General features: G+C 40.5%; 2 protein-coding genes across 3 annotated transcripts; one reads left to right on the plus strand and one right to left on the minus strand.

The window, feature by feature from the left end:
* Nucleotides 1-53,039: 53,039 nt before the first annotated feature.
* On the plus strand, nt 53,040-72,560 carry HABP2 (hyaluronan binding protein 2; the record flags this gene model as incomplete). The annotated part of the gene is made up of 12 exons (XM_084290302.1): nt 53,040-53,145; nt 63,979-64,110; nt 65,110-65,220; nt 65,694-65,810; nt 66,122-66,241; nt 66,864-67,035; nt 67,462-67,556; nt 67,690-67,936; nt 68,878-69,020; nt 69,363-69,497; nt 70,880-71,025; nt 71,943-72,560. 12 exons carry the CDS (start codon nt 53,040-53,042, stop codon nt 72,117-72,119), a joined length of 1,701 nt encoding a protein of 566 aa, XP_084146428.1. The 3' UTR covers nt 72,120-72,560.
* Nucleotides 72,561-72,690: 130 nt separating this feature from the next.
* Nucleotides 72,691-121,681, minus strand: NRAP (nebulin related anchoring protein). 2 transcript variants are annotated; one of them, XM_084290300.1, is made up of 42 exons: nt 121,444-121,681; nt 121,091-121,185; nt 120,303-120,390; nt 117,054-117,158; nt 116,409-116,513; nt 115,652-115,759; nt 114,752-114,856; nt 114,022-114,129; nt 112,831-112,935; nt 110,372-110,476; nt 109,220-109,336; nt 107,375-107,479; nt 106,254-106,361; nt 105,445-105,549; nt 103,473-103,571; nt 102,872-102,976; nt 101,313-101,420; nt 100,285-100,386; nt 99,585-99,782; nt 99,252-99,356; nt 96,928-97,026; nt 95,182-95,286; nt 94,925-95,032; nt 93,977-94,288; nt 92,806-92,910; nt 90,582-90,680; nt 88,898-89,002; nt 88,416-88,523; nt 87,497-87,610; nt 86,416-86,613; nt 84,989-85,093; nt 83,821-83,919; nt 82,930-83,034; nt 82,475-82,582; nt 80,528-80,839; nt 78,050-78,154; nt 77,262-77,360; nt 77,047-77,151; nt 75,666-75,773; nt 74,712-75,023; nt 74,313-74,465; nt 72,691-73,109 (listed from the first exon to the last, which is right to left on the minus strand). In XM_084290300.1, the coding sequence occupies exons 1-42, from the start codon at nt 121,513-121,515 to the stop codon at nt 73,011-73,013; spliced, it is 5,211 nt and encodes a 1,736-aa protein (XP_084146426.1). In that variant the 5' UTR covers nt 121,516-121,681; the 3' UTR covers nt 72,691-73,010. The 2 variants fall into 2 exon arrangements, with proteins under 2 accessions (XP_084146426.1, XP_084146427.1); XM_084290301.1 differs by lacking the exon at nt 74,712-75,023.
* Between the last annotated feature and the right edge of the window lie 1,041 nt (nt 121,682-122,722).

A 122,722-nucleotide genomic window follows, 5' to 3' on the forward strand; every position in this document is an offset into this window, starting at 1 on the left:
GCTGGTCTCCAGCATCACGTAAAATGCATTCCCCAAGGTAACAGAGCTGCACGGAGACACACAACTGAGGCAAGTATGGAGTTTGAAAACTGGAAAATGCTGTGCACCAGAAAGGGGCCATTATTTTCTCCCTTTAGGCTGGTAGAGCTTCTCTTTGACAATGCAATGGAAAGTTGTAATATTTTAACTAAAATTCAAATTGATAACAAAAGTATCATTCCTCTTGGGGACTTTACTTAACATTTCTAGTATTTGAAAAAACAATACCACGGCACTATCTTCTGAACTAGAGGAATATGTCCTTCTAACAAAGTATATACAAGTATTCTTTACTCCGTTTTTTGTTTTTTTTTTTTTTTTTTTTTTTTTTTTTTTTTTTTGTTTTTGTTTTTGTTTTTGTTTTTGTTTTTCTGTTAAAAATCTGAAATTCTGAAAAGCCAGAAGCATAAATACATATTTTGCTTTGCCTTCTACAGCAACTCTTCTAAATAACAATAAAAAAAAACAACTCTGGCTTCCTGTTGAAAACTTGAAAATGAGAGTGGATGGAAGAGTCATGACATGGTTTTGAAAAGCAGACAGAAGAAGCTCAATGCACTCAGGCTCTGAGCTGGGAAAAGCTACATGCCTCAACAGAGTTAGTGTCACCACCTCTGTGCTCAGGTCTCAACAACTTGCAAATTACTTGAATACACGTCATTACCATGCAGTTGGTACAACAGTAAAGATAGAAATGCTTTTTTCCCCAACAATAAATGGAAATGATGAAAGAGTATACTGATGAATAGAAAAAAGGCAACCACAGCAGATAAACCTAGGTTGCCTCCTCATAGGCCACCAGGCAGTGGGCTGGGATGGGGAAGGGTCCCAGGTAGGATGGGTCAGTCCCTCAGACAGGTGCTGCCCATTTGGAGTGAGGCACAGCTCCAGAGAAGACGTATAGGAGAGCTTGGCAGGAGGCTGAGCTGCTGTTGGAGTCAGGCTTCAGAGTGCATCAATTCTGATTGTAAGAGGTTTAGACTCAAGGGTGCAGGGGGTTGGGACACTCTGATACAACCTTGCTAAAATCATGCTAGATTGAATGCCAAGTGGGTGACCTTATGAGAGCAAACTGAGGAATCCGCATGTGTTCTTTCTAAAGTTAGTCCCTCCAAACTGTTATAGGCTATCAGCTGTTGTCTGTTTCCCTCAAATAACAGGGGAAAGGGCTTGTTCCTATACTTGTTGGGGCTGTTTTCTACACAAATATGGATGGCTGCTCTCTTTTGTAAGCAAAAAAAAAGGTGACAGTGAGCATTATATTCTATGCAGCTATATGAAGGTCTTAGTCTACAATGCCCAGCTGGCAAAGCACCTGCAAATCCAGCACACCAGGCCTTGTGAGGTGCATGTCTACCTCATGAACATTTGAAATTTCTTGCTGTAGGCAGGTTGATGCTTTTGCAGCCTGCAAGGCAGTGGGGTGTAGGGACTCTCTGGGCCCTTGCAATGACATCAGTTCAACCTTCTCTGAAACAGGTCAATGCCCAGGAGTTGAGAGCCAGAATGAGACATGCATCTCACCTTGGAAGGTGCAGGGAGGACTGATTACTGACACCTTGCCCCTAACCAGATGAGGAAGTGAAATTCCACAGATCAACTGGTAAGTACTAACAAAGGTCTGATGAAGAGCATTATTTCCTTTCTCCTGTTGGACTCTGTTGCTCTGTTTTTTTTTATTATTCAGGGAAGATTTGTTAAGAGTCTTTCAGGAGAGGGTCTGTGGTATTCTCTGCCCCGAGCTGGTAGCCCCTGTGAGGTTGTTCTAACCAACAAGGGGTTTGTAAACTAAAGTCTTGCTCAGCATGCCAGGTGAGAAGGGCTACAGGCTACTTGACCAACAAAGAACAACGACATAGCAGCCGGACGGTTTAGATGAAGCCAGTGTTACCACTGACTGCACTGAACTGAGATCTAGAATGTTTTTTCTGCACATAGATAATATGTTGAACTTTAAATCCAGTCCCTAAGGCCCAGAACTGCTTATTTGAAGAACAAAATCCAATTTTATTCTAAAAATGTTCTACTGAGATCTCTTACAGCCTCATTTTTCATTCCTCTTAGTGTGAAGGTTGGCTGTTGTGTCAAGCAGCATTGGAGTGGCATGAAAGCATGGTAGGGAATATTGTCCTCCTTGTTGTTCTCTATGCATCTGCCCTGACTTAAATCAGCAGGCTGATTATGTCTGACTTGAGCAGTATCTAACCTGTACCCCATAAATGCTGACATCCTGGCTTGGTGCTGTGTCCTTCCCAGAGGCTGCTGTTGTGAGATGTACCCATCTGTGGTCCCCACTTCAGTTCAACACGAAGACTTGCTCTGCCACACCCCCAGTAGAGTGCTACAGCCATGGAAGGAGAGATAACTATAAATGGAACAGACTTAATTACTTCCCATGGGCATGAAAGTGCCCCGAGCACAGTTAGGAAGGTGGCAGCTGGGTGACTGTCAGAGCTTCACTGTTCTCCCAAAAGCCTCCTCCAAGGAGCTGGACTCCTCACTGTGTCCTGGTCTTGGCCTCTGAGTGGCCTCCCACTTGGAGGCATGCTGTTCAGCTGCTGGAGATCTCCCCAAGCACCCAAAGCTGTTGCTCATCTTGGTTTACCTGTGTATGAACTGCAGTGACACTTCACAGACAAGCTATGAGATCTTCTTAATGAATGTGCATGGAGGACCCAGGCTGGAGAGATGCAAAATAACAAATGAATACAACTGTGTAGCCTCAGAGTGCTCCTAAAGAAAGCTGAGTATGTGATGAGAACAAGTTTTAATAGATCCTGACCAAACATCCCTATGTTGCAGGTCTGTGAGCAAAATCCAGTCTGCCTCATGCCATGTGTGAGGAGACTTGGAGAGCCAATTAAAACTGCAAGTAAAATCTTGAAATTCATTTTTATTTATTTATCTTGAGCAGAGGATTTTAGGATATGCAATCCTAGGCACATCTGAAGTGTACAGCACCTGTGCTTCAGTGTGGTTTGGTGATCTAGCACTGGTATCCTGGGTGGCAGCATAAAATATTCACAAAGACAAATGCGAGCTGAAGCTGCTACAGGCTCCCTCTACCAGCTGTGTGGGCAATAAATAAAGAAATAAATAAAATAAAACCCACCCAGCTAAACTGGATGTGGCAGGCGAGCAGAAGTGTCTCTGTCTGAACCTGTGCATGTGTGAGTTAGCCTGTGTGCTTTAAGAGCCAAATTAGCAGAATTTTGTGAACAATGTTCTCTCGACAAGTCAGGTGAATTTTATTCCTTGCTTTTAGCTGTTCCGCTGAATTTTATGCAGCTCTCCAGAGACTCGCAAGCTCAGAGAGTTCTTTCCAAAAATGTCGTGTTTGCTCTCTCAGTTACATTCCTCGCCCTGTCAAACCTCCGCTGCTCTAGTCCCTATTTCTTTCAAATGTTTTTCTTCTGTATGTGTGTGTGCTTTAGTGACTGCATATAGCCAACGGTTTTTCTTCCAGTCAGCTCTGAAACAATAGTGAAGTTAAACCACTTCCCTTCAATAAAAGGAAAGGGGGCACAAAGATTTAGAGAGCGACTGAGAGGAGACAGGAAACTGAAAGAAAGGGTCTGCATGAGGCTGATGATACATAACGGGATGTGATGTCCTTCCAGCCAGCATCCAGCCTCTTTGGTGCCCAGTCAGTGTCTCTAGGGGACGGGGCACAATTTTCTACAATGGGTAGGGTTTGGACAACCATGGAAGAACAAGGAATAGAGAAGAAAGGGTGTGAGAGTTGTTTTTATTTCTTTTTTTTTTCCCCCCATTACCTCATCAAATAAAGGATTTTGATGTTACAAATAGCCCCTGAAGAGGCAGAGGCCTGCTTGGAGGGCCTGCTCTTTCCAGGAGCTGCTGGATGTGTCTTTGACCATCATGGGCATAGCGGTTGCTCAGACTGGTCTCAGATCTCAACAGGCTCACCCCTCTAGGGCAGGTTTGTTTCCCTCTGGTCTCTCCTGACTTCACCCGCTAACTGTGTTGTGAATTAATGCCACATGTAATGCTGGGGACACCTGCTGGCCTGGCCCGCAGGGCCAAGTGACCCCACAGCGGCAGGGGGCTTGTGGGCACTCATGACCCAGAGAGAATTTGAATGAGTGACCCAAAGGCAAAAGGCTCGGTTGGTATCCTGTTACTAATCCCCTCATCCAGCCGGATCCCCATCTCTTCCCCTCTTTTTTTTTTTTTTTTTTTTTTTCTTAAAGGGCATTTGCTGCACCAGCTGCCAGAATATCTCAATTGCATCATGTCAACAGATCCATCTCAGACTGATATTTTATACTAGGGGAAGGCTGGGCTTAACTCTTCCATTAAACAATTAAAGCCATGCGCACCAAACTCAAAACAGGCTCTGCTGTAACAGAACAATAAATATTGATGACTTGAGGCAAGTCTGGCTTTTATGACGTTTGATGACAACTGGTATCACTTACAAAAATTACATCATAAAGAAAAAGCAATGAAGTTGTATGTCATCAGACAACATTAAATGTCAAAAGAAATATGTTTATCCTTTGTTTTCAGATCCAACTTGAGTTCTAACATTAAATGAAATCTAGGGCTGTTCTGATATTTATCAGGCACTGGTGCAAAAAGTCCTGGGGTATTTTTGTTTACTAACTTGCTCATTGCCAAGGGTGGCGTGTTTATGTTCTCATTCTTTCAAGCCAATTTGTGCTGAGCAGAGCATCCTCTGAATTGAAACATCCACTTCCCCTTTACCCCACCCACCTTACATGTATTTTTATCTGCTCTCATCCTCTGGAGGAATCATTGGCTGCCAGCTTCTTGAAAACCTCAGGGTAATCAATGGCTCTGTTGGGCCTGGGGATGAGATTCATGGAGGTCAGGTATTAGCAATAAATCATGGGTTTATTGAAGATGTTGGGAGATGAAAACAGTTTTGTTTTTTTTTTTTTCTTCCCTAAGCTAAATAAATTAGGACTGTCTGGACCACTGCACCACATTTGTGGTTTAAACAAAATAAACTCTCTCTGGATATGAACCTCAAGATCCTATATATATCCAAGGATGTTAAAATAAGTGCTATTATTACATAATTATAGAATTTTCAGCTATTCTGAGTGTTTTAATATCTAGTGCTATATACATATAAAACAAAAATAAAAATGGAGAAGCCTTTAAATACATGTCTTAGTCATGAGGTCCTTTTGCTGGCCAAATTCTAAAAATGTTTTCTTAGCTTTGCATGAAGTAATAGATCATGTGAAAAACCTGACCCAGAGCTTATTGCAATGCTTGTCATGTTTCCCTTTTGATAATTGACACAAATGTAGAAAAGTTACCTTTTTGGTGGGAACAGGTGGAAGAAAGTAGAAATGGTGCTCAGAAAGCAACAGGGAGAGTGGAAATGTCACTGAGACAGCACCTCATGGCATTCACCACGTCCTACCTACGTACTTATCGGCACCTAAATATGAACCATTTTTTTCAATTGAAGAGCGTTTCTATCGCATTTCACTGATTCCAATGTCTGCTGGTATAATGCAGGGAGGGGGGAAGTTTTTCAGCTCTACCATATTAGATGAATGTGTTTCTGATTCTCCTGTAGCCTGTATGTAAAAGACACAGTTATCCACTGTGCTTCTCCAAGGTAAAACGTTCCCTGAACTTCAGCGTCTCCTCAGACATAATCAAGATTTTGGTATTAGGAGGACTGGGGAAACCCTGCGCTTCATTGTAACTTAAGGTCACTGAAGATTTCAGTGTTTTTCTTTTAGATGTCTGCTAGAAAGGGCTTGGGAGTTGTTTTAGACTCAAGGGGAATCTAAACCTGGACAATTAAAAACTATGCATAAAAAGGCATTTCTAGAACAGTTTTTGCAGTATGTTTCAGCTGAGGTTTAAGTTATTGAGGGTTTTTTAGCTTGTCCCTGATGAGACAAAAGTAGGGGGAAATGCTGTGTGTTTTTTTCTTCCTGAATGGCACACAGCCTGTCAGTTCACAGGACCTGAATAATCACTGCTGGGTGTTAGGTCTCAGATTTTCTGACTGTTTTAAAGCCAGGCAGGGGCAGCTGCAGTTGTTTTACACTAAGGAATTTCAAAGAATCATCATATGCTTTTTCTTGTGGTTGAATTGCTTAAAATATTCCTGTTCCTAAAGTAAGCTGAATTTACACACATCTATATGTATATATAAACAAACAAACACTGAGGCTGTAAATCAGCTGGGGAAAAATGGTAGCAGTTGAAGCAGGAATACATCTAAGTTATTCTGGGGGACTAAGAAAACATCCAAAAGTAAATACAGCACACGTATAAAAAGAATAAAAGAAAAAAAAAAAAAGTATATATATAAATAAAAAAACAGGCATTAATAAGCACTGGAAGATATTCCATTGTTTTTGGCTCATTTGCATGTCAATACAACAATGCTATGCCAGCGCAGAGCTACTTCATAGCAGCACTGGTGTCTGAGCCCAAGGGAACAATGTAAGAGGTCGTATCAGCACATTTGTAGGTTCACTGATTTCTTTTCCGTGTGCTCTGGAAAACAAAACAAAAGGGGAAAGACTGGCAGTGTATCCTATGTGGTGATTTGTTGCTGACCTCTCCGGTCTTCAGCACAAGCACAGTGGCTGGTTTTCCATCCTCACAGCTGTAGCCCCACATGGTTTATGTTGCACAATATGGGGGAAGCAGAGACCTTTGAATTCCACTGTGGGTTCTGCTGCTGTAATACGTTGCTGTAGCTTCACAGTTAACACAGCACCTATCTGGGTCTGCTTTGACTACTGGCTTTTCCTTGCCTGAACTTAGAGGTCAGGATGTCTTTGGCTGAAGTCAGAGCAGTCAGCTTTAATTATCACTCTGTCAACTTCTACAAAACCTTTTATCTGAGGGTTCCAGGGCATTTTACGGATGTTAAGGGGCAATTTTGGCTCTGTTACACAAACACAGCTTCCTTCAATAAGCTGTATTTGTGGCTCTGATTTGAACCAATTAATGAAGTTTTGTATTCTCACATCAGCAAATCCTCTTCAGAGGAGGAGCCTTCAGCAGCTGTGACATGGAAAGCATCATTATACAGACATGTAGGGTGAGAAATAGGGAAGATGCCGTGAATAGGAAGGGTAAGCAAGCCTGACAAGAAGTTCCTGCTTCAGTAGTTGAATAAGGTGAAGTACTCTTCTGAAACACTCACCACACCTCATCAGTTTTATGTAGGGTTCCTATAACTTCCCTTAGCACTTCCCACTGCCCGGTTATCACAGACCTGAGTTTTGTGGTTCATGCTTTCAGATGGGTAGTATTCCCTACGGGTTTAACTCTGGGCCACATCCTTCATTGGATGGTTAAGTGTGTTGAAGTTGCAGCTGTAAGACTTGATCTGTATGGAGCTAGCTCTGAGTTGCCTTACCTGCTTAAGATGACTGCTTAAACAAGTGCAGCTGTTGCCACAGGATAAACATGAAGAGCTGCTCTGGATTTGCACTCCCAGTAGAGTTACAGCTGTATTATTCTATTCATTTTTAAATGCTTGGGCACCTGTGCTAGGACCCCACCATGCCGTAGTGCCAAAGCAACAACAGGAGGCTGTCAGGGAAATCCAAAATCTCTAAAACTAAAAATAAATTCATCTACTGGGGGCTACCAGGAGGAAAAGTGAGAGCTGCCAATACATGCAGCATTTTTTTGGCATATCACTATCTGCCAATTTTAGCTTGTCAACTGTTGCTGGCAGTAGGCAGAGAATGTGAGTGACTTTCATTAATTACCATTTCTCTGCCAACACAGATAACCAGAGCTTCCTTCCACATCACTGATATGCACTGAGACTTTTCTTTTTTTTTTCATCAGTTGTGAAACTTCAAATTATCTTTTTACTTAGGAATTTTGTCAGACCTTAAGTCTATGGTTTTTTTTGTTTGTTTTTGAATGGAAATTGTATCTCCTTGATTTAAGCTGTGCTTTACACTTGCATGTTCGTTCTTGGACACTGAATGTTGAATAGCCTTCGTGTAGTTTCAGCTGTAAAATTTTCTCTTCTCTGGACTGGATTTTCTTTATTTTTTGGCATTTATAGAGAGCTTCAGAGACAGGCAGGGAATCCAGAATTCCAGATTTTCTTTTCTTTGGCCACAGGATACCTATGCAGAAAGCTGGAATGAAAGGGGTCAAAACAACCCAGCTGAGGAAGATGACGTGTTGTTCATGAGGCACAGTGTATGGCAATAACCAATGCATTTGAGTAAACCAGTTAGAGAGCAGATGTTGCTGCTTAATCTGTCTCATGTTTGGTAGTTGCCCTTTCAATGGTGAGTTTTACCTTCCATGCTGTAGCCATAACTGCTGAAGTGTGTAGGCAAGATCTCTAAGGAGAGGCAAAACTGTTTGACGTAATATAAGATAACTTCCTGACTGCCACTCTCTTGCTTGTGGTCCTTGACCAGCAGGACTAAAATGACTCTAACACTTTGTCATTAGCAAGACCTAATTACTTTGTTCATTAAGTAAGGGGTGACTTTGAAGGCCACATGGCTTTTGCTCAGATTTGCTCTGTGATTCAGTGGTTGATTTCTTTCTTCCTACTCAGAATATTTATTCACATTTAAACAAATGGTGGATGAGCAAGTCTGAGAAAAGGGATAGTTCATTTAAAACACTGATTCAAGTCTGGTGTATTCAGAACATTTTATTTAATGTTTTTGTTAACCTAAGCAACTGCATTTGCAGCATGAATGGGAAAAGGGCTGGAATCTTCCACAGAAACCTGCTCAATCACTCCACTTCCTGTGAGGCTAAATTAAGAGTTTTCTTTTCTTTCAAAAGTTGGATCTGCCCTGCTTACTACTGGAAGGCTCTTTCTGAATTAATCCCTGCAGTTCAATGACTTAGACTGACTTACAATAGTGTGTTGGTGCAGAAGATCGACCTGTGTTTAACACCTGTAATCTGTTCCTTTTTACAATCTGTCACTGAAATCACAGCAAAGAGCTCAGAACCAAACCATGGTTTATTTTAATGGTGGGAAGACAGTGTTGAGAGAGTTTTTATGATGGCAAACTGTTGTTATCTAGCTCTCCATCAATTATTCTAAACACATGTCGTTTCTTCATGTCCTGAAGGGTGTCTGTAGTCTAGTCTAATTCCTTTTCTTCATTTAATCACCTGGGCATTGACATTTGTCAAAAAAGTTAGTCTTGCAAATCAGATGGAGTGGAAATACAATTTTTAGAGGTAATAACTTTGACATTATTCTCTTATGCCTCCTTCAAATTATTCAAGGCGTTTTTTGTCCAGTTCTTAGCTGTTTATTTGGTTCATCTGCTGGTTTGTCCTCCAGTATATTAAATATAATGATTCTTACAAGAAGCATTTATAGCCAAGTCATTGCATTGTGGAATATGCGTTCAAGCTCGTGATGACCTTTCTACCTGGTCAGGTGCCCAGACGGATCATTTCATACCTGTCACAGTCCAAAATACTATTTTCAATCTTCTCTTTACACTCCTCTTTCTGAACCAGGGTCTGGGTGTCCCTTCAGGTCATTTTTCTAAGCGAATTGAATCTGTGCCCTTAATCCCTTCATCCTGGGGGAGTTAAATCTTCACTAATTCTGCAGTGGGGCCCTGAAGCCTTTTGGTTTTCCTCGCCTTCAGGCTGTGCCACATAGAAAACTAGCCAGGCTTGTTCTTGTAACTCAGACAACGTTTCAGAGTGAAAGTCTATGAAAAACTCTGCTAATTGTGCTTACGTGTTTGCTTCCGCATGATTATGTTCAGCTGCTGATCTCTAGGAACTGTCAAGCCTCGTTAACTAATCATACCTTCAGTGGAAAAATTGGGTCTGACAGCTTCATGGACATAAATGCCCTCTAGTGACTGGTGATCACTGTAAGAAGCTGTATTTTGTGTAGAGCTCATGTATTCTTTGGTATGCATCTTATATGGCTGTTGAAGAGTTACTTAGCTGAACCTTTGCCCCCTTATGGTACTGAATTGTTATTAATGTATGACACATTTATTAATGGGACACTTTATTAATGTATGCTTTTTGTGAAAACATTCACTATTTGTACTTTTCAGCTCCATACTACATGAAAGCTACTATATGTGAGAAAGCATTCTGCCACTGCTTTGTTAAGCTTTTCCCTTTTCCTTTCCTCCAGTCTGGAGTAGTCAATTTGTACCCAAAGTTGATTAGTTGATCTAATTGTATTTCTCCACAGCTGGAATAGCTTTGCTCTCCCTAATGACTGGGAGAAATGGGAAGGGGAGGATTGGGAATGCATGGCTGCATTTCCAGCTCTCACTGTGAAATCACTTTTACAAGTAGAGCTTTTATTAAAATAAATAAATAAATAATAGAAAAGCTACTTGGATCACTAATTCTGTGTTTCTGCTCCTGTTAGCCATGGTTGAGCAATCTTGTCCCATGAACCCCCAGGAGCTATTACAAGGGTCTTGGACCAGGCACTAGATCCTTCTGCCAAAATACTGAGGAGGAGCTTTTGAAGTCTTGGAAAAGAAGATCAAATGATCTTCTAGATTTTTGAAAGCTAGAGCCAAGAAGTAGCTGGAAAGGGCTGTAAGAGAAGTATTCCTAGATGACAGGTATATCTTTTAACCTGTTTCTTCTCCACTTGTTGAAGAGAGATCTGCTTGCTGGATCTGAGCATTCAGACACTTGGCTTCTGTATTTTGGTGTGGTAGTTATGCACTGGCAAGCAACAAATTAGGTGGCTCCAACCAGAAAGGCATTTGCTGGGACGGTGATGATGGGACAGGCATAAATGTCAGAGGAATACAAGTTCCTCCTGTTTGTCTCCTTTGTTTCCCAATGGGAAGTGCTCAAGACACTTTAGGATACTTTTTCAATCAGCATGTTCTCTGAGGTTTAATAAAATTAGTAAATAGAGACCCTTTACAGGGCAAGCAGCAGATATTCCCAATATTAATGTTGAAACATAGGCATCTGCCATTACGCCCAGCTAGAGCAAATTCTTGTGTACTGGTTTTCCTATGGAAATTTCTCAGTAGCCAAACAAATAACTGTTAACCTCTGTACCCATGTATTCCAGTGAAAAGGCTAGGACTGGAGCTGTAAATATAATTGTAATGGCTTGGATTGTTATGTATCAGATGGAAGGGCTGTGCTGTTTGTTGGTTTGGAGGGAAAGTGGTTACGGGAAGTGTGAAAGAGAACAAAGGGGATGTGCAGGAGAGGAGATGAGCTTTGGGGCCAAGCTGTAGTCTGCCATGGCACCACCAAGCTATGTAAGGAACAAACCCCATTTAAAAAAATATTAGTAATTAAAAATATCGTCAATTTTCTAGGCTCACAAACAGCATGACCTTCATCTAGAGGAAAAATATTTAGAGGTCTGTCAGCATAGCTGCTGTTGTTGTTTTGTGTATCTGTTTAGCACTTCTTGTCCTGCATCTATCTGGGATCTCAGCATGGAAATCTTTGCTTACTGTCCATCTGTGTTGTCATTCCCATCACAACCAGTTTCTTGGGAGCACAGGCTGTGGCTTGGGTGACTGAAGCACACTTAGATATGTTACTGCAGGGTGTGTTAGGAGTAGAAGGACTCTGTGGAGACTGGGAATTAGAGGCCAGTACGTATAATATGCAGAAAAACAGCTTTTGGTAATGCTTTGCAGCAGGCTGTCATAGAAAGTACCAGAGACGCTCACCTGAGCTTGATGTGAGGCAAAGTATTGTCACAGGTTGGGATCCACTAGAGACAGTGAAAGAACAAGCAGCAGTAGTTTAAGTGATGGATAGTGTAGATTGTATGGCTAGAAAACAGTACTGAAAAGCAAGGACTGCGGGAAGTCCCTTCCAACATCCATTGATATCGCACCATCTTAGATTTATAGAACAACCTGTGGTACAAAAAAAAGAGAACTGAAGGTTTCTGAAACATTTATTCCTTCTATGGAGCCTGTAGTAGGCAAGGAAGAAAGCTCTGGCTGGGCTGTTAGTCTGGACTTGCTGGCTGTGGCACTCTTTCCCTTGGCTAGCAGGCTGCAATCAGGAAAAGAGCATGGTATCGTCAGTTGGACTGCTATGGGATCATTCATGTTGCTACCAACCTGCTCCCTTGTCCTGAGGTGGGCTCACCTGACTCCTGGAAGTTCTCCTTCCCTGCTCGTTTATCCTTATCTCTGTGCCTGAACAGGCTTTCTAGGGCTGCAGGTTCTTTGTTGCTGGCAGCCCCTGCTGAGGTCCCACGTGCAACCGCTGCTGATTTGCATGTGTCTGCATCTCTGCCAACAAGCTGCCGCCTGCACTGACCCTTCCGGGTTGGATTTGGGTTTTGTTTCTTGTAACACTGCTAATCCCCAAACCTTTTTTTTTTTTTAAGCCTTGCAAATATCTGTGGTCGGCATGTGAGTGCCATTTGGGGGGGAACAGCTGATGCTGGCTTCGTTTCATGGTGGCTGAAGGTTTCACATTAGCCTGACTTGTGTGGAGCTTTTTTACATTAGGGTATTTGCAATATTTGCTACACAAACATCATTGGTGTGCTTTCATGTACATATTTCTCTTCTCCATATTTCTCTTAGAAGGGTTTCTCATTGCGATTCATATGCCTGTCGCTTTTGGGTGTCACTGCCTCCTGCCATGCTAATTAAACCAAAAAAGAGGGAGGGGGACAAATAGCCATATAAATAAAAAATATGGACTTGTCATATTTGACAAAGGCACGGATGTTATAACAGAAGTTTTCAGCACCAAGACTGCTTCCTTGTTACCCCTAGCTAATGGAAAATATAACTAATGCTGTGGCTTTTAGTGATTAAGTGGTTAATGATTTAATGAACTAAAAAAATCTCATTTGTTGCATCCCTTGGACTCAGAAAAAACCTCAAAGAGCTGATTTTCTGTGTACCTCAGTCCAATATTGCTACCTGCTGGGATATGAACACAATCTCTAAATAAATTGCAAGTGGCCTTGGGCAAATGGAAGAGTTTCGCTTTGATCTTGCTAGAGAGAATGAAGTCAAATGTTCAATCAATCAATCAAATTCATAACTTCTAGCTACAATCGGCCTGACAACAGCCTATTATTTATTTTTAAAATCATATATTTCATTATTGCAAAACACACAGTCTCTCGTGGGGGGAAAAGACTAAATTATTGATAAGCCTTATATGTGACTGAGTTTGTTGTTTTTGACATGCTTGTCACTAACTATTGTCAGGAAGAATTTACTAAGATGTTTAGTCTGAAAAGTTGGCTGGGAATGTGTGTTGTGCCACATTTAAACTGGTAGAGGAAACTTTAATAGCTTCTTTCTTCTTGAATTCCTAGTTGGTAAAGACAGCTGAAGGCAGACAGAGCTTTCTAGTGTGAAAACAATGCGTTCAAACAAGTGTCCTTTGTTTTAATTGCTGCAAAACAGATGATTCAGGCTCTGAAATTATCCATGAGGTGGGAATATGAAACTTTTAATTGATTGATATATTTCTGGAAATAGCAATTCTCAGGCTGCGGAGTACTTATGTAAACAGAAAAGGGAGAACAATTAACCCCACACCTCAAGAGTCTGTTTTCACTCATGTTTGTCAAAAGCATCCGAAGAGTGGGTAAGAGAAGAGCATGTCAGAGAAGTCTGTAGGGAGACTTACTTCACATAGCCACGCTATTATACAAATGCATTTATTGAGGTGTTGTAATGGGTAGCTATTCCAACACAGCCAGAGTGTGTGAGGAAGCTGCACAGATGTGTAGACACATCTCCCACGTGGCTCTGGGGACCCCACGATTGACCTATCGCTATGTGCCCAGTAATGGATAGAGGTTTTGTAGGAGAGCCATGACCTCTTCACTCCCCTATTGCTAGTTCTGCGACCCCTGTAGGTCTTACATGTCTGTAAATAAAATACAAGTACTCAAGAGACCTAGGTCCCTGGATATGTCTGGGGGAGCTTGCAGCAATACCTGAGCACCACGGGAAAGAAAGAGGTGAAATCCTGGTCCTTTTGAAATCAATGGATGTTTTTATAATGGACGTTTTTAAGGTCAGGATTTTGTCCGCCTGTGCCTTTAGTCATTATTGGGCAGAGCAAGGAACCAAGGTGAGTGCTATGACCCCAATCCAGCAAGAGATCCTCCAGCTTGGTACAGAAAGGTACAGAAAAATAGCAACCGGTGTAGGGGAATTGAGGAATGGTGAATCTAGTGGCTCCTAAACACAGTCACATACATATTCATATATAATACATATTTGTGCACTCCTTGTCTGTATCCAAAAATGAGTCATAACTAAGGTCTTCAGCATTTGTGTGATTAACATGTAAAGCATCAAGCCTTACAAAGGTGCTGAATAACGTATCTGTCAATACATACAAGACAGAGTTTTCACTGTACTTTCTAAAAGCAATTAATGAAACTAGAGCTGACTTTTTTTTATTTTTTCTGAAGGAGAAATTATCAACTTTAACTTGCAGATTGCCTGACCTTAAAAAATGTCACTTGTTTCTTGTGCTGGTACAACTCTCCAATAGATTGAGGGAGGCAGGCTGGTAATACTGCCCTTCTTGCTGCAGGGAAAGGCAGGCACAGCCCCTCCAACCCTGCAGCCTGATTTCAAACCACAAACCTTCAGGTCTGATGCTCTGTTCTTTGCTGCAGTGTCTTTCCATCATGCTTGCTGATGCAGGCTCAGGTTATCTCTTCAGATCTGCAACATGGATGTCAGCCATCTTTTGGATCTGCTGCTTATTCTGCACCTATTCCTCTAGTAGAAAACTGAGATAGAGAAATGGTGCAAAATACATAGAAAGCATCCAAATGGAAAATGAGACCTGTTCTATGTGTAATTCCTGCACTCATAAGCCATAGATAGGTAAGGGCTAACTATTCAAACCTGGTCTTACTATCTTTTAGCTCTGTATATTGTAACCTGTATTTGTAAGAGGATTTTTCTAACAAGTTAAGTCTGGTTTTAAAAACAAAAAAAAATAGGAAAGGGATTTTTTTTTAAAAAAAAAAAAAAAAAAAAAAAAAAGCATCACCACTTTGGGGGTTGAGGTAGACTACTGCAATACTAGCAGCTCCTTCAGTTCAAGTGAGACTTCAGGGTTAAATTCTCAAGATTTTTACTTTTATTATATCTGTGAATTAGGTGTCTAAAACTTTAGTATCACAGCCATAGATCTTGGTGCAGCATCCTGAGGCTAGATTTCATGTGAAAGTGATTCTATTACAGAATTAACATGATTAGAAAAGATTTGCTTTCCTTCCAGAAATGCTGGTCTTCTCTCAGAAAAGTCTAAATAAGATGTTGTATTTCAGGTTAGTACAATACTGATCTAATTTTGTTTGTGTGTGTTTGTTTGTTTGCTTTTGGTATGTCTTGATTAAAAATAAAATATTTTGGGCCAGTGCAAGAAGAAAATAAATGTTGCCATAATCTCCAAAATATGTTTTTAGTCACATTGAAATTAAACATCTTACTAATTCTGGCTGTGTTTGTTCTCAAACAATTTGATCCACGAGCTATTTGATATTTTAGCATATTATATTGGTTTCACAATGGTGGAATATACATGTATCATGGGTTAGAGGTTCCAAGAGGAGGTAAAGGAACAGCTGAGCAAAAGGGTTGATTGAACCAAATTTTAGCCAACTAAAAGTTGAATGTCCCACCCAGACAGGACCCCTCTGGAGGCACTGCCAAAAGAGGTACTTGCAGATGGTCCTCCCTGTGCTACAGCCATTGAGCACAGGCACCTTTCTCCATGGGATAACCATCTCCATCTTCATTGACTGCAAAGAGAGGTACTAATGCTAGCTGAGTCTGGAGAGCTTGCACAAACTGACAAGGAGCAAGCCCTGCCATAAGAGAAGTGGGAGGTTTGGGACTGGATAGAAGGAAAGCTCTTCTTGCATTGGCACAGGCTGGGAAATTTCCACCCTTGAAGACTTTGCTCATGGCTTTGCCTGGTGAATCTGATCTGTTGAAGATTTGACCAGGAGGTTGGACTAGAGACTTTCAGAGGTCCTGTCGAACTTAAATTCTTCTGTGATGTTTGAGCACGTCCTTGTAGTTTTACTAAGCAAACTCGACCCTTATACTTCATTTCAGCAGTTTGTCTGCATTGCCAAAATGGGCTCCTGCCCTTGGCATTGCTACTTTAGTGAGAGGTAACACATCTGTCTTAATGTTTAGACTTTCTGCAGATAGATATAAAACACTCTTTAAATAAAATCACGTTTCTTTTCTCAGTGAGGTAATTTTTAATGACATTTCAACATCAAGATTTAAAACTAACATTCAGTTGATTTTTTTGAGAATCTCAGTTGACACTTGAAAACTTTAGGTGATTGTTTGCTTTGCAAGAAAAAGGGGGAGATGAATCCCTGCTGTGAGATGTGTTGCCTGAGAGATGGCTGAGGTGCTGAAGTTCTGTAGTGCAGTACCTGTGGTGGCTCTGGCTTCTGCACTGCAGCACTGGTGATGAACAGTCCTCAGGTCTACAGGCTGCTGGGGACATAACAGTGCCACCATGGGCTAACGACAGGTAACTCAATGCACTTTTGTGCCTGAGTACCAGATCGGCATGGGCCAAACATGGATTGAGGCTCTTTTAAACTGAAGGAAGGGCCTGCCTTTATATATATGTAAATATATAAATATATACATGTATATATGGTCATATTTAGAGATTTTAAAAACAACAAAAAAGCTCTTTAAAATGTGTACTTCTGAAATATTTCTTTGTTTCTCTTGCACTTCCTGGCCTTAACTGCTGTAATTTCACAGTTGCAGAAGCAATAATGCAAAGTCTCCCAGCCTTTCCAGGTCCCTCTGTTTACATTTGTCAGAAAAAAAAAAAAAAAAAACACTGCGGATGTAACAAGCTGTAGATGTGCTTGGCTTTGGGGAACTTCCCTTCCCAGGGCTTGCTTAGCAGCTCTGAGCATGACCTCGTACAGTTTGTCTGCTTTATGTTAGTCCTATTTGCACCTAGATTTGGATCTAGGCTGTGAATGCCTTTTAAGCCTCGGACCAATTCACACTTGTTGCAAAGCCAGGAAAATGAAGCCTTTCCTGCGTTTTACTCCTGTGGCATCATTACACCATGTAATTATAGACTATAATGTTATTTTATTATGAAGGTTTAGTGAGATGAGCAGTTTGGGACATTTAATGCCTAATGTGCAGTTCAACTTGGCTTTGATTGCTGTTATGAGATTTATTATCACAGGGAATGCATGTTCCACTTGACACTGCCATGTGTCGGCCTGAGCTGAGAACACAGGCTTTTTAAGGCTAGAAAGATTTATTTGTTCTTTTTAATGTCTGGGACTAGATTTTTGCATGGCAGGAATGTGTTGCATAAATACACTCTAATCCTTCCAGGTACAGGAGAGGGATAGAATAATTTGCTTTATTTCTGCCTTTCTCAACTGGCTGAGAAATATTTCAAAGGTCTTTTCTGCCAGGTTTCCACTGGCCTATAAGTGACTATTGTCTGTTTTCAGAAGTTCACAGGTATATCAAAATGTACAAGCAAACATCCATCTTTCCTCTTAGCACTCACACAGGCTCAGATCATCGTGGGAGGGCAGTGCCAGTGTTGTGTACTTTGCCAGATGCTTAGCTGCTGTGATAATGAGGGCTATTAAGGAAGCAGGGATATTAGATGCTGCAATCCATGATAGTGGGGGATTGTGCTTGATGACTCAGAAAGGTCTCCTCAGCTGCTGTGTTCCTGTGTTTAAGGGAGGTGGTGTTCGTTACCTGCCAAGCAGCCTCTGATTTACAGTCTCAAAGCACTGCGAAGTGTCAACACCAAATTAATTTCTTTGTGTGTTGGTTGTGATCTCAGAAGGTCCCTTCTGATACTTGGTGGTTGCAAAAAGGTGGTAAATTCAGCTCTGAGGTTGTTTTGTTTTTTTGGCTCAAGCGAACATCAGAGGAAATCTTTTTCACTCAACTGTGCTATTGAGAAGAGCAGGGAAGTGGCTCAGTTGTGCAGCAAGAGACGGTTAGGAGTGATTTCAAAGGAAAAATGGCACTTGTAAACTGGATCATCCTGTGTTTTCTCTTAACCAGGTATATTTTGCTGTTAACCGTAGTCAGGCAATCGCAAGTAAACTACATATCATCTGTGTGCCGACTTGTCCCTTTGGAAACGAACACATAGCATGTAATTCAAGCCACAAGACCTGCAGAGCTGATGAGCATCAATTGCTTCTGTTTGAATCGAGATGCTCTCTGCACCAGCCTCCCATAGCAGCAACTGCTGGAAGCTGACTGCACAGCCTCACAAGGAGGACCCTAAACACCAGTACATAGCACAGGGCATGTTCCTGTTGCCATTACAACTGTCAGAAATTTTTCATGGGCTTCAGTAGCCCCAGCATTTCAGCCAGAGCTTTGAGCATGCTTAGCAAGGGATTGTGTATGAAGAGCTTCAATAACATGGCATGCCTACTGTCTTTAGGTTTTGTGAATCCTACTGCTTAGATGATATTCAGATGTTTTCCCAGTGAACTGGTATATGCCGTTGCCTTATCCTGTGCTGGTTTTGGCTCTTTTTTCTGTTCTTTTCATTTAATACAGGATTTCATGATCTTGAAAGCTAGGGCCTGAGGGCACCTTTTTGCACAGGCAAGCAATTGTGTGCCTTGCACACTTACAATATTCAGCCATTTCTGAAGAGATTCGAAGTGCCATCTGAATGTTTGGTTCTGGATTTTGTTCTTTCTGCCAGCAGTAGGCTGGCATTTTAACATACCAAAAAGAAGCATCTCCAGAAAAAAGAAGCCCTACAAACAACTCGATATTGTCTCCACGTGGGAAGTGAATGTAAAGGAACCAGGCAGCATAGGATGTCTCTGTTCCTTCCTCTGTCTTTAACAGCATCCTTGCTGGAGAGTAAACTGAATTTCTTCAGGTTCTAGGGATGGTGCTCATCTGTATTTCATGCTTTATCAATGTGTAATCACAGGCAATTATTTGCTCGTTCAACAATATATTTCTTACTGCATTTAATGTTCACCCCATAAAAGACCGGCCACAACAAACTAGAGGAGTGGAGTTTCATCTTAAAGAAAATGGGACTCTTTGAACTTACGAAGGGATGAAACTGAAGCAAGAAGAGGGACAAGCAGAAGACTGATTTTTGCTATGCAGTAATGTTGTTCAGATCTGCCCTGCTCCCAGGGAGAGCAGAATTTGAACCCACCACTGCTCATCAATGTCCATCCTGATCCTGGCACATGGCTTGGTGTCTGTCCAGCAATAATAAATTTGCTATATTAGCAGGGGACATGATTTCACAGGGGCAGTGGAAAAGAAGATTTTAGCTTCATGCTTGACTTTCCTACAATGACACTGTGACGCCAACTGATGACCAATTTCTATTGGTCTTATTTTAGTCTAGCTTCTTAATTCATACAGTGCTTATATCCCAATTTTTATCCTCATGGTAGCATAAACCACATCTCATCTTCTGGATATAAGACATGGTTATCTATAAATGCATGGGAGACTGGATTATGCAAATATGCTTATTACTCTGTTACGGTGCTGGTAGTTGTTGGTTTATGTCTTTTTTAATTTGAGCTCATTAACACTTGAGGCAACATGTTTTTTTCCCCTGCGGTTTCAAGACAAAATCACAGGAAAAAAAAATGTTGCCACCTCTACTTTATTTGAGCTGAAATGTAGAAAAATAAGAGGCTGCAAATTGTTGACCAAACTCCCTTCAGATCCCCCCCCTACCCTCACACACATATCAGTCCTTGTTTTCTCACTCCTGAGCTGAAAGTATCAACCAGGAGCAAGTGTACAATTTTTTTAATAGTGGTTTCCATAGAAATTAGGCAGTTTTTCCACTACACCTTAATTGCATATGTTGCAGATCATGTCATAAGTCACTTTGACAAAAAGGCCAGGAAACCTTAATATTTTTGTTTACAGTATGTTAAACAGATGTTTTTTTCAGTGTAGAGATAAGACTACATTAAATATGATTTTATAAATAGAGGCTCTCACGGCTCAGCTCCTCTCGGGACTGCTCTGATTTGCGCATTGGATGATTATAATGGGTTTTTAATTACACCTGTGAGCCAAGGTGTATATCAGAACTAAATTACAAAGCACCTTACAGTTGAGATTTTTCCAGTGTACAATGAGCTGAAAAAGGTTTTTTGTCCATAAGGACAAAGAAATTATTTTTCACATTATTAAAATTACAGAAGCTTTCTGGGCAAACACAATGATAACACAAGATTAAGACAGACAAACTTTATTTGTTTATTTTTATTATTTTTATTTATTTATTTTGGAAGGTGCTTAGCAGTTTTTCCCCAGCGGGTTTAACTCCTTGTGAGCAACTGACTGAGCCTCTGGAGTTTTCATACTTGGTGATGAAGTTTACAGCAGGATATTGACTTTTATTTCTAAAACTTTCTTCACAAGAATAAAGAAGCCCAATCACACAAATAAATATGAACATTTGTGTGTGTGTTTTCTATAAAAGTGATTTTTCAGCCTTAAAAAAAAATAATAATAATAATTGAAATAGTTCAATCTTTTCTGAGCAATTTACAGCTGCCCCTTAGGGGGACATCTTTGTGTACTACAAGGAGTCAGACAGCTTGAATCAAAAAACGGCTATTTTGATCATGAATTGGTGCTCAGAAGCCCAGTAATTCCATATATGCAATTGGGCTAATATTCTGAGCAGACTTCCTTAATACAGGCTCTAAAATGCATTATTTCAAACATAAATATGTCAGCCTGATCCAAGGCCTGCCAAGCCTGGTGGAAGTAGGCCCTGTTTTCAAAGGTTTGTTTTGGTTTTGAGTAGAACCAGCATCTTCTGGTTCTACTCAAACACCAGCTGCAGGACATTGTTGACATGTTTTTGAATATTTTATCGATGTTCCTGCCCTCTTTTGCCCAGAGATGTCGGGTGCTTCCTTCTGTTGAATTTTGAGGTGGCTTGTTGCTGCCATCAGGAGTGATAGAAAGCCTGGGCCCAGAGGGGGCATGATATGCTGGGCTGCAACTTTCTTTTGAGGGATATGGAAAGGTTGTGACTCCAAAAGCCACTGAGTTTGCTCAGAAGCTCAGTTACTTAGGTCTTGACCCAGCAAAAGGCAGGCTAACATCTGAAAACATTTCAGTCCAGTATCTCAGACCTTCTGAATCCCAGACCTTCTAGTCAGGATCAACAAAGCTGGGCACATAAATGTTTTTTTAGAAATCTTCACAGTGTCAAAGATGATCACTACCAATTGCTGAGCTCTCATCAACCCCACACTTGCTTTCCTACTTCCAGCAGTGTTCCTGGGTGGCCCAGCACACTAGGATTCTGCAGGTCATGGCGCTGACAAATCCCTGTACCTGGGAGGTCATCTCCACTGCAGCAAGCACTCGCATGTTTGGAGAGAGCTGGGCCACAAGTGTGAAAAGTAACAACTGACACATCTTGGTTCCTGGACTGCTCTCAAGAAGAGTCATTTCCCTGCGTGAGTGAGTCTTTTGTTCTGTCTTACAAAAGTCTTCAACTTATTGACTGCTTTAGTGAACTGGCTACAATACGTGATTATCTAGGTCTGTGCTTCTCCAAACAGCACAAGAGCAGGTGCTCCAATAATATGACTCTGGAATGCACAAGTCCATTCAAACAAGGTGTTTGTCTTGATCGAAGAGTAAAAAGGTGTTTTATTGCCAACTTCCTTGTTACCATCTGGCTAATGCTAATCCCAATTGTTTGCCACTTCCGGAGCTTGATGCTGTTAGGCTAGTGAAGAGAACAAGAAATCTCTTTTCTTCCCTTTGTTTTAAGAAGGGAAGGAGTTATTTTTTTCTAAAATTTTGGGAAATGATGAACTCGTCTATAAAGAAAGTAGAGCTGATGGCAAATGGAGCAATGGTCCACATTGTATACATAGATACAATGTGGGAAAGCTATGCAGTCCAAGGAGTTCTCTTTAGTAAGTTATGAGAAGGAAAATAGTGCAAAAAGCACAGCAGATGCTGTGCGGGAAAGGAACCCTTCCCTGTTGAGTTTGTTGCTCATGGATGAGTGGTAAGTGGGCTGAATTTGTATCCCATCCTCAAATGTTTTTCAGAGCATGAACTTGTTTTTATAAAGGTATTACTTAATGGCCCAGGTGTGAATGGACCACTTGAGATAAGCGATACTTGAAGTACCCTATAGGCATGTTGTTTGTGAATTTTTATTTTTCCCTGAGCTGAATTAGAAATGAATAAGCTAACTGCTAATAACTGCTAAAAGATAGTGTTGGGAAAGTAACAACAAAAAAAAAAAATAAAAAAAAATGGGGGAAAGGCAGGGCATAAGATTAAGAAATGGGCAGGTGGAAAGATGAAAGAAATGAAGGTGAAAATAGCCAGAGAGTTGGCACTAAGTGCAGAGACATTGGTTCTAGTAAGTGATTCTAGAGGGAATGGTGTTATTTCAGTTCTGTTCCATATGTGCAGAGAGCAACTGACTGCAGCTAGTGGCTTGGACACTGTTTTTGGAGACTGGTTTCACCCAACCCAAGCGTTAATGCTGGTTTGGTGGCAATGAAGGGCTTCTTTACAATTTCATAGAGCAAAAATGGTATGTGATCCCACTGAGCTCTAATCTGACAGTGAATGGGAGTGTTTTCTATCATAGGATGTGGCTCTGGCTCAAGTCAAATTACGAGGGCTCACTCCTCTAGGGTGCCATCATGCTATTCTCCTTTTAGTACCAAGTCAGAGGCTGGCAAGCAGAGAGCCTCCTACTCCCATTCCTGGGTATCCCTCTTTTGGAAGTATCAAAATACTGGCTGAATCCTGCTTGATTTTTGGCAAGTTAGATTTGGCATGGTTGCAAATGTCAACTTGTTTGATGAGTTAAAGCGGGGAATAGTGTTTCTTTATTTTACTTAGTACTTGCATAGAACCATGAACACAGAGCAGAGAAGGCCAGATTTGTAACAGATATGAGTTCTCTCTACAGTATTTCTGTTCTGTTAAACCAAATAATTTTTTATCACTTGGGTGAGTCTCTTCCATTTGTTGCCAGATGCTGACAGCAGGGAGTCTTTCCAAAAGTTCTCTTTGTTGCTCTGCTGGCTTTGGCCACTGTGGGATGACTTGGAGAGCCCCTCCTAACTGAACAGAGCAGGTCTGCCAGTTTCTGACATGTTTTTCAGGGAAAGCATCAGTGCAGTAACTGAGTAATTTCCCTGATGTTGCTGACTTGAAAAGTACCCAGGTAGTACGTCTACTACAGTTTTCTTTTAGAAACAAAATTACCTTTGATCTTCAAACCCCCCATTTATTATAACTCAAGACCAGAAAGGCTGATTCATGAAAATGAAGGCAAGGCACAAGCATGTTAAAATGAAGCTGGCCACATTGCTTTCTGTGGTGTTTCAGCCCCTTGTTGCCACATGCCTTAAAGGCCTCCAAATGACTAGTGAGCATGTTTGCAGTAACCAGAGACATACAGTAGGGCTGTATCAACTGTAGTACACAGCTTTATAACAAGTAGCTCTCCAGTTGCTGTCAACCTTGACAAGCATCCTATTGAAATGCAGATGCCTTGTTCTTGCACGGAATAGTTCAGGCAGAGTCCCTTCCTCTGGCTCTAATGAGAAAGAGGGGAAAGGACGCGCTTTTGATGATACATAATCATCTCAGGTTGCCTGTGCCTCAGGGTAGGGCCAAGTTGTGCAGGTGCTTTGCACATCTTGCACATGATTCTGTTATAAAATTTAATATTGGGCCTATCCTACTGATAGTGCAGCCAGGAAAGTTCAGTGGTATCAGATTTGTCCCTCGTTTTTCGACTTTGTGTTAATAAGCGGGATATGACCTCAGTCTTGCAGAGGAGAAGAAATTTTATAAGCTTTTACATACAGGTGAAAGGTGTTAACAAGTATTTCTGACATTCTAATATCCTGCCACTTAAGTATTATTAATAAAATCTCCCTTTTTCCTTTAATCACCAGAGCTAGACATTTCTGAGCTTTGCCGTTGTTTGAAAAGAAACAAACACGTAACAAATCGCACTTGACTAATTTTGTTAAATTCTACAGGAAAGCAAATGTGAAGTCAAGTCTCTAGAGGTCGAGTCTTTGGCAAGAAGAATTTATAAGCGGAGTACGTATCTATTTGTTCTCTGATTACTTGCTCTGCTGACAGTAGACGAAGAAAAGACGAAGCAGAAGATTTGTGCTAATTTAGAAAAATGTTTGAAAATGTTGGGCTTGCAAATCCAAATATATTAGCTAAATGTTATTGAATAATAATGAGAACAGGCGTGTATTGACCAAAGGACTTTGGAACTAGGCAAAATTAATTTGTATTTATTTAACCCTGCCTTTCAATGGATCTTTGTTCATGTTTCTACAGCTTGGATTTCCTTGTAAGAGCTGATCTTTCTTTTTATAGCACTTCTTTATTTTAGTAACCAGCCTAAGTGCCTTGCTTCCCTAACAAAGCTTGAACAAGAAACGAAGTAAATATACAAAGCAAAGGTTTGCTCCTCAGAGGTGCTATTGTTTGTACAATGGCAAAGCACAGGCACCTCCGCTGAGGCCCGGGCCACCTCTTGCTGGATGTACAGTAACCCCAAATCTTCACAGATAAAAAGCTGGAAGAAAAGAAGTCTGTTATCTGTGACTCCTATACAGTGAGCTGAAGTGGGGAGTGAGCAGGAGATCTGTCCACATCTCTGGTAGCAGTGATCCGGGCTTCCCCGAGTTGCAACCCCTTACCCCAAGCAGGTTTCCCTCCTCTCATTCTAAATGGAGCTCTCCACCTGATGCCTTTTTATTATAAAAAGAAAAACGTTTCATCATATTAAAATGAAGAAGGAAGAGTCAGAGGGAAGGAGTTCTGAGAAGGGCTTACAAGCAGAGCGTAACTACTGAAAGTGAAAAAGCAAGATTTTAACCACCTTTGCTTCAAAGATGAACTCCTTGTCCACCCTGTTCCCACAAACACCATGCAGGAGGTGAACTGGAGATGAGCAAGTTGCCTGCATAATCTTCCTTGCTTTTCCAGTGCCTTGAGTGCTTTCCTGGCAGTTATGTGCCCCATACCTCTGTGCCTTGCATGTCCTCCATCTCTCTTTCTGCTACCTGTACGTGGGGTAGCTGGGCTGATTTCATTCCTGCATGTTGTTCTGTGGCAGATACCTCGGGAGAACTGAACGTTCCCAGGCTGTTCCCAATGGACCTGTTTCTGAGCTCTTTCCTGAAAGCTCTGTGAAAGGCATCCCCCAGCTTCCTGCTGCTCCAGGGGCCTGCTGACCTGACTGCATCAGTCTTTCCCTCTCTGGGGAACACAGAGGACTGTTAGTTATCACTCTTTTATGATAGCCTTCCATATTTGGAAGATTTTGCCCTCTCTGCCTTTTTCTTTTGTGCTAGTAAGCCCATGTTTTTCTACCTCTGGCCAGTTCCACCCCACCTGTGTGTTCTGGTGTATCCAGTGCTTGAGCTGGGGCCCTATGAGCTCAAGCACTTCCACTTCCCACATCTCTCCTTCTCTTGTCCTTCCCATGCTCTCCTTTTTCCCCTGGAGTGAAGGATTCCCCTATCCTTCCATTTGGAAAATGCTACCATGCATGGGTTCTTGGAGATACCAGTGAAAATGTTTTCCAAATGCTGATATTAGGTGGCATTTCTCAAAAAATAAGAAAGCAGAATATCATGTTCCTTTTTAAGGGAGTGGAGTGTTTAAGGCTTTTAAGCTTTGCTGAGGACAAGGTAATGAAGTCCTCAGCATGTTCACAAGGACTATTGCCCACACATACACGCGTTATCTGTAGTAACTCAATACTTTGTAGAGGACTTTGGGAAGTGTGAGAATGAAACAGACTCTTTTTAATCTCATTTATTTCCTCAGGCCATCTGGATTTAGTATATAGTCAGGACGCCTGACAGGACAAAGTTGAACCTTAGCACTAACAGGTTCATATGTGCTTTAAGAGCCAGCACTGCCTGCGCTCGGCGTGCTGGCTCCAGTCTTGGCTCACTGTGAAGCCTTAATAGCTTTTCCACAGTTTATGCGTCTTAAAGTAGGCTCAGCTATGACTTCTTGCCTCATGGGGTGTTGTGAATGCTTATTACTCATTGCTGAGAGTGGACAGTGTTACTGGAAAAAAAAAAAAAAAAGCTAGAGGTCTTACTGAAGGCTCATTAAAATCTTGCAAATTTGGCTCGTGTAAAGTCATCCTCGGGAATTACCTGTTGAAGTCACTTTGCACCTTCTCATGTAAGAACTGCAGAGCCGAGCCTTTAAAATGCATTTCAAATGAATCTGCTCTCAACGTGGTCAGGAGAATCTTACAACTGGCTCCAGCAGAAGCATGGGATGTAGTCCAAAGAGAAAGAATCAGCACTCTGGGAGTTTGAATGAAATCTAGTAACTAATAAAAGAGAAGTACTTTTGTTTATCCGTGCTGGCAAGCGGCCTGTCCATAGTGGGAGCACTAGTGCCCGAGTATGTTCTTTATCCATTTGGATTTATATGATACTAAAACGGGAGCCTGGCCAAAGCATGAGGTGCCCCTGCCACAAAAAGCAAGGACAAAATACAAGCTGAGCTCCGAGAGGCGTTCATGAAATCCGTGCAAAACACAGCTAACTCCATGAAATTGCTGCCTCCACTGTGGTATATAACCATATATACTGTATGTAACCATGTGTATCACTCATATTTGTCTGTCTCGTATAAACTTACATCGAAGATGGTGCTATTTTGCCGATGTCTGTGCAATTCTAAGAGTACAGTGGTTGTATTTGGATATAAATTGTTCCAAGCATTGCTTAGAGGCCTGGATATTTTATTGTCTCTTATTCCTTATAGTCCCTGCCTGCAGAGGACTGAGATGATTTGGTCAGCTTAGCTGTTTTACTGCCTTGGAGTAGCACCAAGCATCTGAGCAACAGGCACACATGTGCCCCTGTACCTGCCTCTACTCACCAGTGTCAGCAGGCATGAGCAAGCCATAAGTCAGATTTCTGGGGTTTAAAAGAAAGGTTCTAGCATTGATTTATTTTGATGGGATTGTAGCAGAAGGAAGGTTAAAGTGCTGTTCTTCCAGTACTGCCAAGCTAGCTGATTTGTGGCCCTACCTAGCCCTGCTGTGAGTGTCGTATATTGAAAGTGTTGATGGTGTATGTCTATGAGAAGGGGGATATTGCTTTTTATTTTGCTGATTCACTGAAATGAGGAGCAAATATTCTGCTTAGGCTTCATAATGTGCTTTAAAATTAGGTGGTGGAGTAAGAAAGAGCTATTAGATATGATGCCTTTTCCTGAGCTTTACACTCAACGTACTATGTAAATTGGGAAAATTTGGTCTACTTAATGCATGGATGCAAAGCTGCTGGAGGGAATTTAGAGAAATCATTCCATGGAGCTGCACCTTAAATATTTGCTTAATTTTGGTGCATGAGCATCTTTATTTCATTACAAAACCCTCCACAGGTAAAACCTGTGCAAGGTACTTAATTCAAGTCAGACATACAAAAATAGATGATATAGCATGCCACAGATCTGACATTTAAGAAGATCTCTAGCTCTAACTTTATGGAGGGGCTTTTTGAATCACAGATGAAATGTTCCCACCTATCAGAAGGACCTTTTTTTTGGCTAGTTCACATCTTCTGCTGGAGGGGGAGCATGTGGTTTCATCCAAGCTGGCAAATCTGAACCGCCGCTTGCCACCAGCTCACTCTGAGGTTGAGCCATTTGAATTTCACCCGTATGCAAAGTGACTGGGATGGAAGGTGTGGGGGGAAGAGGCTTTTAGCTAGTTAGAGCTTTACTCTGTTCTTGGTATGATGCCTCCTGATGGGAAGCAGTCTAATAAAGCTTCCATTTTCAAGTTGAGATAAAAGCATTACCTATCCCATAGATCTGCGTGTAGACACTAATGCCTCTCTGCTTTGTTTTCACATATTATATGTACAACTGGCATTAATTGTTGCATTTTTCTTATGTTTTTCCAGTACGTTTTTAATCTCTGCAGGCTGTATTGATTTTTTTCCTGTGTTGCTTCTGCACTTGCCACCAGGACCTCCTTGTAGATAAGGTGTTTCAATTCAGTGTGTGATATTTCTTGGGAAAACACTCTAAACCACTTTTTTAATGTGTTTTTTTCTTCTCTTCCCCCCTTTTGCGATGTATTAAAAGGAAGACGCTGGAAAAGAATTCAGAGCACAAAGCAGGGACTTGCAATGCCCTTTCTCTTTCAGCGAACTCTTTTATTCTACTGTGAGGAATGAAACGCTTCTGTTACAGCAAACAGACTTGTGTTTTACAGCAAAAGCTGTTTAAAAGGTTATACACAGACTGTACACAGGGTTGAGCTTGGTAGCGAGAGTGTTTCTGTGTTGCTAATACTGAGAAGAAGAGAACACTTATTCTGAAGTCAGAGTTGTTATGGAAGGACCCTTCTTTTTAGTGCCTCTGTCATCACCTCTTTAATTCAGAGCTGAGGGGGTTCTGTCTGGACAGCTAAGAGTTAAGGCAAAATGTTAGGCTGTCACAGAATTAGGCTCGGGGGCTAAGAAGAGGGTGTCCTTGGCCATTCCTCTTGTATGATGGATGATGATGGGGAAAAACAAAGTTTGACATGGGGTGGGCAAATCTGGTGACTGCAGAAAGATAAATCACAATATTTTCTGGGTTGTTGAGGCTTATCAGGCATTCCTTAAAATAAATAATAATAATAATAACAGTACTGTAATTCTTCATTATCTCAGCATATGCAAACAGCAGATATGGAGCAGTCTGACAATACCGGGAGGTGGGTCCAGGCACCACGTCCAGGCCAGTGGTGCTGCTAGGGATGACTCGTGGTACAGTCGTGCTCACTGGTGTTGTATAGATACCTTTCCCACCCCAGTCTTTCCACGCCAGCAAGCCCAGCAGCTCTGCCAGAGGGCAGTTTTGCTCCCCAACACGCTGCCTACCTGCTGCCAGTCTCTGTCAGTACCCTCATCTCCTTAACCTCAAGCTCAGCTGGTTAAACCTCATGTGAACACAATTAACCTGGCATGCCTAAATTTGTGCCATGAACTCCAACCACCGACCAGCCCTGGCTGCGAAGGTCAGACAGGAGGGCAGGGTGCTCCTGGCTCCCTGTCCTGCCTTTGGCAGGCAGCTGCTGTGGCAGCTTTGCCCCAGGGGAATGAGGGGTCACAGTTGTGACCAGAGGTCCCTGCCAGCCTCAACCAGCCTGTAATTTGTGCAGCTGAGCCTCCTGCTTGATGTTGCTCCGGGAATGGCAGAGGACAGGGAAGCACAGGCTCCTCTTGCTATCTTATGCACTCAGGACTCAACCTTGTTTCTCCCCTCCATCCTGCCTTCTCCCTACCCTGTTTGGGTGGGATTTTGTGCTTATAGATCCTCAGAGTGACTGCTGGTGATGGTAGCATCCCGTGCTCCTCCCAGTACTGAGATGCTGAGATGGCTGCTCTGGTTTAGATCTCATAGCAAGCAGAAGGCAGAAGCAGCTCCAACCACAGCTCAGAGTTCAAAACCAGACCAGTTTCTCCCACAGCACTTTATTGCCCAAGAACCCTTATCTCAGCTGTGTCCCATGTGCCATCAGCCTGGGATGCTCCAGCACCTCTCCCAAGCAGGGAGATGTGGAGGAGGAGAACCTCCCAGTGATCATCAGGGAAAGGGAAAGTGCAGCAGCGTGAGCCTCTCCCAGTGTGCACAGTGAAAGAAAATGCCACGAGTAGGTCAAAGTCTGGGCTCTGTTGTCAGAGGCTCTACCTCAGGCAAAACGCAGATGAAGGGAAAAGCAGAACCCTTCCAACTCAGTTAACTTGGATCCTAAGCAGAGTGCGCAGTTTTACAGCAGAGCTCTCCGTTCCCATCTGTGATGTCCCTAAATACAACAGTGATCAATTTTTAAAAGAATTTAATATTAAAAATTCAGCCACCTTAATCAGAAATAAGCCCTGATTCAACACAGATGTACAAAAAAATGTTTTGAATTTTAGGTCTACACCCCAGCCCCAGAGAGCTGAATGCTGAATCGTCACCGCTCTGCAATGCATGCCGTCTCTTAGAAAGTTCTGCAAAAGGTGAAATGTGTTGTGGTTTGTTTTGCTTCCAGACTGATCTAACTAACTGTTCAAACTCTCAAAGAAACCGTATAGGAGCCTGACATTTAAAAGAAGGGGGAAAAAAAAAAAAAGTAGGGAGGAAGTCAAATCTTCTGAGAGAATTTGAAGTCGTCATCTTCCCGCCCGCCCCTATCCCAAAGGAGAATGTGTCTTGAGCACTGCTGCGCTGGGGTTTGCTCCTGGCAGGCAGAGCATTGCTCCTTGTGTTTCCCCGTGGTGCAAAAGTGAAGCTTGTGTAGAGGGGTGTGCTGGTGTCAGGTTTGCTTAGCTGGGTGCTTCAGGGGGAGGGAAGTGTTCAGGAGATCGGATCTACCTGCATCATGAGGTACCGTGCTTAACAATAAGGAATACTTGCAAAGGTTTTTATGGGCCATGGGGGATTTAAAGCTGGAAAATACCAAGTGCTACAGACTGGTCATCTACCCAGGAGCCAGACAAATCTCCACTCTCCTTAATCAATGTAACCAGGAATGTACCAGATTAAACTCGGATGCATTTCCAGTGATTTGTCCCCCCTCTGTCGTAGACAGAATTTGCATACTGATTGTGTGTGTGTGTGGCTATATAATAGAATGATGCATAATATACACAGCTCTGATGTGCGCAAGTATTGTGCCTATGCATTTATGTATTTCTTACGTATTTTGAGATACACTGCAGCTGTTTGGAAACACAAGAAAAAATTGTCCACGGCTTAGGCTGAACCCACAAAGAGGTGTCCCTGTTGCATTTTTACCTTGCTCTAAGCTTTCCAAAACACAGTGCAAAGTAGGGCAAAAGCTATTTCTTTTTCCCTTAGAAAACACCATCAAGCAACACAGGTTTTTATAGAAGGTTTTCTTTTTCCCCACCATGTCAGCACACACACACTGACGTAAGTGATCTGGATTTAGATGTATGAAAAATCCTGAGGTCTAACGGTTTGACAAACAATGGCAAAATTCCCCGCAGTCCCGCCGAGTGGGTGTCCGTGGGTTATTCGGTGCGGCTCCGCTCCCAGGGCACTCAGATGCTAACAGAAGCTGCGGATCCACGCCGAGTGCCAGAAGGATGCTTTTAGTATCGGGAGGAATTTGGCTCTCAGTCATTCAAATAAATGCCTCGTTCGGGCTGAAGGTAGTGGATGTTACTTAGCCTTGTGTTATCAAGGCACAGAAATAACACCAGGCTAAGTCTTCCCCCTTGCTAGCACCAGATGCAGATTGTGGCCGTGCAAAAACCTTCTTAATACAAATTGTTCTTTCTTATGAGATGCTTCCCACTGAAGTCAAAATGAACTCTTATGCTACCCCTTCCTCCGAGCCTCCCTCTACACCCTGTCTCTTTTGTTTCTCCTCCCTTGATTGTGGAGGATAGGAACGCAGGCTGTTTGGGGGCTTTGCAGTGCTAAGACTGTTGTACCTAACAAACTATAAATAGTGCCACACCAGTGAGATACAAGGTGATGAATTTCATATAGACTTTTAAATATATATATTTCAGGGGGTTCTGTAAAAAATGCACTCCTAGGAAAGTATTAATTAGTATAACTCCCCGCAGAACTAATTTTTTAACTAAGTAGTATATTGACATTATTGGACAAATGTGAATCAAAACCTCGCTTCAAATAATTTATGCAAGAAATCTATGAGCCTCCTGGTTTCTTTTTCCTTTTTTTTTTTTTTTAAAACAAAAAAAAAGAGTTAAGAACGCTAAGCAAAAAATAAATAAATAAATACATAAATAAGAAACTTCATTTATATAAAGTAAAAGAAAATGCGTTGCTTAGAAAAAGGCAGTAACAGGAACTCTTTTCATTCCTTTTCTGTGATGAGGTTGTCTCTTGGAAATTTTAAGGGTATATTTTATTAAAATCATTTCAGTACTTATATCTTACATATTCCAGTTACATTTTAAAATATTTCATATCTTAGTGACATATTTTCAGTTCTGAAGAATGAGTCTTTCACTGCTGAATGTTTTTAATATTGGGGTTTCTTACGTCTGGTTTATAGTTTTAAAAAAATGTGTGAACTGATTTGCACCAAATTCCCTCATAATAGCAAGAGTTTATTGTGAAAAGGGTTTGTGAAAGTGAAGGGGAAGTATGGAAGAATTAAAAATAATGGCAGAATTATTCTTGTAATCACTCCGTATAGGATAAGCATAAAATGCTGCTATAATGTGAATGATAATCTGAAGGGGGAAGTAACAGCTGAAAGACAGAAAGAATTTCAATTAAAATATACTAAGCTTAACTGATTGTGCAGATAAAGCACACTGATACAGCAATGATGGACACTATATAAATGCCAATGCAGATTCCCAGAGCACAGCAAACTGTTTAATTAAAAATGAATTTCAATACAATTATTGTTTTAGCCTGACAACCAACTACAACAGAAAGTCATATTTCATAGCACAAGCTCCCGACGCATAAAGCATTGCATTGTGCGGTATTTATGAACCCTGTTTTTGTCTCAGACCTCATAATGGACAGTTGAAACACAGAGCCATGACTCTACCCTTGTATCGGTTCTTTGTTCTGGAATTTTATCTAAAGATATAATTACGGGGAAAGCGGTGGCATCAGATGGGAGACCCCCCTTTGGCGCAGGAGGCTGAGCGTTTCGGCGCTTCAGTTATGTTTCAGTGCCCTCTCGTGGCTCGCACAACACGGGGACACGGGGGACAGGGAGCCCCAAGTGGGATGCGATGCACCCGGTGGGGAATTGGTGGGCACTGCCACCTCGGAGCAGGGACGTCCTGTGGGTCTCCGTGCCCAGGGTCACACCCTGGGGGGACAAATTGCCTCGTCGCTTGCCCCAGGAGAGAGCACGGGGTGCTGTCATGGTCTGCGGGTCACGGTTGTGGCCGGACCCCATTTCTGGACAGGGTCTGGTCCATCCCGTCTGCCCCTGGCCGTACAATGGCTCACGCTCTTGTCCTGTAGCTGGGCTTCAAAGGATGCTGCAGCCGAGCGTAGCTCCCTGCCTGGGGCTCCTGTAACAGCCAGGGGTTACGGTCTGTACAGCGGCCACATCAATACTGAATCCTGCATTTCACAGTTCCCCTGTGATCTAGCTGTAGGTACATGCTGATAAAACAGCTTCTCTGGTTTTCTCGTCTAATGTTTTTTCATCCGCCCCTTCCTTCCTTCCCGATCCAAGAAGTGCCTCACACAAGCCACAGTGTCCGGAGCAGGTGAGAGGGGCTGGAGGCTGAGGGACTGGCACATTTTGGGCTGCTGCCAGGGGAGCATCCCACACCCAGCACTGCCTACAGCATTATTTTTGGAGATTGAGTTCCCTTGTTCCCTCCTCATCCCCAAACCTCCTGCCAACCATGCTGGTTTGTACCCAAGCGTGTGGTGCCCATGCTCTGACATGGAAATCCCACTAATTCTGTGCGAAGTCACTCATCCACGCCTGGCAAGGAATCAAGCTGTGACCATTACTTTCAGACCACTTATGACACGAGCTGGATTTAAACACATATCTCAAGAAGCATAAACCTGTATCTTCTGACTTTACTGCAGTATTAGATGACGGTAACAGTCAAACCCGCCACAATAATTACCCATCTATTTCTCATCATGCTTTCTGTAGTGCCCGTCACTGTAAAACCCAGGATATGATATTTGAAAGTTAAATAAATCATGCAAAACACAGATCTTTATTTCAGCTAGGCTTTTTTTTTTACAATGTCAGAACGGAGTGCAAGTTGTAAGTCTTGTCTGTGCAAAGTGTCTTTTATAGCTTCCTTGCTTGTACAGCGCAGCTTGGGGATTTTAAGACAGAGGAGGGTACATAAATTGTACAGCTCTGTACTGCAGAGGAGACTGCTGAACGCTGCTGAAGGTGGGAGAGTTGTAAATGAGAAGGACTTTTGTTCAGTGTTTAGTATAACCATTTCCCATTGTGCTGAGACAGAGATAGCAGGTGGAAAACACTTGTTGGGTTTTAGAAACATTTAACTGAGCAAGAACACACCTTACTTCCTCTGTTTTTTGGGTCTCAGGGAGGCTATACAGACATCACTTTTCATTCTGGGGGACAGAGCAAATCAAAGCCAGACCAGGTCTGGGTAGTTTTTTCTCTCTTGCTGCTGCCCTCCACAAATGTGGGAATTTAGTTGGTAAGATGATGCTGATATCACTGGTTTTATCTTCTGCTGAGGCTCAGCTGATGTGCCTGGTGTAGGAAGGTTTCTTACAAAAGTGTTTTTGGGAAGAGGTGGAGATAGATGTACCGGGATTCTCCATGCCTGATCCATTTCTTACAGGCCAGGGATGATAAAGTATCTGAGGAACTAAGGTAGGGCAGGATGGCATCCCCTGGAGGTGTCCTGAGGTGGTACCACGGCTGCAGCAGTGACTTGCAGGCAGCTGTCTACTGTCCCGAGGGAAAACCCCATTCCTCAGAGGGGGATTGAGGGAGAGGTCTCCAGTGCTGTCTTCATGACCCTACCCACCTCTGCTCTCCTGTGATGCTCACTGAGGTCAGGGCAAGTCCAGGTGAGCGTGTGTCAGGCTCAGTGGTTACACCGCTGGTCATCAGTTAGGGATTCCTACACTGGAATTTTGCTGGGTCTGCGTGGGCCAGATTTTCACCCAGAGAGAATCAATAGTTTTCACCTTTTTGAAGAGGGTGAAGAGGAGCTGGTGCCACAGGAGCAGACAAACTTCTAACAGGACTGCCCAACAAGACTGGCCAGCCTGCTTTGTTGCATCCATTCATAACGGCGCTGCGCACACAGAGTTCTCCATCCTGTGTTTTGTGACTCATAAAAGAGGGGGAGCCTTCCTTTCAAGTATCTAGTAGGACACCTCCTTTTCAGACCTCAGTCTTTTAAATACCTCCAGTGTTGAAATGGATGTGGCTGGAGAGAGGAGTCACTCATCTGCCTTGTGAATAAAATCCCGGCGGACCAAACGCTGAGAGACGCTGCGCACCCCTTTCACTAGCTCTTACCGGCGCAGCCAGGCAAACTGCAGGTCGTGCTACTCAGCAGTCAAGTGTGTGCCCCATGGTGGGAACAGCAGAGGTGCTTTGTGGCTGCAGCCCACTGCCGTGGCTGGATGCTGACCTGCAGAAGCACCGTCGCTCTGCCAGTCCCCGCGCAGCTCGCCACACACAGATCAAGCGGGCGAGAGAGGTTCTTTATTTGCAGAGATTGCAGAGAAGTCTGTGTTACCGTGACCTTACTTTTCTGTGGCTCCTATTCTAGCCAGCCGCACCGTGTTGCGAACTGACCTTTCCCTGAATGTAACTGTTATTTGCAGAACGAGAGGTGAATGCTCAGAAAAGTGTTTGGAAGTTGACGGCAAAGGCCAGGTTAATGGTTACGTGTGTGCTAACACAGACTCTGACCCACGCGGTGCAGCTGAGAGCGCTGCTGTCATCTGCTCGCGTGGCGCAGGACGGCACAGCGCAGAGCCTACCTCGAGCAGCGATGTCTCCTCGCTCTGCCTCATCTCTCATTAGCAGCAGCCTCTACGGCAAGAGACACTTCTTTCAAAACTTAAAAAGTGAGCGTGAATGCTGTTCAAAAGCCTGCTTGTTAGAAGGCTAGAAGCGGATGGCAGCCTGAGCTGGAGAGATATAGAAGACTTAAAATACGTATATATGAATCATATATGCCAGCCTATAAGCCAGCGTGTACAGAAACTGACCTTTCCGTTTCATCACTGCAGAGTACACGAACTGCGTAATTTGCTCCATCCCACGAGTACTTGTCCCCCTCTGCTGTCTGTGCTGGTGTCACACACTGCGGCTGTGTGGGGCAGCTTCGCCCCCTCCCTTTTCTCTCTGTTCCTTCTCCTCCAGCCAGCACAGCGGGACAGCCGACCTTCTGTCTTCATCATTTCTTCAGCAAAAATGTGGCCCAGTTTCTGTTCATTTTGGTGCAGGGATGAGCCCTGATCAGTCATGATGCAGTGTTTTAGTTGGCTGGTTTCTTATCTGAAAGGGAGGAGCTCCCGCCATAGGTGGGGGAAAAAGAAGACATTTCTGACCGGAGAGATGAATGTAAAGGTCTCTCTCTCAAAAATGCATAAGAATGAAGTGCTTAGACCTGGACATAATAGGTGTTCAGGAACTCAGCTTTGAGTTCAGATTCAATGTCAATATATATTCACAGCCTTGTCTGAGAATGTCTCAGCTCCTGCCTGACAGAAGTTGTCAAGAGTAGGCACTTTTTTCCATTTTCTAGCTAAATCACACCAAAAAAAAAGTTATTGTTCTCCAAGCTGAAGATCTAAATTTAGTTTGCCCTTGAGGTAGGCAATCTCCATCAGAAAATATGTGTCCTTCACAAGTAGAAACAAACAACTATTCTACATGAAGCTGATATGTGAAATAAGCTAAGAACGCATCCTCCTGGGAGTCCAGCAGCCTCCCAGGCTGCCTCCAGGCGCTGTGTACCCAGGACTGTACCCAGTCCTGGGTACACAGCGCTAGAAATGTATTTTGTTCGTGGAGTCTGGAAATGATCTGCTTAATTTTTTACCCCAGATGACAGTTTTGTTAACCTCTCTCCCTTTCAAGCATTTTTCATTTAAATATTTTCCAATAGAAAATACATAGAAAGAGTGTGGTAAAGGAGCAGGAAAATTTAAGAGGATGTGAGACTGATGGTGCTGGATCTGCCATAAAATGTCAGCTCTGCAGACTGGTCTCCTGCTGTGTAGTGGGTTTCTGCACTGAAAAAAATCAAAGTTCCACTGCATACGAATGAATTTGGGCTGCACACTCATACTTCACGTGTAAGGACAGCATGAAGTCTATCTCAATGGATTTAGCCAGCAACCTCGTCACCCTAAACATGCCTATGAGTGGGTGCACATGCTGGAGACACACCTCAGCAGTGCCTCTGAGCATCGGACCGGTGGTGCCCTTTGTGGTCAAACACAGGACTAGATGGAAAGGACTCACATTACGTTCACAGAGGGCCATGCTGGCAAAGCCAGTTCCAGCTTGCCTTTTGGGGAGTGTGCTGGTGTAAATCAGAGCACACAGCTGCAGCCCTACCCCACCAATGCATACATCTCTTCTCCAACGTGTGTCGCTGATGTTGATGTTCTGATCTTCCCACTGTGGAAAAAGTTGCACTTGGGAGAGTGTCTTTTGCTGTACTGATTCCTTACTGGGCTAAAATGTGTGGTATAGTCTCTTTGCACTCAGAAATTTTACAAAGATGTTTATGTCTTTGCTTAGAAAAAGCTGCCCTTGATTAGCAGCCAGGTATTCATTCACCAGTCATCCCTTCACTGGAAGAATGTGCCATGCAGGCTGCAGAGGAAAGTAATTATGCTTAAGAGAAACCACCCCTAGCTTAAAGCCACCGGGGAAAATAATTCAACTGAACAGAGACCATGGCATCTATATGAAGATGCAAGGTATCTGTCCCTCAGGCAGTAATGAAGGACAGGGTAGATGGTTACACACTGTTAAGGAATGAGACTTTGCTCACAAGCCTGGCATAGAATACTAGAAACAAATTTTGTAGCAATTTTTCCCAATTTGAGGTAGAAGCAGAGAATTTTGCCCAGATGTGTCTTTCAGGAGCACTGCTCCTCAGAGAGGTGTCACTGAAGGGTACCACTCGATATAGCTGGCTTCAGTTCAATGTGACACTGAGATCTAATTACAAAATAGGAGTATGAGCTCTGTATTTGTTCCTGACTGCCAATTTTGGGCATTCACTGAAGGGTAACCTCCCTTCCTCTTGCAGTTCCAGAAGCTGCTCAGCAGTTATTTTATCATACTTTTTCTCATTGTTCTGATGATAAATTTTCCTATAAATTTCCAGATAAAGGTGAAACCGTGACCATTGAGAATTACAGATTATAGAAAGGTCAGCCTGCAAGAACGCTCTCACCTGCATGCCCTGAATCCTATGCATAGTATTTCCTAAGCCTAAAGACCCAGAAGGATGGTTGATAAAGACTCACCGTAGTGGAAATTTTGGACATGTACTGAACCACCAGGTGTTAAGAAAGCTTTAGGTTATGGGACTGGGGAAAAACTTAATCTGTGGGGAAATTATTTTGTAGCTGGACAAATCCTCCCTGACCCTTGCTTTGCACCAAGGTGCTAGAAGGGGCAGTGCTGGGGAACTGCAGTGACTGTGCTGTGTGAGGCCCCTGAGAGATGGTTAGAGGAGTCTCTGGCCATGCTAGGGCAGGGCATGGATTGCTGAAGATGGTGTGAATTTGGTTCTTTGCTGGTTTCTGACGGCTTGTGTTTTGGGATGATTCACCTGCAAGAGAACATGGGCTGGGTAAACCTCTTTCTGCTCCCTACCGTTAAGTTCAAACTAGTTCTCCTGTCTTCCTTCCTGTGCTGCTAATTGGGATGGAGGTTAGATGACCTGGCATCCTTTATTAATGACAGAAGCCCTATAACATATGTGCGTTTGTTCCATGTTTGTGGGCTTAATTTAGCTTTGGCAAAATGTGTCAGAGAAGCAGCCCCAAAGACCAAAACCCTCCATTTACCTTCCCAGAAGTGGGCTGTGTTGCTCAAGCTGCAGATTCCCTGTCCTACAGACTTGCCTCCTGCCTCCCCTTCAGTGGCACTGGGTGTTTCAGCACTTAGCTGGTGCTCTGTCCTTGCTGAGAACTGCACGAAGTGCTGGTGCAGTGACAGACACTACAGGCTCATTTACGTCCTCCAAACTATAAATTTGGTTGGCAGAACCCAGTGCACCTCTGGGGAACCATAGGGAATTGTGCTTTGGTGGCTCACATCACCTCCCTTCTCACTGCCCAGCTGTAGCTCATGGGCAGAGGGCTTGCTGCTGGCTTCAGTGCCAAATGAAAAGGTTGTATAAAAAGCAGTTAGCAATCCTGCTTGTAGTAGGAACTGTCCCCCTGTTTAATTGCGAAACTTAACACCATCAGACTATTCCTATTTATCCCACTTGAGCTATTATGCAACTTCTCAGAAAGAAACCACATTCATCACTGGGGAATAATAAGTCTTATTTATAGAGTAGCCCATGCATGAAATCCTCTGGGCAACTAACATAATACAGTCTGACTTTAAAAAAAAATAAAAGTCTGAAAAAACATCTCCATGTAGTCCAATAAATGCCAAGAGGGGTGAAATAATTTCTTATTGTTTTTAGACCAAACGTGGTCAGCAGTAAAAGACTGTCAAAGAGATTTTTAACAGACATTTTCTGGAGTTAGATTGCTGTCCTCCAAATGGTTGGTTGGTGTATGGGATGACCAGGAAAAAAAAGAGAGAATATTCTTGAGGAGGTGAATTGTTTTGACCCTCAGCTCGCCAGATCATTCCTTCAGTCTCCTAGCAGCTTTCATTTAAAACTACTGAAAAAAAACTAATATGGAGATGACTTTGCTCAACACCACGTGGCATTAATTTTACCCATTGGTGTGGCAATTTGGGAGAAAAGGCCCTCTTTTGAATATATTTTCATTATGAAGCCCGGGTTCCCATCCTGAGGGAGGAAATTTGGCTTGTCCCAGGTGAGGGGACAGTGTTCCCACTCTGGAGGGGCTGAAGCCACGAGAGGACATGAGGGCTGTGTGTGGCTGTGCCACCCTTGGCGATGTGCTGGTCTCCCATCCCAGGGGGTGGATGTCACTGGGTGTTAACCAGACACAGCACCTTCCACGTGCCCCATGTCACATTGGCCACATAAACTTTTGTCCCCCTCAGCACGCTCATCAACAATGCAGGGCACTCTATGGGACCATAAGCAGGGTCGGTCTCAATGCCTAGACTGTCATCCATGGTTACTTTATAAGGAGAATAAGAGCAAAATTAGGATGCTGTTGAAAACCAGAAGATAATTTATGCAGGTACAATATATCTCTTAATATCTTCCTTCCAACTACATTTCCTGTATGTTGCAGCTTTTATTTTAATTATTGCATTCCAAATGACTTGCCTTTCAGTCAGCAAGACTGAAAGATCTTGAAAGACCCCAGAAGTAATTTATGAGCAATTATCTGATTTTCATTTTTAGCAAGTCTGTACTGTTCCGATTTCTGTCACCTTGGAATATTCTTCGCCACAGTCTAGATAATTTAACTAATAGGAGGGACACCCGTTTTAAAAGGGGGCTTTCTAATGACAGGCCCTGCTGAGCCTACTGACACTGGCGCGGGTCGTTAGAATTATTATGGTGATTCTCAGCATTTTCATTAATCTCTTCTGCATTCTCTGGGGTTTCTGAGCTGAAACTTGCCAGGCAAGGTCTTAGCAAAGTAACATTTTTTTCTTCTCTTTCCTTAGGGTCTTTTATTCCTAATGTAAGAGTGTGTTAAATAAGGTAAAAGTGTTTCACAAAACTACAAATGAAGAAGGTGATAACAGGCCTAAGGCCTGTTTAAGGAGCTTGATGGCTGTCTGCTGGAGTGGTGAATTCCCTCTTTCCCATATCCCCCACCTGAAAATCAGGGTCCGGCAGGGAAAGACCAGGTCATTTCTGGGTGCTGAGCTACTCCTCCCTCAGGATCATGAATTTCCTGAGGGCTGCTCTGCTGCTTCCACAGGGAGGTGATGGCCACCAGCAGGTCCCCGCAAAGAGGCCCCATGGCCACATCTTGGCGTATGGCCTATGACAAGCTCCAACACCAGCTACACCTGCCTCAGAGTCAAGGGAAGGTGAGGCAACATGACAGAGACATGAGTATGGGTTTGCACAGCCAGGTCAGCGACCATTTCCCCCCCTCTCTCTGTCAAGTGAAGGAAGACAAGAAAATGCCATGATTTGCTTGTACAGCATCTACTGTAAGAGGCCTCATTTTTTGTATGGAGCATTTGGGCACTACCACAAGCCAGATCATGAACGTCAGATTTGTGTTTATCTCCCTTTCCCTTTGATCTTTTCCACACTCTTGTTGCTGATAGATTCAGCAAGCTTAGAAACAAAGATTTATTACAGCTACACTCTTCCATAAATAGCAATTGTATAATTTTAATCAGAACAACTTCTTTTTTTTTTTTTTTTTTTAATAAAAATGTATATTGGAAGCTAAAGGGAAGGAGAGTAAAATCATTTAGAAAGGCACAGGATGTAGGCATGTGTATGTGTACCTGTCCTCTGTAGTACAGTGTGCAGAGCTGAACACAAAAATGACTGCTCTTCTTGGTAAACATCAGAGTCTTTAGACATTTAAACATTCAGCATGCAGGGGAAGAAAAGGCATGGCAGCTACCAGTTAGCTGGGAGGTTTTGCTTTATTTCTCTCTCTGCTCCTCATGTTTGCACTTAGAGGAGATGGCTCAGAGGATTCAAACTTCCTTGTGGTAAAAAAAAAAAAAAAAAAAAAAAAAAAAATCTAAAAAAAACAATCATCCTTGACTTAGGAACCCAACTTCTCTTCCGGCCAGGAAGTCACAGGTAGAGCAGATCAGTGGGTAAGAGAAACGCTTGCCTTGCCCCCACCCTGACACATCAGAAGTGAAACCTGGGTCAAGTCTTTTCATGTGTTCCTCATAGCTTCTTTAAAATAGTGTTTCCACTGATGCACACCAACGTGATGAACATTTTTCATGTATTATTAATGCGTTTCTTTGTACCATGTTCCAAAAAAGAAAGTTTTGATTTATTCCACACCTTAAACCCAATGTGACAAACTAGTGAGATGGCAGCGGGCTGTCTCTTTCTTTCTCCAAGATTTGAAAACTGAACTTAAAAGTCTGGAATTATACTCAGATGCATTCCACTCTTGTAATATTAACATTTTTTTTATTACCTGAACTATTTTCCCTGTCTCCCTTGACTCCCACAGCAGGGACTCTCACATTATTTCCTGCAGTGTTCCACCCCCACTTTCAGAGACCTGGATTTGAGGAGCTGCCCTACCGTTTATCAAAGCTTTTCCCTTGGTCATCAGAGAGAGTCTTGTCTGGTTTGGGCTCTATGAAATTGTCTGCTTCTACTTTTTTCCTTGCTTTTTCTTCCTCGTCTTTGTATCGAGTTATCTGTTCACAGCTGAGTAATCTCAGTAGAACTGCGGGGATGGAGATCTTCTTGCCTTGCGTCAAAGATACAGAACCTTTTTCAGCTGAGCCAGGGATTGGCGATACGGACAGGTATTTATAAGTGCACACACAAAGTAGGTATGAGGTGTCCGCTGTGGCAATTCCCGTGCAATATTGTATTGATCATATATACCTCTGACCTCTTTTTCTGCCCTCTAACCATAATGCTCGCCTCCACCAAGACTAACTACTTCCAGCCTTCTTTACTGCTCAGTGCCTCTCAAGCAGCAGCCTTCTTTCTGGGAAAACAAAATAAAACAAAGCAGAACCAACCAAAACCCCCACACCACTCAGATAAGGAAAGCTTTTGTTTCATTTCTCCAAGCTGTAGGATTTTCTCCCAAACCATAGCTGTGCAATTCATAATACCCTTTCTTAGATGAATTAACATGTTAAAAGCTAAATATATTGTAAAAGAAGTTAAATCATCACCATATTTATCCCACAGAATTTGGGGAAATATTTGTCTCAGAAAAGAGAAAAAACTTGATTTTAAACCCAAGCTAGACTATGAGATAATAGAATTTAAATTGTCAGTGTTATGCACAGAAAAAGTCACAGCTATTTCCCAGTGAAACCATTGATACCAAATTTGTAGACTGACTTCATCACCAGCAGGTATTTTAAGTATATAATGTTAATATAGGTGATCCAACCACAGAATGGGATGACACAACTCTAAACAGATGTTTTAATTAGACTTGCTTGGGGGTTAAATTTTTTGTGTTTGTTCATGCCTTTTCTCTCACAATGTAGAGCTTCTGTACTGCCTGCACTTTACTTCTTAAGCTCTTTAAAAATACTTCTCTGTGCAATCTTTTTTGTAGTGTAGTGACTTCACATACGTAGAAATTGTTGGTTGTTCATAATCATGTCCATTTGCATGATGGTGCTGTGAGCAGAAGCTTCTCAGAATAGAAATGAGTCTTGCCTTCCTGGGAGTTTGGAAATCATCTAGCCCAAATCAGCATCTATGATAAAGTTGCTGACACCAGTGATACAGATGGTTATTATTTATTTATGTTCCCATGACTGGGTAATAGAGTTCTCTCACCTGGTGATAATAGAAATATTTTTTACAGCAACACTATATATATGAGTACAGATGATGGGGACATTTTAAACTTCACAAATCAGTTCTATTAATATTTGTTTGAGAGATCTAAGTCTGCTTTCTCTGTATTTGTCTTTCTGTTATTTGCTTTTTTTTTTCCAGCTTTTTTTTTTTTTTTTTTTTTTTTTTTTTTTGCCAAACACTATTGTCACATAAAAAAAAAAAATCTGCTGCATTTTTATGTTGAGGCCTTTTCTGAGTGCATGCATTTGTGGGGAACCTAATCACTTTCTGTGGCTTCTTCCACTGATGACTGTAATCACAAAACCAATGATGTTTGCATGAAATCCTCAGCTTTTTACAAAAATAAAATAAAATAAAATAAAATAAAATAAAATAAAATAAAATAAAATAAAATAAAATAAAATAAAATAAAATAAAATAAAATAAAATCTTTGAATGCTAAAGTCAATGTAATGAAACAAAATCAAGAGAAAACTAGACAATCTGCTAATCAGGCAGAGAAAAGGAAAGCCATACAAGCTATACACCAAACCAAGATTTACCAGCCCATCTCAAACCACCCTTACCAGCGGGTTGTTTTGAGACTGTTTTGATAATGGTTACAGAACACTAAAGCTGTAAGGTGTTAATGTACATTTTGTAAACAGAAAAAGTAGGCAAATCCATAGAATAAATTAAACATATTTTTTCCCCACTTCTTTTGCCTGCCAGCATAACTATGCCCATACTGTGCTGAAAAAAAGGTTTTTCACAGATTTGTGATCTTAACTGTTGAATCTATATTTATGAGTTTCCATGATGTTTCAGTAATAATAAGATTATTAATGTCTCTTTTTCTTAGTATGAGGCACTAAAGCAATCAATGCATAAAACTCAACCGCCTGTAACAGTAACTGGTTCATTAGCAGGGACTGCTGTACAGACTGTGGTGAGCATTAAGGAATATGCATTTATTTTTAGCTGGCCCTCAATATCGTGTGCAAATTCAGCATGGGAAAAGGGAATGGAACTTATAAACTCCTCATAAATAATTAACAATCCCAGAATGGTGTCATTCAAACATATCACACCTTTTTTTCTAGTCTTGCACCCTAAGGTGCTGATAAAAAAATAACAACATCTATACCACCAGTCCTAAGGCAGACCCAAAGGTGGACAGTATTTTGTATAGTTCCCATTTCCACAGTTTTTTCATGAGAATATTATGTTGTGCTCCTTTGGAATAGTCATCTTCAGACACACTTTCTTCAAGTTGAATTCTGCTTTCTCTTGAGTGTCTCTTTTTCATTCAGGTGAGAGCAGGATAAATGAAGGCCCAAGTCTGGTGACACCCAGATCCTTTCAAGGGGACTTGGTAATCATTGGTGGCCTCACCAAGGTCAGGCAGGCTGAATTCATTGCTCCCATCAGACCTCATCACCATGAGGGACAGTGATGACATGGTGCTGAATGTGTCACTTCGACTAGGGCAGGGTGTGAACATATTCAGTTTTTTAACTTTATTTAATCAAACTGGAAAAGTCCTTGCTCAACTGAAGAGCTTGCAACAGCATGTGAAAGTGACAGCTAGGGAAAACGCCATCATTAGGAATGTTTCCGTAGTGTCTATGGGTCTCCATCAGCAGGCAGACTTGCTGAAGCAATGCACGCAGTATTTTCAGATTAATACAAAGTGTGCATGAGTGGCCTTTGTAAGTTTGCTGTGTGTTCAGGGAAAGCTCAAACTGAGGATCTGACCTGAATTTGGAATTGAGTGGTCCTCCCAGTTAAGTAAAAGCTCTTTTTCATGACATGAATCCATTTATTAGGCGAACCAAAAACCCCATAAGCAGACAGTTTTAGGATTTCAAAGTGCCTTCATACAGGTTCTGGGAAACAACTTGCAAAACATGCAGGAATTTATACAGAGATGTTTAATAAATCAAAGCGACACTTACAACAATGAACATCACTCAGTTTAGGTGATTAGTTCTTTACAGTCATTAGGATTGGAGACCAGAGTGTGTGGACTAGTCTCTTTTTATAGATGATTGATGGGATGAGAGAGATCAGAAACAATATTGTAGACAACAGATGAACAGAGAATATTAAAAAAGCAATGGGGGGAGGATTGAAGCCCTGCTGAAAGATTAAAGAATAGAAAGAAGTACAAATGAGCAAATCAATTATTGTGTGAAGATTTCTAGGATGTTGTTTAATTCATATTGGCCTGTTCTATATTTAGTTTCCTCACAGTTTCTTTTTTTATTGATGTTTCTTTTAGTTCCCTCTCTGGAATCTGATTCTAAGATGCATCATTGAATGATCCTTTGAGGGGAAATGTTACAAAATGAGACCCAATCTAGCAAACATCTTCTGACATGAGCCATCTTCCCTTAACTAAGCAAAATTCAATGATGCTGTTTCCGAGTATGTAATCACTCAAAGAAGCAGAAAGTTTGCAAGTATGGGCCACAGAGCATGCATCTGCCTAGGGAGGCAAGAGCCAGGGCAGACAAGGAAGAGCTAGCTTCAGACATACTTTTTCCTCTCACCAAAACTGATGTTCCCTGTGGGGTATTTTAGGACTGGGTTGAAGGATGGTCACAGAGACAGGCAGAGCAAAGTGGGCTGTGAGCCGAGTGTGAGGATTAAGCTGGGAATATGTCTGGGGATGGGTGTTGGTGTGGAGGAACCTTTGTGATTAGGGGAAGCACCATGGGAGAGGAAAGAAAAAAAAAAAAAAGAAAAAGGAAATAAATACCCCTTTAAAAATTAGTGCACTGTAAGCACAGACCACGAACTCTAAAATAATGTAACCATGCTCCTGCACTTACTTTGAGATGTCATTACAGATCCAAGTCCAGACTGCACAGGAATCCTACCTTGGAGCACATTTGAATTGACTTTAATGATAAAGTGTTCAGTTTTGCAACGCTCAGCTTAGGGATGGTTATAACGTCACTGTAACTACCTTTAAGGTAAACACTGATACACGCTGACACCTATACCTGCACCTCAACGTTCAACATTTGCAGTGAAAATTTAGGAGCCTGTCTAAAAATACTGTATGCAAAGTGCTGCTTCCCACATAAAATGTTAACTTCTTCACAAAAAAATTTCTTTTTAACAACAAAAAGGATTCATGAATAGCCTGCTTGCGAGGTATCTCATAGATATGTGGTGGTGACTCCTAGTTCAGCTCTTCAGGAGACCACGAGACACCACAAGAGAAGTGCCAATCAGGAGCTCCATGTTACCACCAATGTAACATTAGGAGAGGAAGAACTTTGCTGCTGCCATGAACCACTGTGATGGCTGGCTCATACCAAAGCTTTCCAACCTTAAAAATGTTTAGTTTTGTTTAGACTCTGAAGCAGAAAAACCACATAGCCTTTCCAGCGACCAGAGCATCTCACTCCTGTAGCTTTCACTGGTCTGTCTCAGGGACAGGAAATCCCTTAGGACTTGCTTACAATTCCAGTGACTAATTTATAACCTATTTGTCCCACAGTTATCAGTCTGGAACTAACATTTAGCATTGCTTCTCAAGAGACAGCTTTCTTATCCTTGACAGTCTTATAAAAACCATGATCAATTTTATTTCCAGTTGCCATTGCTACACAGAGAAAAATGCAAACAGTGCTGTGCTGCTTCTTTTATAAGCTTGGGAGACTTAAAATTAAAAAAAAAAAAAAAAAAAAAAGAAGAAGAAAGCCTTGGTTAACTTCAACCATGTAAAAAATGATCTTGACTTGTGGATCGGTGTCCATAGAAAAATTGTTTCTCAGAAAGAAAATCCAGGGATAAAGTAGATCTGGGATGATGGATCAAAAAGAGGAATTGCAGCCTGGGGAATCTGGGATTGAAAAGAAATCAAGATCCAACCAAATTGGCCCTGCTCATCATGCTAGGCCAGCCAAGTTAAACATGAAGCCAAGATAAACATGACATAAGTATTAGAGCTGCTAGGTATTTCATCACCACCTACATGAGGTATGAGGACCAAGGAGGTAAGGCAGGGGCTCCAACTGTGCGCTGCTTCAGCTGTGCATCCGCTCAGATGGCTAACTCTTTCTTATGTGTAGTATTGAGCATTCGTAATTAAATTAAAACTAGGAGGGAAAAAAAAAAAAAAAAAAAAAAAAAAAAAAAAAGATATTCTTATTCAGAGCTCTGCACAAGGAAATGTAAACACCTAAGAATAATAATGTAGATGGATGGCTCTTACTCAAGCAAGATTTGTTGATTCTCTCAGAACTGCAAAGCAGTGCTCATAACAGCTGTGCACAGTTGCACCTGAAATGATTTGTCTCTGTTATTTTATCTATCATTTAGACAATTAATAACATAGTATGCTAAATTATTCTGCCAAAGAGTTCCCAAATATTTAGGATGTATATTATTCCATGACCTCCTGTTGGATTCCCAACAGGAAACAGATGATATCCCACTGTCCCATTGAACATGCCTGACTCCTGTTTAAAGCAGCAGCACTGCAGTGAATAAAGAAGAAAAAAATATGTCAAAAAGTTAAAGTAATTATTTTAAGGCATGTCTTTTGGAGGCTTTTTTTTTTTTTTTTTTACCAGGTGTTCCTTAGTTTGTGCTTGCCTCTAAATGCATGAAAAATAGTATGGAGGTCAGCTCTCATTAGGTTTTCGCTTCTTCAGCAAGAAAAAAGTATTTGCCATAATGTTCATTATATTTATCTTGTTGTTGTGGGATTGTAGAAATAAATTAGTACTGTGGCTGGTGTCATCATGAGATGACATGAGAGGAGAAAAGATGTGGTTGCTGGCTGAAGTGGCACCAAGATGTAAGCTTGCTGCTCTGCGGGGCCCGATGGCTTTACAACCTTGGGTGCCTGGGCAGATCAGTGCCTTTCTCAGTACAGACAGGACATGAAGAGTCCTTGGAGGTCCATGCACGTCTGCTTACTTTGTTTCTTGCCCTTTCCATGCAGGCTGTGGCCAAGGACCACCTCAGCTGTTGTGCCCTGCCCACAGCAGCTGGTGTGTGCCACAGGACCCCCGTGTGAGGAGGTAGCAGAGGTTCCTACCTTCGGTTGATTTGTTTGCTGGTATCTGAGGTGTTTTGGGGGCAGTTGGCTCAAAAACTCAAAGGCTGCACCTTTCACAAAACCTCTCCTTCCCCCCAGAACACCAGGGTGACGTTGTCGGCTCATGCCAGCTCTCCCCAGCTCCCACAGCATGGACCAGGCCTGACACTGCATCCATCTCCCTGTCAGAGATCCCCTTACAGGGGCATGGCTTGTCCAAATTCCCTCGGACTGGCGTCCCCTGAAGGACCCGTGGAGCCTGTGAAGGCAGCATTTGTAACCGGAGCACAGTAACTATATTAGCTCTACCTTTCCAGAGTGAAAATAATCTGTTTTAGGGTGGTTGAACAGAATTTGGCCCTTGGGATTCATAGCCTAGGCAGGTTAAAGTGAGAGCTGCGCACATTAAATGCAGACTTTGAGGTAGGCCATCGCATCTTTCCTAAAATGATGTTACCCTACGGTCACATTTTGTTTGTTTTTAATACTCCATAAATTCATGGCAGGAGCTTTGATGCATGTTTTTCAGCTTGAAAGCAAAACTGCCTTTCTTCGTCCACCGCTTTACAGTTTTAATGCTTTTAGCAGGCAGCTTCAAGACACAAAAATAGGCTCACAGAGCTGTGCAGCTAACAAGAATATCCGGAGCTGTTACAGGAAAGATTTAAAAGAACACCCAACAGGCAGAAAGGGACAGAAAACCTCACGGCCAGGGCATACCCAGTCTTAGGCTGGGGGCAGGAATAAAGTTCCTGTGTGGCAGGTTGTTCTTCAAGGTCTTAGTGCCACGTCAGTGTCAGAGAAGTTGTGGGGCACGGTGTGCACCTCTGGAGCCAGATTGCCTCTCCTCCTAACTAGCCAAGCCCTGCCTTGCCCTGTGCTTGAGTTGGTGTAAAGCCTTTGAAATATTACGGGTGGGTTATAGCAGCAGGGACAAGGGAAGTGTCTTCTTTCACGTCCAACAGAACTTTCTGCTGCCTGCACTTATTCTGGTTTTTGTTTGTTTGCTTGTCTTTAAATTTTTACTCTGCTTTTGATCTGAGCCCAAGAATTGAAACCATCACTGGGACTTTGCTGCTAGAGAGAATTATGAAACAAAATGCAACCGCAACACTTTAAATGTTGATTTAAGTGGTGTCTAGACCTCATGCTGGCTTTCTGCACCAAGATGAGTTTCACAAAGAGAATACCCCTCCTCCCCTTCCCAGAGTTGATATTAAAAGTCAGTTCCCGATTCTCTTGCTCAGCTCTGATTCTTCTGTATAAAGAGGAATAATAGGGCTCCTGCTTTCTTATTTTCATTTGCAGTTTGAAAAAGGCTTTTGTTTAGGGGAAGTGGAGGGAACACTAAAAAGGTAGCATGAACATATATACAGATTTTGAATTATTAGGTTAATTAAAGAAAGCCACATAATGGTAGCAGTGGAAAAGGCCAAAGCCAAAGCATTGATCTTTGCATACTCCACAGCATTGCTGCTGGGTCTAAAGGAAGTCCTTCTTAGCTGACCCTCCTAGAGACTTGGTCATGCTCCTGTGGGCACTGTGTTGGTGCCTGATGCAGGCAAGTATTTCTAGAACCACTGTTTGTATTGAAGTTGATTATTAAATGTTTTTATTTTTCCTTTACCTTAGGAATTTTCACTCTCCAGTGACAACTGCAGTGATTTGTTCCTTCAAGTGTTAATAGTTGTATTTACAGTAACCATACCTAATACCATAATAATCCGCACACACATGCATATCCAGCACAGCATGTTGTTCATTCATTCTCTTCTGCTTTATATTGGAAGATGAAGAGCTATCAGCCAGGAAGGGTTGGAAATGCTTTCCAAAATCAGAATTTGATGGCTATGCATGGTGGCAAAAAAATGCCCAGGTAAATATCTTTACACTGGAAATTCGAATTTTAGTGAGGGGAAAAAAAAAAAAAAAAAAAAAAAAAAAGATTGACAAAGTCCTGTTTCTGGTATTTATTTCGGCAACAGAATTACCCAACCATTATAGAGCATACTACTCAGTAGTAATTCCAAATAAATCACTGAGAGTATAGTCCTCTAGGTTACTCTTTTCTTACTTTTATACTAGACACCACAGCCAAGAAAAGGCACCTCTTTGTGCCTGGAGCTGTTCATTAACATAGGAAAAAAATACTAAACCAGAAGAGTTTGTTGTCTAAACAGGTAACTCATAGGGAAAAGAGAAGGTGTTGCCACCCACACTCTTCAGGTGGGAAGCAAAGGAATACTGAGAGTAAATGATTTGTTTGAGGTAGTATAGAGGACTGCAGAAGCCCTCTAGTCCACCACAGTTCTCTTCCAGCATTTTAAGCAGTTTTCACCTATTCATTTTCAATTTTAAAGGATTGGCCAGTTCCTCTCTACATTTTTCTCCGTATCTTTAGTTCGAAGCCACCTAAACTGTCACAGAGAAGCACTTCATGTCTGATGAGCAAGAGAGCATCACTCAAATGGGTTTGGGGATGTGGGAAAGGGTCTACTCCAAGACAAAGAACTGGACCCAAACCCTTCACTGCCTTTGAAGCCTCCTACTGTGCAGAGCAACATACTTTATGTACCTGCCATGCCCTGAAAAGATTGGCCATATCCTTGCGGACAAGGAAAGCAAGGGAGTATAAGCAGGTTAACAACTTTAAGAATCAAAATGTCTCCAAAGCTGCTTTTAAGTTTCTTAAAGCTTCCTAGTGAGAAGACATTACCACATGTAGGAAAAAGAAAGGAGTTTAACTCATTTAAACTTTAATCCATCTTCTGAAATTGGTAGATGTTATGGGCAGGTTTGCCTTTGCATGGGGTCTGGCATGAGGACCCCTTTTCCAACAGTGACAGAATGAAAAGGATAGGTAGGATTTCTGCACTGGGCAAAAATCTCCCAGGAACAAAGAGCCAGTGGCATCTCTGTCACTTGTGTCTTACTCTGGAGGTTTATGTGGCACAAAAGGATATAAGCAAGCATTGTGCTAACCCTCTGCACATGGACAGGTTTCACTCAGCAGCTTGAGAAGGTCAATTAAGTGTTAAAAAACACCCAGGATAACAGGTTTAGATTACTAGGTGCATGTAATGTTTTTTACATATCATGAGCTGTGCACTAGGGCATATCTAAATAAAATGCATAGGAAATAGCATCACGCAAATATGATCTACATTTTTTCTTGATCAAAGAGGCTGAGGGAAAAAATAATTAAAAAGTAAAAGCCTTATGCAATGAGATTTAAAAGAAAACTTTGGAGGCTGACAAGACGCATCTGGCACAACTTCAAAGTCCATCAAAGTACATATAATCAATGTTTGTCAATAGCAGTTTTGCATCCTTTAATTTATCTTTCATGGATATAAAGCATGATGTTATTAGGATCCAGTCCATACCTTAATTCTGTTTGAGATTTGATGAATCAGGGCTCTATTAAAATTCAGTGCAAATCAGCTTACTCAAGGACACATTACATAAAGTTGTGCATTATCTAACTCCTTTCATCTTGCTGTCTTTCTAACTAGTTAAAGAATCTGGAATCCCTCAAACCTGAATGTGTGGCCACCAACATATTAAATCTCAAACACGTTTTGCTTGTAGGCACCTGCTTAAATTATGCACGTGTGGCATAATTATCATACTTAAATTCTTTGTTTATTTCCTGATGTATGAAAACCACCTCATGATGCTCAGGCTCCAAAGTGAGCAAACATCAGAAAGAGGGTTCCCTGGCATCCAAATTTCAGCACTTGCCACAGAGTCTGTAATCAAGTGCTCACATCTTACCTTTTTTCACCAGGAAAAATATCGTTCAGGGTGGGAAAGATTGAGCCCCTTGTGATTTCACTGTTTTCTTCCTCATATTCAACGTGTGGATGCCCTCTCCTTGCCGGTTTTATTTATTGTACACTATTCAAGTCCTACCAACAGGCAACCATATTCTTTTCCTCCTGGTGGTGTGGAATGTGCTCAGCTTTATAAACACGGAGAAAACAGGGACTGTGAATGTGGGCTGTGATCTTGAAGCACTCTATTTCTACTGGATTTCATCCTCATCCTTCTTCCTACTTGGCCTCTAAACTATTTGGGAGAAGAGTCTAGCTTTTCACTTGCTCTCTTAGTACATAGCACAAACAAGATCTGATCAGTTAAAAAAAAAAAAAAAAAAGGTTGGCATTTCTGTAATAGGGGGTTGTTTGTTCTTGTATTGTGATTTCCTCGGTTGCCACCATTGTAAATGTTTCAGCTTCTAGACACTGGGAGTTACTCGAGAATTTCAGTTTTTATCAAAAAATGGATCTCAAGTTCTCACATCTGTGGAAAAAAATGCTTGAGAGCATGAGCCTTGATGTTTGAAACCTAGAAAATAATAACAAGCATGTTTTCATGTTTCTAAAAATCTTATAATTTTAACTGGGTCTCACTATTTTTTCAGGTGGAGGGGAGAGAAGTAACTCTGACTCCTACCTATTTAAAATCATAGTAACAAAATAAAAATATTTCTAATACAAGCAAAATACTTTCTTTTGCCATTAGTTTATACTGTTTCCAGGTTTGATAGTTACTGGTTTGGAACATTTACCAGCAGCCAATGCGGTGATTATCTGGACAGGATGCACTTATTTGATCAGGGCAATCTGTTGAACATTAAACAATATTTGAAGCACAGTTAATTATTTGTGCTGAATTAGCTCATCCTCAAATGATTGTGCCTCATCTGAAAAAACATAGGCAACAAGAAAAAACTAATTCCAGGACAAATAGAGCAGCGCAAGGATGGTTAACAGTGCTTTGTCCCTTCAGGTTCTCCCACTGATCCTTCTTCTAGGGAACACACATTTGTGCGTGAGTATGTTTTTATTTCTTGCTGCATGCCAGCCCTGTAGCTTGCTGAACCCTTCCTGGGCAGCTGGAGAGGGTAAAGAGCAGGGACTGCCCACCCACCTTGTCTCCAGGTAGGGCATGGGGATGGTTCTGGGCTGAGCACAGGTGCTCATGGTGCGGTGCCTCATGTACTAATGCAGCCACCACGGCTGCCATGAGGATGGGCTCACAGGTTGAAAAGCTCAGGCTTAAACTGTGCTCAGGCTGGGAGGTTTTGCAAGCTCTTTGGTTGAAGGTAAAATTTATCCCAACCATACATTTCAGATGGCTGAGTGGTCATTGCTCTTAACTCTGGAGGTGTGTTAAAAACAAAACATCTGGCAAAGCAAGGCAGAGCCCTGCATGGGCAGAGCTGGAGGTATTACCCCCAGTCTCTTCAGCTTATTATTGGAAGAGAACGAAAGGATGGATTGTACCAAAGAAAAGTTGCAAGCTACTTTAAAAAAAAAAAAACAAAAAAAAACAAAAAAAAACATTTCTTTTGTTTCTCCAAGCACTGCAATCAAGTAGATTTCCTCATGAAAGACTTCCAGGTACCCTCGAACTCCCACTTTATAATGCCAATTCCTATGTACAATGATTTCGTATTTACTAAAACTAATTTCAAAATTTTAGATGTTGACTTGTTTAAATTGAGTCCTTTGGGAAAAATATGTAGCGAGGAGCTTTAATAGGTGATGAATCCTTTTGAAGAGCTTGGTGAGTTTATAAGCCGTTATTTTTGCAACACGCTAGGGTTTTTATTAATTAGTGTATCATCAGGACTATCCATCCACTGGCAGCCGTGGATGTGGCATACTTGATCCACTAACACATGACAGCTTATGGGAGGATCACTTCTAGAGCAGCTCAGTGTCAGTCCTCAGGTATTGTGGGAACCCAGTCTGATATAAACTAGCCCACAATGAATTGGTTTGTTAATTCACACTCAGCAAGGCAGGTGTAGGTGCAGTCTTCGACAACGTGAAGCCTTGCACGGATTTTCCTGACTAGCTCTAAGTGTTAGATTAATTCATTTGCTTTGACAAGCCTTTTCTGACTCTGGTCTACATATTGCTGTGGAAAATGCAGTGCATGTCTCCCCCAGTCCTGAAAATTCATTAACATTGCTAAAATGCAAAAGCAATTCTGCTGTCACTGAAAAGCAGCACAACAGAATATTCAGCAGGCTAGTTTTTAATAAAACATGTTTTTTCTTCATAATTAATATAACAAGGTTTTCTGGCTTAGCACTTGGCATGAATCCCAGGAAAAAAAAAAAAAAAGAAAAAAAAAAAAAAGAGGGGAATGAGTGTGACGTGACCATTGCATGACAAACATGTTTTGAGAGGACATTTTGCCTTAATGATTTGTTCCAAAGAAGAATTTACACTAAAATACTTTGAATGAAAAAGTAAAAGAGTTTGCACATTGATCGAATTGTGCACCCCCCTCCCATTCCTGTTTCTGTCCTTCTTTCCCATATTATCTCTTTTCACCATTCTCATTTTTATTCAAATATAGTTTTAGGAGTTTTTATAAGTAACACTCCTATTAATAAATGTTATTGGTGTAGTACAGAAGTCTAATACAGATTTAGACAGTAGCTCATATGAAGTTGGTTAAAATAGGACAGAAAAGAGCTGGGGTATTTATGGATCCAGAGGGTTTGGAGGAGGGATGTAAGGCGACAATGTCCATTTGGTCTTTCATATTCTGAAGAGAAACTGATTTCATCTCCATGAATCCAAAGTATTTCCATGACGCATGAAAATGCATCATGAATGCAAGCAAAAGCAAAACTTACTCCTTTACTTTAACATTTATGATGCAACTGTATAAAATATTGCCTTGAGATGTGACAGGTCTTCCCAGTTTTTGTTGGGAAGGGCAGGACTTGGAGCGACAGAAGTGGTCATTCACTGAATATTTTGGAACTTTGGAAAATTGATGCCTGCTTAGTAGTGATGGAGGTTTTGAAGTCACCAGCCATGTCCAGGTCAATAACTGAGTGCACATAGTAACAGAATGGTAAAGATTAAAGTTAAGATTAAGATTAATTCTAATATATTAATAACTGCAAAGAAAATTTTCATCACTGCCTATCTTTTAGCTGGCCCACAACTCATGTGAAGCTGTTATCAGCAGCACAGTTCTTTCTATGTCTCCAGTGCTTGGAAAACCATATTTTAGGGTGAAAAGACCCCAAGTGTCTCTCTGACATCTTCTTATGGTGCTGTTTCTACCCACTCATGGATCCATCCCTGTAGCAAACTCCCATTTCTACTCCCCTCACCCTCTCCCCATCGCTGCACCTCTCCTCTGAGGGCCTTATGCTCCCTTGCACCATGACCAAACCACTGCAGAGAGGAGTGAGAGCTGACAATCCCCTCTCCATTTGCACCCCATCAGGTGCAATGCCCTTCTGCAGCGCTCGCCTAAATTTTCCTGATGCAGCAAAAAGCGAGGAAGCCCTGGGAGCGCCCCCAGCTAATTGTGCACTGCACGCTCCGGGAGGGACGCACGCCTCCCTGGCCCCCCAAGGCAATCAGCTTATGCCCTGAAGCATGCAGGTTGATATCCCCTGGAACTAAAGGGACTTAATGACTTTGCATAAGCTTTAAGTCTAGCAGCATAACCTGCGATCCTGGCACCGGCTGCCAAAGCGTTTGATAACACGGCGCATGCGTCAGTGCGACATTTCTGGCTCGTGCAGCCCCCTTGGAACAGCTCTTGGAGCTTCCCCTTGCTCTGGCATCTGATGCTGGCTCTGTTTTCCACCAGGGAGCCCACGCACACCTCGTCCACGAATGAGCAACTTTAAAACCAGCCAGCTGCTAGCAAGCCCTCTCCCTCAGTGCAAAGATTAACTTGGAAACTTTGATCTCTTGGAAAGCAGGAGCAGGTCGCGCCTGTGCAGAGAAGTGGGCCGGTTGCTGCAGCACCTGTGAGGGCCGTGCAGCTGCTCTTGTGCTGGGTCCCAATGGTTACTGTGTCAGGTGCTGCCCCAGGAAAGGTTCGCAACCGAATAATCAGGGAAATAAAGACATTGCATGTGAACTTCCCTGGGTGTCCCAGGACAGGTCAATAAGGAGCGTGCCACCTACTCTGAGGCAAACGCTGCAGTTCAGCAGGAGGCAGGAGAAGGCTTGCTAGTAGAGAGGTGAAGAGCTCAGAGGTTTTGGTGGAATCCTTTAAGGGAACGGTTTCCCAGGCTAAAAATACAACATGTGCTGCATGTGTGCTCCAGATGATAATGTGCCCTGCTTTCATTATGCTTCAGCCATCGCCTTGGCTGAGAAATATAATGTCATTGCTGGAAAAGCCACTTTCCCTTGAAGTTCAAAGACTGTCACTATCCAAGATGGTTGCAGGCAAAAATCTGGCCGATTGTAAGAGCATCAGAACCGTCGATTCCCTCCTCCTTTGGCGAGCAGCCCAGACAAAGGTTCCCACTGAGAGCTGTCAGCAGGATCAAGGGGTTCACGTGGAAAAGGCAGTAGTTGTGCCTGCCCTCGTGGCTCCTTCGTGCCGGATGTCAGTTGTGGATGGAAGTTGATCAAATAGCCGTCCTCGTCCTCCTGTGCAGCCCCGTGCCACCGCCTCCTCGGCTGCAGAGCCGTGCTGGCGCAGGGGAGAGGGGCGACGTTTGTGCTGCTGCTGTGGAGGCCGCTCCGTGGCAAGTTGCAGGAGAATTGCCACGAAGTGGTGCAATTAAGCATGCAGGCCAATTCATAGCAAGGTAGCTGAATTTTCGAACTCCTGTAGAGCTTTTGTTGGGAATTATGTGCGTGTACAGGGGCAGGTTTTGTCCCTCTGCTAGTCTGCCACACCAGCTCAAATAAGTACATTATTTGCTCTGGAATTACTTCTGGTTTGCACACATGCAAATCCACAGCCTAACCCTGGGTTGTCGCATTTGTGCTGCCTGTTTCTCCACCTGCATTTGTGTTTTAATTATTCATTTTGATTGTAATAAGGGGTAGCAAATGTACCCGAGACACAATCAACAGTTCAACTGCAGAATGCCCTTGGCAGCTGTAAATGATTTCCCTTGAATTTAGGGTCAAATCTTCCCAGCTTTATTCGGAAAGAATTGCCAGAGATTAACTGGACATTTTTGTCAGAGTTGGAGCTGCAGGATTCTGTCCTCAGACCAAGAAAGCTCCTGGTTCTGGCACTGCTGTTTGAAATCTATTATATTTCAATAGTCTTCCTTTCTTGAGGGATTGAAATAGAAAAATGGAGAGTATCCTATGTCTGCAGTGTTTAACCTTTGCATAAAACCTAATTAGCAAAGTTTGGTGGTTCTATGAAGAAATGAAGCTTTAGTGAAGTCCTAACTATGACAATGATAATGACAACAAAAGTCAGGTGAAATTAAATTTTGAATTTCAGCCATTTTTCCACCATTTTTTTTTTTAGGAGGCCTATAAATGTAATCGGCTCCATACTCAGCAACGAGCCAGTACCCACATAAAATGTCTCTCCTGGATTTTGTTTTTGCAGGGTTTCTTTTTTTTTTCTTTTTTTTTTTACGAGCCTAAAGTCATAAAATTTAAAATTGCTCTCCGCCAGTTCTTCCAGCTTCGTCCCCCGTCCCTGCGGACCCGCCGCGAGCAGGATCCAGCGATTTTATTCCCTCTTGAGAGAACGCACAAAGTATCAGTGTCGGGCTGCAGAAAGGAGACTGTTTGGTGAAACAAGCCCCACAGTCTCGTTTCTTTTCTCTCCCCCCCCCCCCTCCTTCTCCTCCTTTTGTTTGCATCCTGCTCCCGGCTGGGCGCAGTATTGCACCTCGTCGGAAGGACAAGATCCTCCTCTGCTGGCCGTGAGCAATACGGCACAGCGGGCGAAGGGCCCGGCCACATCGCCGTGCTGCCCTGCCTGCCTGCAGCCCCTCCTGGGCCCCCTTCCTGCAGCATCCCACATCCCACATCCACTTATCACACCCCACATCCCCTATCGCATCTCCCGCATCCCACCTCCCTCATCCCACGTCCCCCATCCCACGTCCCACATGCCAGTGGGACAAGTTTCCATGCCCAGGAAGGGGCAAGCCCACACAGGAGGGATGGAGATGGGTGCTTCTCCAGCTTCTGCCATGTAACGCCATGGAAAGCTTCATGCAGGGAGCCAAAAGATTGAATTTGGCCCTGTGCTGGCTAGCGGAGGTGGAAATGAGTCTGAAGCAGTGTGGTCTGGTGGACCTCAGAAGGCCAGGTCTGCCTGGGGTTTTGTCCCCTACAAATCCATATCAGGCACATGAAGGGCAAAGGGATAATATGGCACACCAGGTTTGTGATAAAGATCAGGTTGATCTCCTAGACTTGTAAGGTGGCACGCTCTGTGTTGGGTGCTCCAGGAACATTTGTTCCAAACATTTGTGTTGTGGCAGCGGATAGTGGCCTTCATCCAAAGCTGGGAACCCAAATCTAGGGCTCAGCCACCCTAGAGCACAGGGCACTGTCTGCACTGAGGGAAACCTGGACATTTTCCAGGGCACCAGGTCATTGCAAGAGGTTTAGGGAGCCTGCTCTCTTACGAGTAGCTCTGCCCATGGGGGAAGGGTTGGAAGGGTAGCCAGGACAACTGGTATAGTGACATGCTCAGGCTCCTTTCTTTCTTCTGTTCTTGCTATTTGAGTCTTTCCCTTGGACACTGGGAGACTCCCAACTGTGCTCTGCAGCTGGGGGAAACTGAGGCACAGAAGAGCACAATGCCATCACCTCCACACCTCACACAGCTCGGGCTGGCACTCTTTGCCCTTCCCATGCAGGGCAAATGGCTGCCCTGCGTGCAGGGAAATTTTAGCAACCTCCTTGAAGACAAAAGCTGCTGCCCTGAAACTCTCTCCAAGACCATTAAGCTCAGGGCAGGAAGGGGCAGTGCTGAGGAGGGCACTGAGGTGCAGGCACCCAGGGAGCAGCTCCCTGCCTCCAGCTGCAGGGGGACACTCAGGTGTGAGCTCCAGGTGGCAGCCACAGGTGGGGGCTGTTCTGGGTTATTGGGGGCAGGTTCTTATTCACGGCTGCTTATTCATTCCTAGCCACAGTCTGGTGTTAGCTGAGAGTGCCTCTCTTCTGTACAGAATGCTTAATATAATGCCCAAGTAAGAAGTGTGTTTTTATAATTGATTACATCTGTAGCAATACATAGGTGTGTGTAATAACTCTGTGTCTATACCGTCTTCAGTATACATGTTAAATTGTCTGGAAATGTGTTTTCTTCTGACAAATCACATGCGGGATGAAGCAGTGCAGCTCCAGATCTCCTCCTTCACACCCGCTGTTAGTATGTGCTCTCGTCGCAGCCAGGTAGCCCGTCTGCAGCTGTGACTTACAGCAAGAGGGGACGAGTCCTGATGTGGCAGCAGTACATTTCCTTTCTGCCTCACTCAGTCTTCAAAGGCTGAGTGTTGTTTTCCTCCTCCTTCTGCTCCCTTTTGTTGTTTGCCCTTGATCACAAGCCAAATAGGAAAGGCTGGAGCCCTGTGTCAGGGGGTGAACGCATGGCATTTCCTTGCAGGAAGCACCAGAAATGTTCTCCTCTGTCCAAAGGCTGCTGATCACCTTCCAGCTTGGAGGGCTGGCTCCCCACATCTGGGTTGCTCTCTGCTCTATCCTGCCCAGCATCTCACAGTCCTTTACTCTGGCACCTGGCTGTGGTGCCATTAGGTAAATGCTCAGTGTGTGGCCACTTAATAAATAAAGGCAATTAACTTGTTTGGGACAAGTTTTTCATAAGCATGCTGCGAATTGTGCTAGATGGTCAGAAAAAGCTGGAGCTCCCCCCAGGTTGTTGGGAGAAGCATAGGTTTTTGGGCCGTTTTGATGATCTGTGAAAAGAGACCTTAAAAATGCAGCCTGGGTGACCCTGAAGTGGGTAATGAGCTTATCTGGATGTCCAGAACTGGGGCAAAGAGAAATCTGCCACAAGTTGTGCTGTAACTGTGCTCCAAGCTGGTTTTTGTTTTCAGAAACTGACTCTGCTCTTCTTTATCCCCTGCAGACCTCCTGGTTCTTCCTGGCTGACTTTCTGAATGGTAAGCGGATTTGATTTCTTCCACTGAAGCTCTGCATGCAGGCCTCACTGTTGGCAACCTGTTCTGTCAAGATCCTTGGCTGGTGCCTAGCACTGAGTTTTTTTTAACTTCATGCATGGCTTTGTAATAGTTAAAATAAGGCTGGAGATCCTGAGAAGGTCTGTTGGGCTCTGGACAAGTAACACAGTCAGCACTTCCAGGCCTTCCCACGTGCTCTGTGTTGGTGCAGAAAACATCTCTGCAGTGGGTCCTGGTACAATGGGGCACAAAGCGTGGCTGCAGCAATGGTAATGGGGGATACCAAGAGGGCACCAGCAGCTTGCTGTGCTGTTCAAAGCCAGGAGTTCTCTGCTGCTCCATGGGCCTCATGTGCTTGATGCAGGTTTGGGGACCTGCTGATGAGCTGGGTCTAGCATGTGGGCCACAGAGCAGAGGTCGTGGTGCTGGAGAGCACACGGGAGGGTAAGGGAAGAGTCTGGTGCAGCTCAGTGCCAGCTGTGCATGAAAACTGAAGGTCAGATAAAGGATAGCTTTCCCTTGCTGCACGCAACTGTGGGACTTATTCTGGAACTTATGCAAGCAGGTTCAGAAAGTATTCAGTAGCTCCTGTGAGTAGAAAAATCATTGAAAGTGATGTACTGTTATGATGTGGGTAAGAGAAATGCTGGGATGAATCTTAGGGGGTGGGGGCTGTAGGTAACTTGTGAGGATTTGTACCTGCTTTTGCAGCCTGTTTAATCTATGAGAGGATTGTGGTTTTATTGCTAAGTTTAGTAATCTTGTGGGCAAGTCCCATTCATTTTTTTTCTTGAATTTAGTGGCTCTTGTATCTGATCTTATAAATTATTAAACTAATTATGAGTAAATTAATTTACTAGTAAACTATTAAATTATTTTTCCCACCAAAAAAAAAAAAAAAAAAAAAAAGTGTGCCTCTCGCTATGCACTCCTTGTGCAACTACATGCCTCTTCATTCTGCTGGCATTTTGGTCCAGTCTGCAAGTCCAGCTGCCCTGTACCCATGCAGCACTGGTTCCTTCCCCAGACCAGTGTTGCTCTCCTCACAGGAGGCGTGTGGCAAACACCTTCCCAGATCAGTGCTTAGCTTCTGCAAGTACTCGTACTCCTTCAGCAGCCATCAGCAGACAATGCCCTCCAAAGGGTAAGTGCTGCAAAACTGCTCTTGTGTAACAGTCCCAAATTGTTTGGAAGGAGTGAGGGCTTGGCTGTTAGCTGCTCCTACCCTTCTGCAATTTCTTTCTGAAGCTGCAGATGCTCCCAGCCAAAACCCATGTGGAAGGGAGGAAATACCAAGAGGTCTGTGCAGGAGTAAATGGGAGACTTATTGTTTTTTGAAATACCATCAGGATTTCTGCCTCATAAAAATAACTTTACATTATTCACAGACCTGCAGACAAAAAGTATTTAGAGATGTGGCAGGAAAACTCATCCTCCTTAAATTAGGGCAGATTTCAGTCTATCCCTGGAGGTTCAGAGAGCTTGAATAAATGCCGGGCGCTTTCTGTGTTGGCAATAGGCTTTAACTTTGCACATCACTCGTCTCGACAACTGCAGTCCAACAAAGTTACCTTGCCATTCAGGTCACTCATGGCATCCTAATGCATCACTTTCCGCTCGGAACATTAGTCATGACTTGATCCAGGCAAGGTTTTGAAAACAGTGTGACTGCCGGCATTGGGATATGTGTTCTCCCCGCAAGAGAGAGTCCGTGTAAGCTAATGAACAAGAGGATATTGATCAGAAATCCATTACTTGATTGACAGCTCTTGGCGACGTGAAAAAGTGCAGATGAAAGCTTGAGCAGTTTAAAAGATCACCCAGACCTCAAAGCTGATTTGAAGCTTTAAAAGTCAATCTCTGCCTATCAATTATGGGGGGATTTTTTTTGTACTACACAGAGGAAAGTTATTCTTTGAAAATTTGCATGCAGGATGTCTAATTTAATTTCATGTAATAGTCACATTTCAGTGACAAATGTCAGATCACTGCTTTTTTAAGCATGTTAAGGTTTTCCAGCACTTATAAAGAATGAGCACTCTGATTTAATAATATGTTTAAATCAACCAGAGTATCAGGCTGCGTTAATTATGTGCTCAGATTAAAAAAAAATAATAATAATAGTGTTATTTTTGCTTTACTAAACCTATGGCTTGTTATGAATAATTTAAAAAATGGAACGGAAACACTTCTTAAGTAAGCGACGTGGAAGCCAAATAGTTATTTAGTGTTGAAGCAATGATAAACAGGAAGACATCTTTCAGTTTGATGTACCCAAGTCAGGGGTTTCTGTTCTTTCTTTTCTGATGCTTAATAAATGATTGATCCACCACTAAGGACTGACACTAATGTAACAAAATGAAGTGACACTATCATCATTTCTTGACACCATCCTTACACTGAGTAGTCAGTAGATGTTTCTAAAATAGCTTCACTATTTGTGCTTGTCGGGAGCACTTGTTTTTTCAGCTACTAGCTCAGCAAAGTCCTCTCTCGCCCCTGTAAAGCATGCTGGGCATGTCTGCAGCATGCTCTGAGCAGCCGTAACTCCCCTGTTCATCCTTCACAGCTTTTACCAGGTATGTCTTTTATAGAAAAAAGGCTACCCTGTCTCTCTGAATAGTTCCTTAAAGCACCTGTGGAACAAAAAGCCAACACTCCCTGCTAAGATTTTGAAAATAAACAGGGAAACAAAATCAGGCTCCTTCACAATATTCCCTCCAACTCAAGTCCGCCTGCAAAATCTCCCCTCAGACAAAGTGAGCTCGCAGGCTGCATTTCAGGCAAAACCCTCTTTTTGTTTTCCTTTCTTAACTACATCACATTAAATTTAATTTTGTTCACCGTAGACAATGTCCTTATCTTCCAGCGAGATCCTTCTGTTCCTCAGCACGGCACATACTTCTGCAACACTTGCACACTGTCGAGACTTAGCTCCTGTGGAAATAATGAGCTGAGGAAAAGGAGTCTTGACTTGACATAGCAATAAATGAGGTGAAACTTTCCTCTCTTTTTTTTTTTTTTTTTTTTTTTTGGTGAGAAATGAGAGTTGGCATGTAGGAAGGAAAAAAAAAAAAAAGACAAAAAAAGACGGTTCTATTTTAATATGAAATATAAAACACCCATTGTACAAAAGTGGATTTTTTTTTTCAGAAGCAAAGAAAGAATAAAGATAAAGGCTGCAAGAGAATGAATGAGGAGAGAAAACTAAGATAATGTAGTCGATAATCAGTTCAAGGCAGAACATTATCCGTGGGGCCATCAGTCCGGCCCTAGGGGAGAGCTTTTTAAAATCTCTGCTCGCAGTTTAGCAGTGCTCATTACCATAGCTCGTCTCCGACACACCAGCAGGGCTTCTGCATGCCCACGCAATTCAGCCGCCCCGAACACGGGCTGGTGAAGCGCCGGGGGATGCTCTGTGCCACATGTCCCATGGCATCGCGGGGACGTTGTATCCTCAGAGGGGCTCTGTGGGCTCAGAGACTCGCTGCTCTCCCCCTGCCAGCGGCTGAGGTGCTGGGGATCAAAGCAGTGAGACAAAGGAAACCTCTTCTGCTCGCACGGCCTCAACCACTGCGGGTGGCAGCCACCCGTGCCTCATATCCGTGCCTGCAGGGCCCCCCGCCACCAAAGGGCAAAGCTCCTGTGTCCCCACACCCTGAGCATCCTGGCAGGAGCCAGCACCTCCAGCAGCGGTGGCAAGGCCATGGCTGGGGACAGCCACACACAGAGGTGGCCTTGTAGCAGCTGTAACTCCTCCATGCGTCCATTCCCTTCTCCTCCCCACAGACGAGGCTGCTGATGACTACGAGTACTACGACGACAACACACAGGCCGAGGAGGACCTCTTCCAGCAGACGCAGACCTCGGAGGACCCCGACTGGTTCGAGGAGTTCTTTGGCTACAGCGAACCCCAGCAAGGTGCTCCGGGGTGGGCAGGGGGGCAAGGATGGGTGAAATCCCAGTCCTGCGCTCACAGAGTGCAGCAGGCCTTGGCTGCCAGCCTGCTGGTGAAATGCTTGCATCAAAGGGATGAGTTAGGAGGATTGTTTGCTGTGTTCTCCTTTGTGTTTCTCTTGTAAGGAGCCTGTGTTTTATCTCTGGGTTTCACAGAATGGATTCTGATCAGGCAGAACATTTCTGATTGCTACTACAAAAAAACACAGGCTTATTTGTCTATAGACACTGCAAGACGTAATTGCTGTTTTCATGGGATATATGTTCTGTATTTATGCTGGGAACCAAATGTAGAGCAGGTTTTCTTTTATTATTTTTTTCCTATTTCTATTTTGCCAAACTTCAGGAGAGAAGGAAAGGGTCCTGTGGACTGCTCAGGGAACACAAGAGGGGAGGCAGAAGGCTGCCTGCAATGTCCCTTCTCATCCCCTGGTACAAGGGAAGCAGAGCTGGCACGAGGCTGGCCCTGCTCACCCCAACACTGGCTGCTCCAGCACAGTGGTATTTATACCCTGGGAGTATTACATAGCATAACAGCAATGGACAGCTTTTTCAGGGGAGTTCAAGTGCCATGCTGCAGCCAGGGTGATGCCAGATCCAGACACCACTGCACTAAGCACACAGAGGCAGATGCCCAGGGCCAGCTCTGGTCCTGAACACATCTACTGCTCTCACTGCTGCAGAGGCAAATCTGCTCCACCACAGGCTTGTAAAGGGAGCTTGGGAGCTCCAGACCCAAAGCCATGAGCTCTTAGAGCTTACAGTAAGCTCTGCAGCAATTTGTAGCTGCTTCTGTGGCTGCTGAACCCGATGCATAAGCGTGGTGTGTGTTACACTGGATGCTGTGCCCAGCCTGTCCATTTTAATGTGCTCATTAAAAAAGAGGGGGGCAGGGGTAGAACAAACAGGTGAGGAGGTAGAGAAGCTGAAAGGCAAACTAAAACCCCTGCGTTCTTACCCTAGCCGACCCGTGCTCCTCTGATCCCTGCAAGAACAACGGGCAATGTGAGAAGAGAGGAAGCAGCTTCATCTGCATCTGCCCCAAGCCATACACTGGGACTACCTGCGAGAAAGGTAATCACTCCTTGCTGGCTGACGCTCCTTGTTCTCACAGCTGATGTTACTGCCATGGCTCTGCCAAGAGAAGCAAGCACCAGAGCTTTATAAACCCACTGTTCACTGAGGTGAGGGTTTTAGCAGCCCGCTGCAGTCACATCAATATGTCTTGCACTTAGCTCATGGTCCAAACCCAAGTCTGTCTAAAGCAGTTATCAGTAACAATCTTCTGGTGTGCAGAAAGTGCACCTCTGTCCCCTCCCACCCAACGTGGACAGTGGTGAGCTGCTCATTGGTCTTGCAGCTTTTTTTGCTGTAGGTGCTTGAACAAGAAGGAAAATCCCAATCCACGCTGCTATGTAATATGGTGTGACAGCTGGGTGACCAGCTCCTGGGGTGTCAGGAGAAAGCACAGCTTCCCACCACCCTGCAGGGGCACAGCTCTGTGTGCACAAATGTGTTGAAGCAAAGTGTTTACCTGTTTCGCGCAGTGAAGGACATGTGTGTGGAGAACAGCTGCGTCAGAGGAGACTGCCTTGTTACGCTAACCCCACCTTACTCTCAGTGCAGCTGCAGTCATCCCTACAAGTTACCGGACTGCCACCGCGGTGAGCACAGCCCCAGCAGAAGGGGCTCCCACTTTGTGGGGTGCTGTGTGGATGGTGGTGGAACTGGGAGGCGTTTCAGAGCTGCCCAGGCTGAGATGGCTGCAGGGAGATGGGATGGTTCTCACCATGTGTACAGCATGGTGGTTCAGTCACTAGCAAAATGCCCCATGGTGATAGGCATTTTGCAAGAGCTGATAAGAACTTCGATTTGAGGCTAAACAGGGGCTTTCCTGGATTTTCATGGGGGTGTGTGAGTGCCTGTGGAGCATCCGGAAGAGTCACAAGGCATTCTCTGTTTTCCACCTTGACAGCATCTTCACAATGCAGGCCAAACCCATGCAAGAATGGAGGGACCTGCATACGGCACAAAATCAGATCAAAGTTCACCTGCGAGTGCCCTGAGCCATTCAGAGGGAGGTTCTGTGAGATCGGTACGTCACGGTCCCTGGGGAGGCTGGGGCTAACCCTCCATGGGCCACCTTCACCCTGCAGCCAAGTTGACCAAGGCCTTCCTCACCAAGAGCCTGACCACCAGCCTCCTTGAGGAAGGTGTCAGAGGAACAGGCTGAGCTCTGCGGCCTCCATCAGACAAGGGGATCAAAGCTATTCCCATACTGATGTTTTCTGAGCTGTGCTTCAGCAGGCTCTCACTGGTAGAGCATGAGTGAGCATGTGCTCTCCAAGGCTTCTATGTGACCCGTGGGGAAGGAACATCGGGTTTTCCTTAAACACCAGAAAGATGAGGTATGGAAGGTTCACAGTCGGTTGTCTGTGCCTCCCCAGGCTGAGGACAGCCGCTGATACATGGTTGGGTGGTCCTTGCCATGCAACAAGGTTTCAGGTGTTTGAAGTCAGTCAAGCCTGGACAGAAGTTGGGATATAACTCTTGTTTCTGGCCTGTCTAGGACAAGAGGTATTGCTATGTGACTCAGTGGGTCCTTCTAATCCCCCATCAAGTTAATGTAAGGCAAGGAAGGGAAGAAAGAGGAGCCACTTCAGGCAAGGAACAACTTTTTATAAAGACTTTTTCATATCAACGTTGTCTTCTTACAGGATTGGATGACTGTTATGAAGAGGACTCCCTTGGGTACAGAGGAAGAGTGAACCAAGCCGAGAATGGCAAGACCTGCCTGCACTGGAATTCCCATTTGCTCTTGGACTACCCTATTAATGCATTTATGGAGGATGCTGACTCTTACGGCATCGGAGAACATAACTTCTGCAGGTAATATTTTGAAGAAGCAGCTGTTGAGGCCAGTATCAAAGGGATCCCTGAGTACAAACTGCTCCCAGGAATTTGGCAAACTGAGGATGTTAAAATCTCATATATTTCTAGACAGTGCCTGTTTATAAAACACGAGGATGTTAGGGTTGCCTTCCCTAAGTCACTGCACTGAAGTGAGGCTTCCAGAAGCAGCTCTCAATTTCCCTTGTTTTTTACAGGAATAAGATAGATAAGGGGACAGTAAAATGGCAGAAGCGGCACTCTCTTTTCTTAAGTATCTTCTTTGTCAAATCTTATGAAAGAGTAGCTCTCAAAGCCTGGCTCTCTTACGGGAGCATGAGGCCACTCCCTTAAGCATCCTTAGCTCCTTTGCACAGTTTTGTGGAGATTTCCCCACTCTGGCTGATGCTCAGCTGTTCCCTTCAGGAATCCTGATGAGGATCAAAAACCCTGGTGCTACGTCACAAAAAATGGCAAAGTGGAGTGGGACTTCTGTGACATTTCACCCTGCTCAGGAACAGGTAGAGTAACGAATTAGAAGTGAGCTGTTTGGCAGTGTGTAGGTGTCTGGATGAGCAGGTCACCACCTGTTGCTTAACTCCTCCTGTGTGATATTATCTCTGGATTACCCATCTTCTGCCTCTTCCAACACAGCTCAGGAGAGCCAATGGACCACAGACAGCCTAGAAGACCCAAGCGAAACAAATTCAGGATTCAAAACATGTGGACAACCGGAAGGTCAGAGGTCACTCAAGAGGATCTATGCTGGAGTTAAGACTACAGCTGGCAAACATCCCTGGATGGTGTCTCTGCAGAGAAAGACTACAAGAGGCAGCAGACATATCTGTGGTGGAGTGCTAATTAAATCATGCTGGGTTCTTACTGCTGGACACTGCCTTGTGTAGGTGCTTGTCCTATGCCTAGGGTAGATAAACATAAAGAAAAAAAAATAGGATGGCAGTTATAGCTTGGAATTCTAATGATTTACAATCCAAATTATTTCTGGGAATCAAGCTGAAAGGAAAACATACAAAAAGAAAGAACATGCACATGAAATATATATAAATATATATGAAAAAATGGTGTTTACTGGAATTACAAATTAAACTTACACCTCACTCATCTAAAATGAGCCAAAATAAGTGTACGAGAGGAAAACAGGAGGATTATGAAAAGGTTTTACAATATTTGAAAGAAGGGATCCATGAAAACCTCAGGGAATATTGGGATACCATGATCAACATCACAAATGGCATCATAGTTAAGATCTCCAGAAGAACACAAACGTGCTTTGTCCTTCCAATTGTTTATGTGTCAGCTAGCTCAGAAAATGACATTTCCTTGAGCATTTTTTTTAAGAGGTTGGAAGCCACTAGCCTTGGAAACTGGTAAATTACACTCCAGAGATCATTCCAGCACAGATGATTTTAAGTATGCTTAGACAATGGCAAAGGATTGTAATCCCGTGGCTCTGAGCTACTACTCAACATCACAGCCATGGAAATAGACTATTTGTACACTGCTAGTCTGCCCCAAAATAAAAAGAAGAAAAATATTAAATTAAAAAACAATAATAAAAAATTAAAAAGTATGTTCATGCAGCTTTAGCTCATTTTATTTAATGACTGCAACAAGTTAAGAGCACACGTATTGTCCAATGCTAGAATTTTCTTGACCAAGTCCCGTTATAACAATCTTAATCTTCTGGTCATGCTCTACAACTGGAAGCAATGTCTTGACTTCCAGATACTACAGCTTCAGGTTTTCACCACTGATATACAAGGTCTGTAACGTCTGCACCACCACAATAGCTAATGTTATTTACTTTACTCTTTTTTGCAGAGAGCTAGCAGAAAAACACCAAGTGGTCCTTGGAAAGCAAGACCTCAGGAAGAGGGAACATCAAGAGCAAATATTTGATGTGGAGAAGATCATCGTACATCACAAATACAGAGAGAAGGGCGATGTCCCATACAACGATATTGGTAAGATCCTTTTATTAAATATGTCTCAACTCTAAAATCAGTTACCTGAAGTGCCTCTCTACAACTGAAGTCAGTATAAAATTCCACTCCTAGAATGTATTTTGTAAATTATTAGGTCAAATTATGGATTATACCCATGTGAAACTTTGGGATGTGAATTGTGTTGGGCAGGGAGAAATCCCTGTGTGTGGGGACTAAAAAAAATAAGGACAGATCCAGCATGTAGTGTGAACTGTATGTCAGCACAAGCCCCTGTGCCATGGGGTTGTGGCACAGACTGATAATGATAGCTAAGGATTAAAATCAAAATACAAGTTACAAATACTTTTATCTTGTCTCCAGCATTACTGAAGTTGAAGCCAGTTGATGGTCACTGTGCCGTGGAATCAAAGTATGTGAAAACAGTGTGTCTGCCTAACTTCTACTTTCCCGTTGGGACTGACTGCTTCATTTCAGGATGGGGCGCAACGGAGACAGGTACGTGAGCCCGTGAGGGCTGGCTGCATTTTTTCAGAGAGTTCTGAAAAAAATCTCCCCCGCCCCTTTATTTTTGTTTGGCTTGGTTTGTTTTTTTGCTTGCCACCTGAGACACCATAGCATGGTTTCATCTGGAGCCAGCTACAGAAGTACGAAGGTATTGAGAGAGACTATTGTATACTTTGTGAGTTTCAAGACAAGACTAAGACAGGCTGGAACTTTCACATGGTTTTCCAGCCCATTGGGTCAGATAAAGCTTTTTAGAAGCAGCATCTGGATCTTCAGATGTGCTGGAAAATAATATTAAAAAAAAAACACTAAGGCTTTTCAAGTTGAACCAGCTCTATCCAAAACCTTTCTTGCCCATAGTAAATCCTGAGGGGAGAAATTACTATGCTTAAATAAAAGATAATGCCAATTTTCTGAAAAATGCATTTTCTCATGTTCTGATTGATGTGTTGCTGTAAAGCAGCAGAAGGAAGATGTGTCACTGAGGCTGCAGTAGGTGTCCTAGTGCTTTGTGACTGATACAGCCTGATATGATACACAGGACCAAATTCTCCCTTCTGATGTAACTCTCATTGAAGTGCACAAGAGACAAGCACGTACATTTGATCAGAATGCGCCAACAGAATTTAATGGACATTTTTTAAAAGTTCCAAATAAAAAGTCTCTCTTAAAAAGTGAAGGGGGAATTTTATTATTATTTTTTCCCTACAAAGAATATCAAGTACCCTGTATGTGCTCAAACTAGATGGCTCCTTCTTTGAGCAGAGCTATTATTAGCATTTCAGGAAATCACTGCAGAAATAGAATATTTCCTGAATCTCAGGCAGAACCAAACTTATAAACCACCTTTAATTATCTACAGATGTAGTGCTTTGAAACTTTGGCTATTGCCTTTAGATGTCAAGTTATGTCTTTAGATTCCCTGTAATTAATCATTGCCTTTAAATATTGCATGACTTTCAGTTTTCATCTGTTTCATTAGCCTATGTGTTACAACATCTAATGGCACTAGTCTGAGAAGTGCTGAGCAGCTCTAAGTCCCGCTGGGACCAGTGGGAGCTGCAGACCACCAGCACCTTTGAAAAGCAGGATACCTCTGACAGGTGTAGAGCTGATCTGAGCCAAATGCTGAATACCTGACTTTGCTTTTGTTCAGGCAACAGCTCAGTGTCCTGAGTGAAGCCTCCAGGCTCAAACTCTAACCCTTATCAATGCAGATATGCTTCTTTTCTTCCCAGGCTAGACCATGCACCCCTCCCTGTTCTTACCCTTTCCCATAGAAATGGCAAGCAAGCTCGTATTTTGAACAAAGTCAACATGTAACAGGACTGGAAGGAAGGTGACTCTTTTTTTTTTTGGTGTACATCCTGCAGATGATATATCCCATAAGCTGCTAGATGCCAATGTCAAGCTGATTTCACAGAAGCAATGCAATGCGCCTAGCGCATATGATCAGCTACTGGATGAAAGCATGTTTTGTGCAGGAAATCTTCGGAGACCCAGAGCTGATTCTTGTCAGGTCTGTTGCTTTTTCTGTATTTGAACACTAATTTTTCGTGTAAATAGTCAGGCTGTGCAGAGTAATAGCTTTGGCAGGGTACTGAATATGTATCTGTTTCTCCCATCAGTGTATTATTTCAACAGCCATCATCTTTCTTCAGTACAGTCTGAGACATATGCCCCTAGAGCTAATGTCTTCACTGTCAGCCACAGGCAGATCTATGGGATCTAGAGACTAGCCTGGGAAGTTTGGCTTCTGAGGCATTTTGTCTTAATAACTTGAAAATTTGCCTTTTTTTTCCTCTCAATTCCATTACAGCCACTACCATGAGGAACAGTTCTAATCTGATCTTCACTATCAGAGCTAATACTTACTGGGCAAGTCAGCTAGGGCAAACATGAAGTCAGTTCATATTTATACTGTTGTAAATCTGGGGAGGAGATTGAACAATGGTTCCTGAGGTGAAAACTAGCACCGCAAGGATACTTAGCCATAGAAATCACTGAAAACAAAAACTGAAAACTGCCAACCAGCTCAGAATAATTATTTTTGTTATTGTTATCTGAGGGGATCAGTGGTAAAGGGATGATGGTGTGGGGAAGATCGTGTGTTCAAGATCAAGTGTGTTCTTTTATGCTAAGTATCGCATCTTTGTCTTTCTGGGTTCAAATTCTGAATGCCCGGTACTTTCATGCCTGAGAAATTTCATTTGACTTTGTCAGATATATGTCACAGACTTAAACAGAAATTTACGTCCAAAAAAGTCTAGTGTTGTATTACCTGGATCCAGAACTGCAAGCCTACTCAGGAACTGAGCAGCACCTGCTGATACATCATTCCAGTTTCAAGGTCTTTTGATGAGAGAAGGGAATTCTTATATTGGTCAATGTTTTGCTTCACATTTTGAACTAATTTTGTATGCTTTTTCTTATTAGGGAGACTCTGGAGGCCCTCTAACTTGTGTAGAAAACGGCTCCTACTATGTGTATGGCATTGTGAGCTGGGGTGATCAGTGTGGATTAAAAAACAAGCCAGGAGTTTATACTCAAGTGCCAACATTTCTCAGTTGGATTAAATCCAAAATTCGGTCAGAGTCAAGATCATTTCAGTAGGAATGGCAAAAGGTATTAAATCCTGTTGAAAAAAATGTATCTAAATCTATTGGATAATTATTGATTTTTTTGCAAGTTTTACAAGTAGAATTATACATTTTTTGTCCAATGATTCTGTAACCATATATAGAAATTTGGAAAATGGGATTGGTATTAAATCGGGATATAAAAAGTAGAGATCTGCAAGCAAAGATTCAATTCCTTTAAATAGTAATCTCTCTCATCTGAATTCCAGGGTTTACAACCTTCTCTAAGCAGCTACCTAAGCTATCTATAGCAACCTCTCCTAGTTTCTAATGAGCTAATCTTGATATTTTGTTTTGAAAGATTTGAAATAGATTGAATAACTGAAGTGATCTGAATACATCCTGTTGGTCAAGAACAAATTCTCTGTTTGCTAAATGACAGGCCATTGGTTAGTCAATAACTTTGCTTCCACTGGCCCTTGTCTTGTTCATCTGTTAAGCCACCAAAATCATGCTTTTGTATTCTCTTAGGTCAATGGTGCCAATAATCCAGTAATGTGAAAAACTCCAAAGGTTAGAAGTATGAATAAGTCTGACAAATCTGGTTCCAATAAAAATGATTTTATATTCTACCAATCCGGTTCATTCATCTGTAGTACAAAGCTGAGCCTGCCAGTCATCTAGTATTAATTTCATTTACAGCTTTAAATAAATACCAGCCTCTGTAATTCATACAATGATAAATCACAAAGTATCCATGCAAAAATTAGAAAGATCAATTATAAATTGCAATGTCTAGCTTGCTTTTTAAAACAACAACAAAAAAATCTTAGATGCCATCTATTGTGCTTTCCAGAAAAAATGGAAAAGCTACAAGATTTGCAGGATAAGATGAAAATCTATTTGTATCGTGTCATGTTTCTGTTTACTTGTACAGTTGCATTTTCCTTCTCTTGACTTGCAGAATTTCTGAAGCATCAGGATTGACTGTGACCTGCTGAGATCCTTCTGCCCCCAGTTGGTCCTGTAATAAGATCAGACAACTAAATTGTGAGAACAGCCAATAGACAGGAGAAAGCTTTAACTATTATTCTGTAAATGTATTTACAAATTAAAAATTACCAGAAACAACTGGACAAAATCTGAATTACTGCTCTGAACTGAGGACATCTCTGCCATGGAAAAGCGCATACCTGACCCATTCATGTAAGTTAAATGACACACATATCCAAGAACAGAATGTGCTCAAGGCCTAACTTCTAAATTGAGCCTTAAATAGCGAGCAATCTAGCAAGTTCCAAGTGAATTGCACACCTGTAGATTTCCCTGGGACCATCAGATCATTACCACTCATAGGGCTTAAGATGACACTGCCTGCAGTCCCCACTGCCTGCATTGCTCAACCATAGTTATAATTTATTTCCTGAGTAGCTTCTCAGATGGGGATGTAAGTCATGGGTATGTCCTGTTTCTTTTGTATTGGCTTATTGTTTGACTTGTTGCCAAAGTTAAAACTTAAATGAAACAAGTATTTAAAGTGCAGAGCTTCTCTTTTACTGTAACCTAATGCTTCCTAACTGCAGGGGTTACAAGATCCCTGTATGGACTTTTGTTCTATTATGCTGGGAAATTGCAGGCTGGGAGCCGTGCTATGGAGGTGAGGGAGAAGGAAAACCTGGGGAAGAAACAAGTTTGTAATTTCTTGCAGCTTGGGACGGACAGAGGTGGAGGAAGCTGGAGCAAAAAGCTTCCCACAGTACGCTTTATGTTCTTAGGAATCTACAATGAGCTTGTCAATACAGCTGTCAGTGGAGATTACAGGGTAACAAGGATGTGTCTTGCCAAAACTAGGAAAAGAGAAAGGGAGTTGCACAGGGAGTCCTTTCCAACTGCAATTTTGCTCTCTGTGGATATAGCAGGACACTTTGAGATCTGCCAACATCCAAAGTTAAGGGAAACGCATCCTGTAATGTAAGTAAAAATCCTGTCCTGTGGCATTTCCTGATCCCTAAAGGAATTACTCAACCCTGACATAGCTGAATTCCCTTGAGAGGTTGCTTCAAGCTGAGGTGTGCACAAAGCTTGATGATGGAAGTATATATATTCTGTTTAAATAATTGGGAGAACTGCCATGTCCAGGGAGCAACCAAAAGCATTAAACAGGATGTGTGCCTGCCTGCCTTCTACAGAGCAGAGCTCTTGCAATTTGTGAGAATGATTTACTTACAGCTTGAGGTCCATACTGAGCAGAAGCAGCTTGCATTGCCATGTCCCGAAGGTATGCCAGCTCAGCAGCTCTTCTTGCCATTTCGACTTTGTAAGAACCTGGGGGAGTCCAGCCAATGCCTCTGAGCCAGTTCAAGTCAGACTTGTATTTTACCTAAGAGAATGAAACATACACTAGTGTGTATTTAATTTGGTTAACATTAATCAAACCACATGCCCTGGGTTTTCAAGAGAGAGCATATAAAGAGCAACAGGGTCAATAATAAACAAAGTGTTTGCTCTCCACAAACAAACCATAGTTCTTTTAAGAATTATTTTCTTGATAGACAAGCTCTGTGAAGCACATTGCCACAGCAAGCACCTAGCACCTGACACGACAGTGCCACTCAGCTGTACTTACATCGCTCTGCAGCTTATAGGCCTGCTTTGCATGCTTCACATTTAGCTGCTCAGGATCACAAGTATATTCGTGCAAGGGCTGCTTGTAGTTAACATTGCTGGCGAGCTGCTGGCTTCTCTTAGCATGCAGGAACCCCGGCTGGTTAAGGTGGCTGTGGAACTGCGCCCTGTTTTGGGCATATCCACTCCTGTATTGGTTGTCACTCTGGAGTTTCCCCACTCTGAGGACATGTCTGATTTTGGGGTCATCATTTGCACTGAGGAATCCAATCTGCTGGCCTCTGCCTCTCAAGAAGGTTTCTCTGTATTTGTACTGCAGGAGATGTAAAGGAAAATTCTCACTTTCATATTTATATCACCTTCAAATTCTGTTATGAAGCAACTTATCCTCCCCAGCTATCCATAATGCTTCTTGTAGTGCACGGTGACCAAGGGTTTGTTTGATATCAAGCTGTATCTGCTAATTTAACATGACACTCTAGGAGAATGACCTTTGTGCTAATTTTTTTAAGGGAGTGGAATGGCTTAGGGATCCCAAAGTAATCCTTTCAAAAGCAACCAAAGGTCTTCTTATTGTGAACCCAATAAGCAATAAAGCTCTTCCATCTTCAGCTTTCTTGATGATGTCTTCTCTGCTCAAAGGTGACACACTTTATTCTAGCCCAGGGTTGGCTATCCCTAGCCTGATAACTAGCTTATTTACCTATAATATAATACACTTCCTCCCCAAGTACAGCTCCTTGAAATGAAGAGCAGCTTGGTGTTGGACATTATTATGGGAGCCTCTAGCTGGAAACCTTTGCACTTAACTGGCATTTGTTTTCACTGGTCACCCATTTTTGCAAAACAGAATAATGTTCTCTTATGTCAGAATTCACCATTTTTACAGGGTGGGGGTGGCATGGGAATAGGGTTGGGAAGCGTTTGAAACAGAACAAAACAGAACAATTCTTACATCACTCGCAATCTCTCTTGAAGCCTTTGCTGTCTGGAACGGAATGGCGTCAATCCTAAAATCATAGCCAGATGCCCTTGTCTGTTCCCAAGATGTTTTATACACTTTCTGTGTTGAGAAGAAAAGAACAAAACAGTCATTTCCCCCCGCAGTGTCTTAAATGTAGTCCCATAACTGCAATAATAAATGTTTTATCCTACTGGGCTTATTTGTATCAAGAGTCATCAGTACCATCTCCAAGGTTTTGATCCAGTTCTATAGCACTTCAACTTCTTTTCTATTCCCCATAATGATAAAATGTCTCATCTGAAAAATGCCACCAGGGTTTCCTTTTGTACTTGAATGTGGTTGTTTTTGATTTGATTTAATTTCTATTAGAAACTGTGATGCATCAGTCACATCAATATTGCATTGATATTGCCCTTATTCTCTCTTTTGATGCATCCACTTGCAGTGTCTTGGGTTTCGTGGCATCATAATTTCAATGCCAGTTATTTCAAGCTTTTCTAATGATCCCTGTCTCTATTCCACAGCCACATGTGGCTTCATTAACTCATCTGGAATAACAGCCAGTTCTAACATATTTAATGTGACTTTGTGGATGTGAAATACATTTACATCCTGAAGAGAAATATTTCTCTAGATTTGGTTCTTCCTCCCTTAGAAACACATCCTTACACCAGCCTCCAGTCTGTGCATCCTGCTGCCCAGCTGCTGTACCTTAGCAGACACTTCTGGCTGTCCCTTTCTGATTTTATTGATTTTCTTTCTGTAAGACTTTGATTCATCTTTTCTGGGGTTTGTGACTATATGAAAACCAGCACAAAATCCACTTCATATTTCAAAAGATATTTTTACGTTTCACTGATGGATTTAGTGCTAGGTGGTGCTTAGTCCAAAGGTAAACTGAGATGCCAGCAGTCCTGCAAGAACCAGAAGGCAGCCTGGGTAGAACCGATACAAACTTTACTGTGTGCTTTGTTAACAGGTCTAGGGTTGACCTTTTGTTTGTGTGCAATCATCTCTTTGCCATGTTTATTTTTTTCTCTGTCACTTCAAAGAATGTAAATCCTATTTCTTTCTTTTACCTATAGAGGACCTACCACTAACCAAGGAACTCAAAGCCTTTTTCAAACTAAGGTGAATCTGACCCTGCAGCTAATGATGGCAACGGTTTAATTACAGACTGGTATATTAGGGATAAATTGAGTGCCTCTGCCTGGGGTAAGCTGTCCACAAGCTATGGCTTTTTGAGTTCGTTTCAGGCTCAAAGAACCCGGCTTCTACATATTCATGAAAGTTTTTCATTCCCAAGCAAATTTGTTTTCTTTAATGACCATTACCAAGTCAATTCCTCAAAGTAAAAGCCTCTATTACTTACATCACTGATGTGAAGTGCATTCTGGCGGGCTCGGATAAAGTCTGGATGATCAGGAGGCAGGGTATACTTGTGCATGGCTTCAGAGTCTCCAGCCTTGTACAGCCTCTGAGGAGTCAAAAGTCATTGAATTTAACTGGTACTGGAATTGAGGTCAACTCTATAATGCATTATAGCACAATGGAAGTTATGATCATTTATAGTAAAATGAAACTTACATCACTGCACTGGAGGTAGCTATTTTTAGCATGAATCAAATCTGGAGAGTCAACTACAGAAGTGAACTTCAGACTTTCTGGCTTCTGACGGTACTTTGTCTGGAGGAGGCAACAAAACCAAACAACAACAAAAAAAAACACAGGATGTTTCTGTTAGACACTGATATATCATGATTCTGGGTGTGTGATAACTAGGGCAAATATGATACAAATATCACCTTCCTGAAGCCATAGTAATAAAAACATATATCCATCTGCTTTAGTCTCAGTTGCTCTTTCAGCTTATTATAAAGGATGCCACTGTCTCATTGCTCTAATGTGCAGGCACCAAACTTTGTTGTTGTTGTTTTGTAAGAAGGACTTTGCACTGGATATTCACATGCAAAATCTTTTGAACACTACACTTTTGACAGCTCATAATTCTTCTCCATTAATACATAATACTGAGCAGGCTAGTGCCCCCTCAGCATGACTGTCAATGCTGTACCTTTCTATAACATTTCCATAAGCACCTGCTTAGAATTTCATAATAGAATTTACTGCATTTATTTATTGCTACATGTTTTGTTTATACTCTTGTGTTTCATTCAGAATGGAAAATATTCAGCAGGTGTCACACAGTGGACTTGCATCTCCCGTACTGCTTCTTGGTAACTTACACCTTGTATAAACAGGCTCCCACATCAAAAGGAAATGATAAGCTACATTCGTAAGTGTCATGTAACGAGGAGCCTTGATGGTAAACAATTCCTACAGACGTGCTATCCCATGAAAGATTTATCAGTTACCTCACTGATGAGCTCTCCAGCCTTCTTTACACTTTCTATCTGCGGAGATCTCAGAGCCATCCAACCAACTCCTTTCATGAAGTTCAAGTCTGATTTATAGCGATGCTGTTAAAAATGAAAATCGTTAGCTATCAGTTTTGTATCCACAGCTATTAAGGTTTTTTAAAAAGACTCCCTGATTCATATTAACATTTTGAGGTTTTTCATTTGCCAGGCATATATCAGATCGTAAAGCCAAACTGTTTGCATTTGTTCATTCCACCAGGAATTAAATAATGTATCATATGCAAGTTACAAGGGAAGGCCCCACAAGTGAATTAGTATGACTCAAAGCAGTAAGTAATAACCTGTTTGTACTGGGCGTAAAAGAAAACCTTTTGAAATAATTTTCTGAGGTGAGTTCAAGTCAGGAATACTAATTATTTTATCTGGTGCAGGCTTCCTCATTAACCCCATTTCTAAGAGGAGACTTAAGATTCTTTACTCACATTAAAGGCTTTCTCTACCTCCTGATCCAGAAAGGAAAATGAGACAGACCCAATAAAAAGTCAGAACCAGTAAAGTACTCTCAGTCCCAACAATTCTGACTTCTGCTTCAGTATGATAGTGGCCCCTTCAGTGGCATGATAGTCACTGCTTGACTCAAATCCAATCATCCATTTTTTCAGTATTTTTTTCTCCTATACACAAAAGGGGACTGCAACCAGCTAGCTCAAATGGGTGCTGTACATTATCTTTACTAGGCAGCGAGGGGATCGGACAAAAACACCTTGGTCATTTCTCTGAGGTGTCTATAGGCAAAGAGCTAAGTCCTGAGGTCCTTATTCATCTCCTGTCTTGACCCTTGTTAGGCAAGCTCTAAACTACATGCTGTTAGGACTAAGTCCTTGGAAATTACACTTCCTATAATATAAAGCACCATCACAGATCAGTAAACAGCAAAATATCCTGCCTACCAGGATCTAACTAACCTCAATGTCATCAGTTACCCTTTACAGCAGAAGGCAGGAATGGCATTTGGAAAGGCAAAGAATTCCATCTAGCAACAGCTTCCACACCATCCTGAGACTATCTATCTCCAAAAAGTTGCTTAGTGAATGTAGTTGCTTAGTCACTGCTCCCTGAGACAGCTAGCATACTTTGACAGCTAAGAGCTTTTTCTACTACCAGCAGTGTAGCTGTGAGGTCTACTTATCAGCCAGGAGGCAGCAACTGGTGGGCTCTACTGAGTAGTAAACCAGGGTCTCTAGCATCTGTTGTGCTGATCTGAAACTACAGCCAAAATTCTCTCACTCATTCCTAATCCTTATTTTTGCTGCCCTCCAGATACCTCTGTTTCCCAGGGTAACACTTCATTTTTATCTAGACAAATGAAAAAAGACAATTGTATACCATAATAATAAAATCCAACTGGGATCCTTTAGTTGGATCATTTGCTCCCACTTGAAGAGAGAAGTTAAGGAGGGTTCTTTGAAGATGTCTTTTTCTGGCAACAAAGAGTATATTTATATACTCTATAATATGTATAGTATTATATCTAGTATATTTGGAATACTAGATAGCAAGTACACTGAGTAAGAAAGAAGGTTACAAGCTCTACAATGCTTTTACTTTCATGGCTGGACTATCTGTAAACATCTGACCTTCATATCTGACATCCCATCACTTTGTCTCTCAATAAAATGCTGAGTTCAGTAAGTGATCAGCTCTCTGAAAACCTATAAAGAGTTAGAACAACTTCCTGAACAACCTTTTGCACTTCCTTGCTGGATCATTCAGTCTCTTTTCTAACACAACAAAAACGCACCCAAATACAGCTTTCTGGTACAAAGCACCTAAGGAAAGATGACTCCAGAACCAAAATCATTAAAATACAGCTACCTGCATCCATGTAGCCTTATACATGAACTCAATATTTACTTGTGTTTCAAAGAAACCAATAGCTTGTCCCTGAACAAAGGTAAACATGCTATGACAAAGTGACATGGGATGTTGCCCACCCTGAGATTCCATCATTTCTGTCAAAGTTTGTCTGAACTTACAATTGTGAGAGCAATTTCTGCGAACACATCTGGGGAACTGTTTGTTTGATATTTCCAGCCCTGTCTGCAACGTGACCTTCTAACACCATATCTCAAAGCAACCTCTGAGCATTTAATTTCCTGCACAAAGAATTCTGCACGTAGGGCAATGGCTGTCGAACCTCTGGCTGGCTGTGATCCAAAATGTCAAGAGATCTGTTTTACATCCCTCAGGTAAGTGACCACAATGATTTTCTGTCAGGTTCAAAACATGAGAACCCCTGATTCACGTATAGTCCATATGTGCAGAGCAATCAGATATCTTGCTGCTACACGTACACTAGTTTACAATCTGTCTAAAACCCACTGCCCAATGTCAGCTTACAGTTTGTTCCAGTCACTCAAAGCTTAGTTATTGTTAACTTCAGTTTACTATTAAGAGAAGGAAAGTCTTTACCTCACTCTGTAGCATGTGGGCTTTTTTGGCCCATTTCATCTTCATATCTTCTGGGAGCGCTGTGAATTCATGGAGTCTCTTTCTGTAGTCTTGATCACTTGCTAAGGCCTGGGCTTTCCTTGCATGGACAAGATTCACCATGTCCATGGGCAGATGGTACTGAGACCACACTCCTTGGGATCCTTTCTTATATTCCTGTTCACTCTGTAATTTGGCAGCATGCAAGCAGTGCAGCAACCTGGTATCATCCAGAACACTTCTGGCACCAATGTGCTTTCCTCTCTCCATCACAAAGTTGTATTTATACTGGTACTAAAAATAAGAAAGGGTAAAAGTGAAAATGTGCCAAATTTAAGCTGCCTGCTCTGGCTAAATAACTCAGGATAAAACACAGAAATATCTATGCTGACTGTAAAAACAGCCAGACTATGCAGCACTATGAAGTAATTTTTGCATCTCTTGTTGCTTTCAAATTTAAATATCACAGTAGTTGCAACATTTAAGTTAAGCACAATTCAGTACACGCTTTGAATATCCTCTAAGCATTTGTCATGTTTAACCTCAGATCGTGGACTTTCATTATCTCTCATAGTTATGATCCCATCATTAGGAATGAGAATGTAAGAGAAACAAACAAAAGAAGAAAAAAATCTATACAGAGAAACATATGCACTTTGTAGCCTTCAGATTTGCAAATGCCACCCAGCTATTTTAAAGAGTAAATTCAGTCTTCCCGGATCAATAACTATGTTGAGAAACCTAAGATGGTGGCCTGAACACAAGAATAAGCACCAGCAACCCCTCATTCTCATCTTAGCTGGGACTATAACTCTCCCTATGATCTTGCATTTATCCTCTCTGTGAAATAGTGATGATGATGATAATGATTATTTATACAGCATCAACAGGGTGCTTGGAACTTTAAAGGGAAGGCCTGGGCCCTGAAGAGTTCATAATGTAGTTGAAATGGGATAATAACACTTATCTACCACACAAGAGAGTTGTGGGGATTAAATTACAGTAGCTAATGTTTATAAAGTGCTTCGAAGATGAAGGGCCAAATTCAGATCTGTTGTAAGTGGATATAATTCTATTATGGATTTGTACCCTTTAGAGCAGATCTGAAGCTGTAACCAAAAGCACTCTGCAAAATATAGTTAAGTATACATTACAGCTAGATATAGTTGCTTCGTAAAACAAATGCACATGAAATAGATTCATATTTTATCATATTAGAGATAAAATATGCAAGTAAATACTACACAAACGAAATACTTTCTTTACTTAATTTTAGCTTAATTGTCAGTTTTTTCTTGTTAAATTTCCTGAGATGAACTTGGGCTTTTTGAGAAATGGATACCATCATGTCTGAGTGTTTTCCAAACAACAACCTAAATAAGAGTATATTTTTAGAGGTAAGAAAATTTTTTCCCCTATTTCAGAGGCTAAGAAAACACGTATACAGGAGAGTTCACTAATTTTCACTTCATAACCAGACAGTCAGCTCCTGATTTACAGAGATTCAAAGAATACTTCTTCCGACTTCTTTTCAATTCAGGAGCCCCAAGCACTTCCAAAAGTCAGTTCAAAGCAGGGTGGACAGAATTAGTGGGCACTTTATAATATGAGAAGCTAAAAGCCTGGAGAGGAGCAGAATCTCTCTGATTTATCTGTCTGCAAATACTTTAATTCACCAGCTATTTCCCACTGGAAGATGTTTAACTGAGCTTGGTTCTCGATTAGCAGTGATTCTTCCTCTTTTTTTTCCTTTTTTTTTTTTTTTTTAAATTCACACAAAGAATCTCATTCATAAGTAATATATTCTGTCTCACACTTGTCTCACATGGTTACGGAGTTGCTTTAATTCAGTAAAATCTGCTTTAGACATTGTTTTACATGAAGTTAACAGAAATTAGGCAAGATGGAAGGTTGAATCATTCAACTCACATCACTGGCAATTTCTCTGGAGGCCCTCGCAGTCTGGAAAGGGAGTGCTTCCGTTGTCAGCTTGTAGCCTTGAGCACGTAGATTATGCCAAGATTCCCTGTATTTTGCCTAAAGTAGGAAAGGCACATGTAGATTGCTCTTTCACTTTTAAATGCACAAAGGAACAAACAAAGGAACCCTCTTTCTTTTGTTATTCTGAGTTACAGTCTCATTCCTCATAATCAAAGGATTTTTTTTTTTTAATTATCTTGAGGAAATCCTACAAACTTAGACAAAACAAGTCTTATTCTTTATGTAGATTTAATTTACAACTGTATGTATGCTAATGGAGATAAATATAATCAAATCAGGGAATCATAAATAGAACAGATCTAAAAAGTCCTCTGTTTATCCATCTTTCTTGACATTGCACAACTCATCCGCCAACCCATATAAGAAATATAAAAACCTCTTACATCACTGAGATTGGCTGCATTTATTCTTGCCCGTGTAAACTCAGGCAGACCCAGCGTTGGTGTGTAGTGATGCTGACTGTCCTCTCCTGCTGCTTTATAAAGACGCTAGAAAAGAGATCAAAAAAGACGATTGCAATTTTTTTTCCAAATGTTTCAATAATGTAATAGCAGTGCTTAAGTTGTTTATGATTATGACAATTGTAATCAGCCACTGCAAAAAAACACTGAGAATATAACAATGTTATTGCATGTTTTTGTGTTTGTTTTTTTTTTCTGGGCATAAAAAAAAGCAACTTTAAAATCAATTTTTATGCATATATCATGAAGCCTACCCACTGTGCTGTTAGCTTTGCATTTGTATGTTCCCAGAAGGCCAAAAGTTGATCTGAGAACATTAAGGACACCTTAAAAGTGGGTTATTTAAAAGGCCTGGCATTTCTGTAAGACTAGTCGTATTTTTTTAGCTTGGATTTTTTTATTACAGACAATTTTGGTAATTTACCTGTGGGTTTTCTCTTGTTTTTTGAAAATTAGAAAAAGGATTCTTTTTCTGGAGGCCTCAAAAGTGGACCATGTTATGCAAATGAGCTCCCTCAAGAACACCCCCCAGAAATGATCTTTTGAGGCTTTGTTTCATGTAAAAACACCTGATAACAGGACATATGGATGTATGGGCACTATTCAAGCTTTTAAAAAAGAGACTGAATTGAAGAATGGGATTAAATGTTTGTCTGGAAATAATAAAAACTGTGTAAAAGCAGAATTCAGTGATGCTTGCTTTCTTTTTGATACATTTTCTTTCAGAACAGGGTTGTCTCTTTCCCACTCCTCCATCCCTCTCTCTCTGCATTTTGAAAAGCATATTTTCTGATTCACGTTAGGAGAGCCTACCTCATTAGCAATCATATTGCTGAATTTTGCATGAAGGAGACCAGGAGAGTCTGTCACCGATGTGTACTTGAAGGAATGTGGCTGCTGACGATATTTACTCTGAGTTCATACACAAAGAAAAATGAACAGAATAACTAAATTGTCTTGTCAGATAAGGTACATTTTCCAACACTTGTACTTAAAACACACTAGAAGTGTGTTTAAAACCCTACCTTGCAAAGGATATGTTATCTATTAACCATTACACTAATTTACCTTTGCTTCTCTGAATCTGATGAACTGAAGTCTCACAGGGGAAAAGTAAGGAATAAGGTGTAAAACAAAAAACAAGCAAACAAGGTGCTGCTATGTTGAATATAATAATGAGGTTGTTTCACCCCTTGGTGTCATTAACCCTGACTAGTGGAATTACAGTAAAAGTAAATCCAATCCTACGAAAAGGTGCTGCATAAGCCAAATGATCTGTTTTTTGGTGGGAAAGATAAGGTTCCATCCAACCTGTGGTGTTATGTCAGAATTGTGAACAAAATAACTGTAAGATCACTGCAAGAAGGGATCCACTCACTAGAATGCCACTATGAAAAAAAATATATTTTTTTTTCTTAATTTCACATATATATGAATATGGGCAAAAAATCCACGATTTGAAACTAGTAGAGACTGTAAGAAGACAACAAAACAAAGGAGAGAAAAATTCAGTCAAAGCAGTGTTTAAAAAATAGCACATGAAGGCAGCAAGTGAAAAAACAATCTAAGACTGCAAAGCAGAAGTCAAGCTGAGGACAGTGTAATGTACTGGGCACTCTGCAGTCTAGTTTTGGAGAAACAGTACAAGGTACTTAAGAGAGATAGTCACAACCTTATTTTTAGTTGAAAAACAGAAAGGAAAAAAACACAACATTTTAAAACTAAAGTAAATCACATAAACTAACAACCTCCTAGGTCTGAAACACGGGAGAAAAGACTTGCGAAAACAGTTAGCAAAGCCTGCAAAACCTTGAATTCCATCAGGTTCACCCATCTGCAGTTAGAACATAATTGGAGTGATCAAACACAAGGGGAGGGAGCCTAGCATTATCCAGTGAGTCACTTTGCCAGCCCAGTTTAATGGAAAGACATCTGGCAAACTCTTGTTTGTAGGGGAGAAATCAAAAACCTCTTTTGTTACCTCACTGATGAGTTCAGAAGCTTTCTTCTTTCCTTCAATCTCTAGGGCCCCTGGAGTAATACATCCAACTCCTCGCATAAAGCTCATGTCAGACCGGTATAAATTCTAAGGAAAACCAAGCAGAAGTAATTACAAGTTTTCATTTAAGATGCCCTATATTTATTCATCCAGAAATACACAATAAGGTTATTCAAATAAATCCACTAAAATTAGTACTTACTACAGAAAGTTAAAGTACTTTACCCTAGGCTCTTGTGTTTCTGTGCATACAGCACTGATAGATCTACTGTACAGATGCAAGATTCTAAACAGTACTAAGTCCCATGAACACTGAATGGTATTTGGGCTCCTCACTTCCTTTTGAAACCTTGAAAATACTTTTGCCAGATATATAAATTTCATTTGCATATAATATATAAATCAAATCTACAGAGTATTTATTTATAAATTTACATAAAATAAAAGCAATTTAGAAAAATGCATGAAATATTAAAAAAGAAAAAAAAAAGGTAGTAACTTCTTAAAAACTAGGCTAGCAGACAAAATACGGTTACTTTCAAACAATTTTGTATGGTCATAACATAGAGAACACTACAGAAAAATACCACTGAGACAGCCTGCAGATTTTGTTAAAATATTTTCTAGACTACCAAACACAGCAGAGACTCATTGTAAACATTACTTTTTCAAATGTGACCACTAGATTACAAGTAGATACTTTACAATAAATCTTATTTCATCTGATGATGAGATGAGTGATGATGAGAAGGAGGGTTGTCTTATTTTCTGCTTCAAAAGAATTAGGATGGACTTGTTTTTAAGATACAGTCCTTCCTGAGGACTCCTGAGGCAACCTAATTTCTTGAAAGCCCTTTACTTAGATCTTAGTGCTAACTGACTCTGCCTACCCTTGAATTTGTAAGGCGTTATCTAGGTAATTCTACTCAAGATCATGTAGTGAGATAAACTCATCCTTATGAGAATTGCAGAGGTTATATCTTGGGCCACAGTGTACAGCTCTCTTACAAATCAGATCTTTAACAACAGGCATTTTTCTTGTGGAAGTGCACATTACTCCCACCCAGGTGCAAATCAACTCAAAATACATATGGGTGAAGAGTTTTCATGGTTAGTAAGGCCTTAAAAAGAGTAATTCACCATCAGGGTACTCATCCCCACTTGCAAACACTTCTCTGCCCCATCATCAAAGACTACCTTACTTTATCTCTTACCATGGTGTGCTCACACACATTGTACAAATGCCCAACAAGATAAATGTCTCATTCCTGAATGTAATCAAGGGAAAACAGTAATTGTTTATCCTTCAGTTGCTGTGCAAATATATACCATCAGCTGCCATGATTTGGAACAGAACTATCTTGCACCAGACCCAACAGGGAAATATTGCAGGGATGTTTTGCAATTACCTCACTCTGTAGTTTATATGCATTCTTGGCACACTGCAATCTCAGATCATCAGTCAAAGAAGTGTACTGGTGTAGCAGCTGTCTGTATTCTTGTTCACTGACCAGAGACTGGGCTTTCCTGGCATGTACCAAGTTTATCATGTCTAGTGGCAGATGGAAGTGAGCCTTTGTATCCTCAAAACCTTGCTTATACTTCACCTATCAAATTAAAAACAGAACACATTTATAATCACAGCATGGTAATCAGAATTCAAATTTTGATCAGAAGACACTTTATCCATATTTCTTCAATTTTCCAGCATAAATTATTATTTTTAAAAAATGTTTTTCTTAATCTGTTTAACTATACCATGAATAATCATTATGTGCAATTATAATATGTGGCAGTCTACTCTGCATCAAAATAGTAGCCATCTATATTATATTTAATTAAGCTGAGATATTATTTATTTTCATTTTTGTTAAAGAACTGGACACATTAAAGCTACAAATTATCAATCTGATAAAAGAATTCTTAATTTACTGCATTTCTAGAATGCACAACAGAAAGTTGAAGCTACTGCCTGGACATAAAACACAAATGGCCACATACGTATTAGAATTAGTAAAAATCCCTTCTCAAAATATTTGTAATTGTATACTGATTTGGCCAGCTTAATTTCAAAAGATTTAATATTACTTGGTGGGGAAAGAGGGGGAGGTGTTTCTGATTTTTTTTTTTTTCACTTCTTGTTCCAGGAAAAGAAAGCTGGAGAATTAGATTTAAAAGATTTAGAGAAAGAAAGAAAGATTTAAAGAATTTCCTAATCAGATTATGCAAAAATTGAGAAACATCCAGATCTATTGATGGTCATCAAATTGACATAAAATAACCTCACAAATGACTGATTTATTCAGACAGTTGTTTTACCTATCTCAATCTACACATATCATTACATAAGAAAAGAATCCTAGTGTAAGCCCACTGAAATCAAACAGTATGATAAGAAACTAGTCCAAAGCTAACTATGCTGTCCATGAGGAACTAGGCACTGTTAAGAAATCAATTCCAAAATGTCCACATCTTCTTTCTTGTACTTACATCACTCTGCAGCGATGATGCATGAACCGAGTGAGCAATGTGAATATCACCATCCAGTCCACATGAACCAACCATCTGTCCTTTCATTTTCTCAAATGCCTCCTTATACTTATGCTGAAAAAGAAATAGGAAAAAAACAAACATTTGAATAGGACTGAAGAGAAGTATTAGAACTGTTAAAATCTGAATAAAAGGGTTTTCTTATTACAGAAGGAGAGCTGCTATGGACAATAATTTCTGGCTATATTTAATACAATATCAAATTTGAATAAATCTTCTGTGGGTGCTTGGGAGACTTCATCTGCAGAAACATTTAAATATTTTATCCTATTTAGGGAAAGTCATACACACACAAAAATATATAAATAAGCCAAAAACAATGAACACTTAAAGTAGTTTGAGTCAGTTACCTGCTATTACACAGGTGGTGGAAGACAAGAACCTGGTGCAAGTGATCAGAATAAACCTGAGGAACCTTTCTCCATTAGCTCTCTAGCAAATTCAGAAAAACTAGTCTCCTATGCTTTAAATTAAACTATATATCTCTACAACCTGCAAAGGGCGCCCAAGACAAACACTGAAGGGTAGAACTTCCTGACTAAGCTCTCTTCTCCAAAGGTTGGCTAGCTGACAGTGGCTGATACCTCCTGAACAATCCCTGTCACTGTTAGTGACTGTAGCCAAGTCAATACATTAAGGAGGTTGGTCAGCTTTGCCTTAGGAAAGCTTCCTTTGATGGTTAACTTGATTGTGTCCACACCTCCAAAAGCACAATAACTAACTAGACTGAGGCCAGATGTCTCCCAGCTGCAGAGTTCACTGGACATGCTGTTTCCATCAAGAGTCACTCAGCAGAGCAGAAACACTCTGGAGTGACTGACATCTCCTACTGGACTGTATCAGCAGTAAGTTCACCTACGTCGCTTATGATTTCACCCGAAGCCTTTGCGGCCTGGAAAGGAATGGCATCTAGTTTCATTTGATATCCACCGTCTTTCATCTTTCCCCAGGACTCCTTATAGCGAATCTAGGAAATATGGAACAGGAGAAAAGCAGAGAGGCTGTTCAGAGGGTTGACACTGCAGCATTGCTGTTATTCTAGCAATGTTACCAAAGTTGTTTCATTCTATTCTAGCACAAACTGCTAACGTAAATGAAAATATCAATACACAACATGAATAATCAGATCACGTGTTCGTTCTTATCTTTCTAACTTAAGAGAAGTTTGTTTAGAAGTTTGGTAAGAAATTTGATTTCTGATTTTACTTCAGAAACACCTAGACCATAGATCAAACACTGGTGAAAGGAACAATATTAGTATGATTTCTGGTGTGGGATAAACGGGAAAGCACTATCAACTTTTTCCATTTTCCTTTAAAGTATTAAAGGTAAGATTTATACCTCACTGATATTCATGGAATTTAACTTGGCCAGAAGGAGTTCAGGAAAATCTGTTATTGGTGTATACTGATGCTTTACACTCTCTCCATGTTCCTTGTACAGTCTCTGCAAACAGAAATGAGTTTCAGTAGCAAGTATTGACTACCCATTCATTACCTAATTCAGACAAAAAGTATTTTCAAATAGGTTTATGGAATGCAAGGACTATGGAAAAATTAAAACAGCATTAAACACAGGCAACTGTATCAGTCAAAAAGTACTCAAACTTAGTGTTTGACGCAACCATCAGCTAGAGTAAGTGAGAAGTTATGAGCATATAAATCAATTACTATGAAAGTTCATTTATCTGAATATTAATTTGATAAGACTTCCAACATTGTTTCCAAACAAAAAACTCAGAAGGTGACTGATCCCATCTTAAATTGTCTACATGGGCTACTCGTATCAGTCTTTGGAGGAAGAATATAGGATTGGCTCAGGACTTTGGGATGTCTACAGATAGATAAGAGGTATTCTATGAGGTTAACCAGAACTTTACCTACCATGGCTAATCAGATCACCTCCTTGAAATTATTTTTCTTTCCTCTCTTAGTCTATTCTCACATTAACACAGTAGTTTTCAGCCCAGTACAGATAGCCACTTTTTTGTGGCCTTTGGCCCATGTCTTGACAACCCAGCTTGCCTTTCCCAGGCATGATGGGTTTGAGACCCTCTAGATTAGAATGAACGTCTCACTGTTTCACCCTGCTGCCACTTTCTTTAGCAACTAGACCCACTTGTAATGCAGCTCCATGAGAGGAAAATTAATGAGAACTCCACGTGTGAAGAAGTAGAGCAGCAGACTGATTTTGACTGTGGCTCAGTGGAACAAAATGACTTTTATTTATCCTGCCTGAGATGTAAGCCTTTTGAATCTTATTAATTAAACCAAAGGCATAGACACTATAAGTATTACAATAGCATGTGTTTTACACAAAGTCTTTCATCTTCTTTTTCACTTTAAAAATATCTATTTTCACAATGAAACATCCTCTCATGTTTGAAACTTGTCTTTTTTGAGTGACTTTTGCTTATTATTTACTTCAGTATTATCCCAGTTAAGTCTACAATGGTTTTAAATCGCTCTTCTATTAAAAATAAACATGTTTAAACACTAAACAGCCTCAATTCTTCCCTTTAAGGTTTCCCCTTCTGGATTTCTCTCTCAGGAGGATGACAGCTTGAAATAATTTATTTTTTCTTCCTTGTCATGCTGCCTCACATTTTCTTTCCAAAGAATATGCAGAAATTGAAATTTGAAAGATCTGTTTGAAAAGGAGAAAGAACCCCATATGTGTTCTTCCTCAATGAATCTCAAAAGGCCAACAGCCTCTAAAGGTCAAAGGTCAGTGTTAGTCTTGAATTTTACTTCTGGAAAAAAAAAAAAAAAAGATAAAAAGAAAAAAAAAGGACTGAAAGCCCTTTTTACGTTAAATTCCCATTCACTTCAGTGGGATTGCTATGACTTCCCATTCCAAGTTAGAAACATGCTCTTTGTGAGATGCACCACACCAAAAAACAGAAGTTTCATGGTTCCCAAGGATAATCTCAGAGAAAGAAAGAGAGAGAAAGCCAGTGCTTCAATCAGGTCGTTCAAAGAGGATACCACTCTTATAATCATAATGTATATACATTATAACTTACATCCACAGCCTGGTTATAACTAATTCTAGCCTGGATCATCTCAGGAGTGTCTTTAATACTGGTAAACTTCAAAGCGTATGGATGCTGACGGTACTTCTTCTGTTGAGCAGAAAAAAGATCAAAGCTGTGAATTTTGTGCTGCTCTTTCATGCTATTTGAAAGAGAAAAATCATAGGTTGCTGGAGATTAGAGTGAATTTGTGAACATAATTATTATTCCTCTTTCCTCATCTTTATGTCCTAGGTACTTTCAGATTAATATTTGTTTCGATTTAACAATAACCTTTTCCCAATTAATATTAAAGTATTTCTCTGCAAATATAAAGAAAATATTTCAAAATCAGGTTCTGCCTACTAAAATACTCCAGGACTTAGGATTTTAAAATCTTTTTCAGATGGCTTCAAATACAGTATGACTGATTGCATTTTTTATTTATAGTTCCTTTAAGCAAGAAATGATATACAATTGTGGTATGTTAATAATGACAGCAGTTAACCTTACTGTTTCAAGGCTTAGCTTTCCTCCTAACTTACAAATAGCAAAAACGTGCAGTCATTAACTTTGTGTCTATTTGTTACATATGTGATTCAGCTTGTTTGAAAGGATCCATAGAAGCTTATCAGAAAACTTGTTATATATATACATACATAATTAAAATGAAGACTGTTTGATGGGAAACTAGAAACAGGACCATATGGAAAAAGTGTCAAAATCTTCCCTTCCTGCATGAGTTGTCCTATACCCATCATAACTCTTATCTCTTGTCCAAATAGCACGTACTAAATTTTTCTGATGCCTGTGATGAACTCTCAAGTCAATAAACATATTCATGGCTCTTTTGGAAACTTTATATCTCAGTGTTCAAGTTTAAAGGCATATCATCCTCCTTCAGTTTGAGCTATGATCTGCAGAAGCTTCAGACAACATTTGGATTCTCTGGAGACTCCAAACAACTACGTAAGACACATTAAGTCTTTAAAGATATCACAAGCTTATAAGCAATGTTTTGGTTTCAGAGAGAAAACCCTCAACAATGAGCAATCTTACTGAGTTTAAATGAGGACAAGAGCAGGGACTCTTTGTTCTGTTCAGATGTAAAGACAAATATGAGTTGACCAGAACATCTCTACAAAAAATCTGAGAATAATACTGTTTTTAGCAGTAATACAAGTAATTCATGGTTTGTATGTAAAAAGGGAGGAGGCTCATAGCCATCTAAAATTTAGTACTTGCAAAAAAGATTGACATAAACAACCTATCAGGTCAAATTTCTACATGGCTAACTTGCCACTACTGTACATCAAAATGGTATACTTGTATAGGCTTACAGTTATTATCCCAGCTGGCATTGCCATACTACCTTTTATGAAGCTACCCTGCTTTATACCACCAGCTGAGGATCTAGTTTGTTGTGTCTAAGAAAAAAACCATCCTTCTTCATTGCAGATAACTAGTGTTAGGAATCAGGCAGATATGAAAGAATAACCACAACGCTACACCAGTGGTTATACTGTTATTCTCATTGAGCAAATGGACAGATGATTCCTGTATCACCAGTGGTTATCTAAAATAAAATCATGAAAATCGGTCTCCTAGTGCAGCAGATTTAGCCAATAGGACTCATTCTGAAATAACAGAGACAGAATATGATGAACCTTTTAACCATTTCCACCAGTGCCTCCTTTGAAGGCCTCATGGGACTGGCACAAATGTTTCTAGGGTTTGCCTCTCCTGTAAGTAGCACTGGCTACAGGGAGAAATAAGGATGAAAACTACTCAGACATATATATGTAGCTGCATACAGAGATATTTATGTGAATTTCAATAGCTAACGTGAGTATATCCGAGAAAGGAGCAAGAAGGAATGTGTATCTGTTACAAAAGAAGGTTCTTGGTCCAATGACTGCATCTTTTCATCATCTCTCCTGTTTTGCTTCATTAAAAAGGTAGGCTAGTGGGTAGCAATTGAGCACTGTTTGATTGCCATTATTATTCATAATATCATTTGTCACCTACTTTGTTTTTGCAAAGGCTATATGGACTCCTACTGGTGTGTGTTTGGTATCTGGTTTCCCTCTAATTACCAGTTCTATCCCTGGTTTTGAGGGCTTTCATGTGGTATGCCTTTTTCTTTCCCCTTTGAGTGGAAATTATTTTAATTTTATACAGACATTTTGCACACATTATGCAGCAAATTCTGTTGCATGCTGTCATGAAATCTCACCTCACTAATGAGTTCTCCTGCCTTCTTAGCCTGCTCCACATTTAATGACCCAGTGGCTATCCATCCAGCTCCTTTCATCCAGTTCAAATCTGCTCTGTATCGGTTCTGACAAAGAAAAAAAATCATCCTATTGTTGGTGTTCATACACTTAAAATGGCATTAAAGGATTCAGAAATCTCAGGAACAACAGCCAAGTCAAATTAGTTCCTGCTTGTGTTTTATTTGCTATTGAGCAGTTGCAAGGAAAGCAAAATAAATTACGGAATGAGATAGCAGTATCAGGACTCACCAGTCATTGTGCAATGTACTTTTCAAGGCAATTTGTAGAAGTGGCCTATACCTTACTGTCACTTGTAATTTTTACTCTAGTTTAGCAAAAACATTCAGTCTCACTGTAGATAGCATCTGATGTGCACTGTTTAGAAGATTATTAATGATTTGCAATGATATGAAAATGGCAACTAGCATTTCCTAACCCCCAACATTTTGCTGTACTGGAGGGAAAGCATTTTGTTGTTTGTTTGTTTGTTTTCCATGTGTCTTTAAAGAGCAAGGGTACAGATGTGCTTCTGTTTCCTCACAAAATCTCTCCTGCCAACAGCCTACTAAATTCCAAAAGCTTATACAAGCTCAACAGCTGGGTTTCTCAAAGCAGCCAGAAGCATTTCAGCACCTGCACCTCAACAAGACCTGTACATATATCCATCTTAGTTTCCTTTAGAAGTTCTGAGTTAAAACCTCCGGATGGCAGACTGACTTAGATTAACATACACTGTCAGACAGTGTATCTGATGGTTACAGCTGAGCACATGGGCTCCACATGGACTTTTATCAGCATTTTATATAAGTTATTTAACCTTCCTATACATTAGGTAAAATAAATAAATGTACATCATATGTGATTAATAAGGTTTTATTAATGTAGGCTTTGAAGAAGCTATGATCATAAATAGGATCATAACTCCTCTCAAAAACACTGAACACCTTAAATATGTCTCTTGAGCAAAGGAGTGGTTGTTAATTGCTCTTAATATTAGCCACTTAATGGTTGAAAAATTAAGTGCATAAATATGTCATGCCATTAAAAAGCATAAACATCCAAAGAAACTCAGCCCTAAGTATCTGAAGTGGTTGCATGAAAGTGTTGAAATACAAGAAGTTCTGGACTTACATCACTTTGCAATCCATAGGCCCACTTGGCCCATGCCACTTTCATGTCAGTAGGCAATGCAGTGTAGTGATGGAGGGCTGTCTTATATCCTTTGTCTGTAGCCAAATTCTGAGCCTTTTTGGCATGGACAAGGTTAACCATATCCATAGAGACGTGGAACTTATTCTTTGTGTCCTCAAATGCCCTCTTGTACTCCAGATCACTCTGCAACTTTGACATTTGAAGGGAATGAGCCATTTTTGAATCTTCCTCTGCAGCTTTTACTCCAATCAGCTTACCCTTCATCTTCTCATAATCTTCCTTATATTTAATCTGTGAAGAAGAAAACAGACCATGAGTAAATGATCTAGGTTGCGAAACTGACACCTTTGCTAGTAGTAAAACAATGGTGTATCAGTGTTGTGGCATCCTGGGTCCCCAATATAAGGAGTCCATTTGCAAAAATAGAACTGGAACACCTTAGAAATTTGTAATTGTCTACCAAGAATAAACCCTATCTCAATAGTTATATGCTCTCAAAAAGCTCTAAGAAATCTTTTCTTTTTGGTTATCTTTGGAAAAAAAAAAAAAACAAACAACCACCAATATTCTTTAAACATTGATGTCCAAAGGATCTTTCAGGAATTTTCTGGCCACCCATAGATGCATTAAGTTACTATGTTGCATATGAGAACCCCACTTTGAGTTCTAAAATTCACCCTCTAGTCAAAATGAAAATAGGAAAATATAGTCAGCGTGTAGGGAATAATTTTGAATTGCTCAGAGCAAGCTTTCTGAATTATTATGGAATACCATTCACCCAGACGACCCCTCCATTGCTCTTTAGCATGAATCAAGGAGGGTGGCTCAGGGCACTGAGACAGATGTGACACATCCCTAACACTCTGGTAGCAGCCTGGACTGTCAGCTGTCCTATGGATAAAGAACCCTGATGGAGTCCATACTCACATCACTTGCCAGATCCCTCTTTGCTTTAGCTGTCAAGAATGACAAAGCATCCAGACGAAGCACAAATCCTTTTTTCTTCTGCTTCTCCCAGCTACTTCTGTACAGTTTCTGAAGAGATGACAATAACACCATGTTTTTATTGCTATCAATCTATTCTATTTGGTTTATAGTCAGAGTGGAAGTTGCAAAGTAATATCAGACTATCATATGCTCCATGATGATTGACTATATGTGTAAGGATCTGATCTTGATCATACCTCACTGATATTGGCAGCATTTGCTTTGGCGAGGATGAAGAAAGGATCATCTTTTGTAATGGTGTACTGATGAAGAAACTGCTCTTTTCCTGACCTGTAGGCAACCTGTCCACAGAAAGCAAGTGTGATTAACAACGGCCCGTGTTTAATTTTGAAGAAATACTGACTGAAACACTCCAAATATTCAAGGATTTGTTAGGGTTAATTTATTTGGTTAGTCTTCAACTTCATGACTTTTTTTTTTTTTTTTTTTTTTTTTTTTTTTTGTCAAATCTGAATTTAAAAGCTAACCCACAGAGCCAAGTTGACCTAATTACTTATGGTTAAGTTTCAGGGAAGCAGCGGAACAACATGCATATCAGTATACTTCAATTCTTCTTCCTAAAGTTAGTTACTTAACTGGCATAAAGCCGACATTAATTCACAGCCCATACAAAATGTCTGCAAGAATATATTTCATCCAGTATTAAACTGCAGCTACTTCTTAGGTGGAATGAAAGAGTTTAATAGGACATAAAAATAGTGAATTTTAGATACAAAATGATGAACACTAAGCAGTTCAATCTGCAGAGAAAAAGTGTGACCTAAATATAATTGCTGACATAATACTCCAGCATTTAAATGAAAATATAAAGGTCTTTTTATGATCCAAGTAGCAAACATTCTCTATTTTATATCCCAGAGCAACTTCAACAGAGAAGTTGGCTACTCTGTTTCAGAACCCCATAAAGCTGTTGGCAGAGCTATTGAAAAGCTATGAAAAGATGTACCATTTCAGGAAATGTTATATTTCTTATATCTCACAGGAAAAAAAAAATAAATAAATAAAAAATAAGGTTGTCCTAGTATAAAGCCCTAAATTCAGCATTACTATTTCACCTTCAACACATATTCAGAAAGGTAGCATTATCCAGTACATAGAAGATAAATAATAGCAGTCAGGAGACCAGCACTCTCCTCTGATTCACACTGGTGATATCTTTGAGACACACAGCCCTTATCCAAGTAAGTACCGGGTTTTTCTTGATGCAAAGGAACAAAAAAAGGAAACAAGGTTGTTGCCAGAGAAAAAAAAAATACATCATGAGGCAATAATGCAATAATGCTTTGTTTATGTAACACCTGTATTTTCAGTTCTGACTGTAGATGGAGCCGACTGTATCTTCAGTTCAAGGAAGAGCATATTAAAATGCAACAGAACGTGGGATGGATGTACCTCAGTCTCTATGCTGATGTCTACTTAGTTTTGAAGCACTGCCTAAGGATCAGCTGGGAATACTTCTGCCTTTTACTTCCTCATGGATAGCCAATTTCTGTGCAGATGACATTAATGACCCAGGAATATTCAGGCGACCACTCATGAACACATTTCAGCCATACTTGAATCCTGCCTGCACCACCCACAAGTTTGTTGCCAAAGCTGTCTTGTAGAAGTATCCCCTCTCTTCCTCTGGCCACTGACAAAATTTATGAGAAGCCTGACTTGCAAATTTCTGTTCCCATTGTTTTTTGGGGGACTATTGTTGTTCTAGTTCAGAGAATTTAGTGAGAGAATTCATTAAATCAACAAATAAAACACTTAGAAATAAATCTCGAGAACTTTCACAGATTGAAAGCTTTCATGACAAGGTCTTCTTCCTCTCCTCTCCCCACCCTCAGTGTATATATCTCAGTGTATATATATATAGGAATGACCACATTAGGAGAAAACTACTTGCAAAGAAAAGATTTCAGTCAAGGACTTACATCACTTTGCAGTTCCTGGCTTTTCTTGGCATGTTTGATCTGAGAACTGTCCGCCACACTGGTGAACTTCAGTGCATCAACCTTCTGTCTGTATTTTTTCTAGATCAAATTAAAGCAGGTTACACAAAAGTTGCTGTAACATTTACCTTCCCACAAAATTCAGTGTTTTCAAAAAGCATATGACCGAGAGAACCAGAAGTCTGCTATCAATTCCCAAGGCATTTTTAGCATAAGTATCATCAAAAAAAGCTTCCAAAAATATATTCTTTTAGCATCTCCTGCTAAGAAGACCACAGTGGCAAGGAGGTTAGTGTGAGAGCATGCCAAATGCACTGCTGCTGACACTACAAGCATAGATAATCTTTGGTGGCAGAGATATTCGCCACATATCTTACAAGATCTTGGCTGCAATCAGACTAAAAAGTGCTCTTCACAAACTGGCTGTCTGAAGTCAGGGCCCATGAGAGCCTGTGAGCTACGCAGTCAATATTATTATCTTATTTTCTTACATGAGACTTCTCAAACATAGGCATGTGGTGTTCAAATCACAGAACATATGAGCTATTTTGCAGTTATCAAGACATTTGTAATTTATTATTTAAATTAGAATGGGAAATTTCAGTGTCTTGAAATTAATTGTAATTCAAAATCTTCCCCACCATCAGCTGAGAGCCCACCATGATAGCCCACCACAAGGCTCTGGTCTTGGAAATGGAAAGAAACATCCTGCTCCATTCATCCTCTGGTAGCAGAACTTAAATTAAATCTACTTGTATAGACAAATTTGCCTACAGACTAATATTTCTAGCTTGTTAAATAAGACTTCCCTTACTTCTATCCCATTTTATTTTATTTTATATCTGAAACACACTAAAGAAAGAGGAAAACCTCCGTTAACTTCATCAGACCTTGGATCGGGCCTGTTTTTATCCATGCCTCTGCTCAAGTCTTCTGCATCACTCATTTCAGAGCAAGCTAAGCACTTCTATCCATCTTCAAGACAGTGCATGGAAATTCAGCACGTCATTTCAAGACCACAGAATAAGAGGGGAGACCAGGCAAACACTTTGGCATACTTTAGTCAAATTCCTATACTAACAATTCCACAACGAGGTGGGGCTTCTACCTAGGGGAGGTTTAATTGCATTTTTTCATTATCTGGCGTTTCAGGAGAGAAATCCTTCTGTTTGAACTGATGGGTGAACAGATCAGTTTATACTGTGACTTTTCTAGGGGAACACAAAACAGAAGTTAAAAAAGCATGCAGAACTTCAAAGAGGTGTTCATCACTTTGTTTTAGGAACCTGGAAGGGAGGGAGGCAGATTAAAACTAGCATGTTTTGTCACGTATCATGGAACACAATGTAGTGACATTCTGCAAAGAAATGACAAAATGCCAGGTAAGAGATCTCTAAAAAATATCCACCAGTCTCCAGTTTAAATGACTGCCAGCCATCTCTTGGCCTTACACAGCACTGAAATGAAAAAGCAGATCATTATGGATTAAGTATTTGTGGAAGTGATTATTACTACAGCACACCACAGCAGCAGATGTCAGTCTATCTCTAGCAAGACACTGGATTTGAGAGTTGCTGCTCTTCTTTTGTTTCTAAGATGTATTTTTTTTACCTTTACAGTAGCAGTGAGAGGATGTCAGAGACCCAAGGTATCAGAGAGTGTGATCTCCAGTAACTAACTGGCTTCCGTTCCTACCTCCAGCACAAAGTGGGATTTTAACCTTCTTGTCAAACTTCCCCTAATTTATTCGTCCTTCTATCCTCTAGTTTCCCCAGCACTAGTGAAACAACTCAACCATAGCTAAGCAGCTGAGGAAGTGAACTTCCATAAGGTTAATGGCAGTGTAGAACCATGAATTAGTCAAGGGAAAGTGATGAAAAGTAGCAAAAGTTGAAACTGCCGGCAAAATCACAGCCCCTATTTGCTGAAGAGCAAGAAAATTTTCAAACACAGCTGTCAAATATCTAATTTTTCAGCACTGTTCCTTAGAATTCTACATACTACATGTAGCACATCATGTAGGAAATTGTGATTCCCTTCCATGCTACTCTGCAAAATGGGTACACGAATGAAAATAGATGAAAGCACAATTATGGAGACTTTTGTTTCACAATCTTGACAGAAATCAATAATCATATAATGGGAAAATTGTTTTTTAACCTTGATTCCAGGATCTCCTAAACTGTAGAATATCTAAATTATCTTCTTTTGAAATAGGAGTTCCTTATCTATTCCACATGATGCAGTGGAATAAGCATACATAGGCCTCTAAACAAACAACAGACAAGGCTGAGCATTCTGCTTACCTCACTGACCAAATCTCCTACATTTTTGGCATGTTGTATATTAAGACTTCCTTCTGTGATACACCCAACTCCTTTCATCCACATCAAGTCTGACCTATATTGAAGCTGTTGAGGGAAAAGGACATTTATTAGCATGGGGGACACAGGTACAATGTTTGCATGTGAACATGTGCACACTTGCCAGTTTCAAAAAACATTTTGAAGACATTTTAAAAAGTCATAGTGCAAATCAAGGAGTGTCCACGTGAAATAAGAATGTCAAATTCTGAAAAAAAAAAGTTTATAAACATCCATATTGCTTGTAATACATAAGCAGAGTACGTATCAACTTACATCACTCTGGAGTCCATAGGCCTTCTTGGCCCATTTTGTTTTCATATCTTCTGGAACCACTGTGTATTCATGGAGTCTCTTCCTGTAATCCAAGTCACTAGCAAGTGCCTGGGCCTTTTTAGCATGCCTCAGGTTTACCATATCCATAGGCAGATGGAAATGGGTCTTACTCTCCTCAAAATCTTTTTTGTAGGCAATCTAGAAACAGAAGGAATGAAAATAAGTTGTCTGTATCACTGCATTGAAAACCCAAGCCTATCTTAAATGCCCAGTCTTGTTTGCTTTCAGATTAGGGGGAAAAAAAAGTTAAAATCAGGTCCTATGAGGAATCCATAAAACAGCTGGCAGAATTAATTTTGCAGTCTCTAGAGACACACTCTCTATTACAGTACATCTTACTTTACGCTATATTTTTATCAGCTTGAAAGTTCTGTGTAGAAGTGGTTATACTGAGGTTTTAATAGGATGATGTTATTTTCCTGCTCTGAAATTAGGACATCATCAACGCAAAACTCCCGAGGGGAACAAAAATATTGTGCAATCATTGTAGATTAACAGACTGAGGAATAAAAACAGTTTCTGTCAAAGGCTTCCATTTCTTATAGTTAAACATCAGTAGCAGTGGTAGGTCAGGTATTGGTTGATGAAAGATTCATAATTAAGAAAAACACCTTTTGAGTAAGGGAAATAAATAATTTACCTCACTACTCATCTTGGCCACCTGCAGAGAGTGCAAAAGTCTTGAATCTTTGGTTCCAATTGCTTTTCCTTTTGTCTTTTCATATTCTTCTTTATACTTTATCTGTGAAAAAAAAAAATAGTTTAAGTCAAAGAACATTTTTCACTTACCCCAGAGATCAGCAATATGTTTTTCACTGACAATTTGGGTGGTCAAAATTTAGAAGAGTTTAGTCTGATTTGCATCTTGTCACTTCACATTTCCCAGACTTTCTCAGAAATTCCCAAAAGCACAAGATTGGTATTACTTATGTTGTCTTTAACCTTATTCTTTAAGGCTTACTCCTCTGAGATATATATGCTTACAGACTAAGTCTTCTGAATAGCTAAATTATCTGGTTCTTCAACCAAATTGTAAAATAAATAAATAAATAAATAAATAAATCATATAAAAATCAAGCAAGAAATCCAAGACTTGATTTTCTTAATGAGGTGGGAGAGCAGCTGAGTGAGAAAAAAAACTCTTGTATTCTATCCCATTCTTAAGAGATTTCTGAATCATCTTCATTGCTGAACACTTTCCAACTACAGGCAAAGTTTCTTCTTTTTCTACCTCTCCAGAGGTTAAGAATTGTGAGATAAGTCGTTTAAAAACAGTTAGTTTGGATATATGTATTTTTACTATGCATGTGTTTGTGTTAAAGAAACTGACTAAAGAAACATGCAGTCCCTTTGCAGTGGACAATAACAGCAATTTTGAAGCTAAAAATAATTCAAAACACTGAATTTTACTATGGGAGGATTGAGCCATTGTCTTTCTGCAAACCTTGCTTCCATCCACACACGTATTAAAAAAAAATAATAATTTCAGAGTGATTTTTCATAGCAGTCTGAGAAAGTTTCCAGCTGTTCATCTGCCTTTAAGAAAGATGAATGCATGACAGACGAATGCAGGGCTTAAACATCCAGATGAAGTGAGCTAAGCTTTATTTCCCTGTGCTACAGCAACTTATGTAAAGAATAATTCCTAGGTAATTAAATGTAACCTACATCACTGGCAAGATCCCTTGAAGCTTTTGCAGCAAGTAAAGGCAGAGAATCAAGTTTCATTTCAAAGCCCTGGCCCTTACTCTTCTCCCAGCCTTCTTTGTACTTAACCTGAGAAAGGAAAGACAGCAACATGTTACTAACACACAAACACACAAGATCTTCAAACAAGCATGAGAATGATTAAGAGCAAAACACAAGTATAAATACTCTCTGCCCACAAACTAGAACATTATTAAATCACTGTTTGTTATCATTTTCTGTTAATTAATTGGCTAGGATTGAATCAAGAGCTTTATTCTTGCAGTTTAGAGTCATTTTAAATCCCATAACTTGCACCAGGTTTGCATGCATAGCTCTTTTTTTCTTGGCATGGAGGAGGGAAAGGTTTCCAAAAGTGTCTGTGGTTTTGTCTAAATATGCAAATACTGTAGATTAATAGCAGCTGATCTCTAGGGAAGAACAGCTGGTGCTGTTCACACTACAGGTTTCAGACATCACACTACACGTTTCAGGATTTTTCTTCCCCCATCATACTGCCAAACTAGAGCTAGTGATGTGAAAATCATGTTCAGCTTCTGAAAATTAATGGAACCTAAAGCACTAGTTGTTTAAAATCTTTTTCAAGGTTCCACTTTAAATTCCATTAGATCAGGACCATGTATGCTTGCATGCATACACCTACATCCATGAACCCCCGATTTCTGGATGTAGCTGTTTGTTTGGTTGTTGTTTTTTTTGTTTGTTTGTTTGTTTTTCACATTTTAGATCATATCTAATGCTGAGCATCCATCCCAACACATTATAGACACAAAGAGTGTTTCTCCACAGCAAAAATGCAACTCAAATATAACTTAGGTGTAGAATAAAATATACGAATATGGCATGAAAAACTTGCAGCAATGCCAACTCAAAACACAAAAAATTATTAAGCTGGCTCAAAGTCACAGCAGTAATATATTTGGAAGTTTTTGTTGTTGTTGTTTTATTTTTTTTCTTTCTGTTTTTGTATTTGGTCATCTATTGGGCTTTTTCCCCCACAAAATTATCTACAATGCAGGTCTGATAATTACTTAACAATTTAAATAGAGGTTAAGACCTTCCTGTAAACTTTTTATTTTAACATCCAGGTAACTAAGTAAATCTCTATATATTGTAGTGAATTAAGAATGGTAGCAACAGTGGGCTTGACTGAAGTTCAATGAAGTCACCGTGACTCATTGCACGGACTTCATTTCCATTGTAAAAACTTCCTTTGAGTTATTAGAACTGAAATAAATATCGTTTTTTTTCATATGAATACCACCACAGAAGCAGCTAATTTTGTGAAGTGATCACTGATTTATTAAACAAATTCAAATCATTGGAAAAAAAAAAAGTCTGTCAGTTTCAATGTACTTGAAGTTGCATCCCTCTCTCTTCTGGTTCCTATATCTCATGCTGTTTAGTAAAGATAGACTGTAAATGCTAAATGTTTCCAGAAACAGTGTCATCATCTTTACATTCGTTTCTCCCTTTTAATGACATCATGAATACAAGTATTTCCACATCATTTGACTTACCTCACTGTATAACTCAGCATTGGCTTTCGCCTTGACTAGCTGAGGTACATCCTGAGGTAGAGTGTAATTTGTTTTTGTCTTCTCATACTGGGCTCGGTAGTTCAACTGTCATAAATTGAAAAAATCAAAACCAAACTCAGTTATTTTCAACTTACTAAATGATATACCTGTTACTCTGACTGACTACTGTTGAATTTTAGGTTATTGGTGCCATAGGATAGCGAAAGTTATGGCTGACAAATATATTGGGAATGAAAAGCAGATTATGACTTTCATCTGGGTACTAGGAATTAGAATAGTTATTCTATAAATAGAATCATTATTGTTTATAAGCAGCAAATATCTGATTTAAAAAATGCACATAAGATAAATCCCTAACAAAGCACACTAATACAATTGTTAAAAATGGAAGACAATACTGTATTTACTGGTATTGTTTGCTACATTTTTTGAAGTAATTTCATTCATTTTGTATTCTTGTTTTATTTGTAAATCTGCTGGTTGTCTGTCAAAAATAAAACACTTAAGTGCTACAAACACTGTGAAATAAAGTTATCTTATAATTCTAATAAAAAACTTGGCCAACGTTGACAGAACTTACATCACTGAGCTGCTGCGCATTTATTTTGGCTTGAGCAATTTGCGGAGTACTGGCAACAGAGCTGTACTTCAGCTTGTCTATGCTTTGCCTGTAGTTTACCTAAATTAAAATAAATAAATAAAATTAATAAAGGAAGAAGTGTTCAGACTGGAAAATGAGAGATTAAGTAGACAAAATTTTGTTAGCTAGTTTTCATAACTTAAACCATAATAAGTTGAGACGGGGACAAATGTCAGGATCTCTTGGATGAGATCTGTACTTCAGGATCTGAAAACTTCACAATTTTTATTCCACTTTGAAAATGAACTTAACTTATAAGCCCTTTCCCTCAGAACCACAAATTCATAAAAAAGGTGCAGTTTCAGCTGGTTTCTCAAAGCATTTCTATAAAACTGACATCTCTAACCCTCATTCAGACTATTTTTATCTTTATCAGACTATCCTAATTGACAGTTATAATTTTCCTTTATAAAGAGGTCTGTCCAGTGCAACTCTGTACAGAGCAAATGAACTCTCTTATGCATTGTATTTAATTATTAGATTAAAACTCAGTAATCACAGAAGTTCCATATGTGGTAAGAGTTTTGTAGATTGGAGCCCACAAAATTCCTAACACATTAACATGGTAGCAGCAATAATAGGCTCTAAAAAGAAACATATTGAAGCCCCAAATTATGGAAGATAACACATCATGGAGAAGCTTTCTTTCAAACCTGTTGCTGCTTAAGGCTTTAGTGCTTCACGAAACCATTCTATAGAATCATGGAATCATAAAATCATTGAACGGTTTGGGTTGGAAGGGACCTTAAAGAACATCCAATTCCAGCCCCCTGCCATGTGCACCTCCCACCTGACCAGGCTGCTCAAAGCCCCATCAGCTTGGCCTTGTACATTTCCAGGGATGGGGTGTCCAAAACTTCTCTGGGCAAATTTGAAACAGTTCCAGGGCTTCTCTGCTTATTGACAACTAACATGCTTACTTTGAAGTCTTTAAGAATACAACTCTCTCACACACTAAGTAATCAAACAATGAACTCTAATTTTTTAAAACATTTTCAAAGAGAAAGCTGGAATTATTGCTCAAGAGGCAATTTCACATCTTATATTTGAAGTTTATCAAATACTTCCTCAAATATGTCAGGGCTCTTAATTCTATGTCTTCGTGCTATCATCCTTTTCTTGGAAGAAATATTGAGGCCCAGATACATCTCATATAATGTTGATGGCATCTGTAAGGCATCTTGCCCTTGGTTTCTTGTGTTTTCAATGGTTATTTATGCCTTAACCAGTCTGAAATGCCCTGTAGAGGTGTTGCTCTCTTCCTGACAATTTTCATGAGTAATGCCTGGTGACTGTGGTCCTAAGACACAGGTTAGGTTCCTAATGCTGTATAAAATAAATCAAGACTTTACTGCTTGTGGGGTGAAAGTATGGTATCCTCTAAAGTCTGATCTCCTCCACTTATCTGCAGAGCCACAGAAGTACACAAATTTCTTGACATTGTTCCACCAGAATCTCAAACCCAAGCACAGTGTGTACCTCTCTCAGAGGCATAATGAAGGTTATGTGGCCAGTTAGTTCCCCTTCAGAGACAAACACCTGTCTTGGGGAAATTCACAAAAAGGGGAGAAGTCTAGTTAAGTCTCCCCACCCTTTCAGTGTTTGATGCTGCTGTTGACGCTGTCCAGGATGGTGAGAAGTTAACAGACTAGGGATGGGGAGCACTAATTCATTTTACCCTACTGTGCTCAACTGATTCCAATGGCAGGAGGTGGCAGCACTTTCTATTCCTCCAAGTCCTATTAACCCCTTGCACTTTTTGCTTTAACTTTTTTTTTTTTTTTTTTTAGCACTGGCTGTTTACTTCCATGATTAAATCATCATTTGACACATGCAATCCATCACAATCTCTCCTACAGAGAGATGATGAGCCATGGAAGGCATGGAAAAAGAAAAACATAAAATTATTTACATCTTTCAAAGGGACCAACTTCCTTGTTGTCTGATATGAAGGAGTGAGAGTAGCTGGGTAATTGTAGTCAACGCCGTCATGTTTGTAATCAGATTTATAGGCTATCTGAAACACAGGGAGAACAAAAAAAAAATCATTCTTTTTTTTTTTTAGGCTGTCATTTGTTTGAATAATTATCAGTCAAGAGGAAAGGAGAAACAATAATATTAATATTAAATGCAAGAAACAAAGTAATTTCAATGTCGTGAGTGACAAAGAAAATGAAATTATTTGCATAGTTTAACCACTAATTGATTCTTTTTCAGCTCCTCAATTAATCCAGTGCCAACAGTGGGAGCATTAACTTAACTTCCACCTATGACACATCTCTTTTATCTTTCTACTTAGTTCTCAAGCTTCTTACAGATTTGTAAATAATGTACTTGAAGGAATAGTATGTAATGAAATAGCTTCTTGACTAACCCAGTAAATTAAATTGGAATCCAGAAATCTTCATTAAAGACTGCTTTTTTTTCCACCAAAGGTCTGACCCTGAGGGAGGGTAGCAAGCAACCTTCAGCATCCTACTGATGTCAAAGAAAACTGAAGGAGCTCAGTATGTTGCCAGATCACTGAATTTGCTTATTTTAGCCTCTCCCACACAGTGAGGTACAAATCAGTGTAAAAGGGTTTCCAGAATTTCCTCTCTTCCCAACATATCTAGGCTTCAGATCCTCAGTACAATATGATCTAAAGTTTCCTGTCAGTTTAATTATGAAAAAAATACTAATAAAGTAACAACTCTACAAGTATGATTAAAAAAGACTTACGTTGCTTGCCAAGTTGCCAACTTTCATGGCATGTAACATTCGCTTGTCCATACCAATACCTATATAATGACCTTTCACTTGGTTCTGGTAGGTTTCTCTGTATTTAAGCTGTACACACACACACACACACACACACACACAAAAAAAAAAAAAAAAAAAAGCATAAATACTCAAAAATAAATTATTACAGCTGTAGTATACTAGTGTTGAACTACTACAAAAACCCACAAGTTCACAAACAACATCAGTACTTTAAAAAAATAAAGCTTAGAACACTGTGAATTTCCTAATTTAAAAGATGTTATTCATATATTCTTCAGACCACCTTGATGACACATAAAGAGGATATTTTAACGCTCCATTGCTGCATGTTATTTCATCAGAAATAGAATGAAGTTGCAAGGAAGCATGACTTGCACATTAACAAATGAATCATCTACCAAAAGTGGTCTGTTTGGGTGCAGCTTTCACCAAGTCCAAAGCTGGGAATTCAACAACATAAATTAACTACCTTACCATCTCATCTGTATGACATAAGATTTACTTCCCCAGGATTTCAGACAATAGGAGCAAGCAGTTTATAGCAAAGTTATATTTCAGTATAATGAGATACAAGCAGTATCACTATTGATATTGATTACTTTCACACATGAAACGTGTTCCTCTCTGACGTTAACTCTGGTAAAATAACTCCTGCCTACCTTTCCTGTCAAGAAATGGAAAACAAAAAACTCAACATGAGCCAGCAATGTGTGCTTGGAGCCTGGAAAATATCCTGGGCTGCATTAAAAGGACGCCTGGCCAGCAGACTGAGGGGGTGATTCTCCCCCTCTACTCTGCTCTTGTGAGCCTGGAGTGCTGCATTCACCTCTGGGGCTCCCAGTGCAAGCAGGACATGGATCTGTTAGATCAGGTCCAGGGGAGAGCCATGAAGATGATCAGAGGGAACACCTCCCCATTGAAGAGAGGCTGAGGAAGCTGGGGTTATTTAGCCTAAGAGACAAATCAGCTATAATCATTCCTAGAGCACACTTTTCTGAAACACGTACATAGATGACTTACAATTCTAGCAGCTACCAGGGTAAGCTTTAAACAGACCACAGGAGGCACTGAAAACTTACATCACTGGTGTATTTTGAGATCTTGCTCACGTTCTTGAATTGGGGAGTATCACAGTAGTTAATGCTGTAGCCACTGTTGTTTCCAAGACCCTTCTTATACTCCACCTTGGTGACAAAAACACACAACTTAACATGTTAACTTGCTCTATCAAGTTCCTCCACACCCTTTATTAGCCAGGCCCACTGTTCAGACATTTTGATACGTCTCTTATCAGATGACATACAATGAAAATTATTCTGAAGATGAATTTCATGTAACTCAGCTCTCATTCTATAGGCAAAAGAAATGCAAACACTTTTATTCACTTGAACCTCAGCAAAGCGTATGAGACTGTGCCATGTGGAAAAACATCAGCAAAAACAGGTATCTGATGGGATTTTAAGACGGGTGTGAACCAAATGAAAGCAGAAAAAAAACAGTGTGTGGTTTTCAACAGGAAGGACTGAACAAGAGGAAATTTACTAGCACAATTCTTCAGTGATTTTAAAGATAACTGGATTAATATTTTCATTAAGTTCATTTGCTCCAAAGTAGGGATGTTCAGCAGCATATTAAAAAGACTTAAAAACTGGAGCAATAGAAATGGGACTAAATTCAGCAGTGCAGTGGTTAACATACATATGGACTAGCCACAGAAAAAAAAATCAACTATAAGAACTCATCACCTGGAAAGTCTGAGAATGAGAAAACTGTTCATATGTAGGCTGATCACAGGAAAATGGCAAGATGCCAAAGTAATTCAGCCATTAAAAAGCCCAAGGCAGGAGCAAGGAGAGATTTTTCAGCAGGCACTGGGAAGTGCGTGTGCTATGTACCATGTTCCAGCAAGACCTCATCAGGAACTTACGTACTCTTACAGTCATTCCTGTTTAAGGAACGTGCACTCAGCCTGTAACAGCTGCAGTGAAAGACTATGAGAGAAGAATTTGTTGTGCTTAGTCTGGGAAGAGGAAGGCAGAAAGAAAATATCTGTCTGTAAACATCTCAGCAAGGTAATCATGCAGGGGGACGAACTTTTTGAACTAAAGAGCAATGTTGGCACAAAACACAACAGTAATAAAACGGACAGGAATAGAAAGGCAGGCTAGAAATTAAAAGAAGAGGATTATACAATACTGTGCCAAAACAGCAGAAGTCAGGAATCACTGGCCCAGGAGGCCCCTTCCAGTTCTACTTCCAGGGGTTTTTCATTATTGAAGGTTTTATTCTTTGACATCTCAAGAGTATAAGTTTTTAAACTGCCATGGGGAAGCTCTAGAAACTCACATTTATTAATAGCTTTATAGCTGATATGACAATATAAATAAATTAACAATTCAGGATCTACTGAGAGTTCCCTAGCAATCTTCCTTTGCCAAGTAGAAGAAGAATGTATTATGAGTAAGTCAGTCTTTTACATCATGGAAGAAAACAGAAATCTTCATTAACAGAAGGGTACAAATTTTGGCTCTGTTGGTATTATTTTTTAATTATCATTAGAACCTTCTTTGAAACACTGTAATATATACTGCCAAGTCATCCTTAAGCATTTATGTCTATAACCTCACAGCACATTAAGAGCACTGTCCAGAGTTTTCTTAGATTTCTATTCTCCACATGACCAGAATTAGAAGTGATCTCCTGGTATAATTCACCATCATGGGCAGGGCCAGATAATAGCACTTGGAGATCTGTTCTTGCACCTTATTCTGCAGCTACTGTGCTAAACACAGACCATTTTTGTTAAATAAGAGGCAATAAAACCAGCAGCTTTTTACACTTGTAGTCCTTATCCATCAGACACAAGTGTTTGTATGCTGTGAGCTATGTCTCACACCAGTTCATAGATCAATTCAACTCCTTACCTCACTGACAAGCTTGTTAGCACTTTGGGCTTGTTTAAGGACTAGGTTGTCTTCAGCTGTTAGAGAGTGGAAGTGTGCTGCACCTTTCATCTTGGAAAGATCTTTCTTGTATTTTATCTGAAAAAAAGTAAGAAAAATTATAAAATAGATGTCTACATTTTCACCATTGCTATTTAGACAGACTTTATTAGCTGGGATAACACTTGTCTTATTTCTACTCTGATAATAAAATAGAATTTATGAAGTTACGAAAATTAACACAGCGTATCTGGGTATCTTCATAGGGGATCTGGTCACAGAAGGTATCAGGGTTTTTATATTCTCTCAATCATAAACTCAAGTAACATTCATTCACTTTAGTTTACTGCCAGTGTCTGGTCCACCCCAGTGCAAGCTGAAAGACTCAACTGCCAGTTAACTCCTCAAAAAACAGATTGAGCCCATCAGCTCAGATAGACCCAGAGGGGACAGGTGTCCACACTACAAAGTTTGTCACTAACAGGAACTTTTCACATCAGCCACAGGGTAGTGACCTCATTTTTGTCACTGCTACAAATAGCCTCCTTAAGCAGGACTGAAGCTCTTTAATCAATGGGCTGCATGGCAAGAATCACACATCACCACCTTTTTTGCCAACTCTTCAGCTTACCACTACCCAAAACTAAAAATCACCAGCCTAGAAATCAGCTCAGTCTTATGAGGTGACAATGTCACACTCTACAGTTTCTTTCCCTCCATATGACTTGCTTTGCGCTAGAGGCATGATACACATCAAAATATCAAAACCAGTTCAGCTCATTCATCCCCCATTTATTCACTACTGGGAATACCACAGTAGTCCAGAGGATGATTAAGGCAGTTGAAGGTTTCATTAATAATACAGGTGCAGATTTGCCAGGAGGGTTAACCTAACAGTAGGGATCCCCATTAGTTGCTACATCCACCTCCTCCCTCATGCAAGCTGGAGCTGTGTCCCCTTCTATTAATGGATATTATTAATCCCCTGAGCCACCCAGTTCCCAGCAATGCAGTGAAATGTCATTGTTGTTTACTTCTCAAGTGTAATTTTAGCATTTTCCTTCTAGGCACTGCTCTAACAAACTGATGTTTTTAATTGTTTATGAATTGTATTGATTCAGGTTTCACACTTACATCACTTGCCAATTCATTTGCTTTCTTGGCATTTTGATAAGCTGGAGTGATCATAGCAGGAAAGCTTCCTTTCCCTCTGCGTTCTTCATATTCATCCATATAATCCTGAAGAAAATTCAAGGTGTTTACTCATCATGCATGAGCAGGTGGGGTTATGAGTTATTTGACAAAACATGATAGTCCTTGTTAGCAGAAAAGTTCATTACTTTTTTTTTTTTTTTTAAACAAAAAAGAGAATAAAATGACCAACTTTAAAAATAAAATCACCTTTTAAATCAACTGTGCCTGTAAAATTAACTGTGGTGCACTAAAAAAAAAAAAAGTAGCAATTACCTAAGGTTCAATATGACATTCAAGTGTACAATGACACACATTCTTCTTATTTTACCCTAACTCTTATAGAGATGATATCTGCTAGCCCCTGTCTTTGTAAATATATGCTTGCCTAAAAAAATAAAAGAATATCAAATGGCTTGGGTAGCCAGAAGATTTGCTTAACCTTTTCAAATTTAGGGTGGGGATCTGATAGATGTCTCTTGACCACATCATGGTCATTCCTCACATCATAACTGACCAAAACATAATGTGTTTCTAATGTAGTAATATATTTTCAAGAGGGATTCATTAATGAAGCACAAATGCCTTGATATTATAGTGGTAAACTCCTTAGGAAACAAGCTACTAACAAAATTCAAACTGTTTGAGTTAAAATATGCATATTCTGGACTGAATATTATTAAAACTACAAATAAGTTTGCCCATTTGAAAAGCCTTTTGAAGATTTAATAACAAAATACTGGAGCTTTTTTAGTATGGTAATACACAATAACGACCCCAAAGTTTTTCAGATCTGGGAAGAATATGGCAAATATACAACAAGTAAGGTATAATGTACTGTATCTTCTCTGTAACATTTTGAAATTCTTTTGTAGCAAACAGCCAACTTAAGTGAAAAATACAGTGTGATACATCAAAAATGTCATGGAGAGTACAGCATAGATAGAAATTCCTATAAGTATTTAGGGATCTCTCTTGTGATTTCCCAATACAAAATAATACAAAATATATACAGATAAAAACATACATATATATATATATATATATATATAAAAATATAAAACATATGATGTACTCTCATGATCTTGAAAGCTAGAATTCTAATCCCTGTACCCATATTAAATCACACTTCATTCGGAAAGATCCATTAATTTCAGTGGCTCTCTTTTATTTGAATAAAAATATCAGAATCCAACCTACGAAGATTAAAACTCAAATTAAATTTGAAGTCTGTGACTGAAGTTTCAAAGATACTTTCAAAGAAAGAAGACTTAAATTAATTCTAAAGATAGAAGCATTCCAATGCTTGAAGATGCAATTAGCACTTTTTCAAACTCATTTTATTTGTTTATTCTTGCTAAAACTTGTAGTAGCTCAAAAGATAGAAACTAATTGAAGGCTCGATTGCTACATATCCTAAACTCGTATTCTTTAAGTATGGTTTGCTTTTCACACAAGATGTAGGTTCGGATAGAGGCAATGAATAAACTCCCAAATGTCTTAGAACAATGCATTTCTTGTTCCTTAATTTCTCCAAAGGATATGGGTTTCATGAGGAATTAGGGTGACAAACCTAAACTAACCACATTGTTTTGTTTATACAAAAACACTATTCAATTCTTTTCAAATTCCTTTTCCTATTCAGTTCTATTTTAGCTGTACTATTTCCCTGGAACAAGCCTAACTTAACTGGGATAGAACTTCAGATGATTTTTGGGAGACCACAAAAATAATTATATTCCCTTAAAAAATGAAACAAAACCAAGAAGAATGCCACAGGCCAAAACAGAAATTAAGCCTATTTGATTCCACATATATAGAACTACAATTTGTCAGGCTTACAGTACCATTTTTGTAGAAGAGCCAAAAACTAAGCACTTGTATGACCTTTGGTGCCACTTGCGCATATTCAGAACTGCAAAGCTTATCTCAAAGATTTCTCAAAATATTGGCAGGGAAAACATGCTTAACTACCTCCTAATCTTCTATCACTTCATGACGCTTTCACTTTTTCTCCTAGCTGATTTTACATTTTCTTTCATTTACTTTCTAACAGTTTCCACATGTAAACATATTTCAGTGTGATACATAAAAACATCATGATAGAAATGTCCCGTGTATACATGGACACAGATAAAATTTGCCACAGCAAGTCTTACCTTACCCTACTGTAACCCAATACCTTACGGACCATGCACCTTGCAGTCCCATATTTTAAGTCAATGCCAAATATATTGCACATTCATAGCATGATGTTACTGCAATCATCTTTTCCTTTGAGACCTTGCTTTCTTATACAGGAAAGCAAAGGGAAAAGGGGTCCCACTGCCATTTCTAAAGTCTTGAGCAATCGGCCATAATAATGATCAACATCAGCATGGAATCTCCTGGATGATGCATACCTGGCCATATTGATCTACGTTTTCTCTTGCAAAATTAACATCTGTTCCAGCTGTATGGCTTGCTTTTCCCTTGATCTCATTTTCATATTGTTGATGATACTTCACCTAAAAAGAAAATGAAAAGAATCATCCGGATGAGTTTAGTCTGGTACACAGATGCTGATAACAACAACAACAAAAAAATGCAGATTAAGAAAAACAACAGTAAATGCAGACAACAACAACAAGCCAAAAAAAAACAGCAGAAATGGCACACACATGTTGATAAAATATTGTTAAAAGTCCCATTGCCACCAATCTACAGAAGTCAAATATGCTATTTGAAGATATAAAAACAAAAATAGTGGTGTACTTTTTAATATGCTAGCAAAGTGGAAATTGCCATTTTAACCCATACCATTAGTTCAGTGTATTCGGTAACCTCTGATTGTCAGTGGCTAATCCCTGATGTTGCAGCAGGTTAAAAAAAAAAAAAAAAAAGAAATCATCGTAATATAAATTCATGGTTACCACAGAGCACTTCTTCCTACCTAATCTGCCACAAGGTCACATGCATGCCATTAATAAAGTTACATGTTTCTGACATATAGTGATCTCACCAGTGATCAAGGAAATTGTACGAAATCAACCTGAAAATTTGGACCAAGAGTTGCAGCACTATTGCTGGAGTACTACCTATAATCTGATATCATATTTTAATCAATGTATGTCTTTGCTGAAAAAAAAAAAAAAAAGGGTCTTGCACAGATCAAAAGCAAACAAAAGCATTTAAATATTTTAAAATAAGTTCCTTAGTAAATTGCTTTTGCCTTCAAAATTATAGATCTCTTCTGATTCTCCTTGGTGACTCTTAATAATGTTTTAAATTCAATTCCACTGAGTTATCACAATATGTTATTTTCTCCAGTTAAAAGAGCTTTACTTTCACTCTCCAGTGAGAAAACACAATTAATTTTAGTCACAAAAATCCACAGTGTTTATTCACAAATAAAATGCCAAGTTATCTCTTTCTGCCTAAAAATCAACTTTCTTCCTTCAATGGAAAATCACTTGAAAATCTGTTTATAACATGTACTGCTGCTGTAACTCCACCGGGATAATGAAAATTCTGCCAGTAAACATTCTAATCCAAAATTTGTGAGAGAATTTATTTTCTTCTTTCCAAAAAGAGACTTTGCTTTGGACACTTACATCACTGGCTAATTCATTTGCTCTCTTGGCAATTTGATAAGCTGGAGTGATCATAGCAGGAAAGCTTCCTTTCCCTCTCCGTTCTTCAAAGTCTTCAGTGTATTTCAGCTGTAAAAAGAACAAGAAAAGAAACAAGACAGCTCAGAAGCAATTAGATCAGACAAATGTATCTTGATTACACACATAATCAATCCTTAAAGTTGCAAAGTCAGGCATTCAATGTCTGTCAACTGCCAAAAGGAAGATGAACCACACAGTCTGGATCTAACCCCTTTGTGTGCATGTTTTACAAGGTAGTCTTTAACTATGTGATCATATATCTTCTGCAGAACCTCTGTGTCTCATTCAGTGTGTAGGACTGATCACAGTTGTTTCAGGAAAACACTAAAATTGTCTGTGAGATGCCTACTCTAATTATATTAGTCAGACAGTTTCCTTCTTCAACTTGCATGGCACCCAGTTGCTGGATATAGAGCAGACTGGTTCTCTGCCGTCAGCTCTGACAGCCAGCTAGTCCTGTAACAGCCTAGAAATGAACATGGTCTTTACATCTTCTATATCTTCACTAAACACTTAATGGTGAAATGTATCAAGCATATTTTAAGATAAGTACATTTTTAGTACTAAATTTTGCTTATGTTTATATTTGCCAGTGACGAATAGATGTCCAAAATTTCACTTTCACAGACAAAAAAAAAAGGGTCAACCTATTTTCTGTTGTTTCACTTACATCACTTGAAAGCTGTCCTGCAACTTTTGCATGAAGTATATCTGGAGTATCTACAACAGAGGTGAACTTTGAAACTCTCTCTTCATGTCCCCGCTTATATTCTACCTGGGGGAGAAAACATATGTAAAATACATATTACAAACAATAAGTAGCAAATATCTGTTTTCTCTAAGAAAGCTTCAAGAGAAAATGAACAACAGCAGACATGACATTCCCCACTGTTGGCTGAAGCTATTGCCATACTTAAGTCTCAATTTCCTTAAAGTGAATGCAGGAGATTTATGTGAGCCATGCATTTGATTAAAATATTCCAACAGCCCGAAGTACTAAGATCATACTGCAGCAACAATACACACAGTGTTGTAGAAAAAAAATTGCGATACTTTAAAGCCATTTGTACAGGATTAATTTTTACTTGATCTTGTTCAGTTGAACTGTTACTTTTATAGAGAGACAATTTTGTGTGCATATATGGTTTAAAGTAGCTTGTAAATTAATTAAGTTTAATGTTACTGCTATTTAATTTCATATAATCAAGAGAGTGGGAGAGATCAGAAGATGTAAAAAATAATATATATATATACACATATAAATTAAAAAAAGACTAATTAAGCCATCAAATGAAAATTAAAGTAATGAAGTAAACATTATAGAGAGATTCATGATCTTATTCAGGTTGTAATATTGTTGTTTCATCTTTCAGAAAACGACTATTGTCATTTATCCTATATGATTGTGTTTCAAAACAAGTAGTTTGCTACTTGTGCTTCTTGCATCATGTTCCAGTTTTCTCACTTTGGAGGTTCAACATAGAACCTACTGTCTAAAGGGAATTGCCTAAACCCAGAATTCTCCACCTTCAGGATGTCTAATATACAATTTTTTAAAAATAACACTTACATTACTGCTTAGTTGAGTAGCTCTCTTGGCAACCTGGTAACCTGGAGTGATCATAGCAGGAAAGCTGCCTTTGCCTCTCCGTGGCTCATATTCTTCTGTATATTGGAACTGGAAAATTAACATTTCTGGGTTTTGTTGTTACAAAAGAAACCACTGTAGTTTAATGTGATTCCTCTGTTTCCCAAATATATGCATAACTTTTTTTAAAAGTAGATGAATTAAAGAGCTTATACCATATAAGTTTGTTAGGTAGAAATATTTCCTACATACAAAAGAAAATATTCCCCATTGATATTTATTATTCAGTGTTAATTTGCTATGTTGATTAGGTCACTAACTTATTGTATGGACAGAGACAGTCATAATTCAGAATTGATTTTCACCAGTAAGGGAAAGACAGTCAATGAAAGGTCTAGACTGCGGAAAATAAGACATGTTTTCATCATGAGTTCTGCATTACTGAGGGAAACAGCACTGCATACTAGATAAGGACATAATCAAGGTCAGCTCAGATACCGTTGGTCAATAGCTGAAGTGCATCTCAATTACATTCGCACAGAAATGTAGGATTTCCAGGGTAGGCAATAACTTTGTTATGTGACTAACTGCACACATGGCTAAATAGTGTTAATGATGGAAGTAGATATATCAGTATCTGCTTTGGTAACATTTTACTAAAGATTTGGGTTTGATGCACTCTTAAGTCTTCGGATTATGATATCCCATGAAAATAAAGGTATTTCAAACATGCACTTACATCATTCAGCGTCTTCTGTGCTTGAGTTACCCTCACCATCTGAGGATCTGGGATGCTTCCTGAGTACCATGAAGTTCCCCCCTCATAGGCAGCATAGTAAGCATTCTACAAAACAAAAATGAAATAACTACCAATCTGTATCCTTGTTTCAAAAAGCGAACAGCTGGTCTGACACAAAGAAATGGAAACACACACAGTGTCGTGGAAGAATAAATTTACCCTCTGATGACATACAGCACAAGGCCTACACTCCACATACTTTCAGAATGCCAGGGCTGAGCTTGTATTCCAAGAACTGACATAAAGACGTCAGGATCTGGGATCCTGGAGTAAGACTCAAATAATTCTCCCTGGGAATCAGACCACTTGTTGTGAAGCTTCAGTGTCAGCAGAGAGGAGACATGTTGAGTATGTCTGTACATGCAGCAGTCTAAATTGCTAGCTGTATAGGTATGCTATTCCTTTCCCATCTTCTGATTTTGGTGCCCTAAGCTACAATCAAGCTACATTGCCATAAATAGTTTAGCCAAATGAGAAGTAATGTCTTTGTTATCATTGGAATCCTGTGAACCCTAACAAACACAACAGCCAAGTCCTTGCTCTCCTGCAGGCTAAAGGCTTGGAGATTTCAGGGATATTTCTTACCTGGCTGGCCAGTTGTTGGGCTTTATATGCAGCTTCGATGTCTGTAGACCTCATATCCCATTGAAAGGCAGACCTGAACTGTTCACCCTGTTCTCGATATTTTATCTACAAAAAGAAATAAAAAAATGACTTGGTATTAGTAGCTTGTTGGCACAAACTAAAGCACACCACTCTCAGGAGGAAAGCAAGAAGGAAGACAAACAAGGTGAACAGAGTCCACAGCGATATGAAGTCTGCATGAACTGTAGCAACCAAAGAAGAAGAAGAAGAATGTAAATTACAACAAAAACAGTGCAATTCCCACCATAACAAATCCACTTCAGAGCCTACTAGTTTGGGCTGCACCTTACACCAGTCTAAAGGAAGGCTAAAATCACCCTTGGCCATACTGGGCAACCTTTTTTGTGCTCTCTTACACATTGACACCATCAGACAGACATCCATCAGGCCAAACTGGATGAGGGAACTTGTCTGCAGGTTTTTGCTGTTTTAGTTTTCAACTATGCCAGTTCCTTCACCTGTCTCACTGTAAGAATCATCAGTGCCAACACAAGAGAGGCAGAGGAACAGTGTGACTGCACAGAACAAATTCTCTGGGTGACAGCATCAACCTGACTCAGTTTAAGACAATTTACTCTGGTCACTGTTTATCCGTGTCTCCAAATGCTACAGACCTGCCTAGTTTTCAGTGCCAACTCACAATTTCACCCTGAAGACCCATCTCTATATGATACGAATGCAGAAACCTAGGGACTAGGACAAGAAAACTTGATTCACCAAATCTCTGCAGTCCACAAGAAAATACCTGACAGTCTGCAAAACTCTCCATCTTTTCCTCCTTCTCATGCTTTTGACCAACACCATTTACAGCCAGCTCAAAAGTCCAAAAAAGCCACATGGCCTGCAGCTCTATGCCATGCCAAGACTACATAACTACTTCCTCCTTGACACCCATTCTTGGCAAGGAATCTCTGTGGAAGAGAAGATTGGGTTTAGCCTTAAGGTCAAAGCTCTACTCTCTAATCCATACAGCCAGCTTCTATTCACTGGCTCTATTTCTAGAGCTGCACAAGGAATGGCATATTAGACCTGAAATCTAACATGAAGTTCTGCAGGAATACTTTGGTCTTTAGATAATACTATTTGGGGAAATATCTATGAAGACTGAAATCCTGAAGAAATATTAAGCAGAACATTCCAATGCAGAATTAGATGAAAGAACTAACACCTGCTGGGCAATATTCTGCTCTCCTATTTCCCTACACAGTGTCCATAAAGTTTCATGACTGTGTAAGTGCAAGAGGGTACTATATTTAGTTCTGAATCATTGTTTTCTCCTGCTGCCTTTAGCATGACAGCATACCAGAAATTAAACTGAAATCATACCTCTACTCTATAACATATTCTACAGATGCAAAAACAAACAAACAAACAAAAAAACAGTCACTGTACTGAAGAGTGCAAAATCTAAACTGGTCAAAAAGTCACCGAGCACGATTACCGTTACCCTCATTGTATAATTTAAGTACAGAGGTACACAGAGATAAATGATTTGTCCACACAGAAATTCTGTGTAGATGAGGGAGCTGAATTTTATCTCTGCATTCTACTTGGTGTCTCAACATAAAACTTATGTGAGAACATTACATTAGGCTTGAAGAAACGTTTTCTGCTCAGGAAATATTATTAACTAAAAAAAAAGAACAAATTACAGTAGCAATTGGAACAAGTTAGCACCACTTTATACATCTACCAATGAAAGAGTTTTCCTACACCCAAAATTTCTATAGAAGTACTCCCTTTAAGTAAGTACTGCAGAATCAGCTTCTTTAGTACCCTTAGCAATTTTCTCTCTGGAGCAGAACCTCATTATGTGATTGAAAAGGACAGAAGGTGCTTGAGGTGAAGAAAAAAAAAAAAAAAAAAAAAAAGAAAGAAAGAAAGAAAAAGAAAAAAGAAAAAAGAAAAAAAAAACACAAGGGAAAGTGATCTTTGAGCTATAATTTGTCTGGCGTGTATATTCATATGCACTGGAAGTATCGGTGTCATATCACTGCCTAAACCCAGAAATAGAACCTGCAGTAATCCCAAACTCATTCCTGACCACTTCTGTCAGACACAGCTTAAAGTAAGTGTGATGGTCACTGCTAAAATAGTTACTGCCTCTGGTATTGCAAGACTTGATGCACAGTAGTAACGTACGAGAATGATAAAGATTCCGTATCTGATAAGGGTTATTAAATGTACATCAACTTTGTACAGCTAATATATAAAAAAAGATTGATGCAGTATGCTATAGTCTAAGTAATAGAATTCACTTTTTAAAATTTTAATAATGTCTAATGTTTAAAAACACTAGTTTGTTTACTAAATATAGCTATGCAATGAGCAGTGCTATTTTAGAGCATGGAAAGACAGGACACTCAAGAAAGCAGTGATACACACAGAAGTGAGCTCGCAGTCAGCTATGGGCTGGTTTTGTGTTTCTCATTGTCTGAAAGTTCACAGACATGCAAGTTTGAAACAAATGTATCTGGAGGAAAACAATGCAAGGCAGAACAGAATGGCATTCGGCAAGAAAGAAGACTTTGAGCACCCCTAGAGGTTTACCCGTGCACAGCAGCCTTTTGGAGTGCGGATGCAGTTCAATGGCCATAGGAAGCTGCCCCATCCCTAACGTCCCAGCAAAACATTTTCAGCAGCACCATGCGAAGTTCCCTGGACTTTGTGCTTTCTCACAGAAGGGAAATACCGGCTCAGGTTTTTCAGAAACGCTTGACAAAGCGTTTATGTGAACTTTGCCTAGGTCTTACTAGATCTAATAAAAAGATAATTTTGTTTGTTTCATAGCATTTAGTATCAGTTTCAGATGAGATCATAAAGCAAGGAGGTCATTCCTCTTTCAAAAGGCTATGTAACCCCATCTGATTTAGTTACTAATTTTCCATAGCTCTGGGCAGTATCTCCTGCAGTTTACCTGAACAATTCTTCCATGTTGATTGCCAGATAAAAATCTGCTAGCCATTTCTCTTTTTGAAAGTGTAAACAATTTCAAATCTAACCTTCCTGTTTGGTGTCTTAGGAAACAATTTTAAAAATTATGACTCAAACCTGGACTGAGATTTTACTGCTCTAAAAGTATGCACAAGTGTAAATAAAGAAAAGGTATTTATATTTTTAAAACAAGACCCCAATATTGTATAAAAATTTAGATCAGAGACAAACATATTTGGCCGCCAAACTTCTTACCTCGCTTACTACTTCCGATAGTTTTTTTGCATTTGTGTTTATTGGTGTCTCAAATACGCTTGTGAATGCATTGTTTTTGGGATTATGCCTAAAAAAGGAAGCATAAAAGGATATTAGGAATGTGCCAGACAGCCCACAAGAAAGGTTCTCTTTGAGCCCTCGAAAACACAAGATCAGCCTCCACCTCTTTCTACGTAACTTTCCCCCCCACCCAGACGCAGGTCTCAGATTACATTCCAGTTATAATTGCATGGAGTAGGGTGCCTAGAGCAAAATTAATTTTAATGATCATCATATCAATGCTGTGTTTCTAATAACAAAAGAGAATAATAGAATAAAAAACAACTGTCATCTCTCCTTTTACTGCTGACAAATTTGACAGGAACTGATCATTATAGAATAAAAACTTCCTAGAAGAAACCAACTCCAAAATCTGCATTTTATGCATTTTCCTGATGATTAACTCAATCTTGTTAACTCTTAACTGCTGATTTTGAAAGCACTGAATTTTATGGTTGGGTTTATTTTCTTCCCAAAATACTGAAATGGAAGTTAATTTGGTAACTTTTAACATACCAGACAAACGAGGAAGCTTTATCTACGGTAGTAAGAGTTTCCCATCATTGTTGATTCACGTATGTGCAAAGCTATGCACTCAGGCACTAACAATACATAATGTCATCACACAGGACCAGGCTGAGTCCAAATTGTGATCTTTTGTTCTATTAGGATTACTTGATGTTTTAAACAGTATTTAAAAAGAAAAAGAAAAAAGGAAACAGACTTACACTTGACAGTAAGGCTTTTTCTCGTGGCTAACAAAGTTGTTTACTGTTAACATCATCTTGCACACTTCACAGTGAAAACAGGCTTTATGCCATGTCTGGAAACACCACAAAAGAGAAACCAAGCACGCATTATTTGTATTGCATTATTATCGAGTTTTAAAATTCAGCATTGACCCCTTCCATCCATTTCACAAATCTGAAGAATTCTTCAAATGCGTGCCTATTATTAACTCATTTCAGTTCTGATCCCAGTTCTGAGCAAAGAACTTCTGGAACCAAGAGATTTGCACTGTGTTAAAAGTGCAAATCTATACATTTATTATAGTCCAAAATAATAAAGAAAGAGAACTGACCTGATCTATACAGTTAATCTTCTCAGCAGGGTAAACCCCATAGCCACATCTAGCACACGGCTGCACATTCATCTTGAAATCCACAGAGTGAAAAATATATAGGTTTATACAAAGGGTTCAAAGAGTGTGAAAGTGACTTTTTGGCCTGTGCAAAGCACACTCTAGACGCTACAGTCAGGGCCTTTTGCTGTGGTCAATGGCTTCCATTAAAGCTCTGAATTGAAGTCTGTTGCTCCGTTTCCTGACCTTCTGTTTCAAAGTCAGCTGCAGGCTGGCTTTTAAAGCTGCCAGTTAGTAAGAGGGTTATTTTGGCAACTGTGTCAGCGCGTAAGGGAGGGTAGCAATATCCTTCTCGAAATAGAAGAATGAACTCACAGAAACAAATCATGTCCATGTGAACATCAGAATCTGGTCATTTAGTATTTCAGTTTTGCTGTAAAGCCAGCTCTCAGTAGCCCAGGATGAAGATCAAAGCATACACAGCAGCAACGCATCAGTAGTTCCTCACCTGATACACAGCAAATGGCTCCACGTAGGACTGCTCTGTGTTTAGGAACAGCATTGGATGAGGAGGTACCACCATAGGAGCAGGCCAGGGATGGGTTTGGAGCATCCTGGCCCTTTGCTACACCCAGCAGAGATGCACCCATTCCTCAGTTCTCCATCTCATCAACCTACCGCTCCATGTCCAGCCGTAGGACACGCAGTGACACGGGCATCTCAAAGAGCTCTAAATTTGGGGGGTGAAAATCCAAACATCTATCCCCCATGGAAAAGTCATCAGAAATGAACTTCTTTTTTGTTTTAAAGAATGAACAAAGCAGCTATTCATGAGTGTTTGCAAGGAGTAGGCTGGCATGGATCAGAATATGAAAGTTCCTTAGCCAAATAACACTATTCGAGAATCATTCTTCTTGATGTTAGGGCTCAACCAAGTTATTACAGTTGTCAAGTCTGCTCCAAACAAAAGAAGTTATTGAATTTTACTCACTACAAATGGTCAGGATTTGAGATTTACATCTCACCTAATCATAACACCTCCAGCTACAGGGCTCAACAAACCTGGGACATAGCTAACAGTGCTCCCTACCTAAATAAAAGTTTACTCAGTTGTCCATGCATCCACACCACTTCCCGTATCCGCAGCATATTGCTAAGGACCTTCCTTCTGCATAGACCACAAACAATTATCACAATCACTTCTACCCAAAGCTTCTCAGTGTGTTTAGAGAGCCTCCTATTCAAGAGATGGAGAGACTCAGTTCTGCTTCCCTTCTAA

Source organism: Netta rufina (assembly GCF_964035555.1).
Source record: "Netta rufina genome assembly, chromosome: 7".
Classification (NCBI taxonomy): Eukaryota; Metazoa; Chordata; class Aves; order Anseriformes; family Anatidae; genus Netta; species Netta rufina.

Coding starts and splice junctions, on each gene's coding strand:
- NRAP (XM_084290300.1), bottom strand. CDS start 121,515: ATGAATGTGCAGCCGTGTGCTAGATGTGGCTATGGGGTTTACCCTGCT. Junction 114,857..115,651: donor CTACTCAACTAAGCAGTAAT/GTAAGTGTTATT, acceptor TTTCTCCCCCAG/GTAGAATATAAGCGGGGACA. Junction 114,130..114,751: donor CAGGACAGCTTTCAAGTGAT/GTAAGTGAAACA, acceptor TTCTTTTTACAG/CTGAAATACACTGAAGACTT.